This window comes from Macaca thibetana, chromosome 12 (genome assembly GCF_024542745.1).
Source record: "Macaca thibetana thibetana isolate TM-01 chromosome 12, ASM2454274v1, whole genome shotgun sequence".
Taxonomy (NCBI): Eukaryota; Metazoa; Chordata; class Mammalia; order Primates; family Cercopithecidae; genus Macaca; species Macaca thibetana.
This window is the reverse complement of record NC_065589.1, coordinates 35,782,195-35,896,487: the sequence shown is the minus strand read 5'-3', so window position 1 is coordinate 35,896,487 and position 114,293 is coordinate 35,782,195. Positions and strand designations below refer to the sequence as shown.

At 40.1% G+C, this 114,293-nt stretch overlaps 2 protein-coding genes across 19 annotated transcripts; one reads left to right on the top strand and one right to left on the bottom strand.

Annotated features, from left to right (window-relative positions):
- Positions 1-14,688: 14,688 nt before the first annotated feature.
- On the bottom strand, positions 14,689-53,701 carry MDH1B (malate dehydrogenase 1B). Of its 17 annotated transcripts, none has more exons than XM_050752228.1 (13): positions 53,647-53,701; positions 49,276-49,388; positions 45,594-45,770; positions 45,250-45,392; positions 43,356-43,852; positions 39,288-39,429; positions 37,428-37,591; positions 34,670-34,809; positions 34,008-34,059; positions 27,437-27,514; positions 17,449-17,499; positions 15,978-16,046; positions 14,689-14,867 (listed from the first exon to the last, which is right to left on the bottom strand). In XM_050752228.1, the coding sequence occupies exons 1-13, from the start codon at positions 53,666-53,668 to the stop codon at positions 14,839-14,841; spliced, it is 1,677 nt and encodes a 558-aa protein (XP_050608185.1). In that variant the 5' UTR covers positions 53,669-53,701; the 3' UTR covers positions 14,689-14,838. The 17 variants fall into 17 exon arrangements, 15 of the variants coding, with proteins under 15 accessions (XP_050608185.1, XP_050608186.1, XP_050608187.1 ...); XM_050752229.1 differs by having other exon boundaries at positions 15,978-16,043; XM_050752230.1 differs by having other exon boundaries at positions 45,594-45,728.
- A 245-nt stretch (positions 53,702-53,946) lies between these two features.
- FASTKD2 (FAST kinase domains 2) lies at positions 53,947-81,869 on the top strand. Of its 2 annotated transcripts, none has more exons than XM_050752227.1 (12): positions 53,947-54,035; positions 55,032-55,859; positions 58,461-58,564; positions 59,258-59,366; positions 59,962-60,085; positions 60,241-60,380; positions 62,280-62,452; positions 72,771-72,937; positions 73,972-74,193; positions 74,832-74,916; positions 76,576-76,690; positions 77,679-81,869. In XM_050752227.1, exons 2-12 carry the CDS (start codon positions 55,131-55,133, stop codon positions 77,793-77,795), a joined length of 2,085 nt encoding a protein of 694 aa, XP_050608184.1. In that variant the 5' UTR covers positions 53,947-54,035; positions 55,032-55,130; the 3' UTR covers positions 77,796-81,869. The 2 variants fall into 2 exon arrangements, with proteins under 2 accessions (XP_050608184.1, XP_050608183.1); XM_050752226.1 differs by lacking the exon at positions 53,947-54,035 and adding an exon at positions 54,046-54,143.
- The last annotated feature ends 32,424 nt before the right edge of the window (positions 81,870-114,293 follow it).

The following is a 114,293-nucleotide window of genomic DNA, read 5'->3' as shown; positions in this document are numbered from 1 at the left end:
AATGTTTCACACCAGCCAGAACCTGGGGAGCCACTCCTTGTGTATAGGCACTCTTTCTGTTCACTCTCTCTCTGATGGCTCCTTATACATACATTTGAAGACTATAACGCCCAAGAGAGAAAGAGGATTTACATGTATTTACATACATGATGAATAATCTCAGAGAAAAAAATAAGTTACTAAAGTTGACGCAAGAAAAAAATAGAAAACCTATACCAAGGAAGATAGAACAAATGATCTTAAAATATTACATTCTGAGCCCAGATCATTTTATGGGTAAAGCCTTCGAAGCTTTATAAAACAAAGGATTTTTATACTTTGGAAATGTTTAGAAGACCGACAAATAAATACCAAATTTATTTTATAAAGCCAACAAAACACTGAATGCCAAAAATGACAAAGCAATCATATGTTTCTCTCTATCCCACACATACTCTCACATAAAAACATATGGGCCAGTGTAATTTAAAAATATCAATGAGAAAATCCTAAATAAAGAACCCAGAAACCATATATTAAAAGAATAGTTTACCATAACTGAGTAGGTTTTATTCTAGAGCTACTAAGATGTTTGACATATGGAATTGATAACATAGCTATTAATAGGCCCAGTAAGCGAAATCAAATGATAATTTCAGTAGATGTTACAAAGACATTTGGTATTATTATTAACTATTTAAATGAACAAAAATGGTGTATGCTTATTGTGTATATGATATTTTTATTTATTTATTTAGAGACAGGGTCTTGTGCTGTTGCCCAGACTGGAGTGCAATGGCATGATTATAGCTCATTGCAGCCTCGAACTCTTGGGCTCAAGGGATCCTCTTGCCTCAGTCTCCCAAGTAGCTAGGACTACAGGTGCATGCTACATGTCTGGCTACTTTTTTATGTTTTATTTTTGTGGAGGCAGGGTCTTCCTATGTTGCCCAGGCTGGTCTTGAACTCCTGGGCTCAAACAATCCTCAATCCTCCACCTCCCAAGTTGCTGGGATTACAGGTGTGAGCCACTGTGCCAAGGGGATATTCTGAAATATATATACATTGTGGGATGACTAAATTTATCTAATTAGCATGTATTACCTCACATACTCACTTTTGGGGTGAGAACACTTAAAATCTACCCTCTTAGCAATGTCCAAGAACACAATACATTGTTATAAACTATAGTTGTCATACAGTAGATCTCTCCAAGTTATTCCTCCTGTCTTACAGAAATTTTTGTATCCTTTGACCAACATCTTCCCAACCACCCTCCTCTCTCAGCCCCTGGTAACCATCAATCTAGTAGCTACTTTTATGAGTTCAGCTTTTTTAAGATTCCTCATATAAGTGAGATCATGCAAATATTTGTCTTTTTGTGCCTGGCTTATTTCACTTAATGTAATGTCCTCTAGGTTCATCCATGTTGTTGCAAATGACAGATTTTTTTTTTCTTTTTGAAGACTCACTAGTATTCCATTGTGTATACATACCACATTTCCTTTATCTATTCACCCTTTGATGGACACTGAGGTTTACTCCAATCTTGGCTATTGTGAATAGTGCTGCAGGAAACATGAAGGACAGATATCTCTGATATAATGATTCATTTCCTTTGGATATATACCCAGTAGTGGGATTGCTGGTTCATATAATTTTATTTTTAATGTTTTGAGGAACCTCCATATTATTTTCCATAATGGCTATATTAATGTACATTCTCACCAGCAGCACGAAAGGGTTCCCTTTTCTCCACCTCCTCGCTAACACTTGTTACTCTTTGTCTTTTTGATTATAGCCATTCTAGCAGGTCTGAGGTGATATCTCATTGTGGTATTAATTTGCATATCCCTGGGGATTCATGATAGTGAACATTTTTTTCATAAACCTGCTGGCCATTTGTTGTCTTCTTCTGAGAAATATTGATTTAGGTCTTTCGCCCATCTTAAAATCAGATTATTTGTTTTCTTGCTATTTAGTTGTTTGCATGTCTTATGTATTTTGAATATTCACCCCTTATTAGAGACATGGTTTGCAAATACTTTCTCCCATTCTGTAGGTTGTCTCTTTATTCTCTTGATTGTTTCCTTTGCTATGCAGAAGCATTTTGGTTGAGGTAATCTCATTTGCCTATTTTTGCTTTTGTTGTCTGTGCTTTTGGGTCTGATCCAAAAAGCCATTGCCTAGACTGATGTCATAGAGATTTCCCTTTACCTTTTTCCCATTGTTTTACATCTTCTGTTTCTTATTTCATGACTTTTGCCACAGTTTGCAGAACAGGTGAAACACATAAAAATTACAAAAACAATCCAGTTGGAAAATATAAAAGAAAGATTTAACTCATAATCTGAGAGAAATTTAAAAATATTTAGGTAGAAAGCTAGCAGAGGCTATGATTTCATGGTTGAGACTCTTAAAACTATAGATCAAATTCATCAATGACTTCCATATTGCTAAGTCCAAAGTACATCTTTCTACCTTTATCTTACTAAACTTTATTTTGCAATTTCAAAATATAAAAAAGGTGGAAGAATAGTTAAAAAAAAAAAACCCTCTCATATGCCCTTCCTCCAGAATCACTAATTGTTACTGTAAAAATGTTTGTACAAATACACACATATCATGATTTTATTCTGAACCATTTAAGAGTAAGTTGCAGACATTTTGGCTTTTTACCCTTAAATACTTCAGTCTGTACTTTTTTAAGATGATTCCCTTACATAGCTACTATATAATTTTTTAAATCAAGAAATTTAAAATTGATATAATGCTATTATCTAACAGACAGTATTTAAATTTTGCAAATAGTGTCCTTTATAGCATTTTATTTCCTGATCCAAGATCCAATCCAACATCATACATTGCCTTTAGTTGTCGTAGTTCTTTAGTACCCTATACTTTGGAACACTTCCTCAGCCTTTTCTTGTTTATTGTGACATTGACATTTTTTAATAGTATAGGTCAATTATTCTGTAGAAAATTTCTCCAATTGAGTTTGTATGTTGTTTCCCCAGGATTATTTTTCAATTTATACATTTCTGGGGAGCAAGGATCCCAGAAGAAACTCTTTGTCCTTCTTAGTGTATCACATGAGGAGGTTCACTGCTATGGGGATGCTACTGTTTGTCTAATTACCGTGTGACATTACATGTGTATATTTAATTAAGGTGGTGTCCCTGAAAGCTGATGTCTGTGTCCTTCCTTTGAACACATCACATCCAATCTTTTTTTTTTCATTTTTTTAGCATTTTCTCATTTTCTAGTTCAATAAGATATTGCAGATTTATCACATATGTTCCCTGCCCCAATGCTAGAACCAACAATTTCTTCTAAAAGGGTTGGTTTCTTTTAGTAGGGAATGGTTTTAGAACTCAAAATTTAGGTGCTAAATGTGTTCATTGTATGGGGATGCCACTGTTTTCTAGGACTTTTCATAAGTTCATCATGATACCTTCAATTCCAGTCTAGCAATCCAATACCACAGTGTTCTTCCTTCCCGTTCCCTTTCCCTTTCCCTTTCCTATATTTGTTTTACCCTTTCCCATATTTGTTTTACCCTTCCCCAATCTTGATTATCCTGGCTTCCAAAAACATTGATATATTTGTTCATTTGCTCAACGTTTAGCTTATCTTTTAAAACTTTCCCTTTCCAAACATTGTCTCTTTGCCTCTGTTTTATTACTCTACAGGTTCTCTTCCAGATGAAGTTTGTCTTGAGTCTTCTTTGTTGGCCTCTCCTTGTAGATCTGGCCCTTAAATATGGGAGTGCCTCCAGAATGGGTTTTGGTCTCCCTTCCTTACCCTTCCCTTCCTACACATGTCACATTGTGCCTAGGTCCCTTACCACCTTTAAGCTGGTGATTCACAAATTGATGACTCTAGGCCTGCCCTCTTCTCTGAACTGCAGACTCATCGATAACTTAGTACTTCCACTTATATATTAAGTGGAATATCTTAATATCAGGGCTTGACATGCCCCTGATTTTCTATTCTACCCACAAATCTGTTCCCCTCTCTATTTACATTTTAGGAAATGGCACCATTATCCAGCTGGTTGTTCAAACTGAAACCAGTTAATCTTTGATTTCTCCTTTTTATTTACTCTCCTCACTATATTCATTCCAACTTAAAATCCCATGAATGCGGCTGGGCACAGTCACTGACACCTGTAATCCCAGCACTTTGGGAGGGTGAGGCGGGTGGATCACTTGAGATCAGGAGTTTGAGGCAATATGGTGAAAGCCTATCTCTACTAAAAATACAAAAATTAGGCAGGTGTGGTGGTGTGCACTTGTAGTCTCCACTACTCCTTCTTGGGAGGCTGAGGTGGGAGGATGGTTTGAGCCTGTGAAGCGGAGGTTGCAGTGAGCCTAGACCATGCCACTGCACTCCAGCCTGCACAACAGTGGTGACATTCTGTCTCAAAAAAAGAAATCCTATGAGTGAGATATATCCCTCCAGAATATATCTCAATTTTTCTGCTTCTCATCCTTATTACCATCTTCCTAGTCTAAGCCACTAGCATCTCTTGCATGAACTCTCATAATAGCCTCCTAAATGGTATCCTACCATCTATTCTTACATCCCTCTAAATTTTTCTTCAGAATGTACTTGCTAGTGCCTTGAAAATCCAAATTACCTACCAAGATTTTGTGAAAACTTGCAAGACCTGCCTTTTTGTACAAATATATCCCATACCTCTCTTGCACTTCTACTGGCTAGCTTCTTTCTGCTTTTAAAAAGTAACCCATCTCCTCTTTTACCCCCTACACTGGGCCTTTGCACTTGCTGCTGCCCCTGGTGGGAAAGCTTCCTCCAGCTCATCTCACGACTGCCTCACATTCATCTCCAGGCTCCACTGAGCTCTTCCATGACAACCCTATCTGGAATAGCTTTAACACATCACTCTGTTTTAGTTATTGCTCCCAGCACAGCCTGTGATCATCTCGCTTCATTATATGTTTATTGGCTTAATATTTGCCTTATTCACTAGAAAGCAAACTCTTCAAAAGCAAGAACAAGAGCTATTTTGTCTTATTTGTCCCTGTATATTCAGTGCCTGCCTCTCACACTACATGACTCATCATAAGCACCCAAGAAATGTGTTGAATAAATGAATCAGGAGAGGCTGGTTAGCACTGTGCAGGGAAAGTGCCTTGCCTGTGATCTCTACCAGTAGACACTGGATATGGCTCCCTTGTGAAGATACAAGCTAATTAGCATCTAACACCATCAGATACCCAAATCATGTAAATACTTCTTGTTCTGACTCTGAGCCTTCTGATTATAATTTGTGTTTCCATGTAGCTTGTGCAGGAAGTTAATGGACTTTTAGAGCTGTGGACATCTGGTAACTTTGGTACTTCTATTTTAAGTCTAAGATTGGTAAGCTGGCATTCTTGTTCTATCATTAGTATTGTTGGCTTGGTTATCTGAGGGACGTTAATGGTAGCTGCAAACTATACTTCTAATCCTGCAAAGGTGAAGAATAGACGATGGTGGCGAATTTTACCAAGGTGATATCAGCCTGATAGACAGCCCATTCATGCTGGCAGGGAAGTGCACCCAGGCTGCCGACACCCAGAGTGGGAGGGAATGGACATCCAAAAGGGTGGGCTAAGGACTGGCACCCAGTTGGTGGAATAGGTGCCCAGGGCCCTACAGAGGGCATGGTCAGGGGAGGCACACATGGAGGGCACTCAGGAATGGGGCAAGGTGGAACTCCAGGGGTCGGCCAGTGCATGGTACTCAGGGGTGGGTGCCCAGGGGATTAAGAAAAAAAAAAAAATGAGTATTGTTGGAATTTAGAAGAGAGGGATCCAAAGTATGTATTGATCAAAACTGTGTGCTAGGCATTATTCTAGGTGCTTAGAAAACACCACAAAGCAGATAAGTATTACTACTATAGAGCTTTCTTTTTAGTGTATTAGAAGGACAACGGGCAAAAAGTGTAATACATGAACTAACAATAATAATGTGAGATTGTAAGCGCTGTGGAATACAACAAAAAGTAGAGCAGGATAAAGGGGGCTGAGATTCCTGAGAGTGGCAGATGGCAGTGTTAAACAGCATGGTATGTATAGGCATTACTAAAAAGGTGAAATTTGAGCAAAGGCTTGTAGGAAGTGAAGCGTTGGTCACATATCATTTAACAAAAGAGTGTTCCATGTAGAGGAAATGGCTAGTGCAAGGCTCTGAGGTGGGAGTGTACCTGGAATATATAAGGTACAACCAAGAGGCTTATGTGGTGACAGCAGAGTGGTATAAGCATGAAAAATAGTAGTAGGAGAGGAGATCAGAGACATGAAAAGGTGGGGGTGGGAACAGATCATGTGGCCTTCTAGGCCATCATAAGGACTTTGACTTTTATTCTGTAGTGGAGAGCCTCTATGAGCTCCTAAACGTAGTTGAGCTACAATCTGATTCACATTTTTTTTTAATAAAGTATCTGTTTAATGGTAAAAGTTAAAAATCATCCGATTCATCTATCCTTTCTGTAGAGATAACCTTACCAAAGGGGTTATACTATGTATAGTGTATTATAGAAAGCTGTTACTCTGTTGGAAACTATTTGGATGAATATCACCAATTTTTGTGATTTTCTTTTTTTCCATGGTTGATACAATCCCTTTTTGATTGATAATTCCTTTTTTTAGATGTACCAACATTTTAAATTTATAGTCAAGGTTAGCTATTAACTGAAGCCTGGGATTCATTCTGTTGCTTTAAGATGACTGGTCATTTCACTCTCAAAATATAATTCATTACTATCCTATTCTTGGACGTGAGAAGAAAATTCTTTTTTCCTTTTTGTATATCTCTCTTGCAATCCATTTTGTATGTGATGACTGCAGTTTAATTCCCAAAGGATAATCTTCTTTTCCTAATATATTTTTTATTTTACTTTAAGTTCTGGGATACAAGCAAAGAATATGCAGGTTTGTTACACAGGTATACATATGCCATGGTGGTTTGCTGAACCTATCAACCCATCATTTAGGCTTTAAGTCCTGCATGCATTTCCTGGGATGTAGACTGGTTCAACATATGCAAATCAGTAAATGTAATCCATCATGTAAACAGAACCAATGACAAAAGCCACATGATTATGTCAATAGATGCAGAAAAGGCCTTCAATAAAATTCAACATCATTCATGTTAAAAACTCTCAATAAACTAGGTATTGATAAAACATATCTCAAAATAATAAGAGCTATTTATGACAAACCCATAGCCAATATCATACTGAATGGGCAAAAGCTGGAAACACTCCCTTTGGAAACCGGCACAGGACAAGATGCCCTCTCTCACCACTCCTGTTCAACACAGTATTGGAAGTTCTGGCCAGGGCAATCAGGCAAGAGAAAGAAATAAAGAGTATTCAAATAGGAAGAGAAGAAGTCAAACTGTCTCTGTTTGCAGATGACATGATCCTATATCTAGAAAACCCCATCGTCTCAGACCCCAAACTCCTTAAGCTGGTAAGCAACTTCAGCAAAGTCTCAGGATTCAAAATCAATGTCCAAAAAACCCAAACATTCTTATATACCAACAATAGACAAGCAGAGAGCCAAACCATGAATGAACTCCCATTCACAATTGCTACAAAGAGAATAAAATACCTAGGAATACAGCTGAAAAGGGACATGAAGGACTCTTCAGGGAGAACTACAAACTACTGCTCAAGGAAATAAGAGAGGACACAAACAAATGGAAAAACATTCCATGTTCATGAATAGGAAGAATAAATGTGAAAATGGCCATACAGCCCAAAGTAATTTATAGATTCAATGCCATTTCCATCAAACGACCATTGACTTTCTTCACAGAATTAGAAAAAAATTACTTTACGTTTCATATGGAACCAAAGAAGAGCCTATATAGCCAAGACAATCCTAAGCAAAAAGAACAAAGCTGGAGGCATCACGCTACCTTACTTAAAATTATACTACAAGGCTACAGTAACCAAAACAGCATGGTACTGGTACCAAAACAGAGATATAGACCAATGGAACAGAACAGAGAACTCAGAAATAACACCACACATCTACAACCATCTGATCTTCATCAAACCTGAAAAAAACAAGCAATGGGGAAAGGATCCCCTATTTAATAAATGGTGCTGGGAAAACTGACTAGCCATATAAAGAAAACTGAAACTGGACCCCTTCCTTACACCTGATTTACATTTTAAAAGAGGGTATCACTTTGGCTACCATTTCAGTCCATTTGTGTTTCCATAAAGGAATACCTGAGGCAGGATAATTTATAAAGAAAATAAGTTTATTTGGCTCATAGTTCTTCTGGCTGTACAAGAAGCATGGTGGCAACATCTGTTTCTGATGAGGGCCTCATGAAACTTCTATTCATGGCAGAAGGTGAAGGGAAGTTGGCCTACACAGATTGCACGGTGAGAGAGGAAGCAAGAGAATGAAGAGGGAAGTCCAGGATGCTTGTCAACAATCAACTGTCGTGGAAACTAACAGAGTGAGACTCATTCATTGTGAGGATGGCACAAAGCAATTCATGAGGGATCCACTCTCATGACCCAATACCTCCTGTTAGAATCTATATTGGGGATAAAATTTCAACATGACATTTAGAAATTTCAAACAAATATACAAACCACAGTAGCTACTATCCTAAGAATAGTCTGTAAGACGCCAAGGATAAAGAAGGGAGGCTACTTAGGAGGCTCTACAATAATCCAGAAGATAGTAGAGGCTTTGACCCAGAGAGTAATGGTAAAATTTGGCTTCTGGTAAATCCAGAAAACCATTTTGAAGGTAGAGCTATCAGGACTTCCTGTGATTGAGCATGGAGTGTAAAAGAAAAAGAAGGTAAGGATGACTCCAGGAATTTTGGTTTGAGTGAATGGAAAGACGAAATTCCTGTTTATTGAGATTTTGTTGGAGGAGCAGGTAGGAGATATGGGAATTAAGAGATAAGTTTGAAACATGCTAATTCACGCGTCTCAGCCGTTTAAGTGCAAATTGCAAGTAGGATAGGGGAATCTTCAGTTTGGAAGAGATGACTGGCCTGGAGATATAAATTAGGGGATTACTTGCATATAGATGGACTGGGTGGAGTCATGAGTAGCTATAGACGGCAATCAAGGACAGATCCCTCGTGTACTCCAATATTATAAGGGTGTAAGAGGATAAATCAGCACAGAGACTAAAAAATAGTAAAGCACTTCATGGGGATGAAGTAGGAAGAAAACCATGAAAGTCTCATGCCCTAAAAGGCAGGTGAAGTAAGTATATCAGAGAAAAGGAAATGATTGGCTATGTTGTTATGGACTGAATGTTTGCTCCCCCTACCCAAATTAATATTTTGAAAACTAATCCCCAATGTGATGCTGTCTTAGTTAGCTTTGTGTTGCTATAAAGGAATACCTGAGATAGTTTATAAAGAAAAGAGGTTTATTTGGCTCATAATTCTGCTGGCTGGAAGGTTCAAGATTGGACATCTGGCGAGGGCCCCAGGCAGCTTCTACTCATGGTGGAAGGCAAAAGGGGGCTGGCATATACAGAGATCACATGGTGAGAGAGGAAGCAAGAGAAGTGGGGAGGTGCCAGGCAGTTTTCAACAATCAGCTCTCGCAGGAACTAAGAGCAAGAGAACTCACTCACCCCAAGGGAGGGCATTAATCTACTCATGAGAGATCCACCCTCATGACCCAGATACTTACTAGGCTCCACATCCAACATTAGGACGAAATTTTAACATAAGGTTAAGTTGGGATGAACGTCCAAACCACAGCAGGCTTTAGGAGGTGGGGCCTTTGGGAGGTGATTAGGTCATTAGGGTAGTAACCTCATGAATAGGATTAGTGTCCTTCTAAAAAAAGCATCTGAGAGCTGCCTAGCCCCTTCCACCATGTGGAGATACAGTGAAAGGCACCATCTACGAACCAAGAAATGTGTTCTTACCTAACACTGAATCTGCTGCCACCTTGATCTTGGACTTCCCAATTTCTAGAATAGTGATAAATAAATCTCTGTTGTTTCTAAGCTACTGCTCAACGGTACTTTGTTATAGTAGCACGAAGGGCCTAAGACGTATGTCAAATGCTACTGATAGGTCAAGTCAGCATGAGGACTGAGGGCTCATCATGGGATTTTGCAAACATGGTGGTAATTTTGGGGACTGTAGATGAAAACGTAATTTTGGTGGCATTGCTTAAGTATGACTTATGTGTGTTGCTCTTGAGCAAGACACACTAGGGTTTGTGGCTGCTTTCCCAGAGATGGGTAGCCCACCTACAAAGGAGGAGGCTGCCAGGACTCTGCAAAACCTTTGCTATGGCCTCTCTGTATAGAAATCATGCTTCTTTGTACCAATAAACTGAGAGACTTGTGATTAGATGTCTCTGTGGGCTCCCTTTTTCTGCCCAGAAGAAATTAATATGAGGGGCAGAACAGCTGCTCACTGTTGGGAGAGTCACCAGTTTGCTTCCAGAAACTCAGCTGCAAGCTTGGGTAACCTTTCTGTGTCCTCTGCAGACTGAGTAAGCTTTCAGCTCTGGGCCAGGACTGTTTTAGAGTTAAAGATGTTAGTTTTAAGGCCAGCAAAGGAGCAAATGGAAGTTACACATTATTTCCCAGTTGCATCTGGTAGGGTGTAGATGGAGGAATAGCTCTTTATCCTATTTCTGTCTCTTGGAGTCTCATAATGTTCATCTCCATGAAATAAAAAGAAATAAGTAATGGTTTGGCCAAGAGAGGAAAGGCCACCTCACTGTGTAAGATCTATCGAGGCTTCAGTGAGATAAAGTTTGAAGACATAGTGTAGGGCAGTAGTTGTCAAAGTATGGTCCCTAGATCAGTAGCATCAGCCTCACCTGAGAACTTGTTAGAACTAAGACTTACTGAGTCACAAAGTCTGGAGATGGTCCCCAGCAATCTTTTTTGTTTGTTGGGTTTTTTTTTTTTTTTTTGTTTTTTTTTTTTTGAGAGCATCTTGCTCTGTCACCCCAGCTAGAGTGCAGTGGCATGATCTTGGCTCACTGCAGCCTCTGCTTCCCCTTCCTGGGTTCAAGTGATTATCTGGCCTCAGCCTCTGGAGTAGCTGGGACCACAGGCAGGTGCCACCATGCCTGGCTAATTTTTGTATTTTTAGTGGAGATGAGATTTCACCATGTTGGCCAGGCTGGTGTCGAACTCCTGACTTCAAGTGATCTGCCCACCTTGGCCTCCCAAGTAGCTGGGATTACAGGTGTGAGCCACCATGCCCGGCCCCCAGCAATCTGTTTTAACAAGTGATTCTGATTCATGCTAATGTCAAAAATCATGGTCTAGAATTGAAGTAAGTTGATGGCATTTACTGACTGGAATTGGGGAAGATAGAACAAATGTAACAGTCAGTATAGATTTTAAGCCTGGCTGAGTCAGAAAAGTCAGTTTGTCTAGGGGCTGAGTGTGGTTGTTCATGCTTGCAGTCCCAGCTACTCAGGAGGCTGAAGCGGGAGGATCACTTGAGTCCAGGAGTTCAAGACCAGCCTGGGTAACATAGCCAGACCCCATCTACAAAAATAAATTAGCTAGGTGTGGTGGCATGTTCCTGTAGTCCCAGATACTTGAGAGGCTGAGGTGGGAAGGTGGCTTGAGCCCAGGAATTCTAGGTTGCACTGAGCCACAGTTGTGACGCTTCACTCCAGGCTGGGTGCAGAGCGAGAATTTGTCTCTAAAAAACAAATGATCTAAATATATTCCTTATTATTTCACTTAAAACGAATAGTTGAAAGGTATTTCTCTATTAAGTTAAATAGCTGTTAGCTATAAGCATATATAGCCACATATGTAAGTATGCAGCCATTGTCTATAAGTAATAGAACCCATCATTAACATGGACTTAAAACCTAGTGTTATTTATTGTTTGTTAGACAGAAGTTCTGGAGTTGATCCAGGGTTGGTTCAGAGGCTCTTTGAAGTCATCAAGGCCTCAGGATTAGGCGCCAGGCTTTTTCTGTCTTTCTTTACTGCTACCCTCCTATGCTGGTGATGTCTCTTCTCATGGCTACAAAATGGTTGCTGAAGCTGTGAGCATTACATCTCAGTAGGACAGCATTTAAGCAGGAAGGAAGTAGGTGGGAGCCAAAGTGCTTTCTCCTTGCATACCATTTATTCTCTCTCTCTCATGCAGGCCTCCAGAACACTTATCTATCAGTGTCCAAAACTGGGCCATATGCCTACCCCTAGACCAATCACTGGCAAATGGGACTAAATTAGATCTTACCATTTATTGGGCCCATCAGCCATCCCAACAAAATCAGACTTCTGTTGGTCACAAGAATGAAGCCGGGCTGTAAGGAGGGCAACTAATAGTGCTTGCTATAGCTACAAAGATTTATAGATGCTTAACTCATATTTCAGTGACCAATTAATTACTTTATACACATAATGCCTTTCTCCAAACAATACTCTAATTTTTCTACAGAATATTCCTCCCTCATGGCTTTACCATGATAGCTTTAACAACATAGAGAAACTACTTACAATAACCTCACATTAAAGTTACTTTTAACGGGAAAATCAGACTTGAGATTTCCCAAGTTGGTCTATTATATATAACAGGCTACCATGAGAACTAGTGCATCAGTCAAAAAAAAAAACACACACAAAAAAAAACCACAAAAAAAACCAAAAACAACTCCCTGTGCCCCATGTATTAGTCCATTTTCATGTTCCTGATAAAGACATACCCGAGGCTGGGCAATTTACAAAAGAAAGAGGTTTAATTGAACTCACAGTTCCACAGGGTGGGGAGGCCTCTCAATCATAGTGGACAGCAAGGAGGAACAAGTCACATCTTACGTGGATGGCGGCAGGCAAAGAAAGAGGTTGTGCAGGCAAACTCTCATTTTTAAAGCCATCAGATCTTGTGAGACTTATTCACTATCATGAGAACAGCATGAAAGACCCGCCCGCATGATTCCATTATCTCCCACCGGATCCCTCCCACAACACATGGGAATTATGGGAGCTACAAGATGAAATTTGGGTGGAGACACAGAGTCAAACCAGATCACCCTGAAAAATATTTTTGAAGTGGCATCATTATTATTTCTAAATAAATAGCAAACACTTAACACTTTCCTCCCAGTATAATTCCATATATTAATTTGGGACAAATGTGTGGTAGTAGATATGGTGATTAAAATCAATCCATTCTACTCTCCTATAGGAGTCTATTCTAGAGCATTCTTGTCATCCTATGGTGGTCCAAACATATGGCAGTTCATATTCATGCTGGAAGTACAGACTTCTGGGGATGGGGATGAGTATGTCCCAAAAAGGGACAGAACTCTGTCTAGATCTCCTCTAGCCCTCTCCTAGATGTCCACCAATTGGAGAAGAAGCTCATTATCTCATTGTTCACAACTTGGCACTCATGGGAAGAAAATCACTAAGAGGCAGGCCACTACATTGAAAGATGATGTATTCGTGGTTGTGTTCTTTGTTCCAGCCTTTCTATCTGGTTATGGGTAACAAGTGAGTCACATGACTGATTCAAGGGATATGGAGCAGGAAGTTTAGCTTACGCTTCTTGGTCTGAATCACGGTTTCCAATCTTGCTTAGTTTTCTCATAAGAAGCCCTGCATGTTGAGGGGCAAAATCGCCATGTGCTCAGCTCTGTGAGAAGCGCCATTTGATTTTCCATCCAGGTATTGTTCTCTGTGGTCACATTCCTTGGGTTGAGGACCCCACAAAGTCAGGCAATGGTATTGGTAGGATTAGGGCACAAAATCAATGTCCTTAACACAGATATTAAGCTTTCTTCACAATAACATCACATGAAGTGCTGACTTTGGAAACAAGCAAAAGTCAGTAATGGGTTTGAAACTACCCATTGCATTATAATGGTGCAGAAGCAATGCAGAAGATGCATCTGCAATTTCCCTGAATTTTCAGAATATGATTCATATCTTAAGAGTTATTAAGCATACAGAGAAAGCACAGATATCAGCAGCTTTTCACATGACTCCTGGGCTTTCAAAAGTTCCTAATTGGCATTTGTAAAGGGTCTTATTAGCTGGAAAATATCTGAGCATACTGGTTTGGCTATTACTGCTTTAATAAAAGACTGTAATTTTTACTTAAACCATGCAATTATATAGTAAAAATATTATGCTTTTCTTTCAAAATTCATTTTATTCAGGCCATATCTGTTGTCAAGGAGCAGAAACCTATTCAATCTGAGCTTTAAAAAAGTGTGATTTATTATACAGACACTTAAACAAAGCACATCCAGGGAAAAATGGTACAGAGGCAGGTCTTATGAAGGTGGTGAACCCAACTAGCTCTGAAGAGCTCACAGGCACATAGTTCACTGCCATCAACCTGACCCAGTCACCAACTTACTCATTGGTCTCAGTTCAATTTTTTTTGAGAGAGAGAGAGAAAATATGATTGGTTATCCTTGAGTGAGGTACATCTGTTTGGCTTAATTAGTTGAGACCAAGGTGGTGAGGACATTTGAGCAAACATGGTCACTTAGGTGCAGGTCTTAGGTATGGCTGGTGGAAGGAAGCAGGTTCTCTCAGAAGATGTATGGGCAGATGCAATGACTGACAACTCTATTTTAATGTAGTATAAAAGATAGCATTTGACACCAAAATATTTCTGAGAAAATGCAATTATTATTAAACAAACATGAGTGGATACAAGTAACGCAAAATAACTGAACTCTGACTTTTATGTTGTCACAGTGATTTAATTGCCTTGCATGGTATTATCTAAGACTGACATAAATCTTTCAAATTATTCTTCCTTCAATATAGACATTTATGTAAATTCTTTCTATATTTATTATGCTACCAAGTAATTATGTATTTCATCCAATTTGATCTGTTAGGATTCCACAGTTTTGCCTTCAAAGCCTGTAAAAGGAAAAGAAATGAAAATATATAACTATTTCCAAAACATGTTAGTAGCATATGTTTTTATTAGCTTTTTTGTTTGCTGGATTCCTGTATTCATGATTCAGTAGCTGAGAAAGTTCATGCGTGAGAGTGATTCTATGGGGAAATAAAGCCACGAGATCATAGCTAGGTATTTTCATATAGCAAAACTAACTGTGGCCTCTTCCCTGGCCACAAGCTATTTTATGTGCTCTCTCCTGGCACCTTGCTTTTCATTCCAAATCGTGTATGCAGCTATGTTGTCAGCTCCATTTCTGCTCTTGGCTTTGCTGCTCCTCTATGCACCAATTCTAATTCTCCCGATTAGCCCCATTCTTAAGTCCATCATACCATACATTTCAGAATGAAAGGTGCATGAGATTTTGTTCATGCACCTTTTATTGGACATTTAAATAAAAGGGTGGGGGCTTGGGTGAATATCCTGACTGGTCAACCACAAAGAAACCTACATCAGCTTTGTTTTCAACTCAGTTATATACTTGGGAACTCTGGACATGCAGATTCCTTGTGTCAATTTCCTTACTGATTCATCTTGAGGGAAGGATTAGGTTCTCAAAGGTTTGGTTGCAAAAGTGGGAAGCAGGCCAGGCAGGTGGCTCATGCCTGTAATTCTAGCACTTTAGAAGGCCAAAGTGGATGGTCACTTGGGTCCAGGAGTTTGAGACCAGCCTGGGCAACACTGTGATACCCTAGATCTACAAAAAAAAAAAAAATTTAAAAATTAGTTGGGTGTGGTGGTGCATGCCTGTGGTCCCAATTACCTGAGGGGCTGAGTTGAGAGGATCACAAGTCTAGGAGGCTGAGGTTGCAGTGAGCTGTGACTGTACCACTGCACTTCAGCCTGGGCAACAGAGCAGACCCTGTCTTTAAAAAAAAAAAAAAAAAAAAAAAAAAAAAAAGTGGGAAGCTAGGATCCAGGAGAGTAAGCAACCAAGGCTGGGTCCCTGGGGAATGTGGGAAGTGGGGAGGGTTTGACAAGAATAGTATTGCAAGGAAACTTGATCCTCTACTACCCAGTTCCACTTGTAGAACAAGAAAATATTAGTTAATGTTTTGTCTACCACCTACCATTTAGGAACTCAAGACTCTGTGGCTTTTCAAAGGTGGTTTGAGGAATCTGATTTAGAAAATATGCTGCTGCAAATAGAGTTAAAAGAATAGTTTTTACTATGTAAAGCGCAATAATTTTTGCAGTTATTTTCATTTTCTTCTATCTTGTTCCTTCCACTCTGAAGTTTCTCTGAATGCATTGCTCTCCTAGGAGTTACAAGATGCCAGACCACTGTTATATAAAGTCTCAACCATGATGATGACTTATCCATGTTCTGAGTGGACAATATGAACAAGCAGATGTTCAGTCAACTGCTCAGGATAGCATCTTTCTACCAACATCCCTATGAAGCCTCCTTCCCTGGCCCCCATAAACCACTAGGCAACTTCTCAATGATTGCTAGCTTCCTTCTAAATAGACAGTTTCAGGTGAAGTTGTAAAAATGGAAACAGACTAAATTATTATTTTTTGGATATACGGTTTGTATAGGCAGCTTTAGAAAAAATACAGTCCTCTACATAAATATGTGCAAGCACTCACATTATATGTATACACTTGACCCTTGAACAATCTGGAGATTAAGGACACCATTCCTCTGTGTCATCAATTATCTACATACAACTTTTGACTCCCCCCAAAACTTAACTAATAGCCCACTGTTGACCAGAAGTCTTGCCGATAACAAAACAGTTGATTAACATATATTTTGTATGTTGTATGTATCATATACTGCATTCTAACAATAAAAGCTAGAGAAAAGAAAATGTTATTAAGAAAATCATAAGGAAGAGAAAATATATTTACTATTCATTAAGTGGAAATAGATCATGATAAGGTTCTTTATCCTCATTTTCTTTATGTTGACAAGGCTGGGGAGGAGTAGGAGGAAAGAGGAGGCGTTGGTCTTGCTGTCTTAGGGATGGCAGAGGTGGAAGAAAATCTGCGTAATAAGTGGACCTGCACAGTTCAAACTCATGCTGTTCATGGGTCAACAGCATATATATGTGTGTGTATTTATGTAATACATTATAAATTATATATATATGATGAGATATATATATATATACACATAATGAGATAAAAATTCCCAGATTTTCCCTGTTAAGGAGAATTCTAACTTGGCCTTCTCAGTATCTTCCTCTCACCTGTCTTCTGAGAAAGATGCTGTCTTGCCATATTGGTTATTTTGGGCTTCATAATAAAGAATTGAGAAGAAAAGGGAAAGGTGAGAAGCAACAGACACAAGGGACTGGAGCTGAAGTTAGAGTATTTTGGGAGAGTTTGAGGTGAATATGACAAGGAAGCAGTTTGAGTGATTAAAAAAAAAAAGTTGACATTTTTGTGCCCATTTCAAAGTGTCTGTGAAGCATATGAAGTTATTTAAGACTTGCTTTGGTTGCTAGGCCATAACATTATTCCCTAACAACTGGACAATATGAGTCATGATTATTAGCAATATAGACACTGTTTATAACCCCACTGACTTACCGTCTGACATAACTGGATTTTTTTCTTCATGAGGGACTAGATCTTTATGTTCTGAAATCAAAATTAAATTAAACATGCTGGATTTAGAATATAACCAACAACCTGACTAGGTCATGAGATGTTCTAAGTCAATGTTTTTCAAACTTCAGTGACTATGACCCACAATAAAAGACATATTTTACATTATAGTCCAGTGTGCACATTTGTGTACATATTAATGAAACAAAATTACATGAAATAATACTTATCCTTTTCTAATTGTGATGGTTAATACTGAGTGCCAACTTGATTGGATTGAAGGATGCAAAGTATTGATCCTAGGTGTGTCTGTGAGGGTGTTGCCAAAGGAGATTAACATTTGAGTCAGTGGGCTGGGGAAGACAGACCCACCCTTAATCTGGTGGGCACAATCTAATCACCTGTCAGCAAATATAAAGCAGGAAGAAAAATGTGAAAAGGTGAGAACTGCCCAGCCTCCCAGCCTTCATTTTTCTCCCATGCTGGATGCTTCCTGCCCTCAAACATTGGACTCCAAGTTTTTCAGTTTTGAGATGTGGACTGGCTCTCCTTGCTCCTCAAGCTTGCAGACAGCCTATTGTGGGACCTTGGATCATGTAAGTTAATACTTAACAAAGTCCCCTTTATTTATACATATGTATCCTATTAGTTCTGTCCCTCTAGGGAACCTTGACTATATAGATTTTGGTACCAGGAGTGGTTCTAGAGAAACAGAATATTAAGGATGGAGTTCTTTTGTTGGTTTTTGGGTTTCTGGAGTTGGCTGGTTAGTATGATTAGACCCCCAAATGCTAAGGACTCTACTTCTAATAGTATGGAGAACACTGATAGTCCTTGGCATGAACTGTTTAATGAGTTACACAAAATAAATGCATTTGACACTCCTGATTCACTGCTCATGAGAGGCAGGGAGTTTAATGACTCTATACATAATACCTTTGACCATATGTGGTGAACAAGGGAACATAATGAAGCTGGTTAGTTGCTCCTAAGTTCAGTAGACAAAGTGATGAAAGAAAATGATGAACTCAGAGATTCTGTCTCCTGGCTACAGAAGCTGAGCCGCAAATCTGCAAAGATTGCCCTAAGTGAGTCTTATCTCCTGTAGAGAAATAGCTGAAATTGTGGAAAAACAGACACAAGCTCTTATCATGTGAGTGGCTGAAAGGTGCAGTGAAAGGTGCATGCACAGCCTTGCCAGTTGTCTCCTGTTAAAGTGAGGGCATTAATTGGAAAAGAATGGGACCCTGCAACTTGGGAAGGAGACATGTGGGAGAACCCTGATGAAGCTGGGGATACTGAGTTTGTAAACTCTGATGAACTTTTTTGCCAGAAGGAACAGCTTCCCCATACCAGTAGCGGCAACATCCCCTCCCCGACCCATGCTGTCATCAGTCTTTCCACCTTTGTCTGAGGAGATAAACCCTGTGTGCTTCCTGAGGCAAGAGTGATGGCCTCCCCTGAGGCAGTTGCCAGGCAAGATAATGTTGATTCTCTTCAGGAGCCACCCCTAACACCCTTGTTTGTTTCTAGACCTATAACTAAAGTCTCAGTGGGCCTCTAGAGGTGAGATTGAGAGTATGACCCATGAAGAAGTGTGCTACACTCAAAAAGAGCTGCTTGATGTCTCTAATTTTTTTTTTTTTTTTTTTTTTTCTGAGACAGAGTCTTGCTCGGTCACCCAGGCTGGAGTGCAGCAAGCTCTGCCTTCTGGGTTCACGCCATTCTCCTGTCTCAGCCTCCTGAGTAGCTGGGACTACAGGTGCCTGCCACCAAGCCCAGTTAATTTTTTTTTTTTTTTGTATTTTTAGTAGAGACAGGGTTTCACCATGTTAGCCAGGATGGTCTCGATCTCCTGACCTTGTGATCCGCCTACGTCGGCCTCCCAAAGTGCTGGGATTACAGGCGTGAGCCACTGCACCCAGTTGATGTCTCTAATTTATATAAACAGAAATCTGGAGAACAGGCATGGGAATGGATATTAAGGGTATGGGATAATAGTGGAAGGAACATAGAGTTGGATCAGGCTGAATTTATTGACTTGGGACCACTAAGTAGGGACTCTGCATTTAATGTTGCAGCTCAGGAAGTTAAAAAAGGTTCTAGTAGTTTATTTGCTTGGTTAGCTGAAATATGGATTAAAAGATGGCCCACTGTGAGTGAGATGGAAATGCCTGATCTCCCTTGGTTTAATGGAAGGGATCCAAAGGCTTAGGGAGATTGGCATGGTGGAGTGGATTAGTCACTTTAGACCTACTCATCCCAGCTGGGAGGGTACAGAAGATATACCCTTGACCAATGCCTTGTGAAATAGATTTGTGAGGGTAGCACCTGCATCTTTGAAGAGCCCCGTAATTGTTCTACTCTGTATGTCAGATCTAACAGTGGGAACCATAGTCACTCAACTACAAAACTTAAATACATTGGGAATAACTGGATCCCAAGGTGGCAGGGGCCAAGTTGTGGCACTTAACTAACCGTCAAAGGCAAGGTGGGGCCGGGCGCGGTGGCTCACACCTGTAATCCCAGCACTTTGGGAGTCCAAGGTGGGTGGATCACAAGGTCAGGAGATTGTGACCAGCCTGGCTAACATGGTGAAACCCTGTCTCTACTAAAAACACAAAACATTAGCTGGGCATGGTGGCAGGCACCTGTAGTCCCAGCTACTTGGTAGGCTGAGGCAGGAGAATGGCATGAACCTGGGAGGCGGAGCTTGCAGTGAGCTGAAATCATGCCACTGCATTCCAGCCTGGGCAACAGAGCCAGACTCCATCTCAAAAGAAGAAAAAAAAAAAAAGCTAAGGTGGGTATAACTGCCATAATGGACAGCAGAGACAAAGCAGCAATCAGAATAGTCTGACTTGTGTAGAGCTCTGGCATTGGCTAATTAATCATGGTGTTCCTAGAAGTGAAATTGACAGGAAGCCTACTGCATTCCTACTTAATTTATATATGGAGAAAACTTCTAGGCTGAATAGATAAAAGACTCATTTGAATTATAAAACAGAGAATCATGGCCCCTCAATCAATTTCCAGATTTGAGCCAGTTTACAGACCCTGAACCCTTTGAATGAAGGGGAGACCGATCCCCCTTGAGGGAGGACCCCACTATATTACTGACAATTTATGCAGTGAATCTTTCTCCCATCTTTCCCCAAAGAGACCTCTGACCATTTACCAGAGTAACTGTGCAATAGGGAAAGGGACATAATCAGACATTTCAAGGACTACTGGACACTGGCTCTGAGCTGACATTGATTCCAGGGGATCCAAAACATAATTGTGGTCTTCCAGTTAAAGTAGGGGCTTATGGAGGTCAGGTAATTCATGGAATTTCAGCTCAGGTCTGACTTACAGAGGGTCCAGTGGGTCCCTGGACTCATCCTGTGGTCATTTCCCCAGTGCCGGAATGCATAATTGGCATAGACATACTTAGCAGCTGGCAGAAACCCCACATTGGCTCCCTGACTGGTAGGGTGAGGGCTATTATGATGGAAAAGGCCAAATGGAAGCCATCAGGGCTGCCTCTACCTAGAAAAATAGTATATCAAAAACAATAACATATCTCTAGAGGGATCGCAGAGATTAGTGCCACTATCAAGGACTTGAAAGATGCAGGGGTGGTCATTCCCACCACATCCGCGTTCAACTCTACCATTTGGCCTGTGCAGAAGACAGATGGATCTTGGAGAATGACGGTAGATTATCGTAAGCTTAACTAAGTGGTAACTCCAGTTGCAGCTGCCTGTACCAGATGCTCATTGCTTGAGCAAATTAACACATCTCCTGGTATCTGGTATGCAGCCATTGACTCAAAAAATGCCTTTTTCTCCATTCCTGTCCATAAGGCCCACCAGAAGCAATTTGCCTTCAGTTGACAAGGCCAGCAATGTACCTTTACTGTCCTACCTCAGGGGTATATCAACTCCCAGGCTTTGTGTCATAATCTTATTCGGAGCGACCTTGATCACTTTTCACTTCCACAAGATATCGCACTGGTTCATTACACTGATGACATTATGCTGACTAGATCCATTGAGCAAGAAGTAGCAAACACACTGGACTTATTGGTGAGACATTTACATGCCGGAAGATAAGAAATAAATTTGACTAAAATTCAGGGACCTTCTACTTCAGTAAAATTTCTAGGGGTCCAGTGGTGTGGGGTCTATGGAGATACTCCTTCTAAGGTGAAGGATAAGTTGCTGCATTTGGCCCCTCCTACAAACAAGAAAGAGGCATAATGCCTAGTGGTCCTATTTGGATTTTGGAGGCAACACATTCCTCATTTGGGTGTGTTACTTCCACTCATTTATTGAGTGACCTGAAAGGCTGGCTGCCAGTTTTGAGTGGGGTCCAGAACAGGAGACGGCTCTGCAACAGATCCAGGCTGCTGTGCAAGCTGCTCTGCCACTTGGGCCATATGACCCAGCAGATCCAATGGTGCTTGAGATGTCAGTGATAGATAGGGATGCTGTCTGGAGCCTTTGGCAGGCCCCCATAGGTGAATCACAGTAGAGGCCTCTAGGATTTTGGAGCAAGGCTCTGCCATCTTCTGCAGATAACTATTGTCCCTTTGAGAGACAGCTCTTGGCCTGTTGCTGGGCTTTGGTGGAAACTGAACATTTGACTATGGGTCATCAAGTCACCATGTGACCTGAACTGCCTGTCGTGAACTGGGTGCTTTCTGACCCATCTAGCAATAAAGTGGGTCATGCTCAGCAGCATTCCATCATCAAATGGAAGTGGTATATATGTGATTGGGCTCAAGTATGTCCTGGAGGCATAAGTATGTTCCACGAGGAAGTGGCTCAAATGCCCATGGTCTCCACTCCTGCCACCCTGCCTTCTCTTCCCCAGCCTGCACTGATGGCCTCATGGGGAGTTCCCTATGATCAGGTGACAGAGGAATTGAAGACTAGGGCCTGGTTCACAGACGGTTCTGCACGAGATGCAGGCACCACCCGAAAGTGGACAGCTGCAGCACTACAGCCCCTTTCCAGGACATCCCTGAAGGACAGCGGTGAAGGGAAATCTTCCCAGTGGGCAGAACTTCGAGCAGTGTAACGTGCACTTTGCATGGAAGGAAAAATAGCTAGATGTGCAATTATATACTGATTCATGGGCTGCAGCCAGTGGTTTAGCTGGATGGTCAGGGACTTGGAAAAAGCATGACTGGAAAATTGGTGACAAAGAAATTTGGGAAGAGGTATGTGGATGGACCTCTCTGAATGGTCAAAAACTGAAGATATTTGCATCCTATGTGAGTGCTCACCAACGGGTGACCTCAGCAGAGGAGTATTTTGATAATCAAGTGGATAGGATGACCTGTTCTGTAGACACCACTGAGCCTTCTTCCCCAGCCACTTCTGTCATTGCCCGATGGGCCCATGAACAAAGCGGCCATGGTGGCAGGGATGGAGGTTACGCATGGGCTCAGCAATATGGACTTCCACTCACCAAGGCTGATGTGGCTACAGCCACTGCTGAGTGCCCCATTTGCCAGCAGCAGAGACCAACACTGAGCCCTCGATATGGCACCATTCCTCGGGGTGATCAGCCAGCTACCTGGTGGCAGGTTGATTATACTGGACCTCTTCCTTCATGGAAAGGGCAGAGGTTTGTCCTCACTGGAATAGATGCTTACACCAAATATAGGTTTGCCTATCCTACACACACTGCTTCTGCCATGACTACCATCCATGGACTAATGGAAAGCCTTATCCACTGGCATGGTATTCCACACAGCATTGCCTCTGACCAAGGCACTCACTTTACAGCTAAAGAAGTGGGGCAGTGTGTTCAGGCTCATGCAATTCGCTGGCCTTACCATGTTCTCCATCGTCCTGAAGCAGCTGGATTGATAGAACGGTGGAATGGCCTTTTGAAGTCACAGTTACAATGCCAACTAGGTGACAATACTTTGCAGGGCTGGGGCAAAGTTCTCCAGAAGGCCGTGTATGATCTGAATCAGCATCCAATATATGATACTGTTTCTCCCATAGCCAGGAATCACAGGTCTAGGAATCAAGGGGTGGAAGTGGAAATGGCACCACTCACCGTCACCTCTAGTGATCCATTAGCAACATTTTTGCTTCCTGTTCCTGCGACATTATGTTCTGCTGGCCTAGAGGTCTTAGTTCCAGAGGGAAGAACACTGTCACCAGGAGATACAACCATTCCATTAAACTGGAAGTTAAGATTGCCACCTGGACACTTTGGGCTCCTCCTACCTTTCAGTCAACAGGCTAAGAAAGGAGTTACAGTGTTAGCTGGGGTGACTGACCCAGACTATCAAGATGAAATCAGTTTACTATTCCATAATGGAGGTAAGGAAGAGTATGCATGGAATACAGGAGATTCATTAGGGCCTATCTTAGTATTAATATGCCCTGTGATTAAGGCCAGTGGGAAACTACAATAGCCCAATCCAGGCAGGACTACAAATGGTCCAGACCCCTCAGGAATGAAGGCTTGGGTCGCTCCACCAGGGAGAAAACTACGACCTGCTGAGGTGCTTGCTGAAGGCAAAGAGAATATAGAATGTGTAGTAGAAGATAGTCATTAATACCAGCTACAACCATGTGACCAGCTGCAGAAATGAGGACTGTAAATGTCATGAGTGTTTCCTCCTTTTGTTAAAAACATGTTTGTGCATGTATACACTTAGAAAATATCTTCATTTTATTTCCTTTTGTTTTATCATGTGAAATAAGATTTATTGACTTCATATTACCATTTTAAGTATTGTTAACTTTATGTAACAGTATTTGGGTTGGAAATTAGTGCGTTTCCAGTTGTATGAAGGATAGTTGTATTATGTTAGGCATAATTATGACCTTATTATTGTCTTTATTTGAAGATTATGTATGATCTCAGGAGATGTGTATGGGTTTAAGTTGACAAGGGGTGAATTTGTGATGGTTGATACTGAGTGTCAACTTGACGGGATTGAAGGATGCGAAGTATTGATCCTGGGTGCGTCTGTGAGGGTGTTGCCAAAGGAGATTAACATTTGAGTCAGTGGGCTAGGGAAGACAGACCCACCCTTAATCTGGTGGGCACAATCTAATCAGCTGCCAGCAAATATAAAGCAGGAAGAAAAATGTGAAAAGGTGAGAACTGCCCAGCCTCGCAGCCTACATCTCTCTCCCATGCTGGATGCTTCCTGCCCTCAAACATTGGACTCCAAGTTCTTCAGTTTTGAGACTCGGTCTGGCTCTCCTTGCTCCTCAAGCTTGCAGACAGCCTAATGTGGGACCTTTTGATCATGTAAGTTATTACTTAATAAACTCCCCTTTATATATATATAATATATAAATATATAATATATAAATTATAAATTATATATTTATAAATATACAATGTATAATTATATATTATAAAATATAAAAAATATAATATATAATTATATATTATATATATTTATATATCCTATTAGTTCTACCTCTCTAGGGAACCCTGACTAATACACTAATCTAGTCCTACTTACCCTTTTCTTGTTTTTTCTACTTGCCTTTTTCTTTCTATTCTATTCTAGTTCATTGGGGGAAAAAATCTGGTCTCCTTACTGTTTTCTTATCAATTTCATTCTATTTCAGTGAGAAAAATGCTAGTGATTAAATTGATTTCATTAATCACTGTATGTTTTTTACAATCCACCTAAGCATATGGAAATGTTTCTCAAAATGTGGAAAACACTGTAATTGGTTATATTTGATTCTATGCTTATTCAACAAATGGTCTGCAAAACAACCTTAAATCAACCCCATTTTCTCTCTTTTATCATAACTAAAGTTCTTTAATCTGCATAAGCTTATGATTTGTTCAGGTAGAGGTCTAAGAACCTAAAACTGTAATTAGCAACTTAAACTGTTCTGATGCGAGTAGTCTCAGGAATACACACTCTACAATTTGGCTTCTCTTCCTCCACCCTGGAAAGCTGCCATCTCCTTCGTGACAGATCTTACAGTTTTCCTCAGTTCTGACAAGGGCCTTGGTGCCCTGAGATCTTAAGTGGTGCTTAACACCAATTGGGCCAATGCAATAATAGTGCTGCCACTCAGATATCTAGAGAGACACTGTCTAGGTGGGACTGAGTTCACCACGCTTGTCAGGACAGTGATTTGGGCTGTTGATAATCCCCTACAGGGCTCATGTTACAGCTGGATTAATTCTCTAAGCCTGACCCCATCTATTTTGTGCTTTGTCCTGAGGACTAAGCTCTGATATTTTTTATCTTGCCCAAATTCCCTTCTTTTCTTTTCTCTTTTTTTTTTTTGCCACAGAGTTTTGCTCTTGTTGCCCAGGCTGGAGTGCAATGGTGTGATCTCGGCTCACTGCAACCTCCGCTTCCCAGGTTCAAGTGATTCTCCTGCCTCAGCCTCCCGGGTAGCTGGGATTACAGGCACGTGCCACCACACCCAGCTAATTTTTTTGTATTTTTAATAGAGACGGGATTTCTCCATGTTGATCAGGTTGGTCTCAAACTTCCGACCTCAGGTGATCTGTCTGCCTTGGCCTCCCAGAAGTGCTGGAATTATAGGCGTGAGCCACTGTGCCTGGCCACCTAAATTCCTTTCTAAGGGGTCTGAGAGTCATGCCCTATAAACCATAAATTCTCATCAGATATTTAACCCTGTATATCATGACTTACTTTCCAATCTGACTCTGCCATGACAAGGAAGACAATCAAAATGTTTTACCCCAAAATATATTTCCTTGCCAGACCTTGAAATTGCCCTGCAAAATCTCTTGCGGGAAAATCCACATTCTATAGAGAATCTCCTCTCCCCTTTGTTTTCCTTCCTTTCTCCCCAGATTCAGGAGATAATCAACTAAGAGCCAGGCACCCTTTAAAGTCTCATAAGAAACAATTTATAACCTGCCCTCTCTAAGTCTGCTATCTGAGAGCTTCCTCTGCACAATAAAACTCGATCTCCACAATCCTTTATCTTAACCTAAACATTCCTTTCTACCAATCCCAGGTCTTTAGACAAACTCAACCAATTGTCTGCCAGAAAATATTTAAATTTACCTATAGCCTGGAGGCGCCCTACCTACATCTTTGACTTGTCCCGCCTTTCTGAATGAAACCAATGTATTTCTTAAATGTATTTGATTGATGTCTCATGCCTTCCTAAAATATATAAAACTGAGCTGTACCCTGACTACCTTGGACATATGTCCTCAGGATCTCCTGAGGACTATCATGGGCCATGGTCACTCATATTCGGCTCGGAATAAATCTTTTAAAATATCTTACAGAGTTTGACTCTTTTCATCAACAGTGCCATCATCCAGCATTCATCAGTCATATTGCTAACTAACCACTCAGCCAAACAACAGATGGCCCCTACCTACCTTTCCAGCCTCATCCATCCTATATGCATCTGGAAGACATTGTATTCGGAAGACATGCACATTGTTGTACAGAAGATCTCCAGACATTTTTCATATTCTGTGACTGAACTAGCTCAGTTTCTGAAGAAACGCCCATTTTTAGATCTTTAGCCATCTTAGGTCCCAACTAGATTTCAAGATACAATTACATTTTCTCCTCTCTACAGGCTTTCTCCTTTTCATGTGAGTTTTTAGACTACTTATTATGTACTTTCCTTCCTTTTGACCTGTCTTCCCTTGTTTTATTAAGCCATTTAATTCACTGTGTGTCTTGGCATTTACCTTTTCATATTCTCATGGCTTCTTTCCCCAGTGAGTGGGGCCATCACTTCCTTATTGTGCCCCCAGTGTCTCTCACAGTGACCAGCAGATAGAAGGTGCACAGTGACTATCTGGTAATTTTCTCCAAAGACTTAAACAGATTTTAAATATAATCCTATTTTTTGAATATAAGATGACTTAAGTCCCACTTTATGGTTGGTGGGTGATCAAATTTCTTTCTTTGCAATGTACTATTAACCCTTGAATAAAAAGGGCAGTTTAAAAAATTGAGTGTAAGTGTACCTACCATCTGAGACCTGTTCTTTCTGGCTGTCATCTGTGATGGGTAAGGAGATCCTTTTATCTTTTTTACGTAGTTCAGTTTCTAAAATCAGGAAACTTATTATTGCATTAATTGAAGAGATTAAACAAGCCTCACACAAGAATAATCTCATTGATATGTTAGTAAGCAGAGATCTCCACACTGTGAGAGTCTCTGATTTTGGAATATCTGGAAGAGTGTTTCTCTGCAGGGGCAAGAGCCAAAGGTGACAGAGTTAAGATCAAACACACACACACACACACACACACACACACACACACCCCTTGACCTTTGTTAATAAAAACACAGCATAAAATCAAGTCTTTTTTTTGTCTGTCACAAAACTCTATAATGCAAGTATATATGGGACCGTTAGGACTAACTACAAGTCAATGGAGTCAATTTTAGAATGACTGTTTTGTGGCCCACTCCCATAAAAGGAATTTGAAGCTCTATTCTGCCTAGTATAGGAAGCCACACAGAGGGCCTCTACATTCTGAGAATAAAAGAATTTGAGTTAAAATCAGTGGCCAATTGGACTTCTACATATCCCTCTGTGCCTGCACCTCCACCTTCCTGCCTCCTCTGGGCTTTGGTTTGGCCCACTCCTGGTGACTTGGCCATCAGCCAGAACCTCCTCTGAATTCCCAAACCCCACCCTCTCTCTGTCCTTCCTCCCCAACTTCCTGTACTTTCACCTTACTCAACCCTCTATGGTCTGGACCAATGGCACCCACTCTGTCCCCTGCAGTTGATTTTGATGAGTTAGTCCATTCTGAAAGGCAGCAACTGTTTCAATTGGTTGGGATCTGTACCCATACTGGTTGTTAAATAGTTTCAATATCCCCTTCATTTGGATTCTTTTATTTCTGTTTATTACTTCCTTCCTTATCCAATCTAGACCCCCATAGTCTATCACTTCATCTGCTTTCTTGCAATGGCCTTCGATTTCTTTGCCTCACCTTCTTCGTTCCCAAATGCTAAGTGAACTGGACTCATTTTCCACTCTCATGTTCAATGTGGATAACCAAAGTCACCGTAGCACCTATTTTAGGCACCAGTAAAGCACGTGCACAAATGTGAGAAAAATAAAAACTTTTTGGAAATAATTTGCTACTCCAAATAAAGTCAACATGGAAGAACTCAAAATTTTGTTGGAATACGTTGTGGGGTTACTTTTACTCTAACTGCATTTATTCTAAGCAGGGGGTAGCAGTATACTCTAATATTTTGGGGTTTACTACAATCATGCATCTAGGTTTCTGCTCCTGCATCCAGGCAGCTGAGCATCTTTGCAAGGAATCACACAATCATACATTGCAGGCACTACAAATTAATGGTCCCTAACTTCCACTGAGCCCTTAACTCTGAAAAAAATTACATTTTTTTCTGCTTTGTGTCTCTCCCTTCCTCTTAACAGTTGCAGTCATGTGTCAGTTAATAATGGTAGATACATTCTGAGAAATGCATCAGTAGGCAATTTTGTTATTGCATGAACATGAGAGAATGTACTTACACAAACCTAGATAGTATAGGCTACTATACACCTAGGCTACAAACCTGTACTGCATGTTACTGTACTGAATACTGTAGGCAATTGTAACCATAATAGTATTTGTGTATTTAAACATATCTAATACAGAAAAGGTATAGGAAAAGAAAACAGCATAAAAGATTAAAAAATGGTACAACTGTATAGGGCACTTACCATGAATGAAGCTTGTGGGACTGGAAGTCGCTCTGGGTGAGTCAGTGAGTGAGTGGTGAGTGAATGTGAAGGCCTAGGACATTATTGTAGACTACTGCAGACTGATAAATACCATGCACTTAGGCTACACTGAAATTTTTTTTTCTTTCTTTGATAATAACTTAACCTTAGCTTACTGTATTTTTAAGCTTTTATGTTTTTAAAAACCAACTCTTTTGTATTAGCACTCTGCTTAAAACACAAACACCTTGTACAACTATACAAAAATATTTTTTCTTTATATCCTTTTTCTTTAGATCCTTTATGTCCTTTTATAAGCTTTTTTCTATTTTTAAAAATTACTTTTTTCTTTTCAAATTTTTTTGTTAAAAACAAAGACACAAACACATACATTATTAGCCTAGGCCTACACAGCGTCAGGATCATTAGGAGGTCACTAGGCAGAAGGAATTGCTCAACTCCATTACATTATGAGACCATGCCACGGTTTGCCCCAGTTACTACCAGACTGAACAAAGGAGGACGAACATAGAAATGAAGACAAAGAAAAAGGATTTGTTTTAAAGAAAAAGAAAGGGTCAGGGGAAGAAGGGGGCTTCTTGCTTCTAGTGAGCAAAGGCAGCCCTGAGCGTCTACAGCCCTTCGTATTTATTGGGTAGAAAGAGGAGGGAGGAGCTAATGGTTGGTCAGCTGCTTGACTGATCACGGGTTCCCATTATTATAGCTAACAAGCTTCAGATGTGCCTAATCACAAGAAACACTGCACTTGGGGTGCGATAGCCCTCAGCATTCCTTCTGGGCGGCAGACGCAGTTCGTCAGTTTGCTAACATTCTGCATTTATGAGAACAGTTTGCTGTTTACTCATATAGCCTTCACTGAGTTGATCACGACCCTCACTCTTTTGGCCCGCAACAGGACCACTATGGTATCATGCCATCTGCCATTGACCAAAATGTCGTTATGCACACATGCCTGTATTTCAAACCTTCATGTCCTTCCTTAGAAGCCCAGCCTTTCCCTGAGTCTTTGGCCTTCAGGACCTGGTCCTGCTGCCTGTTTGGTTCCGCATTCCTCCATTCCACACACTGACTTGCATCTGCATCCATCACCTCCCCTTCCTCTGGCCTTAGCAGCAGAGACACTTTCAGTTTGCAGCTGACCCTGTGCTCTGGCACTTGAGTTCTACTTGAGCAGAGAACCCTTCTGCTCACTCCCCCTCTATCTTCACCCTCTCCTCTCTAATAGTAGTTAAACTTTAACATCCAACGATCCAGATATCCATCCATCTCTTTGTATTTTTGGATATGTATATCATGCACATGGAACAAAATCCAAGAGGCACAAGAGACCCTGAACTGCAGAAGTCTTCCCTCCCCCACCACTCAGGTCCTCCTCCAGGAGGTCATGATAGTTATCAGTTTCTTCTCATTACTATCAGTTGCTGACAACTCTGTGTCCCCATGTTCAGCCCAGAGCTCTCTCCTGGGCTCCAGAGATACGTGTCTGTTATCCACCAGAACTTTCACTTAGATGCCTCTTGAAAGTCTGCTCCTTCTCCTGTATTCATTACATTAATTGCATCTTCCCAGTCATTTTCCTGACTCAGAGCACATAGTAAGTGACAAGGACAGGAGAGGCAACCAGCTTGGGGACTCCAGCTGCCCCAGATTCTGCGCCCAGGACTGAGGAGATCAAGAGTTCTACACATTCAATTCATTTGTGGCCCACTGTTTGGGAAGTTCTGCCTCAGATAACACCATCACCATGTGTTGAGATGTTGAAAACATCAGGGGCATTCTTGACTCTCTTGAGCGCTCTCTTATCCTCAATCTCAGATTGGTCAAGTTCTGTCAATTGTATCTCTTGCAAATATAGCTCTTTCCCTACATCCCCACAGTCACTGCTTGCTTAAGGTCCTCATCATTTCTCTACCTGCAACAGAACTGGTCTTCCTGCTTCTTGTCTCTCCCCCTCCAATTCATTCTTCCCATTGCAGACAGTGATCATTTTAAGTTAGAAGCTGCTCCTGTCTCTCTTCTGCCTAAAGTCCTTCACTGGTTTTAACAAGGCCTCTACTTACCTACTGGCCTCCTGACATTCCTCAAACTCTATTTTCCAGATAAAGCAAATTGGCAGTTCTTCAAAAGTTCTTTCTTTCTTCTTTATCTTTGAATGCGTTGCTTTCTCTGAATTGAACAACTTTCCCATTTACCCCTACCATGCCCCCAACTGTTGGCCTTCCTTCCTCTCATAACTCGGTTTCGATGTTACCTCCTCCCAAAAGCCCTTCTATCAGGTCAGAGCCCTGATAGGGCCCTTCCCACTGCTGTCATGGTGCATAGCACATTCCTCTGGCCCACAGCACTGAGCATGCCAGCTCCAGAGTGACACTCTGGCCCCTAAGGCTAAGGTCCTTCCTTTCTACTTTAGTCTCATTTCTGCCCTCTCCATTCCACAAAATCAGTCTCATCAAAGTCACGAATGACCTTGGTCATACAACCATTGGGTATTTTTCAGGTCTCATTTTATCTAACACACCAGTAGCATCTGACAGTGTAGACCAGTCCTTGTTCTTGAAACACCCTCTGCCTTCAGGTCTTTTACATCATCAGATTTCAGGGGCTTATCCTGACTCTCTGACCACCCCTTTCTCATGGTCTTCTGTCAGTTAACCATGACAGGCTAAGTTCCTCCAGGCTTTCTTCTCTTACCTTCTCTCTAGACAATCTCCATCATACAGATAGCTTCATTTCTATTTATGAGTCAACAACTCCCCATTTGGCAACTGTAGTCCAGATCTTTCTGAGCTCCAAGAAGTATGCAGTTTTCCATGTGACATTTCCATTTTAGATATCACACAGGTATTTCAGAATCAAAATGTAAGAAATGAAACTCATGCTTTTTCTACTCTGGCACCATGCTTCTTCCTCTTCCATCCACAGGCATGCATGCATACACACACCTCCCACATTCTCATATTTTCTCTCTCTCTCGTTCTTTTACCATTTTCCCCTTATCAATAGTAAATCTGCCCAGTTGCTCAGTACCATTTTCCCCTTATCAATAGTAAATCTGCCCAGTTGCCAGTTGGGATTCACCAGAGCCAATCAGATTCATCAGCAAGTCTTGATAATTCTACCTCCTAAATATCTCTGAAATTTCTACTGCCTCTGGTCTTGGCTGTATGCACTATCCCCCAATACCAGTCTTGCTTTATTCCAGGATGTTTTTCAAACTAATCCCACATATGACCAGGTTCTCTCCATCTAGAAATCTTCTGTAGCTCTCACATCTCCTCATGGCTGTATCTCTCAGCTCCATCTCTTCTGGCTTTGGCCACATAAGCTTTTCCACAGTTTTTCCAAACAAGTTGATATATACTTTCCTGCTTCAGGTCCTTCCCTTCTATCCACAGGCATGAGCTCTGACAGCATGGCAGCCAGCAGTTACTCCTCCAATGCACTACAACTGCAGTCATCTATATAATGTGTGGCCAGCCCCTTGATGGACTGCAGGTTCCGAGAGGGCAAGATCAGGTCTATCTCATTCACCTCTGTATTTCTAGCTCCTAGCACTAGCTTATCATTGGTACTGCACACACATTAGCAGAAGGAAGGAATGTTGGGCTCCAAGACACTTGACTAAAGCCCTTTGCATAAATAAATTGCTTTATTTCTAGATGTATATAACCATACCTAAGATGAGATCATCTTTAAGGCAAAGAAAAGATGTCAGCCCTCCCTTATTTCTTATGAGTGGAGAAAATACCAATAAGAAATATAAGCTTATTGAAATTTGTTGGCTTTTAATAAAGTTATCTAAAAATAAATCTGGTGTTGTAGGTTGAATTGTGTTTCCAAAAAGATATGTTGAAGTTGGCCAGGCGTGGTGGCTCATGCCTGTAATCCCAGTACTTTGGGGGGCCGAGGTGGGTGGATCATGAGGTCAGGAGTTCAAGACCAGCCTGGCCAATATAGAGAAACCCCGTCTCTACTAAAAATACAAAAATTAGCCAGGCATGGTGGTGTGCACCTGTAGTTCCAGCTACTCAGGAGGCTAAGACAGGAGCATCGCTTGAACCCGGGAGGCATGAGTTGTGGTGAGCTGAGATGGCACCACTGCAGCCTGGGCAACAGAGTGAGACTCTGTCTCAAAAAAAAAAAAAAAAAAAAAAAAGATATGTTGACATCCTAATGCCTGGTACCTGTGAATGTGATCTTATGGGAAATAGAGTTTTGGCGGACATAATCAATTTAAGATGGGATCATACTGGTTTAGGGTGGGTCCTGAATGCAATGACTGGTATCCTTATAAAGAGAGAGAGAGAGATTTGGAAACATAGCCATATACAGAGGAAAGACAGACATGTGAAGAGAGAAGCAGAGGTTGGAGTGATGCAGCAACAAGCCAAGAATGCAAGCACTGCAACCCAAAGCTAGAAAAAGCAAGAAAGAATTCTTTCTGGAGCCTTCAGAGAGAGTGTGGCCCTGCCGATACCTCACATCAGGTCTTCTAGTCTCCCGAGCTGTGAACAAGTAAATTTCTGTTGTTTTTAAGCCATCCAATTTGTGGTAATTTGTTATGGTAGTCCTAGGAAATTAATAAATATGATACCTACAACATTTATAAGATCATAGTGTTCTTAAGTTGTGTTTTCTTTAACATTCTTATGAGATGTTTTATTTCAAAGGACACATTGAACTTAACAGTTTATTTTGTCATGAATTTAGTTTAGAAATGATAAAATACAAATGGGAGTTATTCATATTAACAGTGATTCAGTTATAATAATTATGTTAATACTCTTTTAATAGCAGTCCAATAAAACGTCACATCTAAGAGCCTACCTGATTGGTATGGCTGAAAATGTATCTTGTCTCCAAGTGCAACAAGTTTCTCCTGTTGAAAAATTTTATAATCACAGAATTAAATGACCACAATTCCTAACTTAATTATTCTTTTTTTTTTTTTTTTTAGATGGAGTTTTGCTCTTGTTGCCCAGGCTAGAGTGCAGTGGTGTAATCTTGGCTCACTGCAACCTCTGCCTTCTGGGTTCAAGTGATTCTCCTGCCTCAGCCTCCCAAGTAGCTGGGATTACAGGCCTGCACCACCATGCCCGCCTAATTTTTGTATTTTTAATAGAGACAAGGTTTCTCCATGTTGGTCAGGCTGGTCTCAAACTCCCGACCTCAGGTGATCCACCCACCTTGGCCTCCCAAAGTATTACAGGTATGAGCCACTGCATCTGGCAACTTAACTATTCTTTAATAGAAAAACACTTTGATTCTTCATTTTTAAATAACGAACAAATATTTCTAACATACCAGAAATTGTATAACCAAATGAGTAATGTTCTTTCACTGATGTTTTTCAAACTTTTATTATCTCATTACTTTTAGGAATTAAAAAAAATTTGAATCCATAGAAAAACCAATATATGCCTTGGCCTAGGAGAATCAGTTTAAGATCATTATCAAGGTCAGTCCCCTTGCATCTATTCTGACATTACCTGAATTAGATCACTTGTCATTCTGGTCATTATTTGTTCACTTATTTCAGTATCTTTGAGATCCGTAAGAACCACCCAAGTTCCATTCTCAAATTTCACAGGCATAGAAAAGACGATCCCTTTAGGAATACCAAACTGGCCTGCAGTGAGCAAACACAAAGCAGAGCAAACACAAAGCAAAGCAACACGGCAGAACTTAGAAACATGCACCTTTTCTGTTAAGCACTGTAGAAAAGGACAAACATAATACAGGATTTTTAATGATAATGATGGAATTAAATTTCTGGGAGTTCTTCTCCAAGGAGGACAGAAACACTCCCTCTAGAAGGTTTGACTAAGCAACTATCTAAGTTCTAACAATTCTGCCATCTGTATTTCTCTCTCATCCAGAGGCTAGTGCAGTCTTTCTCTTTTGAACCCTGTCTGTATTCTTTTTGTCTGTCTGCATGGCTTTTCTGTGGACCCCTATGCAGCCCATGAGCCTAAGTCATTTGTCCATCTGGCCTTCCACTCTTCTCGCCTGCTATGGCACTCACACAGCCAGAGTATGAGGAACTGGGAAGGGAAAGGAGGGGAGGCAGGAAATTTGGTTATTCCTTTGTAGCCTCCAGTTTGCCATATGTTTTGGTGTGTGTTTGCGTCATGTGGGATGATTTCCTTTACATGTTTCTACATCTTAAGCAGAAGCCATCCTTCATTTAATAACACATTTAATTTCTTTAAGATATACAGAAATACTTATATTTGGATGTGCTCTAAATAAAAAGATTGACCGTATGTATTACTAACTGAGCACCATTCAGACAAAACTGTCCCCGTTTCTGGTGCCTCAATCACATAAGAAAATTATTTCTGCCATTCTAAACAACAAAAATGTCACCAGGGCAAAAAACAAACAAACAAACAAAAACAAAAAAGCAACAACAACAACAAAAAACATTGAGGACATTCAAGAAACCGAGATCTAAAAGACTTTTCCTTAGAGGGCTTCCCAGGTCCTCAAGTAATGCTGTATTTTGTTTAATGTGTGAAGAGCTAGCCTTATGGGCATACAAGGTCTGAGGGTTTACCTGTTTGGTATGGTTTCACAGAGACAGACAATCATCTACCCCTCTCCCCCAAGTACTGCATTGTTTATTTCTGAATATAATTCCTACAGAGATTAATTAAACTTTCTTTCTACAAATAAAGGTAAGGTTTTAAATGCCTGTTTCCCTAAGGAGATAATTTGCTGATCTGAATTCACACTATGGCAATGTTCATGCACCTTAACTTCAGTTGAACAAGATTCACTGAGTGTCTGGATATAAAATACTTCTCCTGTGAAGAGGCAAAGAGGTGGCCCAGAAAAAGCCTTTGCCCTCAGAGTGCCACAATGAAGGGGACATATGCAACTAATCACACTATCAAAAATAGGCAGACTATAATATTCTCTGTGACGGGGGAACAAGATGCTATGTGGGGATACAGAGGAGAGACAGAGATTCATTCTGACATGAGGGATTTGGGGAGATTTCCTTAACCTGCACTGGTGTCACTGAAACAATAGGGAAGATCGTGGTTCTACTTATAACGTAAAGAATACAAGAGATGGAACCAATTGGGAAGGAAGACAGTACATACAGTTTGGTATATGTTGGATGGAAGTGACAACATGACATCCAGGTGACAATGTTTCAGAAGCTAGAGGCAGAGAGGCCCGAGTCTGCAGCTCTGGGAGTGGACAAGCTTGCTAAGGGAGAAAGTAGAACCCAAAGGGAAGAGATGCTTAAGATAGACCTTACAGATGACAGAACAGCAGCTATTCTCTTTCCTGTTGTGTAAAAATGGTAGAAGTCAGCCAGGTGTGGTGGCTCACGCCTGTGATCCCAGCACTTTGGGAAACCGAAGCAGGCAGATCACAAGGTCAGGAGATTGAGACCATTCTGGCCAACATGGTGAAACCCCGTCTCTACTAAAAATACAAAAATTAGCTGGGTATAGTGGCTTGCGCCTGTGGTCCCAGCTACCCAGGAGGCTGGGGCAGGAGAATCACTTGAACCCGGAAGGCGGGGGTTGCAGTGAGCTGAGATGGCGCCATTGCACTCCAGCTTGAGTGTCACAGCAAGACTCCATGTCAAGCAAACAAACAAAAATGTAGAAGTCTTCTGCATAGTTTTTAGCAGATTAAAACATTAGGGCTGTAAAAGTTTATATGCAGTATTTGTGGATGGAGAGCAACCTTTCCACATCCCCAGTGTTGCCTGGTACCCTGAGATCTGGGTCCTTAAGTGTCCCTCTCTATCCTGCCTTTGTGTCTGTGCTCCTATGGCTCCCTGTGCCCAGTGTTCTTTCCACACTTGTCTTCCAGGTCAACACTCCTCATACTTTAGGCTTACTGGAGTGTCGCCTTCTTTATGAAGCCTGTACTGGTTCCCCCTGCTTCCTGCCTAGAATAGAGCTTGCTTTCCCCTTATCTCATGCTAGGAAAACCTAACAACAGATTTTGTTTATGTATCTGGCTCTTGTTTATTCCACCGTAGGTTTCCTGAAGGCAGAGGCCACATCTTAACTCCTATGTGTATTTCCAATGCATTCATACAAAATATTGTTGACTTTCTGAATGAATAATTGAATGAATGAATTATTATGAAATTGTAAAAGTCCAGGCAGCTTATGGACCACGTTAAGAGCTAGATGGGTGGGGACACAGAATTAGGAGCACAAGGCATAGACATAGATTTTAAGATTTTACAAGACACGAAAAACCCAGATTTACCTTCACTCAATATTCCTAAAGATACAATCTCCCCAGGCGGTGAGCCATGATACCAGTATTTCAATGTAGTGGCTATACTGTGTGCAGCCAAAATGCCTCCAAATTGTCTTCCTGTGGCGGTCAAGTTTTTAAGAGTTGCCACAAATTCTCTTTTTATCCACTCACTGTAAGGAGAGAAAGAAACAATTTTACAATGGAGAGAGGAATTAAAGTGAAAAAGAGTATTCCCTGGCTCAATGGAACTAAGTATCAGAAACCTAATACACAGTCAAAATAGAAATATGACTTTATTTCTAGTGTCTTTCCTCAGGTGTCTTCAATCCCCATAAAAAAGTCAATTGAAAAATAGTGAAAGGTAGTAGAAAGGAGTCCCAAGATGTCAAACTAAAAATATGATACTATAAACATGGAACACAGAAATGTGGCTAAAAATGGCAAGAACCATTATTTTCATTACAAAGAATTGATCCTGTGTAGACACTACCTTGGAACCAGTAGTACCCTACACATTAAACAAAATAATTTCATAAAACATTGAATTACAGGGTGAGTATCCCTTAGCCTAAATGCTTGGGACCACAGTGTTTTAGATTTTGGAATATTTGCAAACACACAATGAAATATCATGGGAATGGAACTCAGGTCTAAACACAAAGTTCATTTATGTTTCACATATACCTTATACACATAGCCTGAAGGTAACTTTATACAACGTATTTAATAATTTTGTGCACAAAGCAAAGATTGTGTAAATTAAACCACCAGAAAGCAAAGGTGCCGAGTGTAGAATTTTCCACTAGTGGCATCATGTTGGTGCTCAAAAATTTTAGTTTTTGGTGCATTTCAGATCAGATTTCTGATTTTTGGATTGGGGTGCTCAAGCTGGATTCACATTGAGAATTAGGAAAACAATTATATTTTTATGATCTGAAGTCTAAACTCAGAGAATAGTCCAGCTGGTCAGTCTCTGCTAACCCTGCACGATACAGCTCTATGCAACACTGGTCCTGCCCAGGCAGCAAATGTAGAGGAATCATGCTTCAAAATAGCGAACTTCAGACACATCCTCCCTAGGCAGGGGTGAAGTTCCTATGGTCTGAGGAAGAAAAGGAAAGCAATGGGCAGTGGAAAGAAAATGCTACCACTGGGAAAGTGCTGCAAAGTTTAGAAAAAATGCTTCAGAGGTGCTCCTTCCTGCTTCTCCTCTGCCTCATCATAATTGCTAGGGCTTATCATGCAGACACAGCTCTAAGTCCTTTATTGGGAGTAATCCATTTCATCTTCCCCAAGACCCTATAGGGAGGGCCCTTATTATGTTACCATTTCCACTTTGCAGATGAAAACTGAGTCATAGAGAGGCTAAGCAGCTTCTCTAAAGTCACACGGCTACTAAGTGGCTAAGTAAGAATCGCAGCCTGGGTGGCTTGGTCCTGGGACCGTGTTCCTCACAACCTCTTGCTTCGGCCTCCTGCCACACAATGCCCAGCCTGGCCTGTGCCTGCTCATCATCTTAATTCCTTGCTTGAAAACATTTCAATTAATTTCAACCTGGATAGATAGCTCTGTCTTTACACTTAGTAAGATTCCCTTATACACGCTTGCTTTAGAGATAACCTTACTTGAATATATGAGCTACTGAAGGATCTGAAATAGAATAATTCGTAATTTCAAAATCAAATCAATTACCTAGTTGATATTCTGTGGAATTTTCTGTTTCTGTGGTAGACAGCATGAACAAATACGAGTGTGAACAATGCAAGTTATTTTTGTACAAAGATTTATAAGATGATTTAAAAGATTACAAACATTAAACATTTATTTTAACACTGTCAGTATGCTTCACTTAAAAATACACCATACCTGTCAAAAATCAAGTTTAAAAGAGGGCGTGAATAATGAAGAGGTCCCCAAATGGCACTCTCATATCTGTACACCCTTGTTTTTCTCAGATCAACGTAATTATTTCCACTGATATTACCCCAAATTATCACATCTTTAATGTCTGTGAAGAACGGAAAGTTAAAAAAAATGTATATTAATATAAAAATTACTTGAACCCTATTTTTTGTTTGTGTGCATGTTTGTTTTAGGATTTGTTCTTTTGTTATAAAATGAATCTAAGTTTATGATTCCTAAAATTGTGCAAAATGTGTGGATCACCTCCCTAATTATCATAGTTTGGCAGTACCTAATAATGTTCTGTGAATGGTATGGTGTATAATTAAATTAAAGAAATAATGAAATGTTCCCTGAAAGAAACTGCTACTGAAAATGATTTCACTGGTGTTTGTCCTGACTTTGCTTGCCACTGAGAGAGAGAGAGGTGGAGAGAGAGTGAGTGAGAGGTCAAGAGAGGTGAGGGAGAAAGGACTTTTTAATATGCTTTGATTTTTGACAAGGAGTTCTTGCTTCTAGACTAGAATAGAAATTAGGACAAATCACTTAACTCTGATGGGTTTCATCTCTGGCAAAATGAGGATATTGTAAGAGGACCCTGGGCAACATCTTAGTCAACAAATAGTTATGAATTCTATTCTATGTGTGAGGCACCTCTAAGGTACTAGGTTTAGAAGAAAACAAATCGGCTCAAATCCTTGCAACATTCTAGAGGTGGTGGAAATTGGATGAGAAAACAACTGTTATACAAAGTGATACATGCTAAGAAGTAAAATAAGACCACAGTGGTTAGAGAGAAATAGGCATTAGCATTCAATATGATTTTATCATTGTGAACTGTCTAGGAAGGTTGTATGAAAACTGCAAATAAATAATTTTATTTATTTACTTATTTAACTTATTTATTTGCCTAAAAACTTAATCACTTTTAAGTCCACACCACTTCTTACTGTGGAGATTAACTTCTTCCCTGTTCTCCTGTATAAGATTGCTTTTGTCTTCAACTAACAGAACATCCTACTGACTTGTCTTAACTAGAAGGACTACTTTTCTCAGGTAAGTCATGGTAGGCAGTGACATGTGCTGGTTCAGCAGCTCAGAGATGTGATTCTCTTGGCCTTCCCCTCATGGTCATAAAATGGCTGCAGCAGCTCCAACTATCACCCTCTCTCACACAGTTGTGTTCAGGTATCACCCTCACACAGTTGCGTTCAAGGGCAGGCAATAGGGAAAAGGATAGGGTAGAAGCTTCCTCTTTGGCCTTTTCTCTTTTCAAAAAGTGAAATATTCTTCCCAGGGGACCCCAAATAGACTATATCACTCAACCATTCCTAGTTGCAATGAAGCTAAGGGGTGACTGTTTGAGCCTCTATAGTAGAGAGAGGCTAGCAGGAGAAGAGGGTGGGAAACAGAGTTTGGGTAGCCCACCGCCACTGTCTACCTTCATCCTGGGAGAGTCCTGCCCCCATCAGAATGACTCATGCAGTAGGAATAGCTAGTTCTCCCTCCACCACCCAACTCTCAGAGAAGTTAGTGATGGCTCCCGGGTCCCTATGTAGGAGCTCATAGGATCCCACATAGGATTCCCCACATGGGGAAAATAATTCTTCGGCCAGGTAAGCATATGGTAGGCTTCCTTCCTACAGCCTAAAGAAGCCTTTTAATCTTGCTGGGTTTCATTTTTCTTACCAGTTTTGAGGACCTTGATAGCTCTAAACACCCTAAATTACGCTACAGAAAATGATAGTGGACATCTGCTTTCTTCCCTCTCAGCATGAATTCCCCCTCCTTCTTCTTCTTCTTCTTTTTTTTTTTTCATTAAGAGCATCCTGATTTTTCTTTAAATAACTACTACTTCTCCAATGTCAGTCCCTATCTATGTGTCGGGTGGGACTGTCCTCACGCCTTAGGTCCACCTATAGGCATTAGATGCAGATTCCACCCACCCCCCATCCACCCCTGGCCGTGATGGTTGATTTAGAGATGGGCAAGCGGTCCAAGTCTGGATGATAAGTTTGTACTCCTTTTTGCACAAACAACTAGGAAAGAAAACCCTCATTCTCCTGGGGTATGTAAACTACAAGCATGTGAGTCTGGGATGCCAATGACCACTCTGCCACCTTTTAGGGCTGAACTGCGAAGGAGACCAACACGGAGAGCACAGCAGAGTGATAGGCCAGCAGAGAGAGCACAGGTATGTCCTGGCACCACTGTTTGAGCTCCAACATCCAGCTATGTCTGAAATAAGAACTACCTCCTGTGCTTTTCAGTTATGTGGGGAAAAAAGTTCTCTATTTGACTTCAATCACCTTTTGTATTTTTTTGAGTCAAGGGCTTGCTCTGTTGCCCAGGCTCATTGCAGCCTCATGGCTTACTTGTAGCCTCAAACTCCTGGGCTCAAGTGATCCTCCCACTTCAGCCTCCCAAGTAGCTGGAATTACAGGTGTAAGCCATGGTACCTGAAGACTTCAGTCACTTCGAGTTGACTTTTTTGGCAACAGAAGGAGTCCTGACGAGCCAATACATACGGTCTGATAAATAGTGCGATTTATGAACTGAACTTAGGGGTTATCATGAATCTTGCTTTTCTGAAAAGGTTTGCCACCCTCTTGGAATCTCAAATAATCCCTGAATAATTTCCTTGGTGGCTTTTCTCTTTCATGATGTTTTGCTGAACTTTGGTCATTGCTGGCTGTCTCCTTGCTGCCTCACTGACAATTCTACTTGGACTACTGTCCCTCTAATGCCTTTTTCCTTTTACCAACTTTCCTCCATTTTTCTTTTTTCTGCTTCTCACATGCTTATTGGATTTGAGTAGAGTGGAGCTTAGAGTCATGGCAGCAGCAGACCCACAAGACAGCAGCTTTCTGGCTGAAAGCCCCTAACCCCCGGAACCCCCTAACCCACACATACACCTTGTTTTAGATTCTTCTTGATACTTTTCAGTAGTGTATCATAGACTTTCTGTGATAAGTCACTGTCTACACATGTAATTATAAGGTTGATGACAGAGATAATATAGAAAAAAGTTTTCGTTTCCTTTTGAATAATTTTAGCATCAATTTGGTTGAGTGTTTTAGTGATTGTGGGGATAAAATACTAAAGATATGTATGCAAGAATACCAGAAATTATTATTTACAGAGTTTCATTGATACAAAAAAGAAAATACAGCTCTGGCTATAATGTTAGGGGTTCACTGAAGCCTTTTTTGTCCTGACTGGGAACATTCTAGGCTCACATTTCATTGTCTTTCCAATTTTGCTTGAGAGAATGCCTAGCATCTCCTTCCCTTCTCAATGGACACTGTTGTACCTGCTCCATCTAAGGGCAAAAGTAGCTAAAATATGTCCAAAATTATCTCCCTTTTCAAATGCAACGATCAATTTTCTGATTTAGTCTCATCTTCTCATCTTCAGATGATTCTGATATTTACCAGTTCAAAGATTAATAGGAGCAGAAACTGATCAGATATCGTAATCCTATTAATAAGCTTAACATCCTTGGAAATGTTTATTATGTGCCATACACTCTTCTAAGCACTTTAGGAATACATCTCACCGAATCCTCACATCAATTCTAGGAGATAGGCACTGTTAATGTCCTCATTTTACTGATGAGGAAACCGACACACCGAAAAGACTAAATGACGGCTCAAGGTCATACGGGTGGGAAGTGGGGCAGAGCCACTTACACATAGCTTTGATTTTCTTTTAAACACTGGTTACCTTAATTGACTATTATTATGGGAAAAAATGGAATACGATGTGTCAAATTATCACCTGCATAATATAAATTGTATTGTATTAAACATTTATTGATTTTTATAATGATGGAAAAAGCCAGTAAAAAACCAAAAAAACAAAAAAACAACATTTGCACAGTAGTCAAATCACGCAATAACTTCTTTATGCCTGTTTTATACTTCCTATTCCAGATACTCAGAATGTTCCTAGAGGGGACAGTGTTCTTCCTAGCTGCTTTGAAATGTTGCTTCAAAATAAAAACAAAAACATAAAGAGACGTTCACTCACACGAAGGAGTTGTCTTCAGTTTTCTGGCCAGTATGGCTTTCGCTTCACCTTCCACCCCCAGTGCCACGGCAATAATGTTGTGTGCGATGCGTGGGGCATATCTCATGAGTAAAACTGTCTTCAGGTTCACAAAGGTTTTCCCTCCCACGATGACTCTGACGGACTCATGAGCATTTTTCTCTATCAGGTACCCGTAGAGCCTGCACAGAGGCACCCTGCTTCGGAGGCAGTCCTCCAGAGTGAACACCTCCTTGTCGGTGCTATCGTCCAGCACCACAATGACGTGGGCCTGGCAGAAGGCCTCCTCCACCTTCGTGCAGATGGAGACACTGCGCAGGACGGGTGATGCCAGGTCCTGGGTCTCCATCACAAGGCTTTTGAGATATTCTTCTGCCTGCTTGTTGTCAAATAGAGTTATGCTAATTTCTGTATGCATCCCAAACACTTCGCCACTCGTCAATATGGGAATTAGGTTGTAGCAGGCAGGAGCAGAGGCACTGATAAAAATGCAAAGCTGGACTGTGAATAGTTACATCCTTTGTCCCTTTTAAGCCTTTATTCTTAATAGATATTTCTGCATGTGCATCAATAGGGTGGTTTAATATTTAAATAAGCATACACACAGCTGCATTGACATTTTAAGGCTAGAAGCCAAAAGTAGTAGAACAAAAACTTCTCACTACCAATCCCTTGCTCTGACCATCTGAAATCAGTCCCCAAATAATAAATACATCTGTTCATTAGTTTTTTCAAAGAAAACAGAGTTCCCCCTATACAGAAATCAAAAGAAAAAAACTGTATTATATTGCTGTAATTACATGTTTATATTTCCTCCTAAAAAGATAACGATAAAAGTTTCAGTTAGCCATAGCTCTTTTTAAAAAAATACAACCTCATCTACACAATAATGACATTTTTTTTTTTTTTTTTTTTGGAAAGGGCCACCTTTTCCAAATTCTTACACAGAAAAATCCTTACAAAGATGGCCGGGATCAACACAGGCTATGTAAGGTGTATCTGTAGCCACAATTCTGCAGTTGTCTACAGCTGTGACTATCAACTGTGAACTGTAATGTCCACCACGGGAAGTTCAGAAACGTATCTGGGCATTTCTGGTATTCACAGTGGGTTTCGGGAGGTGTACAACAGGGGTTTCAACAGTATCTGTACCGATTTAATCCTTTGAAACATCTAAAGAAGATGTGATAGTTATTAAATCTGGGTGATAGGATCATGGATGTTTATTACATCATTCTCAATTCCTTTCTGTATTTAAAATATTTCATAATAACAATTTTAAAGATGAGTGTATATATTAGGATACATACGTACGTATGAGCAGGAAAGTGCAAAAGACAAACTGAGGGGTGAGGAAAGGAGAGGGGGTGGGAGACAGAGAGCAAGAGAGACAGAGTGACAGTGCAGAGAAAGAAAGAGAGTGTGACAACAAGGACTGCATGTACCCAGACTGGGAGCAAAGAGGAGCACACATGAGAAGGAGAAAAGCAAAAGGGAGCAAGGTGAGGGGAGTGGGGTTACAGAGAGGGAGTGGGTGCATAGAGAAAAGCCAAACAAAGCTCTAGCAAGTGGGAAAGAGGGAGAGAGCAACAGTCAGAAAGGGTGAGCTTCTGCAAAGCAGCCATGCTATAGAGTTGTTTTTAGACCAAGTATATGCGTGTGTGTGTGTCTGTAAAACCTAAAACTCATTTATGAGTTATATGGAGAATACAAACACACACACACATACACACACACAGAGGCATATGTATATGTGTATACATATAAGTATACATACACATTCAGCTATTCTTCCATCATGAAATTAATCCCACCTCATTGTCCTTTCTAAATATAGAAAGTCAATCTCGTGAATCCTGGGATTTGACTGTCCTACCTAGTGATCCAGACCTGCAAGGGGTTGATGCAAGTTTTCAGGCCTTCTTCCTCCTGCTCTTTTTGTATATGTGCCCCCAGGTTCTCTTGAGCAATTACCATCATCAACTCAGTCGTCATGCTAGAGGTGACATCATAGTAAAGCTAAATATTGGGAGAGAAAAAGTCAACATGAGAGAATAGATAACTAGTTGAAATTGGCTATAATGGAAAGTTTTTGTTTAAAGTCAAAATACAATAAAAAGAGACATGAGAGAATGTCTCAGAAAGCAAGATAATTGAAAAATAAAATAATGTAAGAGAATTATCATTGTTAGAACAGATAAGTCAAGTTAACTTATATACCTGGGCATGCTCCAGGAACTCATTATATCCTCCCAAAAGCAAACCCTTTCCTCCACGATCCAACAGCTCTCTCCATATGATAGGGGAATTCTTGTGACTCCACTTATTCTTTTCACACACATCTTTTAGCCAATCCTGTTGAATGATATTCCAAGTGAAGTCATATATTAACTCTGCCTGGGAATTCAATTTAATACTTTAGAATTCAAACATTAAAATACCAGGTTGTTTTTAATGTCACTACATATATATATATATATATAAAAATATAATTTAGATATCTTTAAAGACTAAAATGTAAATATAGAAAATAGTGATGATGTTAATAGCAGATTAATTAGATAAGAAAGCATATTCTTCAAATTAATTGACTAAATAAAGGTACTGAAAGTTGCTCTTTTTGCTGAGGAGATCTGGAATGCAAGTGTTTAGCTTAAAGAGAGGTTACATGTTCCAACTCAACTGATTTTTTTAAAAATTCAACTAGTTTTGCCCTTATTCTTCTACACATGCAATATTTCCAGTCTTAGGGGCATATAACATTTGATACTGTTTTTCAAATCTGTGAGTGTGGTTTATGTAGTTCAGACTAAATTAACAAGCTAAAAGTTATTTGGATATTTCCGATAATATTTATCAGAAAAAGTTTAAATTATCATTATCTGGTTTGTATAGGCTAGGCCTTCCAATGACAAGATCTGAGTAGAGTCAAACAGCAACATTTTTATCAGCTAAGTACATGGCAGCAGTCTTAAAAACCATGTCATTGGAGGCATGGGTAATGAGGCCACCTTACCAATAAAATCCTGGAAACTAATTTCCTTGCTGATATTGAAGATATGCCTGCCTTTATCTCACTTAAAGCAAACAGTGCTGCTATGAGGATTCCAGCATGGCCCCTCTAGCCACAGCATAGCCAGACCAATGAAGTACTGGGCCTATGAAGGAAAGAAACATTACCCCAAAAAACCTTCCGCACCCTGCAGAGCATGTTAATGTCCCAGCAGGAGCTGCGAGTGTGTGTAAAGGACTGGACCCTTACAGTGCTGAATCAAGAGTGGAACATGAAGTTAGACAAGGGAGAATTCATTAGTATGAATCACTTTTCTGCAGTTCAAGAGTGTATACCCTGGCAAGGACCTCAGAAGACAGGAACAACATGTTGCCAGACTGGCTCTTAGAAACTTGGAGAAGGTAATTAAATAAAATAGAAATGCCAGACTTCATGGAAGACAGTAGAAGAATGGATCAAAAGACTAGTGATGCCGGGTGCAGTGGCTCACGCCTGTAATCCCAGCACTTTGGGAGGCTGAGGCAGAGGGAACATCTGAGGTCAGGAGTTCGAGACAAGCCTGGTCAACATGGTGAAACTCCATCTCTACTAAAAATATAAAAATTAGCTGGGCGTGGTGGTGGGTGCCTGTAATCCCAGCTACTCAGGAGGCTGAGGCAGGAGAATTGCTTGAATCTGGGAGGCGGAGGTTGCAGAGAGCTGAGATTGCACCACTGCACTCTAGCCTGGGTGACAAGAGTGAAACTCCGTCTCAAAAAAAGTAAATTAATTAAAAAAAAAAAAAAGACTAGTGAACATGGTATTATGGAAGGCTAGAAAGCCCACCATTCAACTATGTTCTCTGGAAGGGACTGCAGGATACAACATGCACCTAAGTGATAAGGAATGCACTGGTAAGAGGGGTCCCAGTGTCACTGAGAAGCCCAGTGTGGCTGTCCGTTCTAAGCCAAGGCTGTTTTTTTTTTAAACTTCTATTTTAAGTTCAGGGGTACAAGTGCAGGTTTGTTACATAGGTAAATTTGTGTCATGGGGTTTGTTGTACAAATTATTTCATCACCCAGGTATTCAGCCTAGTGCCGATTAGTTATTTTTCCTGATCCTCTCCCTCCTCCCACTCTCTACCTTCCGATTGGCCTTAGTGTGTGTTTTTTCTCTCCCTGTGTCCAGATGTTCTCCTCATTTAACCCCCACTTATAAGTGAGAATATGTGGTATTTGGTTTTCTGTTCCTGTATTACTTTGCTAAGGATAATGATAATGACCATCCATGTCCCCGCAAAGGACATGATCTCATTCCTTTTTATGGCTGTGTAGTATTTCATGATGTATATGTACCACATTTTCTTTCTCCAGTCTATCATTGATAGGCATTGAGGTTGATTGCATGTCTTTGCTATTGTGAATAGTGTTGCAATGAACATATGTCTGCATGTGTCTTTATAAAAGAATGATTTATATTCTGGGGGGTATATACACAGTAATGGGATTTCTGGGTTGATTGTTATTTCTATCTTTCTATGCTTCCACCAATAGTGTATAAGTGTTCCTTTTTCTCCACAACTTCACCAGCATCTGTTATTTTTTGACTTTTAAATAACAGTCATTCTGACTGGTATGAGATGGAATCTCATTGTGGTTTTGATTTGCATTCCTCTAATAACCTGTAATGTTGAGCATTTTTTCATATGATTGTGGCCAAAGCTGTTAAAGGACATGCTGCTACACACCTGAACTCCCTGGCAATTGAGATGATAAAATCCTGAAATAATAGAGGCCAGTGGGCAGTGCCAACCAGAGAACATTTATTGTGACAGAAGCACTAAACAACCCAGCAGACGAGATAACTTAGCTGAAGACCAGACCAGCAGAGAGTGAGGGAAATCTACAATGGATGGTAGAGAAGAGAGGGAGAGAAAAGAGGTGATGACTGTCGGTTTGTCCCTGAAATTATGAGCAGTGGAGACTATAGTTCATTTGACTAACCTTTCTCTTGTAAAGTTTCCCCAGGGAAAGATGGCAACCAGAATCCAAGGAGCTGTTCCAAGACGGTGTGAACTGATTATAGGGAGCATGTGGCTCCAAAAGGCACAACAGGTAGACTGTAGCCAGTGCTGTCATGTACACTCCAGGTTCCCCCTTCACAAATGAGGCACTCACTCTCTCAGGCACCCGGCGTATTAGAGGCTGGTAACTTAAAGTCTGACTCCATTCTCTCTCTAGGAATTGACTTCAGCCAAAGAAAATTGCCTTGCCTAAGGTTAGGTTCCTTCTCAGGGGCAGCTGATATCCAATGGCTGGTTGAGGAGGGAGCACAAAACTCAACTACCTTGCCTCAGTTTGGAATACCTCTGAAAGGCCATAAAGAGTTCACTGTGGGATCCGCTGAGCCCTCTGTTGCAGCTATGTCGAAGTTCAACTTGTTCCTTTACCCAATCCTGCCGCCCTCATTCCGTTTCAGGACGCTGTTCCCAAGACCACTTCCCAGTAAAGACCCTTCACCAAAATCTACATCTCAAAGTCTGTTTCTGGGGAAACAGAGTCCCAAAGAAGGGTATCCCAAAGAAGGGTATCCCAAAGAAGTAATTGGAAATCAATACCAGGGAGAATGAAAAGTTAGCAAGTGCAGTGTAAGCTACCTGGATTCTTCAGGGGGTGCGGCCAAACTCATCCACTTATTGATTAGAGTCTCATTTGTACTACTAGGTATTAGGGAAAAACATAAACATTATTTTGAGACCGGTAAGTAGGGACTTGTTTTACTAGTATTCAAATATCACTTGTACATGAACAGTCATTACTAGAAGCCAATCTAATACACTAGCTAATATTTAATCAAATTGAAACACATTTTGTGCACGAGTGAGTTCAACAAACTATAAAGGCTTCTTACCTCCCAAACCTCAGGACGTTGTGTGATTTTATGTATCCGAAAATCAGGAAGATTCTTTTGTAAATAGTCTGCCAGAAGTTCTGTTTTAGCATAATATGGACAATCTGCTCTACCTAAAAGAGTTCAAATTAGCAATGTTCTCTTTCATCATGCATAAATTATTATGTAGTTCTAAGTATTTGCTATGTAATTACAGAATTAGTCATAGTTATGATATAATTTAGTAACATAAAGTTGTAGTATAAACTGAAACTGCTATGACATAAACTTCTGATGTTTATTAGATTAATACAAATAAAATAAACTTCATAGGAGGTCAGAATCTTAAGTAATAAAATGTGGAAAGAAAAAAAAACCCTACTGAATATTTATTCTCTTCTAGTAATATGCTGGACCTCACTTCCTCTAGGAGGCTGCTAACTACTACTAATTCAGCGTGAATTAGTGCTGATAATGAACTACTCACTAATGGCCACCAAAAGGTAATGTTTGAAGTAAGGAGTGGTGGTAAAATCACTTTTGGATTTGATGCGTGTCAGGAAGTTGTGGGGATGGGAAAGATGAATCTGGGATAACTTCTATTTTCTGGCTTGGGCAGATGATACTGACCTTAACTAGAGAGAAATCATGAATGAGAAATTTAACTTTAGTCAAGTGCAGTTGGAGGTATTTGTAGTATGTCTAAGTGGATATGATCAGCAAGTAGCTACATATATATATATATATATGTAGGTGCAGGTGCCATGTAAGGGTTTCAGACACACAGTTTGTAGCCATCAACACCCAGGAAGTTAAAGCCACTACACCAGATGGAATTGGGCATCTGATAGAGCAGGAGGGATGGGGCAAAATGCAGAGCCCTCTCTGTAGCATTCTTCCTCAGTAACTCCTAGTCACCAGTTCCTTGGCCTCATGGAAACTCCTAAGTTATCAACCTGTCTGAAGTGACACCTGTCTATCAGCCGCCCTGTGCAGTTCAAATCTATGGTTCATTTCTTCAAACCACTTTCTGGTTGATGTCTTAAATTATCTCTCCCCACTATCCTTTTGGGAAATGAGCCTGATAAAAGCCCCTCATCTTGGATGAACTCAATTACTTGCCTTTTCTGTAGCTGGGTCCTACCTGCTAGGCACCACTACAGAAACATGGTAGAACCAAGCACAGGGCACCTTTAAAATTCATCGTCATCAGCTTTAATTGGCCATCAACCCTGTGTGGAGATCCCTTTGTTTCCCTTATCAGCATTCTCTTCTGTTCTCTACAATTACTATTCCAAACTTTTTCCTCTTCCTGCAAATCTTTTCCTTCTCCCCAACATTCTTCTGTATTATCAGAACACAACAAACAACTTTGCTTTCTACTTTACAAAACCCAATCCAAACAAAACAAAACGGCATTAGTTTGGAAAACCTCCAACCTCCTCCATCACATCTACATGCCTGTCTGCTTTTGGACTCATCCTTTCCTCCTTTCTTCATTTCAATGGAAGAGGAGTTCCATCTCCTGTCTAATCTAATCCCACCACTTATGCTCTGAATCCCACCCTCATCTGCCTTCTCAGGAGCCTTGCTTAATTATCCTCTCTTTCTAGAGTCTTGTATCTGTTTCCAATAGTCCCTTTCTGTCATATTTAAATATACTCATTATGTTCCTCCTGTCCTAAGAGACAAAAAACTCATCTCCCCCTCTAGCTATTGCCTTTCATATGTCCTTTTTGATCAAACTATCTTGAAAGAGTTCTCTATACTTGCCATCCTCAGTTCTTCACTTCCATTTATTTCTCATCCACTGCAATGTAGCACACCCCACAATTCTCTTGAAGGTCACCAAGGACTTCCATGCCACTAAATCCAACAGATACTTTCTGATCCTTTTCTTGTTAACCCTTGGCAGCATCTGCCACTACTGCCCCCTTCCAACCTTTTGAAACACCTGCTATGGTGGGGGCATTCTTCAGGTTCTCCTACTTCTCTGGTTACTCCTTTCTATCCTTTGTAGTTTTCCATTCCTTTATCAACCCATTAAAAGGTATCATTCTGAGAAGCATCTTATCTTTATGTCTTATATATTCTTTTTGGCCAATCTGCTTCATTCCCTTGGCTTCAAGTAGCAATCTATATTTCCAGCTCAGATCTATCTCCTTATCTAGATGCCTACACCCTCCTGTATTTTCCCATCTCCTTCAAAATGTCTCATACACACTCAGATGGTCTATGATGTATTTTTTCACCATTCCCGTACTAAATTTACTTAGTCGCTTATATTTTTTATGTTCATTTCCCTAATTATCTAAGAGTAGTAAGAGTATCTAGAGTATTAAGCCTACTCTTCCACTTTTTTGTTTTTTTCAGTGACTCCTAATCTCTGCAGTTATTCAAACATCTGCTTGGGAACAATGTTTAACTCATTTTTCTCCCTTATCTGCTCTCCTCCACTCAATCAGACATCCAGTTCTATAGATTCTGCCTCCCTAATATCTCTCCAATCCATTCACTTCTCTCCATCTCCATTGTTTGCCACTCTAGGTGAGGTCACCATCAACTCCCTCCTGGACTATAGCACTATTCTCCTAACTGGTCTCTTGGCATCCAGTCTTTTTCCCCCACACTACAGTCATAACATTCAGATAAAATTCAAATTTGATTAGGACCTCCTCCCCTTCCAAAAACATTTCATGTACTCTGAATAAAGTCTAAACTACTGAATGTGACTCAAAAGAATCTACATTATCTAACTCTAGCCTCACCTTATGACATTCTCTTCCTTGTACTATTTGCTTCAGTCCTAATAAACTTATTTCAATTTTATGCTTATTTTATATTCTCAATTATCACCAAACCAGTTCTCCTTGCTGTAACCCCACTCCCAGTTACCCATGCCTAAATTGCTCCCCTCCTTTCTACCTCTTCTCTGTTAGGTAATTCATTATCATCTTTCAGGTATCTGCTTAAAATCTCTCCCTCTGGGAAGCCCTTACCTGATTAAGTAAGGTCCCCTGCTATCGTTCCTATAGAACCCTGCCCTGCCAATGTCATACATGCAACATTCTCTGTAAGTGTGTTTTCCACTGACTTCCCACCATACGGTTAGTCAGTGTTCAAAAACATTCTTCTGGGCCAGGTGCGGTGGCGTGTGCCTGTAATCTTGGCACTTTGGGAGGTCAAGGCGGGCAAATCGCTTGAGTGTAGGAGTTCAAGACCAGCGTGGGCAACATGACAAAATGTCTACAAAAATACAAAAATTAGCTGGGCATGCTGGTGCATGCCTGTAGTCCCAGCTACTTGGGAGGCTGAGGTGTGAGGATCACTTGAGCCCAGGAGGTCAAAGCTGCAGTGAGCCATGATTGTGCCATTGCAGTCCAGCCTGGGTGACAAAGTGAGACCCTGTATCAAAAAACAAAAAAACAAAACAAAACAAAACAAAAAAACAAAAAAAAAAAACTTCTGCGGATGGTAGATGTCAATTGTGTTCAATGTATCAAAGAGATCAAATAAGTCAAAGACCAAACAGCTTCTATAAAACTCAGTGGTGACTTTGGTGACAGAGTTTCTGCCAGGAAGCAGAAGTAGAAGCCTTCTTCCAAGATTGACTGGAAGGCATAACTGGAGATGGAAGAGCACTCTACTCTTTTAAGAAACTTTAGGAGGAGAGGAGGCAGGTACCACGGATTGCTGTAATAAAAGCCTTCTCAGTTGAGTCCTTGCTGTCAACCAGCACTTTCAATCATTCTCTCCATTGCTGCCAAGACAGGCTTCCTAAAATGCAAACTCATTAAGACTACTCTCCTGCTTAAAATTTTTCTATAATTCCTCATTGCTTTCAGGATATAGTTCAAACACCTTTGCTTGATGTACACGAAATGCAAGGACCTGGCTCCCGCTCCTGTTGTAGCCCCTGGTCCTGTCACGCTCCACATATCCAGATCTTCTGCTAGGCCAGGAGGCTTCCAGCCTCTCTGCTTTTATCTGGAATAGCCTCCTCAGCTCACACCTTCACAACTCAGCTCCTACGTTCCCCAGCCAGTTCCTTGTGTCCACCTCTCCCTCATCCCCCAAACCCAGATTAGGAGTCTACTCTCCCAGAGGCCTATGCAGGTCTCCTTCATTGCATTAATCACACCGTATCAAAAGTACATGTTCTGTGCCCCATGAGATTGAAAGCCCCTCGAAGGCAGGGATATGTTTCCCTGCATTGCATCCCCAGTGTCCCACAGTGCTTGGCGCACCGTGACGGGCCAGTAAATAACTTTGAATAAATCCACAGCAACGCATGGAGCTGTATGTATAGAGGCTGCCACGCCAAGTGGCCATGGGAGGTGAGCTGTTGTCGGCGTTTTGAGCAATCTGCGGGCGGACGCGGGGATTACTCACCCGCAATGACGAATTTGGCCATGGTCGAGAGAGACTCGGAGGCAGGGACCGCGGCTTCGCGGTTTCCTGGCAACCACGCAGCCAAAGGCAAGGCGCAGGCGCACTACGAAGTCTGGAGCCCAGCAGAAGTTAGGTGTTTATAAAGTTAGGACTTGAATGAGTTACCTTGCGATACACGATCAAACATCGCCCTTATAAGCTCTGTGGTATCGCCGATCCCCCTAGTCATTCTCTTCTGTAAGCTTTCTTCTAAGTATGTCCTTCAGCTACAGCCGCGAACGTATGCTTTTTGACCTTTGAGGGAATCCGTAAGATCTCGTGAGACGCGCACCTTCTCGGGGACGCTGTCATGGCCGCTCCTGTACGTAGCCACGGGGTTGTACTCTAAGGTGAGTGGAGGACGAGCATGGGCTGAGCGGCTGCTTGTATCACATCCTAGACTTTTTACTTCGCGGAGAAAGATCTCAGGAGTTGTCCCGAAATTAAGTTTAAAGGAGGTGGGTTAATGCTGGGCGGCCCAGCTGCGGAAGGAAAGGCTCTTGAAGTTGGTTCTGGGGTCTGGTGAGGCTGGCTGGTTGTACAAGATCTTGGTCCTGAGCGCAGGCCACATGCAGACATCGCTTTCGTTTTCTGCTTATTCACTGAGCCGTTCTACCTGCCCAAGTCCCTATCCTTGATAATCTGGGTTCGGCCGTTGCTAAATCGTCATGTTGAAAATGATCTAAAGGCCGGTCGCGGTGACTCACGCCTGTAATCCCAGCACTTTGGGAGGCCGAGGCGGGTGGATCACCTGAGGTCAGGAGTTCAGGACCAGCCTGACCAACATGGTGAAACTCCGTCTCTACAAAAAATACAAAAATTAGCCGGACGTGGTGGCACACGCCTGTAATCCCAGCTTACTTGGGAGGCTGAGACAGGAGAATTGCTTGAACCTGGGAGGTGCAGGTTGCAGTGAGCCAAGATGGCGCCACTGCACTCCAGCCTGGGCAACAGAGCAAGACTCTGTCTCAAAAAAAAAAAAGAAAAGAAAGAAAAAGAAAAAAGAAAATGATCTATCAATGTTGATACCGTAATTTTCACTGAGGACATTTCCATAACAATGCCACAAAAATCTCTCCTATAGAGAAAGCTTTATGGAACGCTTTTACACCAGAAAAATCTCATTAATACAATGACTACTTCCAAAGTGAGCTGGCTTCTTTGAAACTGGACACATTGTGGTAGATTGGAGGGAGCCCATTTTGATAAAAATACTTTTACCGTTTTATGTAAATCTTTAATGGCCCCATAGGTTCCCCATTTTCTCTTCTGTTAAATGCATTTCATATCTTTAAGTAAAAGTTTTGTTTTAATTTTTATTCTTTTAATTACTTCTTCCCCTACAGGAAAAACCACAGCACGTGTTCTTTTTCACTAGTAGAAGCGACATTGGTTTCATATTGACAACATTAAAGCCGTTTGGAAGTGTTTCAGTGGAGAGCAAAATGAATAACAAAGCAGGCTCCTTTTTATGGAACCTTAGACAATTCAGTACATTAGTTCCAACAAGCAGAACTATGAGGCTATATCCTTTGGGACTTTGCAAAACAAAAATAGTTCATTCAAACTGGAACATTTTAAATAACTTTCATAACAGAATGCGATCAACTGATATCTTTAGATATCTCTTTCAGGATGCATTCATTTTAAAATCAGATGTTGGCTTTCAAACAAGGGGCATAAGCACTGTAACCGCCCTTAGAATTGACAGACTGCTTTATGCTAAAAGACTGTTTTTTGACTCAAAGCATTCTCTTGTCTCTGTTGATAAATTTAATGGTGAATTGAAGAAAGTAAACCTTCATCATGAAGTCTCCAGTGAAGATGTTCTTACCAAGGAAACAAAACCAAACCGTATCAGCAGTAGAAAACTGTCTGAGGAATGTAATTCGCTGAGTGATGTGTTAGATGCATTTACAAAAGCGCCTACCTTTCCTAGTAGCAACTATTTCACAGCAATGTGGACAATTGCCAAAAGACTGACTGATGACCAGAAGCGCTTTGAAAAACGACTGATGTTTAGCCACCCTGCATTTAATCAGCTCTGTGAACATATGATGAGAGAAGCCAAGATCATACAGTATAAGTACCTACTGTTCAGTCTTTACTCCATAGTGAAGCTTGGAATCCCTCAGAACACTCTTTTGGTACAGACTTTGCTGAGGGTGACCCAGGTAAAATAAAAAGGAGATTTCATGCATTTACTTGGTTTAGAATATTTTGAAAGAATGAAGGGAAATAGATATGTAGCCTTCTTAAAAGAGACTATTGAATGGTAGTTTCCTTTATATTTATTTCTGCACATATATTATATGATTTAGAGGCCTTAAGTTAGCTAGTTATTTTCTTCCTTTTGCTATGGAAATTTATGAAAGCCTTCCCCATTTACCATCCCCAGGGTTGAGTAGTGGTGAAGAAACTAAAATGAGGAGAGATGCAAGATATACAAAGAAAGCCTGGGTAGTTGAAGAAGGAGAGAAGGGAAGGGGAAAGAAGAGAATTTAGTCCATGGTAGAATTGGGATTCAGGCCCAGTAGATGATGCCCAGACTGATGAGCAGAATGATAGTGAAGACGATGGTGTTTCAAGTAGAGAGGATTGCATGCCCTACGATTCCCAGAGGAAAAGTTTGGCGAATTTGAAGAGCTGAAAGTAGTTTGGTGTAGCTGAAGCACAGAATGATGGAGTTGTATGTTTGTGGGGGTGGGAACAAGTTTTGTACATGGTGATCAAAGGCGAGGAGTGAGGGGCAAGCGGCTTGGGGCAGAACAAGAGGCTAGAAAAATAGGAACCAAATCATAAAGAGCCTCTTACGGCTAGCTAAGGAGTATGCATTCATCCTGTAGGCAATGGGAGTCCGTTGAAGAATTTTAAGCAATGGGTTGACGTGCTCAAATTTGTATTTTAGATCACTGAGTGAGTGGAAAATGGATTGGAAGAAGGTTGAAATTGGATGGAGGGAGCCATTTTTAGTCTGAAGCAGGAATGCCAGTGTCCTGTTTAATGTCACTGAAATGGTGCCAAATGTAAGGAAGGAAGGATTAGCTTGTTAATCATTTATGTTTTAAGAGTACACTGCTGACTTATAAAGTCAATGTTAATGAAGTAATTTTTTAGCCAGGTGTAGTGGCTCATGCCTGTAATCCCAGCACTTTGGGAGGCCAAGGCAGGAGGATCTCTTGAGCCCAGGAGTCTGAGACCAACCTGGGCAACATAGGGAGACTCCATCTCTACAAAAAATATAAAAATTAGCTGGGTGTGATGTACTCACCTGTGGTCCCAGCTACTTTGGAGGCTGAGGTGGGAGTATCGCTTGAGCCTGGGAGGTTGAAGTTGCCATGAGCCATGATTGGGTGACAGAACCAGACCCTGTCTGAAAATAATAATAATAATTTTTTAAAAGACAGGAATTTCTTGGGGATAATCTGGCATATATCCTATCTTGCTATAGAATTCAAGAATTGGGTTCATAGCTATGGGAAAGTTTTTAACTTTTTACATTACTGTGATTTCCATATGTCCTCAAGGACTAACTAATTTTTATTTAGTATGTATGTGTGTGTATTTGTTTAGACCACAGAATATCCCTGTTTATTTGTAGGCTGTATATTAGTTCCTATGTAGTTATTTAAAAGTGACTATAATAAATCACCTTACCTGGTCAGTGATACTCTTACTAGATTTTGGACAGATATTCGCATCGGGATGACATCTTTGTTGGTGAGGTATGAGTAGCAGGTTTTTGTAGTCAAAACATCTGTATGGATGATGGGGTCTCACTGACCTGTTGGAATAATGTAAAGACATTTTAGAGGTGAAAGGACAGTGTGCCATCAGTGAATTTGCCCTTCAAACACATAGACAAGTGGTCTTTTCTTTCATAGTAGATATTGATGGAATGCTGTAAAATTGTTAAGGAAACCCTTTCATAGGAAAGAAACCTTTTTTTTTCTTCTAACGATAACCATTTCTTATTACCTGGTTCTGACTTAAGACTTTGTGATTTGTTGGTTATGTAATGTTAGCAAAAGAACATCTCTCTCTTCAGGCTAAGTTTCCTCAGATGTGATCTTTTGTGAGGTGTATAGACTAGTTGTGATTAAACTGTACAGTACTACTAGTTAAGCTGTGTTGTTACTATTCACTTTCCAAATTATGCCCACTATTATTTCTGGAATCAAACTTAGTACCCTAAGTAAAGAGACCTGAAAGAAGAATCCGTGGGGTATAAGCTTCCCTTGAGACTCGGATAGCGGTGGTAGAATGTGGCAGGAGATATGAATTAGAAGATTCACAACTAAAGTTTCAGCTTGATACCCAGGAAAGGATCTAGGGAAATTGTAAGAGCACAACCATTTAAGGATCTTTAGAGACGAGCTAGTTACCTGCTGTACCTCAGTAGTTCTTATATTCCTGCACTTTAACTGTTTTTGCCTTTGTGATGACCTTGAGTTACAAGAAGAGGTAACAATAATGTTTAATAAAAGTTGTTTCAGAAGTAGTGGAATATAATAAATATCAAATGTGTTTTCAGTGATAATGGTGAAGGTAAAAAAGTGTTGATGCATAAAAGGATGTGTATCAGTTAGCTGGAAAATTCAGTAAGTATGACTTTTTATTTCCCAAAGATGCTGTTTATTGTGGACTGACTGTAAGAATTGTTGGTTTGATACTCAATCCTTTTATTCAGTACATCAGTTCAGGGTTTTTGCTTGGGTGAGATAGTTTACTATGGGCTCATCACCTGTAGTGTTTTTGAAATTATATTTCAATAGGAACGTATCAATGAGTATGATGAGATATGCCTTTCAGTTTTATCAAGTGTTTTGGAGGTAATGGAGCCATGCAAGAATGTTCATGTTCTACAAATGGGATTCAGGTGAGAACTCTCTTATGCTTTCGGCATGTGGTTTTCTTTGTTCCTCTTATATCTGGAATAAAAAGTTGAGATGAAAACTAAACTGCTTTCTTGATGGGAGAAGTTGGGAAGGCTTTGTTGGTAGTTACAGTCTTTCATGCCTTATTAAGCTTAAAATCCTGACTCTGGATGACATAAGGCTGGAAATACTTCTTTTAGGGTCCATAATAACAAAGATGTGAGTAACATTGAAATCTAAATTAATTTATTTTAAAACATACTACTGATGTGGGGTAGGAGAGAATTGATATGTATATTTAATTCAGATAGTAGTTATTCAGGGACTATGTGAGGGTTGACACTGGCCCAGCTTGAAAAGGAATTTATAAAATTGATTCAAATGATCTAATGTCATAGATTAGTGAGAGTAACACTTAATTCCCTTTTATATTGACTATGCTTAGGATATATTACTATAATCTCCTGACATAATTTGTTCATTAGTAAAGAGAGCACAACAATGTGAGAGAAAATAGCACTATTAATAGATTGGTTCTCGATCTTTAACTACTTACACTCTCTCGGGCAGGTAGATCATTTCTCTGGGCTTCATAATCCTTGCCTGTAAGAAGGGGCTGGACCAAATAAAATTTTAAGATTTTTCTTCTGCTTTGAAGATTCTGTGATTTTAATATTTACTGTGTTTGATAACAGAATACTAGTTGATCAGCAAGTTTGGAAAATAGAAGATGTCTTCACATTACAATTTGTGATGAAGTGCATTGGTAAAGATGCACCGATTGCTCTTAAGAGGAAACTGGAGGTAAACACGTGGATTTTCTCTAGTGGATGAGATTTGAAAAAATTATTTCTTATAACCTTTTATCACCGCCTGAAGTCAATTTTCTAGGGGGGCATTGCTGGGCTTTTAGGTTTAGCTTCGCTAAAGTGAATGAATAGAAGTACCCTTATATTTATTTATCTGTATATATACATGTATATTTATTTATCTATTTGTCTGGGTCATATTACCCAAACTTCATCCTTTTTATTTAAAAATAAAAGTTTAGGCCAGACATGGTGGCTCACACCTGTAATCCCAGCACTTTGGGATATCAAGGGCAGGGAGATCTGTTGATCCCAGGAGTTTGAGACCAGCCTGGGTAACTGAGCAAGACCCTGTCTCTGCAAAAAAAAAAAAAAAAAAAAAAAAAAAAAAAAATCGAAGAATTAGCCAGGCATGGCGGTGCATGCCTATAGTCCCAGCTACATGGGAGGCTGAGGCAGGAGGATCACTTGAGCCTGGGAGGTTGAGGCTCCAACCTGGGTGACAGCACAAGACCCTGTCTCAATAAAAGTAAAAGTTTAATTTATTTTGCCACACATAGTAAATTAAATTAAAGTTTGTTTTTCTTTAGATGAAAGCCTTGAGGGAATTAGACAGATTTTCTCTTTTGAATAGCCAGCGCATGTTTGAGGTACTAGCTGCCATGAATCACCGATCTCTTATACTCCTGAATGAATGCAGTAAGGTGGTCCTAGGTAAGGGGAATTTTTCTTTCATCATTTGTAACACCTGAGCTGCTGTTTTAGACTATTTTTGTTTTAAAAACTTTGCTTTTATATGGAAAAAAGAATAAAGCATGTTGTATTCAAAACAATCTGGTAATTTTTGTTTATTTAACTCATTCTTCAAGATAATATCCATGGGTGTCCTTCAAAAATAATAATCAACATATTGCAGTCCTGCAAAGACCTCCAATACTATAATTTAGATCTCTTCAATGGACTCGCAGATTATGTGGCTGCAACTTTCGACGTCTGGAAGTTGAAAAAAGTGAGTACATTAACAATTTAGAATCAGCCTCACAAACTTTTAAAACACATACTAATTCATTTAGCATTTTAAGTATTTCTCTTTCACCTTTATAGTAGTTAAGATACCAAAATATTCCAATGCTCTATTGACTTTTGAAAACTTTGCTCCTTATTCTTGTCTGGGGGCTACTTGCTAATATGAATAGTCCCCAACTTAGGATGGCTTGACTTAATATTTTTTGACTTTTTGATATTGCAAAAGCAATACGCATTCAGTAGAAACCATACTTTGAATTTTGAATTTTGATGTTTTCCTGGGTTAGTGATATGTTGTGTTATACTCTCTTTTCATGCTGGGCAGTGGCAGCAAGTCGCAGCTCCCAATCAGCTGCACAATCGTGAGGATAAACAAGGCATGTTGTATTCAATAAATTACATGAGATACTCAACACTTTTATTATAATATAGGCTTTTTGTTAACTCATTTTGCCCAACTATAGGTGAATGTAAGTGTTCTAAGCATGTTTAAGGTAGGCTAGGCTAAGCTATGATGTTCAGTAAATTGGATGTATTAAATGCATTTTGACTTAAAATATTTTCAGTTTATGGTGAGTTTATTGGGATATACCCCACCATAAGTCAAGGACCATCTGTATACTATTCTATCTTTTGGTCATCTTTCTATTTGAAACAAAAATTTGCTCTTCTATTTGGTTTTAAAGGGTTATATGGGCCAGGCGCGGTGGCTCACGCCTGTAATCCCAGCATTTTGGGAGGCCGAGGCGGGTGGATCACTTGAGATCAGGAGTTCGAGACCAGCCTGGCCAACATGGCGAAACCCCATCTCTACTAAAAATACAAAAATTAGCTGGGCATGGTGGCGTGTCCCTGTCATCCCAGCTACTAGGGGGGCTGAGGCAGGAGGACCACTTGAACCTGAGGAGGTTGCAGTGAGCTGAGATCGCGCCACTGCACTCCAGCCTGGGCAACAAAGATCAAAACTCCATCTCAGAAAAAAAAGAAAAAAGAAAAAAGGGTTGTATGGTACTTTTGTTAGATATTTAGCATCATTTCCATGTTTATACTTTGTTCTTGTTAGATTTTGAATAATAAAGATGGGTGATGTGACAGGCTTATGGTTTTTGAAGAATAAAATGTCACTACTTAATGATCACATCCATTGTTTTATCCAGAGTAAAAGCCTTTAAAATCAGGAGCTCTGTTAAGAATATAAACATTTAATGAAGCAGCTAGTAAAAACTTCTTTTTCAATGAAATAGGTGATAACTGTTAGATCTCTAGGTTCAGTTTATTTTGGAGAGTAAGTTAAATACTGAGTTTACTGTGGAAATTGGTTATGGAAAGAGAAGTAATCCTAAGTAAGAAAGATTGAGAAGGAAATTGGAGGTGAACTTCAAAGTTTATTTTAATCATAATGTTTCAGTTCCATTTTCACTTATAGATTTTAATGTTAAATATAGAAATTTTGGGGTTATGTCATACATGTTAGAATCTAGGAAGTATTTAAGTTTGGAAATGCGAGGAGTTCAAGATTGAGTTGGTCATTTTGAAAACCTTCAGAAAAGGCATATTTAAAAGTAATTTTCAGATCTGTTGTATGAAAAGCATGTAGGAAAAGATTTATTTTTAAATCAGATGGAAATATAGAAATCATTGTATGCCCAGCTTCTCAGCTTATAAAAAGATTGCTTATTAACTTGGTACCCAATTCAAGAATTAATAGAACAGATTTTGTGAGGGAAAGATAATTGTTCCTTTTCAGGGAAATATTCTGTTTCAGGATATATTCTGTTGATCAGGACAGTTGAATTGCTGCTTAGATTTTTTGAGATCTAAAAAATTACTATTAGCGTACTGTAATTATTAAAGAGTTTTCCCTCAATTTTCTCTTTTTAAGGTTCTTTTTATCCTCATTTTATTTGAAAACCTTGGCTTTCGACATGTTGGTTTAATGGACCTGTTTATGAAGAGAATAGTAGAAGATCCTGAATCCCTAAACATGAAAAACATTCTATCTATTCTTCATACTTATTCTTCTCTCAATCATGTCTACAAATGCCAGAACAAAGAGTATGTACTTGGTTTTTTTTTTACCTTTTTTATTGCCTTATAACTTATAGAAAAGGTTATAAATCATAAGCTTAATGAATTATTACAAGTGAACACACCCCTAGTCATCATCCATGCCAATAAATAAAACATAGTGTTCCTTACTCATTTATGAAGTTAAACACAATTTTATTTTATATTTGCTGTCCTTTGTCTTGTTTGTTTCTTTGTTCTTTATAATATATGAGTTAATTCATCATGGGAGTTTTCATTTCAAACCCTCCCAGCTTATCCTCTCAGCTCCTGAGTTCATAGTTCAGTTTAATTTTATTAAAACATTGAAAAATCTGTCTTTTAAAATTTTTGATTTTTTTATTATGGTAAGAACATTTAGTAAATTTTAAAGTGTACAGTACGATATTGCTGACTTTATTATTAACAGTATAGATAATGATATTGTACAGTGGATCTCTAGAACGTAATCATCTTGCATAGCTGAAACTTTATGCCTGTTAAATAGCAACTCCCCTATTTCCCCCTTTCCTCACCCTTGACAACCAACATTATAATCTCTGTTTCTATGACTGACCTTTTAAGATACTTTATATAAGCAGAGTCATGTGGTATTTGTCCTTCTATGACTAGCCTATTTCAGTTAGCATAATGCCCATCAAGTTGATCCATGTTGTAGCATATGGCAGGATTTCCTTCTAAGGCTGAATAATATTCCATTATATGTATATATCACATTTTCTTTATCCATTCATCTGTTGATGGACGTTTAGGTTGTTTCCCTATCTTGGCTATTGCAAACAATGCTGCAGTTAACATGGGAGTGCAGATGTCTCTTTGAGAGTCTTATTTCAATTCTTATGAATTGAAATATATCCACAAGTGAAATCCCTGGATCATACAGGGATTCTGCTTTTACCAAGGGTTCTACTTTTACCAAATGCTTTTTTTTTTTTTTTTTAGCATCAGTTGAAATGATCATATGGTTTTTATCCTTTATTCTGTTGATATGATGTATCATATTGATTGATTTGCATATGTTGAACCATCCTTGCATCCCAGGGATAAATCCCACTTGGTCATAATGAATAATCTTTCTAATGTATTATTGAATTTGGTTTGCTAGTATTTTTTTCAGGATTTTTGCATCAATCTTCATCAAAGATATTGCGCTGTAGTTTTTTGTTTGTTTGTTTGTTTATGTGTTTTTGTCTGATTTTGGTATCAGGGTAATACTGGACTTGTAGAATGAGTTTGGAAGTATTCCCTCCTTCCCTGCTTTTTGGAATAGTTTGAGTAGGATTGGTGTTAGTTCTTCCTTAAATGTTTGGTAGAATTCAGCAGTGACGCAGTTGGGTCCTGGGCTTTTCTTTACTAGGTGGTAGTTCTACTTTTACATTTTTCAAGGAACCTTCATATTGTTTTCCATGCACCATTTTGTATTCCTATCAACATTGTGCAAGGGTTCCAATTTTTACACATTTTCTCCAACACTTGTTATGTTTTGTTTTGTTTTGTTTTGTTTTTTTGATAATGGCCATCCTAACAGGTGTAAAGTGATATCTCATTGTGGTTTTGATTTGCATTTCCCTGATGATTGGTGATGTTGACCATGTTTTCACATACCTATTGGCCATTTGTATGTCCTTTTTGGAGAAATATTTAAGTCCTTTACCTATTTTTAAATCATATTATTATTTTTGCTATTGAGTTACAGTATGTTATAATATATAAACATACTATAAATATATATGAAATATATATATTATGGGATGCAGAAAAAGCGGTACTAATAAGAAAACTTATAGCATTAAGTTTTATATAAACGTATAGCAGTAAGCATAAATATATGAGTTACAGGAGTTCCTTATATATTTTGGATAATAACTCCTTATCATATGTATGGTTTGCAAATATTTTCTCCCATTCTGTAGGTTGCTTTTTCACTTTGTTAACTGTTTCCTTTGCTGTGCAGCTTTTTAGTTTGATATAGTTCTCCTTGTCTGTTTCTGCTTTTGTTGCTTGCACTTTTGGTATCATATCCAAAAAAATCATTGCCTAACTAAACCAATGCCATGAGGCTTCTCCTACACATTTTCTTCTAGGAATTTTATAGTTTTAGGTCTTATGTTTAAATCTTTAATCCATTTTGAGTTGATTTTTGTGTATGTTACAAAATAAGGTTCCAATTTTCATTCTTTTCCATGTGGATATCCAGTTTTCCCAACACCTTTTGTTGAAGAGCATATTCTTTTACTATGTGTAGTCTTGGCAGCTTTGTCTTTTTTATGCTGGTGCCATACTGTTTTAATTACTGTAGCTTTGTAATATATTTTGAAATCAGAACATGTGATACTTCTAGCTCTGTTCTTTTTCAAAATTGCTTTGGCAGTTCAGATCCCTTTGTGGTCCTATATGAATTTTAAGATTTTTTTTTCTATTTCTGTAAAAAAATGCCATTGGAATTTTGATAGAGATTGCACTGAATCTGTAGACTGCCTGGGTTAATATGGACATTTTAACAGTATTAAGTCTTTCAATCCATGAGCGCAGACTGTCCTTCCATTTATTTGTGTCTTTAATTTTTTTCATCCATTTTTTTGTAGTTTTCAGTATACAAGTCTTTCACCTCCTTGATTAAGTTTATTCCTGCCGGGCACGGTGGCTCAAGCCTTTAATCCCAGCACTTTGGGAGGCCGAGACGGGTGGATCACGAGGTCAGGAGATCGAGACCATCCTGGCTAACACGGTGAAACCCCGTCTCTACTAAAAAATACAAAAAACTAGCCGGGCAATGTGGCGGGCGCCTGTAGTCCCAGCTACTCGGGAGGCTGAGGCAGGAGAATGACGTGAACCCGGGAGGCAGAGCTTGCAGTGAGCGGAGATCCGGCCACTGCACTCCAGCCTGGGGGACAGAGCGAGACTCTGTCTCAAGAAAAAAAAAAAAAAAAAAAAAAAAAGTTTATTCCTAAGATTTTATGCTTTTTGATACTATTATAAACAAGATTGTTTTCCCAATTTCCTTTTTGAATAGTTTAAGTGTATAGGAACGCAGCAGATATTTTTACTGCTTCCTTTCTGATTTGGTTGTTTTTTCTTTCTTTTTCTTTTGTTTGCACAATTACTCTGGCTAAGATTTTCAGTACCTTGTTGAATAGAAGTGATGAGAGTAGGCATCCTTGTCTTGTTCCTGGTCTTAGAAGAAAATATTTGTTTTTCATCATCCAATATGATGTTAGCTATGGTTATTCATATATGATCTTACTTATGGTGAGGCACATTTCATCTATAACTAATTTGTTGAGAGCCCTTAACATGAAATGTTGTTGAATTTCATCAAATGGCTTTTCTGCATCTAATTAGATGGTCATATGATTTTTCTCCTTTATTCTGTTAATGTGGTGTATCTCATTAATTGACTTGCGTATACTGAACCATCTTTGCCTCCCAGGGATAAATCCCTTTTATTCGTGGTGAATGATCCTTCTAGTCCTAATATTTTGTTGAGGATTTTTACATCTGTGTTCATCAGGGATATTGACCTGTAGCTTTCTTGTGTCATAATGCATGTGTCTGGCTTTGGTATCAGGGTAATGCTGGCCTCATAAAATGAGTTCTCTGTCTTCAGGTGTTTGGAAAAATTTAAGCACATTAGAAGTATTGTTAATTCTTCTCACAATATTTGGTAGAATTCAGCAATGAAACCATCTAGTCCTGGCCTTTTTCATTGTTGGGAAGTTTTTGATTACTGATTAAATTTCCTTATTTATTATTGGTTTGTTTAGATTTTCTATTTCTTTATAATTCAGTCTTGGTAGGTTGTATTTTTCTAGGAATTTATTCATTTCTTCTTGATTATCCAATTTGTTGGCATAAAGTTGTTCATAATAGTCTCTTATGAGCCTTTTTTATTTCTGTGGCATTGGTTTTTACTTCTAGTTAAAATGTTTTGTTCGTCTCTTATTTATTTGAGTCTTCTTTCTTTTTTTGTCAGTCTAGCTAAAGGTTTGTCAATTTTGTTCATCTTTCATAAAACCAAGTCTTCATTTTATTGATTTTTTCTACTTTTTATTGTCTATTTTATTTATTTCTGTTCTAATCTTCATTATTTCCTTCCTTCTGCTAACTATGGGCCTAGTTAATTTGTCTTATTTCAGTTCTTTGAGGTGTAAATTTAGGGGTTTTTTTGGATACCTTTCTTTTTTCTAAGATAGGTGTTTATTGCTATAAGTTTTCTTGTTAGTACTGCTTTTTCTGCATCCCATCATTTTGGGTATGTTATGTTTTCAATTTTATTTGTCTTGAAATATTTTCTAATTTCCCATTTGATTTCTTCTTTAACGTTGGTTGTTCAAGAGTGTATTGTTTAATTTCCACATATTTGTGAATTTTCTAGTTTTCCCTCTGTTGATTTCTAATTGTATTTCTTTGTGATCTGAAAGGATACTTGGTCTGATTTCAGTTTTCCTAAATTTGTTATGACTTGTTTTGTGACCTAACATATAGTGTCTGTCCTTGATAATGATCTGTGTGCACTTGAGGAAAATGTGTGTTCTGGTGCTGTTGGCTGGAATGTTCTGTATGTGTCTGTTACAGCCATTTCATCTGTAGCAGGGGTCCCCAGCCCCCAGGCCATGGACTGGTACCAGTCTGTGGCCTGTTAGGAACTTGGCTACACAGCAGGAGGTGAGTGGCGGGTGAGCATTACTGCCTGAGTTCTGTCACATCAGCCATGGCATTAGATTCTCATAGGAGCATGAACCCTATTGTGAACTGCATATGTGAAGGCTCTAGGTTGCGTGCTCCTTATGAGAATCTAATGCCTTATGAAACACCCCCAGCATCCCCAGTCTGTGGAAAAATTGTCTTCCATAAAACCAGTGCCAAAAAGGTTGGGACCACTGATCTATAGTGTTCTTCCTTTGTTTTCTTTGATTTCGGTCTGGATGGTCTATAAATTATTGAAAGTGGGGTTATTGAAGTTTCCTACTATTATTGTATCATCTATTTTTCCCTTCAGATCTGTTTTTCTGATGAATTGGCCCTTTTATCATTATATAATGACCTTGTTTGTCCTTGTGACAATTTTTAACTTAAAGTGTATTTTGTCTGATATAAGTATGGCTACCTTTGCTGTCTTTTGGTTACCATTTGCATGGAATATCTTTATCCATTTCTTCACTATCAAATTATGTGTATGTCCTTGAATCTAAAGTGAGTATCTTGTAGACAAGTTACAGTTTGGTCTTTTTTTTTAATCCATTCAGCCATTTTGTGTCTTTTAACTGGGGAATGTATTAGTCTATTCTCACATTGCTGTACTACCTAAGACTGTGTAATTTATAAAGAAAAGGGGTTTAATTGACCAACAGTTCCACATAACTGGGGAGGCCTCAGGATACTTATAATTATGGCGGAAGGCAAAGGGGAAGCAGTCACCTTCACAAGGTGACAGGAGAGCAAGAGAAAGGGCAAGGAAGTGCCACACTTTAAGCCATCAGCTCTTGTGAGAACTCCCTCACTATTACGAGAACAGCATGGGGAAACTGCCCCCATGATCCAGTCACCTCCCACCAGGTCTCTCCCTCAATATGTGGGGATTAAAATTTGAGATGAGATTTGGGTGCAGGAAGTTGTCCACCCCTTTTCCTTTGTTCTTAACTGCCCTCAGTCATCTGAACCCTGCTGGTTTTGTTAGTATTCCATGTGAGTTGAGATAGAAATCAGCCCCTAGGGCAGCACACCGAAAAAGCCAAATGTTGGTTGCACACTCTGTTCTCTTCCTCCAAGGGAGAAGTCCTAGGCCAAGGTGATTTCTCTGGTGCTGAGCTGTGCTGGCTTTGGAGAGGGGCTAACCTGGGTAAAATGTCCTTCTAACCTGTTGCAGTGCAACTCTTCTTGGTTTTGTTCTTGTCTGGAGTATGACAATCTCTTAATTGGTTTCTGGACTTTTCATAAGGTATTTTTGTCTATGTGTCCCTGTTAAATCAATGATTCTGAGAAGCTGTGAGAGCTGGACCTTCTTGTAGTTCAGTTTTGACCTTAACTATCCATTTGGTCTCAAGCTGCTGCTTTCTATTCTTTTCATTTTAACCATAGCCATGCATTTCTATTATTAAATACAGTAATTCCTCAAACGTGCCAGCTTCTTTCATACCTCTGCTTTCTACCCAGAACATCTTTTCTTACCCTTTGGATCACTCACGGTTCATTAAAAATCAGAAAAGCATATAAAATATCATTTGTTAAAAGAGTGATTAAAAGCATGGACTCTAGAGCTAGGTTTGAGTCTTGCCTAGGTTTGAGTTTCGTCATTGCCATTTGTTAGCTGCTTGGCTTTTGGCAAATTACTTATCTGTGCCTCAGTTTGTTCACTTATTAAAATGGAGATGAGCTGTGTCTAATCTCACTGGGTTGTTACTAGGATTAAATGAGTTCATCTGTGTCAAGTTCTTATGACAATGCCCAGCACATAGTAATTTTTAGATTTGAAAAAAATTAGAGTGTAGGTCACAGAGGCATTGGGGGAACAAACTAGGGCAGTTTTGAAGGTCTCAGTGGCAAGATGCACAGGCCATCTGTTTGTCATCAAATGACTTGACTCCAGCTGCTTGCTTTCCTTTTAGTTTTCCCTCCAGATTTAGATTTCTAAAAGAGAACATCTGATTGACTGAGTTTGGGTCAAATGCCCATCCCTTAAGGGCAGTTAATCAATGAAGTGGTGTCAGGCCAACTAAAAAGCAGCTTCCCACTGTACTGTCCATTGAATGGACAGACTCAGCTCATACTGCATTTTCTGTGTCTTCCCTAATTGTTCCCATCAGGGTCCCTGTGCTTGTCATGTCTTACCCAATCTCTGGTGGAGACTTGACTACAACTTTGTTGTCAAGGCTCCACCAGAGATTGGGTAAGACATGACAAGTGTCACATCATTTGTTGTGGCAGTAAATCTCTCTGCTCCTCAGTTTAGGTAAGCTCTCCAGAGTCAGACCCAGCTGCCTGTTTTTCTGAACTTAGTACAGGACCTGCCAAAGAGTAGACATTTAATAAAGGTTGAAAAATATCCCCCAAATTCAACCTCCCTATACTCCCCTGGCTTGATTTTCTTCTGAGGCTGGCTCCCGTTGATGCCTTGCTCTTTCTAGACAATAATATCAAGCTAAGTGGTAATTAAAACTCCAGAAACAGGCCCAGAGGGATTAAGAGAGTAAGTACTGGGCAGGTAAGAGTTTTTCACGTGACTCTAGGCAATCCAAGAGATAACTTGTTCCAACAAAATTGTTATGTTGGAAATAGGTGGGGGGATAACAAAAGTAACAAAGGCTGAGACATTTAATAAAATGGCAGTAGTAAAATCAGTACAGGAGGAGAATCATGAATTTGTCTTTTTGTCTGTCTATTCTGCTTTCATTTAACCTAGTGGTTCTCAAACACGGATGATTTTGCCTCCCAGGGGATATTTGGCAATGTATGGAGACGGTTTTTAGTTGTCACAACAGGAGGGAGGTATGTGCTACTGGCCTCTGGTGGATAGAGGCCAGGGGTGTCACTAACATCCTACTATGTGCAAGATAACCCCTCACAATAAGGAATTATCCAGCCCCAGATGTCAGTAGTGCTGAGATTGAGAAACCCTTACCTAATTCTAAGCCTCACACCTCAACATTTCTTCAAAGGAAAAGTAGGGGCAATATGGCAGATACAGCAAGATTAATTAGTCACCATTTCCTGAATGCTCATGAATGTACAGTTGCCTGGATTTGGTATTTTGAGGGCTATAAAAAAAGAAGTTTGTATTCCCTGTTCTTCCTAGACCACTGATCAAAACAACTCTCTTGTATATCCAGAGGAAGGCAGTACACGGTGGGCACCAAGTAAGTGCTTTATGGAGGAAGGAGAAAGGAAGATGGCAACTTAGGCTGGAGTGGCAAAGGTTTTGGAAGCAGAATAACTCAAAGTATTTGGGAAGAGAATTGACTAGAAGAGATGGATTAGATAGGAGAGTGGTAGGAAATCTGGCTTAGCTTATTGTATATCCACATGCTATACATTAATCCTTATTTCATTTTTGATGGCCCATGGGGGAGAGGGTGTTTTAAATCCAGAGTATCTTGCTGGGCTTGGAACCCAAGGAAGAACTATTTAACATTTAAGCTCTGTTGTTTTGGTCCTTTGGTTTCTTCTTTTCTTAATCTGTATTTACCACCTTATGGATAATCCCACATTTGCATCTGTGGTCATTAGTGTGCTCCTGAACTCCAGACCTGAGTCTCTGTGGGTTGCATATGGTCACTGCACATCCCAAAAGTGTCTCAAGTTCAGTAATTCTGGAAGTCAGCTCATTTTTCTGGACTCATCCTTTTCCAATGACAAGTTCCTCCTCCTGTCTTCCTCATCTAAGTTTATTTGTTTGTTTAGTCAGCATTTGCCAACCACCTGGACACTTAGAAGAAAGATGAATAAGACAGTCCTTCTTGCCAGAGGATTCTGTGTAATGGGTAAGGTAGATATGTAAATTGGCAATTAAATATAGCATGAAAATTCGAGTGATCTAGCATATTAGTCTGTTTTCATGCAGCTGATAAAGACATACCCAAGACTGGGCAATGTACAAAAGAGAGAGGTTTAATGGACTCACAGTTCCACATGGCTGGGGAGGTCCCACAATCATGGCAGAAGGTAAAAGGCACTTCTCACAGGGCAGCAGACAAGAGAGAGCCAAGCAAAAGGGGTTTCCCCTTATAAAACTATCAGATCTCGTGAGACTTACTACCACAAGAAGAGTATGGGGGAACCACCCCCATGATTCAGCTGTCTCCCACTGGGTCCCTCACAATGCAAGGGAATTATGGGAGCTGCAATTCAAGATGAGATTTGGGTAGGGACACAGCCAAACCATATCATCTAGGATATTTGGAAATAGAGGAGGGATATGTCAGGATGCCAGCCTGGTGAAGAGGAGGGTCAGGGCATATCAGGCAGTGTTGCCTGGAGGAGATGGTATCTGAATTGATCTTAAAAGATGGAGAGATGGGGGTTTACCATGGAAAGATAAGCAGGAATGAATATTCCAAGTGAAAGGCCCTCTATACGCGAGGCCTGGAGGAAGGAAACAGCAGAGCACATGCAGGGAACAGCACGCAGCATGAGGTACAGGGTGAGGAGTGGGGCAAGAGAAGACCAGAGAGGGGATCACTACCCAGGCTCCCAACTTCCTTGTCCACACCATCCCCTGCCCCCACCTCCCACTGCATGTTCCAAAAGCAATCAGTTACCAATTTCAGAAGTGCTGCCTTGCTGTTGTGTGTATGATCTGTTATATTCCTCCCATTTCATCGTAATTCCTGCAGTTTTCCTGGCCTTATCACAGCCCTTCATCCTCCCCAACCCTTCTACCCCTACCCATGGACCTCTCAGTTGATTTCAGTCTCAATGTTAACAAGAGCTTGCGTCCAGGCATATTTGCCCGGCTGTTAAGAATCACTCCTCTGTACCTCCATCTCACCAGTTGCTCACTATCAGGCAAGTAGCATGCGCTTTCAGGGCTCTGCTGAGGTCTTCTTCCCTTATTCCATCTTTTCCACCTATTCAACTTCTTCTCCCAAAAGCTTCTGTTTATTTTCTTTGCGAGATCACAGTACTTTACGTGTATTTCTTTTCTTACATAACTATATGTATCATATGCCCTGAGAGTCAGATTGGCATATGTTGAAAGGGTAGCTACCATTTATTAGTGGTGTCACTCTGGCCCAGCGATTGCACCTGATTTTGATCTTTTCTGTCTTCATTTGTGCTTAATCACATTGTTATACTTTGTAACATTAATTAGCTCTGGGTGGTAGGATTAAGCTTGTAGTTCTTTTAACCCATAGTATTGACAGCTAGATAGTTTTAGTTGGTTATAAAACTGTAGTGGTGGTTCAGGCATTATAGAAAACCTAGCATAATTATGAAAAGGTTCTGGAGCCTGACACCTTGTGTTCTAATACTGCCTTTGCTACTTCCTTGTCTGTGTATTCTTAGACAAGTTACTCAACCTCTAAGCCTGTGTACCCATTTTTTTAAATGAGGAGAATGATAGTAATACCCATAGAGTTTTTTAGTGTGAGTTAAGTGAGTTAAAGTCTATAAAATGTTTCTCGTGCAAGACGTATAGCAATAGCCAATATTTATTGAATGCATATACTTATTATGAGATAACCAACTGTCCAGAACGATGTATGGATACTTACTTGCAAGCCTGATCTTCTTATCTCTTTTTTCTGGAATCCTTAAAGATATTGGCCTTCTGTAAATGTTGGGAAACTGACTTTTCTTTGTTCCTCAGACAGTTCCTGGAAGTTATGGCTAGTGCTCTGACTGGTTATCTTCACTCTGTTTCTTCTGAAAACTTATTGGATGCAGTGTATTCATTTTGCTTGATGAATTACTTTCCCCTGGCTTCTTTTAATCAGCTTCTGCAAAAAGACGTCATCAGTGAGCTGCTGACATCAGGTAGGATGTTACTGCAGAATTGTGACCAAAATAAGACACTACCACTAGCTACCATATGACTCTGAGTGGGGTCTTAGTTGGAGCAGCGTTAGTTGAAATTTGCAGAACAGGTGTTACTGGGAAAGGGCTGACAATGGTGAAGTCAAAGGATAGTGCTTCAAAGCAACAAACCTACAGACCCTTCTTTAATGACAAGTCCTACATGTAGAAAAAAATAGTAAGAAATGCATCATTATTCCTTGTATTTATACTCTATCAATCTATACAAAGGCTAACTGTTCAGGTTGTTCTTTGTGCTTTGATCAGAGCTGTTTGTAATTCCTAATCCTTTCTTACCACATTTGAAGCCAACCTAAGTCAACTTTTGCAGCTGCAAACACTTAGTCACTCCTGGCCTGTGATGAGGTAACACCTGTTAGATCAAGAAACCAAACAGCCACCAAATTGATTAGTTCATTTACTCTTGGAACCAAATTCACTGTTGACTTTTAGTCTTTAATATTAAATAAGGCAAAACAATATCCAGGTAGATGTACAAAATTTGAGGATGTGTCTGAGAATAGAGTAGTTCAGAATTTTAAAAAAAAAATGTTATAAAATTCCAAAGTTGAGTTATGAAGAGTCAGTCAATACCACGTGCTGATTTTTCAGGCAGTGTAATAATGGAGAAACAGCCTTGAACCCCAAAAACCTGGATTCTAGTTCCAACTTTGCCTTAACTAATCACGAGGCTTTTTAACATTCCTGGGCATTTCCTTATCTATAAATTGAGGAGTTTAGACTAAATGACCCCTAAAGATATTTGAGGCCTTAAAACATTATGAAGTGCAGGGCTTTGACTTAGACCCTGTGGAAACCGGGGAGACACAGAAAGGGTCCTTGTGATAAGAAAGAGATCATTAGAAATACAAGGGCATTTTTTTATATATATATATATTTATTATTTTATATCTATTACTAAATATATATTAATATAGTTTTAAAATGTTGCATTTATTTCTTCTTAATGATATACTCTCTTTTTTATCTTTTAGATGACATGAAGAAGAATGTTCACAAGCTGCATATTTTGGATACTTGTCTAAAACTTGATGATACTGTTTGTCTCAAGGACATAGCCTTGTCACTCCCACAGCTTCCGCGGGAGCTGCCACCGTCACATCCAAATGCCAAGGTGGCAGAGGTGCTGAGCAGCCTTCTGGGAGGTGAAGGATACTTCTCAAAAGATGTGCACTTGCCACACAGTTATCATATTGGTATGGGACATTATATGATTTCCTTTCATTTTATTGTATTTATTTTCCCTTTTTTTTCAGATAAAAAAAATAAGTATTTGTGGCAGCAGTTTAGTGTAGTGCAGCATTGCCTGTGGAACTGGCCTGATTGTTGCCTCATAAAATTCTTATGACCAGTAAATGAAATTCTACACATTTTTATGTGTCTAAAATCCCGAGACTAGTATCTGACACATGGTTAGCTCTCAATATATTTTAGCTACTGCTATTATCATTATTGGTAGTACTATTAAACATTTTGAAACAGAAAATCCCTTGGGGCTGGTCGCGGTGGCACACGCGGTAGCATGTGGAGAGGCTGAGGCAGGCGGATCACTGGAGCTCAGGAGTTCGAGACCAGCCTGACCAACATGGTAAAATCCTGTCTCTACCAAAAAAATACAAAAATTAGATGGGCATGATAGCATGTCCCTGTAGTCCCAGCTACTCAAGAGGCTGGGGTGGAAGAATTGCTTGAACCTGGGAAGTTGCTGCAGTGAGCTGAGATCATACTACTGCACTCCAGCCTGGATGGCAGAGTGAGACCGCATCTCAAAAAAAAAAAAAGAAAGTCACTTGGAGCAATGTTTGAAAAATTAATATCAATTCTTTCCTTTCAGATTTTGAAATCAGAATGGACACTAACAGGAATCAAGTGCTTCCATTTTCTGATGTGGATACAGCTTCTGCTACAGATATTCAAAGGTTGCTTACATATATTTCATTTGCTGGGTTTTCCGAATTTAAATCCTAATTATAAAAGACTTGACATTAAATAGCGGTAGTAAAGCTAAGACTTGATGTTTGTATGGAGCCTGCAGCACACCAAGAGACTTCTCATCCATCAGTGTATTCCTTAGAAAGTGTCAATGTGGACATTATGGTTGAATACAGTGGACTTCAGTGGGACCATTTAATGAGACAGACTTTTTAAAATTAAGTTTTGAAGCTACAGTTCAATAAAACAATACTAATATAATTGAAACTATCAATGCACTGTAAACTTTGGACAAGATAATATAATAGTGATCATAAAGAATAAAGACTTGAGGCTTCTACAGAAATACCCAATCAATATTTTGCTCTACCACCAAGACTTTTCCAGAGGTAGAGAAACTGTAGTTTTTCAATTAAACTGTATTTCTATGGGTCAGAGCACATTGAAGCTAATCCTAAGTTGTTTCCTTGGCTCACACATTACAAATAGAGTGTCTCTGGGGAGAAATCGGATGCTATGCCATGAGAGAACATCCTGCCTCTTCAGTAGATGCGTAAGATCATGCCATCATTGCACACACCCGTGGGCCAGTTACCCTTTATGTAAAGGCTCTGCTACATGGATCCTGGCCCCAAGGGACTTAGATCTCCTGTTACTCCACTGGACACACACACACATAAGTACGATAGAAACATACAGAAAAAAATCTGTAGGGATCCAAACTCTTATCTGCCCATCCCTCTTCATTCACACACAGTTCTGTGACTCACCTCTTTCTGAATGCATCTAGCTTATTTCTTGGCCATCTTTTCAACTGCTGTCTTTCCTATCAATGCTCCCCATCTCCCCTCAGAAGAGGCTTTCTCTCTGACCTCATTCCAAGATCACTTTTCTTTTTCAGGTACTGCACTATTCTGGCATAATCACATAACAGTTGTTCTCAGCGTAAAGTCATGAGAAGTGAAGAATGTGAGCATTCCTTTAAAGACATAACATTTGTCATATAACAGCCAGAGTATAGGTGAAGGCAGTAAGGATATAAATGTCTTTTTTTTTTCTTTTTTTCTCCCAGTGAACTTAGTATTTCCAAAGCGCCAGAAACAATGAAAAAACAAATTACACCTTCCACATTTTTGTTACATTTACAGATTTTATTTTTTTAACAGTCTTGCCTTTCTCTTGGTGTTTTCTTTCTTGTATTTAAACTCCTAATTCTGTTTTTTACATGCTGCTTTCTCTGAGAGATAATATATGCAAGAAGAGCATTTACTATTTGGTATTATTTACACCATTACTACTACTGGTAGAATAAATAATTATACTGAGATCAGAAATCAGCACTGCATAGAAAACCCTTAAAATTGGTGCTTTCATATCTGAAAATTTTCCGCTTCAAAAATGTAGCCATCCTTAAAGGGAACTGAGAGGTAACTGTGTACAATGTGGTATATTTTCGGTTTATAAAGTAGCCTTGTATAGTGGAATATCTGCAGAGGCCAAGTAAGAGAAGTGAAGGACTAAGACAGGAATATCGAGGATTGCGGTCAGTGGAGAGCTCAACTTGGAAATCTCCAAAGAACAGGAATGCAGCAAGACTAAATGGTAATATCGATAATTGTTCTTGTTTTGTTTATTTTTGTTTTCAGAGTAGCTGTGCTATGTGTTTCTAGATCTGCTTATTGTTTGGGTTCAAGCCATCCCAGAGGATTCCTTGCTATGAAAATGCGGCATTTGAATGCAATGGGTTTTCATGTGATCTTGGTAAGAAAAAAATGCAAATGAAATATTCTTTAATTACTGATGTACATTCTAACAGCTGCCAGGAATCCTGTGGTTGAGACTGGTTACTAGGATTAGAGGAATTGTCAGCATTATTGGAATAAGTGCTTTAGTTACTGTTTCTTTGAAAAAGAACATTGCTAGTACACAATTTGGGTTCTGCTCAGCTGATTACTGGCATTATTAGAGCTTTTACAAATGTTGTTTTGGTCAGCTTTAATCCTTTTCTGCTAAGAGGAAGAATGCAAATAATATATTTTCATATTTAAGACACACAAAACCATATTTAATTTCAGGTTATCTTGAATAAGGGAAGGAAAGATGTTAAACCTTTGTTTTCATGGCCTGTGTGAAGCTGTTACAGGATGTTTGTTGCCAGAAAAGGCTGGATGGTTCTAAGAGGATGGGTCTTTCTCTTCCCTCTTACGCTTCAATTTTATTTTGTACACCACAACTTCTCTTGAACAGCCTCTTCAGATGTTTCTAGGTAGCAGGAACCTTACAAATACATTTATATATATGTTGCTGTTGGAATCTATCTAAATGCCACTCATTTGGTCCTGCGCATAATGTAAGATGTAAACATTCCAAATCTATTATTATACTTCAGTATCTAGAAATGGATTACGTGTGGACTATTGAGATTAAGATGACTCCTTTCTCTTAGTGGGCTACTATTTAAGACTTTGTTTTTTATATTGCTGATTATGTATATTCTAAGGAAGATTTTCTCAAGAAAGCAATTTTTGCACCATTTAGAGGACCTTTAAAATTTGTATAATTTTCACAGTTAAAGCTTTCTTAAACCTTAACATGTAGTCTTATGCCTTTAAAATATGAGTAGTTGTAAGGTCACATTTACTTTCAAAAAGCTATTTTCCTCATGTTATTTACTATGTTTGGATCTCTAAACTAGCTCTAATATGAGCATCATCTCACAAACTGATTGTTTTCCTCTTTCTTTGGTAAGGTCAATAACTGGGAGATGGACAAACTAGAGATGGAAGATGCAATCACATTTTTGAAGACTAAAATCTATTCAGTAGAAGCTCTTCCTGTTGCTGCTGTAAATTTGCAAAGCACATAATCAAGTGAAAATCAACCTTTCATATTAGGAGACATGCATTTGTAAAAATAATAAAGACGACAATTCAGTTGTCAGTGGTATTAACCTCTCTGCTAAGACAAAAAAACTTACCTCAGTTCACTATTAAAATTAATTTTAAGAATGGAAGAAATGTTGTTACTGCCATTTTAAAATATGCTGAGAAAATTCCAGAAGGGTTATTTTTCCAACCACACTTATTCCCTCTAGTGCCCAGATATTTGAGAAATTTGTGAGCTGTACATTTCACCTTTTCATCTTTGATCTATTAAAAACTGGTTTCTTAGTTGTGAGGGGTCACAGGCAGGTTGATTTGAGTAGTCCTTGTGTTTGGAATCTGAATATTGATACTCCTGCTCTCAGCTATTCCTAAGACTTGGGGTTATGCCTTTAAATCATTTTCAAGCATTGGCCAAATAATAATTGGACTAGGTTCTGAAGTTGTCGAGTGTGTAAGAATTAGTGAGGTAGCCTGTTGAAAATGAATGAGGATGGTATTTGTATTTGTAATAAGCACCGCAGGTAGAGATATTTCATGGGTTACAATAAGAGAAACACGGATGAGATAATGTGTAGATGGCAAGGAGTCTTGCTGTTGTTGGGTCCTTCCTTTCTCTTTCTTTTTTCCCCCTCACCCGTCCCACAATTTCATGAAGTCTTTTAAATTAAATACATAGCGGAATTGTGTTGTGAATCAGACCTGAGGACTCTTTTTTCAATTATGTGTGTTCATTCTTCGTTCAAATATTTGTCCAAATTCAACTACTTTGTTCAGTATGCCTGTCTACCTGGTATGTGTCTCGCTGGGGATATAGTGATGAGTAGGTGTGGTCTTTTGTGGAACTTACAGCGTGGTTTTGCAAGTTGGTGTTATTCTACCCCCAAGTACACAGACATGCAATTACTAGACATCTTAGTATTTGACAAGCACTGCTAAGTATTCATTTGTGTGCTGTCTTTTCATGATCTGAACCCTTTGAGGTGTAGCTACTATTATGATTCCCTCTGTGTCTTCATTTCCTCTTCTCTAAAATCAGGATAGGTCATTTGCCCAAGGCTACACAGAGTAGGGGAGGGCTAGAGTTTGAATGTGAGCTGACATGGGCTCGTAAGAAAATACAAAAACTGGGGCAGGCGCGGTGGCTCACGCCTGTAATCCCAGCACTTTGGGAGGCCAAGGTGGGCAGATCATGAGGTCAGGAGATCAAGACCATCCTGGCCAACATGGTGAAACTGCATCTCTACTAAAATACAAAAAATTAGCCAGGCGTGGTGGTACATGCCTGTAGTCCCAGCTACTTGGGAGGCTGAGGCAGGGGAATCGCTTGAACCCGGGAGGCAGAGATTGCAGTGAGCCAAGATGGCACCACTGCACTCCAGCCTGATGACAGAGCGAGACTTTGTCTCAAAAAAAAAAAAAAGAAAATGCAAAAACTATAAGAATATGACAACAGCTGCCAGGTTGTATCAGTTTATCCAGCTTGCATTTAGAAAAGGTTGAAAGGAAATGTAGTGATTATTTAATTGTTACTTCCCTCATTTTATGGATGAAGAAGATAAGGCTCAAAGAATTTTCCTTTCCTGAAGTCTCAACTATGCCATTGGTTTCCACATCATTTCATCCTTGCCTGCTCTTCAGCTTGTGTCCCGGGAGATCAGGCTTCTGGTTCCAGATTGGACAACCTCTGGTTTTGTACACTTGGCCAAGTGATTTAACCTCATAAGCTTCAGAACAAGATGCAAATATTCTGTTATTAAAGAAACTAAGGTTTTTTTCTTTAAATGTTGAGTGTGCATTAGTTTTGGGTGGCTAATTATGACTCCTCTTCAAAGGATTTGACAAATTTGCGAATATTTATGACCACTTTTTAGGGTAGTAATTTTCAGTTTGTTATAGTTAACCTGGCAGATAAAAAGGCATCCCTCTTTTACTAGCATTCTAGTGTTAGCATTCTTCATTGCTTTGTGGCAATGAAAGAGAAAGGGGCAAAGAGCTGATGAACATGAAAAAAGTTCTACTTGTAAAGACATCCATATTCAAACAGATGAGATGGTTTTGCCTTTCAAATTAGCAGTGGTTTTTTTTTCTTTTAAGAATTACAATGCTGACGAAGGTGTAATGAGGCAAGCACTTGCATAAGCTGTTGGTAGACTGTAAATTAATACCTTTCTGGAATGTACTTTGTGGAGTTTTCTTCTCCCATAATTTAAAAAATGGCTTTATTAAAGTATAATTGACATATAGTAAACTGCATATATTTAAAGTGTACAATTAGATCAGTTTTGACATACACACACACACACACACTCCTGTGAAACCACGATCAAGATAATGAATATATCTATCACCCCTAAAAGATTCCTCTGTCTTTGCTTTTTCCTCTGTCCTCTAAAAACCACTGATCTATGGCACACATAGAAAAAGTATTAGGAAAGATATTAAATACTAATTTTGTGTGAGATATCCAAATAATTTTTTTCAGAATCCTTAATGAGAAGCTTGATCTTGCTCTAAATATAAGATATAAAATTGTATTCTTGAAGTGGCTACATGCAATTCTTTTATTTTTTTAATTTTAATTTTTTGTTTTTTAAAGATGGGGTCCTGCTGTGTTACCCAGGCTGACTTCAAACTCCTGGGCTCAAGGGATCCTCCTGCCTCAGCTTCCCAAGTAGATAGGACTGACTATAGGTGCAAGCCACTGTGCCCAGCTCAATTCTTGATTGAGGTGTTTTATTCAGTTCTCTGAATTCTTAGTAGTTACCATTGAATAGAAACTTTCTTTACACAAAGGTGATGAAACAGTTTAGAACTTTTAAAAAACATTCAAAAATTGAAAATGTTATATATACATAACCTAACAACTCTTCTTGTCATTGACAAAATGTGATGGTATTTTTTTGTGATAATACAAGTGGACCTCAAGTACAATTGAAGTTTTCATATCGAGTATTTCCAAATAACAATGACATTCCAATTTATAGAATGTTACGCATTGTGACAGTTGTCACCCTGCAACTAGCTTGGACATCTCTAAGCAAATAGAAGTTTCTGTAGGATAGAGATTTGGGGCATCTACTTGGAACTGTACCTACGAGGAGCTGGCATTCCTCAAATCCCAACCGACTGCACTTTTCCATGAAATTACCCAGCAGTTATGATGGCCAGTGGCTCACTCAGCTGCGAGCCACTTAGGTAGCTGGCGAGGTGACCGGACACAGCCTTGTCTTCACACAGCACATCACAACAGGGCAGCAAAGGACAGATCTCTCTCATACTCTTTATTCATAGGGCCTGAGAGGTAGACCATCAAGACTCCAGCCTGTTTGGGCTACCTTCTAGGGAGACCTAGGTGTGGAGCTTGCTGGCCAGGAGGGCAGTAACTACCCAGAAGACAAGAGATGGCTATCTCTTTATGCACTTGTAACCCATTTTTGCACACAGGTGTGCTGTGACTCACTGGTGGATCCAAAAAAAAGCTGAAGCCTACATTTCCCAGAGTCCCTTTCAGCTTGAATTCCAAATGTGACTTAGCTTCCTCCATGCAGATGTACCTACTTGAAACTGGGAAGGCCAAATGAGATGGAGATGATGTTTCTGCCAACAAACAGCCACAGAGCATTTAATTTTTCTAGAATAGCAATAACAGAGACCCCAGGGTGTGGTGTGGCAGGACAAGGAGCGTCCATTTTGCTGGTGGAGATTGTGGCTAAAGTAATGTGGCTCTGGAGCCAGCAATGGGTGGCATGTTCATGACTTCCCAGCTTCCAGGCTATAAGCAGAGATAGCATCTCTTCTGGACAGCCAGTTCTGTGATTGTGTTCTGGGAGTCATTCCTGGAAGTCAGACTAAAGGCTGCTCCTTCAGCTCTTCCATTCATCTTGTAAGCAGGAGGCTTCTGTGCGTGGCCAGAAACTAACAGAAGCACATTGTGTCTAAACTAGGTTACAGTGGTTTCTGTTACCAGGAAGTAAATCCTGATTGATAAAGATACTACAATATGTGCACATATATATGTTATAGAATCAAAAAAAATTGGATACTTTGCTTTAAAAGTTTGTGTATTTTGCTTTTAAAGAATGTCCCTCAGGGCCGAGCACAGTGACTCACACCTGTAATCCCAGCATTGTGGGAAGCCAAGGCAGGAGGATTGTTTGAGCCCAGGAGTTTGAGACCAGCCTGGCAACATGGCAAAACCCCACCTGTACAAAAAATACAAAAATTAACTGGGTGTGGTGGCATGCACCTGTGGTCCCAACTACTCAGAAAGGTGGGGTGGGAGGATCACCGGAGCCTAGGGGGTCGAAGCTGCAATGGGCCAAGATCATGCCACCGCACTCCAATCTGGACAACAGAGTGAGACCGTGTCTCAAAAAAGAAAAAAAAAAATTAGAATTTCACTCAGGGTTATAGACACTTGATGTTATGCAGACCCACTAGGAACACCTATGTATACTGCTGGCTGCTTTTACGTGTCACACCACCCTGAGCAGGTTTCTCTAGGCAGTAATAAAGCTTCCGAGGCAGAGGAAGGGAGAAGCCAACACACCTGCCTTTATTTTCCACTTGTTCTCCTTGCACCCAGTTTTCACCGCACTTCCCCATGCTTTCACTACAACTCTGCCAGGCTCCTCTCGGGCAATCTCTTTACACCAGGGGCCACCTAATCCTGAAGAGGGAAGGGAAGATAGTGTCAAAATTTCACCCAATTATTCCAGGCAATCCATTTCTCTCTCTCTCTCTCTCTCTTTCTTTTTTGCTTAAAAAATGCAGAATAGAAGAAACACATGTAATGTATTAAATGTATAAATAGAGCTTTCACCTTGTCATAACTTTTAAGTTAAATTAGAGAGCCAATGCTATTCTATTCGAGGACCTTTGAAGTGCTCAGATGTTGCTTATACTCATCAGAAGAATATTCCTTCTATCTTATTAAATGTGAGTCCTGAAGAAAACCTAGTGTTAAAGAAAATCAATTAAAGATAAATAAAACAGAGGGGCAAAGCCCCGTTCACCAGCTTGGGTTCAGATGAAGTTCCCCCCACGGCCCCTGCTCCTGTGCTGTTGCAGGCCGTTGTAACGGGAGTTCCACGTTGTGCAGGCCACAAGCCAAGCCTTGGATGTACCTGCTTTTTACCCAGCTGCCCCAGGGCAGAGCTCTGCACAGACCACAGTGCCTTAAGAGAGGATAGTAACACCCCTCAGTGTTTTCCTTAGAGTGCTCCATGCGCTACAGCCATTTTTCAAAGCATCCCCCAGGCCGGGGTTAAGGCAGAACAGGTTTAGCTCAGTAACATTTCTTGAGTGATCTTGTAAATGAGTAGCTTGAAAGAAAAACAGCAACTAAGCAGTGCGGTCACATTTTTTGAGAATACAGAGGCAAAATTACTTGTGAATGTACTTGCTCATTTTTCCAAAGGACGTACTCTGTACACTCAGAAGTATGCCACTCACATGGGGCTCTTCGTAGCAACACAACCCAAACAAGATATTTCTGAAGCTCATCTTTAACTGTGGTTTGATATCATCTTGATTTTCTTAAAATTTTTTAAAGTTGTGATAAAATATGCAACATAATATTTACCATCTTAACCATTTTTAAATGGACAGTTTGGTGGCAGTGAGTACATTCACATTGTTGTGTAACAACCACTATACCATCCAGCTCCAGAATCTTTTCAACTTGCAAAACGGAAACACTGACACATTAAACAGTAACGTTCATTTCCCCTTTCCCCCGGTGCCTGGCAACCACCATTTACTTTCTGTCTCTGTGAATTTTACTACTCTAGACACCTTATAGGTGGAATTGCTCAGTATTATCCTTTACTGACTGGCTTCTTTTAGTTAGCATAATGTTTTCTGGCTCACCCGTGTCATGGCGTGTGGCAGTATTTCCTTCGCCCGGGCACTTTGGGAGGCCAAGATGGAAGGATCACTGGAGGCAGGGAGTTGAAGACCAGCCTGGATAACATCGCAACACCCCCATCTCTACAAGAAAATTAAAAAGGCTTGAGCCCAGGAGATTGAGCCTGCAGTAAGCCATGATCATGCCACTGCACTCCAGCCTGGGGAAAGAGTGATACCCTGTCTCAAAGAAAAAAAAAAATTTCCTTCCTTTTAAAGATGGAATTATATTCTATTGTATGTATATACCACATTTTGTTTATTTGCAGATGGGCCCTTGGATTGTTTCTACCTTTTGTATCTCTGTGTGTGTGTGTGTATTTCTAGAAACTTGTTATTCTCCTGAGTGTTAAACTGTTTTAAGTGTTTGGTTTTTCATTTCTAGAACATTTTCCTATCCTAAAGTTTATCTATCTAGTGATCTGTCATCTATCATTTTTCCTAAGGATCTTTACTTGTTTTAATGAAGTACAATATATGTTATCATAGTATATTTTATATACCCTCATATCCTTTCACTGTGGATTTAATTTTTAGAAAAAACAAAAAGTCTTATAGGGCAAATTCATTAAGCTGAGTGGGTGATTAAGTTAACAATAGAAATGAGCATGTATTAGGTGCCTACTATGTGCCAGGCACTGTGCTAGCATTTCACACCCTTTATAGCATTCAGTCTTTACCACACCCCTGTCTGGTGGTTATTAATGATTACTAATATTCATTTTATAGATGAATAAACTGATACTCAGGGCCTTAACTGCCTTTCCTAGGGGTGTACAACTAGAAAAAAGCCAGAGCCAGATCTGCACCCAAGTCCTTGTGACCCCAGAGCTCATGCTTGTATCATCGCACCAGTGTTACTCAAGCTTTCCTGGTGATTACAGTCACATGTACTTGACAAAACCACAAACTGCTGGGCCTGTCCCAGCAATACTGAATCAAAATTTACAGAGGAGGGACCTGAGAGATTACACTGCTTGAACAGCTTGGTACTGGGGAACCAGAGATCAACTCCAGCCCTTCTGTTAGCTCTTAGTGGGCTGGTCAGCTGGATCTAGAAGCCAAACTGACAGCAGGCGGATTAACAAGAGAAAAAATGTATAAATTTTACTAGTTTTACATGTACCTGGGGGATCTTCACAAGAGAGTGAAGTCTGAAGAAGTGACCAAAGTAAGATATACTTTTTAGACAAAGAGTGATACATTTGAGAAGAAACAACAGGAGAAAGAAAATTTGGCTAGGACAGTAAAATTTTCTAGGGGAGTCACAGGAGATATATGAGGGGGTGTAAAGCAAGTGGAAGATAGAGGTTATTTTGTTCATGTGTTTGTTTATTCAGGTTCATTGCAGCCTCCAAGTCTCCAAGTCTCTGGTGATAAGGCCTCTTTTCTCACCCTGGTGTGGATAAATCTCAGGGCCTTAGAAGAGTATCCATCCCAGAGGATTCTTTATCCCTTGCTCCATACAGGAAGAGACAGATCAGCTCTGCCTTTCTGAAACTAGAATTTCTCCATTGTTTTCCATTAGAAATAATCAACATACAAATTTTTGGATGGCACATCCTTCACTCCTCCAATGGTATCTACCATATTTTTGTGAAACATATAACAAGCTTCTAAGGTAATAAGATTAGGTTGTGCAGATCACAAATAGCTCTGAAGGCAGTTCCTATAGCAGAGTCTCAATTGTTATGAGCATTAGCTATTGGCATGATAGAATAGGCTTCAGAGTGACTCCTTTGAAGGACAAGATTTACTTGAATGTTCTGCTTTAGAATCATTAAAATGAGCAGCCTCATTGCCATGTGGGCTCTACGCACAGTAAGATTAAGAGAGACAGCATTTTACAGTGAAAAGAGTAAGTCAGCCCTGGTTTGGGATCCGGATAAATCTCTTCTCAGAGCCTTAGTTTCTTCATCTGTAAAATGGATTAATACCCAATTTGGAGGACTATTGTATATATTAGAAATAACTATGTATGCCTTGTCATGTAGTAGATGCTCATAGCAGTTCTTCTAACAATGAAGCAAAGTCCCTGTGGTGTACGGTAAATGTGAACCACTCCTCAGCAGTCATCCTTGTGTGCTAAGCTAGTGGACCAGGATTTCCAGCTAAAGTAGATGTGGAACCGAGTCTTGAAAAATGTGTGTAGAGAAGCTTCTATACTTTTCTTATGTGGATGGCAGTGGTGAGGGGGCGGTGGCAGGTGCGGCTGCAATACTTAAAAAGGAATTCTATTGTGGCAATAAATGAATATGGCAAGAAATGAGTGTGGCAAGAAATGAATGACAATGGCCCCTAGGTGGTGCTGAATCATCATTTGAGTGCAAGCCGGACACTTGATATTTGCGGAGGTGACTTCCCTCTGGAGAGCAGGACAGCTCCCTGGGATGTCTGGGAAAAAAGACCAGACAGAAAAGAGTCTTTTCACTAGGAGCGGGTGCACAATACTCTTACCCATGAGACCCCGTCGGGTCTTCGGTTTGCTTTAGTTGGAAACAGGAAGAAGGGTCAGGCCAACTTGTATTTATTTGCTGAGAGCTGTTGGAGCCGTGACTGATTCTGACAGATCAAATACCATTTATAACACTCCTGTGGGGGACACTTTAGCCAGGGAGGTTAGTGCTAGCCCCTCCAGAGACTAAGTATGTTTGCGGGATGTGAGGACCCCTGAAATATACAAATATACATGTTAATGAATTTTAACGAAAATAACCCATTATTGTTTTCTGTGCAACACTGCATTTCTCAGCTACACCTGTCCTTTCCAACCTCAATTGCTGGGCAGCCTATTTTTCTTTCGGCATCAGAAGCGATAGCATCTGGGAAGTGAGTCTGATGAATTCTGCCTGGCAACCAACATCTTTCCAACTGCCAGATCCTGGGGGAAGAAACGGAGATGCTCTGGAGCTGGTTCAGGGCCAGAATGCACCTGTCCTTGAGGACCTGGTGATGGGGAAAGGAGGCTGGCCAAATGCAGAACTTCTGAAACTCCACTTCCTGAGTTCATTTCCATTTTGGCAAAATGTGACTTTGGTTTCCAAGGGAAGGAGTTTGCATGTATTAAAATGCCTCAGTGGCTGAAGTTGCTTTGTGTCCTCCACGAAAGCCTCCTGCCATCAATTCCCATCTCCCAACACATTTTCAACTGTGGTGTTTTGGGAAGGTAACCATAGCAACTAATCTTATTCAGAAATAACTGGACCTAGGCAGTAGACGGCGAGGTAACCCCATGGTAATTTTCAGTGGAAACCCAATATTGATTCTAACAATTGTACAGGCTGAGCACTGTTAGCTATTTACTAAGCTCTGTTCTCTTTAAGATATTTGATTCCCACAACAACCCTATGAGGTAGTCATCATTATCCTCTTTAACACTCGAGAGTTGGCCCATGGTTGTACAGCTAATTAAATCTGCTGGACCCTGAAATCAGGTTTTTCTCCTATGCAGACCTGCCTTCTGAGGAAAACTGGAGAGATGCCTTCCAGTGTCTATTCTGCAGGTAGTAAAAGTGAGTCACAGAGTCCTGGAAATTGTTCAAGGCAACAGCAGAGCTGCAGATCCTCTGCCCTAATCCCGCTGATGCCTTTCTGTTATATGTAGAGCTTTAGAGCTCTCAAGATTATCTCATCTATTGCTCACAGCAGGTCTTTGTGATGATTATATCTATTTATAGATGAGAAAACTGAGACAGGAAAAGGTTAAATGGCATTTCTCAAGGTCACCAATTACTATATTGAAGAATAAGAAATAAAATCCGTTTCTAATTCTCTGCTGCCTTACTAGATGTGGTGCTTTAAAAATATTTCATCCACTTATCCCTTTCAGAATGTATTAGGTACATTAGGTGCCATATATTATGTGTGGTTGACAAGATTTTCAGGATTAACTTTAATTCATCAGAGATAAACTTTATATCTAATGGGATCATCTTTATGGAAATACTGTTTATGAGTATAAATGTTTTTATGTGAGAATTATATATTCTAATGAATCTTTAAAAATCCATAGTTTGTGTGTTATAGATGCAAGATCATAAATTTATCTCTGTAAATTGCCTAAGATGATGATAGAGAAGGGTGTTACGCTGAAAATTTTTAGCAATGTAAAAGCTACAATAGTCTCAAGAGAAAAATGATCTGTAATCTTTAACAGAGCCACCTGCCATGCATAGGGCCCAGAGCATGGAGAGGAAGGATGGGGGCATGACCCCAATCCCAGAGGGCATGTTCGGTGGCTTAGATTTGTTCACTTAATGGGGTAGAGACACAACTCACAAAGTGACACCCAGAAGCCTAGACTCCAAGTTCCTTTGAAAGCTTGATGTAGACCCTTCAAACACTGGTCGGGGGTGGGAGTGCGGGGTGAGAGTAGGAGGTGTGGGAGGGTCACTGGAGATAGAAGCCTGACTCTTGCCTGGAAAAACTCAAAGGCAGAAGGCTGCCTGGAGCTGCTTCTGATGGCAGAGCAAAAACAGGTGGCTGTAAGAGGGCTTTTGGCTTCCAAGTTTTGCAGGGGAGAAGGAATGGCATGGATGCATAATATTTCCTGTGGATTAAACGAGTGCCAAAGAAACTAGCAGGCTTGAGTCATCCTGAAAGGCACCTGTCCTAGGGAACGTCCTGCCCAAGCTCAGAAATCGCAGCAAAAAGAGGCTGTATGGGGTCTTCAGTCAGCCTGATGTGCATTGTGGGGGTCAGGTCAGGGAACACTGTGGTGTAAGAAAGACACGCCATGGAAAGAGAGGTGGGAGTAGAGGTGTCTCTTAAGAACCCACAAAAGTCACTCATGTGAGGAGGAGCCAGCACTTGGACATTGAGCACACAAAGGGCATCCTCGCAGACTCTGCAAAGGTCACCGGTGAACGGACCCATTTACCTCCAGTCTCTCCTCCCTGTCTGGTCCTGGAGATGCCAGAGGCAGCACAGTGAGCTGGGCAGGAGGAGCAGAAAACAGAACAAGGTGGGCAAACAGCAAAAAACGATTCCACGGCCTCCTCCCTCTGCTGCTCATTACGGAGTTGGAAGAAAGGAAGGAATCTTAAATTGGGTGGAATCTTAAATTGGGTAAGAGTTGAATATTTTGAGAATAGATCAGGTGATGAGCTTTTTAATACCTTAAAATGAGGCTCTTCTAATAGCCATGTGCAACCAAAAATACTCTGGCATATGCCGGAGATGGCCTCTCTGAGGTGGGAAGGGAGAGCTGGCAGAGCCAGCATGGTGGGCAGGGGAGGGAAGAAGATGGAGCTCTTTCCAGCCTGCTGGAGCTACTGACCCAGCCCATTCAATTAGCTACTGTCCCCTAGTAAGAGCCTTCCAAGTTAATCGAATGAACCCCTGGATTTCTTCTTGCTCTGTCACCCCCAGCAGCGGGGCTTACTCTAGAGTTTAGATCCTATGTGTTCTTTTTCTTTTAACATCTGGTGCAAAAAACACCCCCTGGCCTCTTTCACTTGATTTCACATTTTCACTTTTAGAGTTATTTCCAAGTAGAAAAAGCGACTTTTCCCTAAACTGCAGGCAAGAGCTGCAGACTGCCTCTAGGTGACTTTGTTGGACCTTCAGAAGGAAGAATCTGAAGGGAGTAAACATTACAATGAGAAAAGATTATCTCTTACAATGAAACATCCTCTCATACTGTCTGTAATGGCATATAATGTTACACGGACCCGAACAAGATGTATTCATCTGCAATTATTTATGCTCACCAGGGAAAAATTATTTCTTTGTTTATTGTTTTAATCATGATTAACCAGCAGTGTAACGATAGGGTGATAATGATAACATGAAGAATGAAATGTTTGAGAGGTGCCAATGGAAGGCAAGATGCTAACCCTAGATGCTGAAAGTTTCTGGTAGAACACAGAGGCGGGATGTCTATTCTTTAGTGGTGTGTGTGTGGTGTGTGTGTGTGTGTGTGTGTGTGTGTGTGTGGTGTGTTGGGGGAAAGGCATGGTATAGGGGATACATTTATCCTGAACAAGGACCAGATAGGAGTGGCCCAGTGCTCTTCTGACTTTCAAAGCCTGCTTTGCATTCAAGTTCAAGAGCTTAGGGCTCTCAAAGACTTATTTTTCCTTCCATTCCTCCCACCTGAATGAGAACAAATCCTGATTAGAGCTACAGGGATCTTACTCGCTTGTGAAAATGGACATGTAATTGTTTCTGAAAGGCTGTCTTTCTTTCTCAGAAGTTTCGGAGAATTCCAGCTTCCCAAGGGCTGACCTTGAGTCATCAACACACCCGTTTTCCACCTTCTCAGCTCTGGAACAGGGTTTGGTTCTGTGGCTTATGACTTTCCCAAGGTTTCTGAGCTCAGTCCAGCCAGTAAAATATGTCTCCCCTTCGCTTAAGGAAGCAAAATTTTGTGGGCGAATTCTCAATCATGGCAAATCTTCAACTTTTATATCTGGCTTTGGTTTAAACAAATGGTTGAAAGTGCCTCCCATCTAGCTTTCGTGAATGATACACTCTTTTTGATTAAATGTAGGCATGAAGAGTTAATTTTCTCTTCAGATAAAAATGAACTCTGAAGGCAGTTCCAGTAGAAAAGTGCACCCAAATATTTCTAACAATGACGGCATCACGGGAATAAGTGTAAGGCAGGTCTCCCAGGAAGACTATTTGAAACCTAAACCTACAGACACAACGTAAAATACGGTAGTCACCATTTTTCCTCAAAGGTTGATTAAATGAAACACTTCAACTTTGGGGTAAGTATTATTAATCCCCACTTTATAGATGAACAAATTCAGACATAGACTTACCAGCCACATGGCTTTGAGCAAGTAATTTAAATTTTTAGATTTGATCCCAGAGCCATATATCATATATGACATAACTTGTACCAACCAAACAGAAAGCAAGCCACTTTCAAACAAAAGCTTTATCGATTTTCTCTTATTTATATACTAGGATGTGAAGGTAACAATACATTTTACATGGGTACCTTTCTATCACATTGGAATGAATTTCATAATGAATGAGAAAGGCCCAATTGCCCTTCATTTTTGTATTTTGAATAGTAGAGAGGCAAGGGAGAGAGAAGAAGGGCCACTGGGCTGAGGATCAGGAGACCTGGGTGCCAGCTGCTGCCTCTGTCATTTAAATTCTCTAGGATGCCTGTTATTCCAGCACTTTGAGAGGTGGGCACATTGCTTGAGCCCAGGAGTTTGAGATCAGCCTGGACAACATCGTGAAACCCTGTCTCTCCAAAAAATACAAAAATTAGCTGGGCATGGTGGCGTACACCTGTAATCCCAGCTACTCAGGTGGCTGAGGTGGGAAGATTGCTCGAGCTTGGGAGGTTGAAGCTGTAGTGAGCCATGATCACACCACTGCACTCCAGCCTGGGCAAGAGAGAGAGACGCTGTCTCAATAATAATAATAATAAATAAATAAAAAGAAAAATAAATTCTCCGGGTCTTGGTTTCCTCAGTGATATAGCAATGAAGTTGGAATAGACCTTCTCTAAGATGTGGCGCTCTCCCTTCTTCACAAATACTTAGCATAAGCCCAGATTTCCAATTCCAACATCTGGTCAAAGGCCTTCCCCCTTGCCCCGAACCATGACTTAAAGCTCGTAGAAGTGTATGCTGTCATCCTAGGACTAAGAATGTGCAGTGCTTCATAAATCAAATTCAACATTAAATTGCGCTGCAAACAAAAAGTTTCACACAGTTACAATGTTGCTATGTGGAATTTAATGAGCTCCATATGCCTGACCTCTGGATAGAAATGATTTGGGGAACTGTAGCTGTGAAAGAGTCTAAGGGCATCAGCATCTGGTGTGAGTTACTCAGAGTGAAGAGAATCAACCACATTTTTGTATTATTGCCAAGCTTGGAAAGGTAAAAATACTCTGCAATCTGTGTGCTCACCTTCTGAGATAATGCTGACAGTTTTCCAAAATTTTTCTCACTCATCAGGAAGTTGTGGAGTCCAGTGGATTCTGACTTCCTTCCTGCAGTGCTCCCAGACACTCGTGCCTGTGAGGCCACTGGGCTTTAGCTCTGTCCTGGGGAGAGCAGGCTCTCCTGTTGGACATATCGGTGACTTGATTGACTATTTGTACTTGTTTTGGTCGTCACTGCTACCCGTAAAAGGTTCTGCCTAAAACCCAGATCTGACAATGTTATTCTTCTCCCTTATTTATACAATTCAGGACTCCTTTTTTTTTTTTTTTTTTTTTTTTTTTAAGACAGAGTTTCAGTCTTGTTTCTCAGGCTGGAGTGCAATGGGCATGATCTCAGCTCACTGCAACCTCCGTCTCCCAGGTTCAAGAGATTCTCCTGCCTCAGCCTCCCGAGTAGCTGGGATTACAGGCATGCACCACCATGCCTGGCTAATTTTGTATTTTTGGTGGAGACGGGGTTTCTCCATGTTGGTCAGGGTGGTCTTGAACTCCTGACCTCAGGTGATCCACCCGCCTCGGCCTCCCAAAGTGTTGGGATTACAGGCAGGAGACTCCTCATTTTTTATGCACATACTGTCCAGTTGGGCCTGACCCACTTTTTAGATTCCTTGGTCATTATTCTCCATCTTTGTGCTCTAGCTACTCGGAGGTCTTCCCCAGCATTCAGATTTCATCTTTCGGAGCCTTTTCACATGCTTTGTACTCTGAGGAATCCCTGCCACCTCTTCTCCACCTGGAAAGATTCTCCTATATGAGTGTAGATTGAACAGCACTTTCCTAAGTTCTCTCTCCTCACCTGTTCCTGCCCCATTTGTGGTTAGTCTTTGCCATTTCTGTGTTCCCATGACCCTTAGATGCAGTGAGGGATAGAAAGAAGGGCTGTATCTTCCCCCAGTAAACTGGGGAACTCTTCAGGAGTAAATATGTGTCTGATTCTTCCCTTTCTTTACTGAAGCAGTGTATAGTTGGCTCTCAGTAAATGCTGAGTGAACGAATGACGGAGTGTATGAATCAACAGAGTCCTCAGAAGCCAAGCAGAGTTTTCATCTTTTAATCCTTCTTCACCATGTTTATCCGATTATGTTGCATATCATAATTTATGTCCATCAAAGGTTTGGGCCATACTTACATCCTTTTTGAAGGCTATTGTTCAAGGGCAGGAAAACAACTAATGTTCCTTTGACCTCAGGAAGTTGCTGTGAAACAGGACAGAAAATGTACCCCCTAACCAAAAATAAGAGTTGAAGAAAAAAAAAAAAAAAAAGAACAAGCCAATAGACTTGCTTGTCTCCACAAAATGCTCCCTGAACTCGTTAAGAATCTGGATAGACCCTTGTCTGAGAGATGTGCTTTGGGTGCAGTCATTTTCTGTGTTACTGTTTTGCAAACAAATAGGTCTCCCAAATGAGAAACTGACCAGAGGCAATAATTTAGATCTTTATATAATAGGATTTAATTCTGACATTTTTGTACTTACCTTTATTTCCAACCCTGAGATACCCAATCCGTGAATTAGCACCTTTCCTCTTGATACTAGATTCTGAAAATAAAGAATCTTCGTTTTTTGGAGATTATTAGTATTGAATATCTAAAATAAAAATTGAGAAGAATTGATAGCAGTATTTTAAAAGGACATGTTTTATTCAAACATACCATCTCACGTGATTCTTATAACAGGCTTATGAAATGGACTGGGGAAAAATTTAAGTTCCTGTTTTATAGATGAGGAAGCTAAAACTCACAAATGACTTGCTCAAAGTCGGAGAGCTAGGAAATTGGCAATGATCAGACATGAACCATTTATGATTATATGAATAACCTCATCTCTCAATTACACATATTTAGACATGCATATGTAGTATAGCACAATAGTTTTGGCTACCTTAGCCAGTCTCTGAACTACCCAAGCAAACAATTCATCCTGGGACTAACTGCCTAGTTACTCAAGCTGTTTCTCTGGGTCATTTTCATGCTCATGAGCATCTAAGAGAGAAAATGGGACTGAGAAAGGAAAACAACAAAGATTGACCATTTGTTTGATTGAAGTTTTGATGCAAAATGTCAACTGATATTACTTAGAAGGAGAAACAGATTGTGAAATTACAAGGGTTTTTTTTTTTTTTTTTTAAACTAGGACTATCCCCTTTCTCCATTCTCAGAGAGATTCAAGGGCAGATGATGGTAAATAATATAGTAATTTCATTTATTTGACTACCTGGATTCTCTTCAGAAACAGTGATCCAATGTGTTAAGAACTCAGTTATTAATAAAAACAATGGAAAATTTAAAAGACAGTAAATTGGGTGTTTCCTGGTAAGTCTGCTCTTGTTAGAATAATGAAATTTGAAGGTTTAAAACATAGCTTGTTTTGAAGTGATGCATGAGTTCCCAAAAACCTTGTTTAACATATTGCTGGAATAATGCATATGAGATGGTTAAAAATGGAAGTAGAAAAAAATTCCCCAACACCCTTAGAGGAATTTGCAATTCATAAAGTTACTGCCAATTTTGCATTATAGTTGCTATGGTAACCATGCTAGGCTTCTGCTCAAATGTTTCTCAGAAGGGGAAGGAATAGTATATAATAAGCTCTTCAAGTGTAATTTTTTTTTATTGTAGTTGAATTAGTGTGTAATTCTTATGTGAGCATTTTAGTAATCCATAAACATGCACTCCAGTTATGATTCTGATTTTTTATCTCAGTATGTTTAAGCAATGTGTGAAAAATTGCTGGCTACTATCAATGCCTGGCAATTAATTTTAAAAATAATAACAAAAAGCATTAGCAACAGTAATTAATGATAAGAGCAAAAACAAAAATGCATTTCAAACCTGACTCTAGTAAATTTCCCAGACCAAAGCATTGGCTTGCTTATTGATTCAAAGTGCTTTCAGCCAAGCTTTTAGCCTGCATTCACGAGTCACCCCTTGGCCCCTCTATGTTTTTCCTCAGAAGAATCCTATATATTGAATAAGTGAAGTATCAAGCAGAGCCAGTTGGACCAATTAGACTAAAATAAAACTTTCATTTGGCCATTTCGATAGGGAGCTATTTTTAAATGGTAATTGGATTTTTCTTTTTTTCCTTCAGCTTCTAGGGAGTGAGTCTAACAGCTGAGGTGGAGCAGTACATATCTGGACATGGAGCAAGGGTTGTTCAGGGTTTGACGTCTCATGGGTTAATTTTGAGTGGAGAAGAAGAGAAATGGGCTTTGGAGTCCAACAAGCCTGGACTTATACTCTAGCTTTGCATTTTACTAACTGAGGTCTTGGGCAAGTCATTTACCATCTGGGGCCTCAGTGTCTTCATTTGGATAAACCAGATGCTTATGCCTTTCTCGCAGTGTTTGTAAGAATTAGAGCTAATTGGACATGAACCGTGTAGCTCCAATTTTGGCACAGTTTTTTTTTTTTTTTTTTTTTTATTTTTTTTTTTTTTTTTTTTTTTTTTTTTTTTTTTTTTTTTTTTTTTTTATTTTTTTTTTTTTTTTTTTTTTTTTTTTTTTTTTTTTTTTTTTTTTACCAAAATTTTTGTAAGTTTCCTATTGTTGTAACAAATTTAGTGGCTTACAACAACACATAGTAATTGACTCATAGTGCTGGAGGTCAGAAATAAAAAATGGGTCTAACTGGGCTAAAATCAAGGTGTGGGCAGGGCTGTCTTCCTTTCTGGTATCTCTAAGAGAATCAGGTTTTTAACCTTTTTTAGCTGCTAGAGGCTGCCTGCAGTCCTCAGCTTATGGCCCCTTCCACTGTCTTCCAGGCTGGCAGCGTCCAGTGGAGTGTATTTCATATCCCTTCACTCTGCTACTGACTTTTCTGCCTCCCTCTTCCACTTTTAAGGATTCTTGTGGTTACATTGTGCCTACTCTGATCATTGAGGATAATCTCCCTTTTTTTTTTTTTTTTTTTTTTTTTTTTTTTTTTTTTTTTTTTTTTTTTTTTTGAGACGGAGTCTCACGCTGTTGCCCAGGCTGGAGTGCAGTGGCGCGATCTCGGCTCACTGCAAGCTCCGCCTCCCGGGTTCCCGCCATTCTCCTGCCTCAGCCTCCTGAGTAGCTGGGACTACAGGCGCCCGCCACCGCGCCCGGCTAATTTTTTGTATTTTTAGTAGAGACGGGGTTTCACTGTGGTCTCGATCTCCTGACCTTGTGATCCGCCCGCCTCGGCCTCCCAAAGTGTAATCTCCCTATTTTAAAGTCAGTTTAGCAGCCTTAATTCCACCTGTAATCTTATGGGTCTTTTGCCTCTCCATATAAACTTTAAAATTAGTTTGTTACTAGCTACAAAATGACTTGATGGGATTTTTATTGGGATTATGCTGAATCTATAGATCAATTTGGAAAGGATTGACATCTTGTTAATATTGAGTCTTCCTATCCATGAATATAGAATATCTGTCCATTTATTTAATTCTTCTTTGATATCTTTATCAAAGGTTTATAGTTTTCCTTATATAGATGTTATACAAAATTTTTTGGATTTATGCCTAAGTATTTGATTTTGGAGATTCTAATGTAAATGATAACGTGCTTTTCATGTCAAATTCCATTTGTTCGTTGCTGGTATATAAGAGAGTGATTGGCTTTTATTAACCTTGTCCTGCAACCTTACTATAATAGTTTATTAGTACTAGGATTTTTTATGTTGATTCTTCCAGATTTTCTACATAGACAATCATGTCGTCTGCCAATGAAAATGGTTTTATTTCTTCCTTCCCAATTGGCATATTTTCTTTTCTTGTCTCAGTGCATTATGTAGGACAAATGTACAAAGTTGAAAAGCAGTGGTGAGAGGGCGCATCTTTGCCTTGTTGCTTATCTTAGCAGGAAAGCTTCTTGTTCCTTATCTTAGGAGGAAAGCTTCTAGTTGATTAGCAACCAAATTCCATCTGCAACCTCAGTTCCTCTTGCCATGTAATGTAACATATTTATAGTTCCTGAGAATTAGGATATCTTTCGCGTGAAGGAGGATGTCGTTATTCTGCCTGCCATACATAGTAAGCACAAATAAATGGTAACTATGGAATTTTCTATCATTATCATCATTATTAGTATGTATAGGATTAGTAAAACTAGTCCTTGCTCTACCAAAAAGGGTGCTGAAAACAGGATTTGAGCCAAGAGAAAAAGCTGTCAAAATCCACAGCCACCTTAATCAAAGGTTGGCCTGCCTGTAGTTCTTTGCTTCTCTGTTGTCTAACAGATTTGGGTGGCTCCATAGCCGGACCCCATACCTGGAGAGCCACCACTGGGATGAAGTTTCATTTCCCAAGTGTCTTGTCTTAATGTGTTTTTAATTATGAGAGGCTTTATTTCATTTTTGTTAACTTTTAAAAATTATTTTCTTGGCCGGGCACGGTGGTTCACGCCTGTAATCCCAGCACTTTGAGAGGCGGAGACGGGCAGATCACGAGGTCAGAAGATCGAAACCATCCTGGCTAACACGGTGAAACCCCGTCTCTACTAAAAATACAAAAACATAATCAGCCGGGCGAGGTGGCGGGCACCTGTAGTCCCAGCTACCCGGGAGGCTGAGGCAGGAGAATGGCGTAAACCCAGAAGGCGGAGCTTGAAGTGAGCCGAGATCGCGCCACTGCACTCCAGCCTGGGCGACAGAGAGACTCCAAAAAAAAAATTATTTTCTCAAAATGCACTAATTCCTAAAGCCTAGGAATTCCCCTTCAGGGGGAAAGCCTTAAAGGGCTCGAATGAATAAACCTAGAGATGGCAATAGGAGCTCTTGATAATGTGCATCCAGGAATGGTATCTCGACACTGGAGAGTAATGCCAGTGCCTGTCAGACCCCATAAGAAAATAAAACGACCAGAGACGTGCCTGCTCTTCTTTCCACAGCACACAGAATGAGAGAGAGTAATCTGCACATGACTGTCTATTAGTAAGAAAGAAAACGTTCTGGCCAATGTTCCACCCAGGAACACGGTGAGCAGGGGAGATCATGGAGCTACATCTCTGGAGTTCTCATCTGCTTGGGATGGTTTAGGTGTGGTTCTGGGTCATGTTAGGCAGATGGCTGAGAGGCCACCCAATTCCTTCCTTCCCTTATGAGTCAGTGAATTTCCTATCTCTATCTTTAAATTCTCCTTGGACTCAGTAGAACTGTCTCCTAGATGGGGTGTACATTATTGTTTCCACAGTTCTCTCCAGGGCAATCGAGCAACGGAAAACATCTGTTTTTCACTGTCTAAAATGGATTTATCCCCTATGAGTTACAGGTTCTCTGACTTCACTCAGTATATTCTAGTTTGGGAGAGCAGTGTCTTAATGTCACCACCACACTCTCTAATTAGTCCATAAGAAGGCTTTATTTCTACTTGTCCTCTTCTTTCACATCTAGTGTTTATTCAAATTGCTTTTCCCCCCATGAATATTTTAAAATCTCTGTTCTCATAATTGGCTATGACTTCAACTATTACCGTTTTTCTTGGCTAGTTATTTCTCCCTCCTTTGATTTAGTCAATATATTTTATCAAAATAATTTAATGGTGATTCTTTTATAAGAGCAAACAACCACCTCTCTAAGTTCATTTCTTTTTTGCAATTTGATTTGCTTAAGGAGAATATGCTTGAATTCCTAGTCTTAAGCATTAGGCAAGAACAGCTATTATAAGCTAAAGAACCCAGGTGATTGTCTCTTTTCTCAAGAAATCTACTCATAATGAATAAATATAAGAAATCCTATTTGCATTATCCCTACAGTTTTCATCCTTAGGTCCTTTACATTTCTATGCTGCTAATGTATATATTTCCTACTGCTGGGAGAGGGGAGGAATGTGAAAGAAGGAATTTATGTTTTTGTTGACTTCCATTTTACCCAAATTGACCCTCGTTGGAAATACAAGCTATCCTTTCTGTTGCATAAAAGGAGATAAATGTTGCTATTTACTGTTAGTAAAATAAATGGAAAAGAGCAAGGATATTCCAACTGTAAAGCTGTTCCTTTTACTTGAGAACAGGGAGAGAATCTTGGACTCTTGAGTGTGCCAATTCAATAAATACAATAGCAGTTAAATAAATAAGTTGATATTTAAGTATGTAAAATGATTGTTTTAAATTCTATCCAATAATTTCAGAGACTTTGCTTTGAATAGCATCTCTCTCTCTCTCCTTTTTTTCTCCAGGTTTTTGCGCAATTCAGGTTTTTTTTTTCCAGCCTTTTTGAAACACAACCTGAATTTACTGAAGTTTTATTTACTAGCCTTAATGCACTTGAGTATCTCCAAATCTTAAGTCAGTTTCCAGATGTAAGCTGGCAGATACCAGAGGAATAGACTTTAGTCAGTCATCATTATGGCTGAACTGCTAAGACAGTGAGGTGTTCAGTGTGGTGACGTTGCTAGCTCTGGTGTCAGGCTGACCCAGCTTCTCTCCCTGGCTCTGCCATTTACAAGTTATGTGGACAAACCTCTTAACCAGGATGAGCATAATAATCACCCAAACTAGGATACTTTTGAGAGTGAATAGTGATGTCATCAATAATTATGCCAGGATAACATGTATAAATCAGGACTGTCTTGGCCAAACCAGAATGCATGGTCACCCAACTCTTAGTAGAATAAGCTGTTTCCTCTGTAAAATGTGTAGGAAAAAATGTAAACATTTGAAAAATACCATCTTATACGGTGGTTTGTGGATTAAATGCGATAATAAATAGAGTCCTCAGTATACAACCTGGCGTATACTAAGTCAGTAAATGTTAGTTATTATTGTGAATATATATCTAACTTTTCATGTCCTTCAGAGCAATCTAAAATGTGAAATAGTATTGATAATTGATAACTACCATTTGCTTATCATATATAACTCACCAAAGCTCTTCGTTTTATTTCTTGAAAGATGTGTGTCATTTTTCCCTGTTTCCCTTAAGTATAATAGTCAAGTCTTGCCATCCCAGACCTTTCACCTGAATGAATTAACTTTTTATTAAATCTGTTATACCAGAATGCTACTTACTGCCCCTGGGTTTAGAGAAAGGGAGTATAGAGGAGGCTATCACAGTTCTGAATTTAAGTTTGTAATTTTCTATTGCAGTCTAATCACCAATAGAGAATTTTATTCTCCAGTTTTAGTGCAGAGATCTGCCTGAAAGCTTCAGAAAATGTTGCATGGCCTTTTCAGAGGTTACTTATGATTCTGGAGGCTTTTAGTGTTGCTGCTCTTGCAATAAGAGCTTGTCTTTGAGAACAAAAATACTTCTCTGATGCCCTGTTTTTGTTTAGTAAAGAAAACAAGAATTGGAGATATTAGAATGTCCTCAATACCAGTGTGATGAAAAACTCAGCTTAGTTGTGCAGGAAGGTTTGTGAGAGGTAAAGAAGGTGGACACCTTGGAAAAACCTCATATTCCTCTCAGAAGCATCCTTGAAAACCCATCCCCAGAGCTGCTTGATGGGCCCAGTAATTTCGTGCTTGTTTCTGTTTTTGTAAGATCTTGTGGATAGCTTTGGAAGAATGTTTTCCTGCTAGCATCATCAAGATACTAGTGGAGTTATTGATGACTTGTCTCCGTGAAGAGCTCTGTAAACTAGCTTCATTAATTCATCCAGCCATCTACACATCCATTAATCTGTGTATCTGTTCAACAAATATTTATTAGGCCTACTAGTATGGACTAGGAGCAAAAGATTTCAAGCAAGTAATATTCATTCTTTGCCTTTGTGGTAGATTTGCAAAAATGTCTCCAATTATTTGCCTCTCCATCTTTGCTTCATAACTTTAGAGTGCTCTTCCATTTCTGACTCTGGTCTTAGCCATAAGACTTGCTTTGGCCAATGATTTGTTGAAAAGCAAGTCACTGGTCAAGCAAAGGCTTGAAAGTACTTGCAAAAATCAGGCTTGTTATCACTCTTACCTTTTCATCACCATAAGAATATCTGTGCTAGTCTGTTGGGTGATTAGAGACACTTGGAAAAGAGATGAATTAGTACAGTCATTCCAGCTAAGAGTATCCTATATTGGCTGATAACCAGCTGACCTGTATACATCAGTACATCTTCCTAAACATGTGATATTGTCCAACCGAGACCAGAAGAACCATCCACTCAACCCAGCCAAGATCAGCAGAGCTACCTAATCAACCATCCCAGAGGCATGAGTAAGGACTGCTTATTGTTGTATGCCTTTGAAGTGTTGTGGTTGGTTGATAGTCAGCATTATTGTGGGAACAGTTAATGATACAGCTTCAGACTTTTGTTCTCATCTTTTCTCCTTGACAGTCACACTCCCATTTTTCCTAAGACATGTTGTGTATCTGCCAACTTGATGTTCTCACACATCCCACAGTGATTTCTTTGGAAGAATGCAATGGCTGTTTTGAGGTATTTATCTCTGGCGAGTTCATGCTTCTGAAAGACTTGGATCAAAACTGCAAAAACCTTGAGTGTCTGTGAAATGGAAGAGACGATTCATTCACTTGTTTATCATTTATTGGGTGTTTGGGTGCTGGCTCTGTATCAGAAACAACACTGGGCCTTAGGGATGGTAGGGGCAAACGTAAATAAGTTTGTTTGTGCAGATCTTGCATTCTACTGAAGGATGCTTCAAATGGGGAAACAAACCAAAAAAGCACAATATGAAAAGAACAAATACAGAGAAATCAGCACAGTTGTGCTTATTTTCCAGCCTAGAGAGAGAGAACTTTTGATGGAAACACTTAAATTAAAGAAATGCTAAACTATTATTAAATCATTATTTATTCAATAAGTACATATTGAACACCTAGTATGGACAAAACAATGAACTAGACACTTGAAGGTTATACAAAAATAAGTTCTTAACAGGTTTATAGTCTAGAAGGGGAGACCCTTAATTTAAAAATTAATGTAAAGCAGAAGTAATGAAGTGCTAAAACAAAGGTGTAAAGTATAATGTAAGCTGAGAGCAAAGAATGACCAATTCTTATTTGGAAAATCATGCAATGCTGTAAGAACACAATGAAATTTAAGCTGGGTTTTGAAAAGATTTGGAAAGAGAAAACTGAGAGGTAACGTGCTGCAGAGGAAGAGCACCTAGAAATAATGAGAGACTTGAGCCTCAGGTTCAATCCTTAGCGGTACGACTCATTGGTGTGACTCTGGCCAGTTTTAATGTTTTTACCTCAAAACTTAGTAGAGTGATGCTACATGATCTATACAGACCCTTGCAGCTTTAATACCCTGAGTCACCTCATTCAATTGCCCATCATATGCTTAAGCACAATAAAGTGGCCAATAATTTCCACTAAGGACAGGCCAGCGTGGGCTCAGTTCATGGGTGTCACTCTGGAAATGTTATTCTTGGAGTAACAGAATCATTAGTTCTTGTTAGGAGTCTGGAGAGTGGGCTATGTAGGGAGGTTCTATGGCAGAGTAAAGAGAATGTCACACAGACCCGGCTTTGAATGCTGATGCTGTCACCAGCAATGTTCTTCGGCCTAAGTTACTTAACCTCTTCTCACCTCAGTGTTCTCATCTACAAAGTTGGGATGATAATCCTGCTACATAAGGTGAGAAGCGAATAAGGTGGGACATGCAGCGTTACGCATTAATAATAGTTCACTGTGGATAACACATGGTGAATAAGCGAGGTATTTGTATGAGAATGGCCCTCTCTATACACAAGCGATGTGTTCCTGAAAGATCACGGGTGATTTGAATTGTCTAATGCCTCTTTCATATTTGAAATGTGTTATTTTAAAAGTCTTTGCTGTGACTCTTCTTTCTTAACAATTTATTATTTATTAGATTATGTAAAGTTTGAATTTATAAAACAGGGTAATTATTTGCTTAAAGAATGAATTATGAAACTAGACTGACCGTGGAATAAACTGGTAGTTTTCTATGCAGTATTCACTTTCCCCTTCTTTCTTAGAAAGATGTTATTTGAGCCGCCAGAGTGCTCAACTAAAAGACTACATTCCACAATATTTCTCGCATGTATGGGTGGCCAGTGTGATGTAAACCCAAGGCAGTAAGTAAGGCATCAAGAAGAATCCCCTTACTGTATCCTTTTTCCCATCTAGAAAGAAGATGAGACATTTGCAGCTTTGAGAATGGAAGTCACACACTAAAGATGATGGAGCTGCAGCCCCCAATGACTGTGTGTGCTGCAGCACTAGCCCTGAACTGCCCACCTTTGGACTTTCCTTTCTGTGAGAGAGCAATAAGCTTCTCTTTTGTCTAAGCCTCTATTAGTTCTGTTCTCTGATACTAGCAGCTTATTGCAGTTTCTAACTGATGCCCCTAGCAATATTAGTGAGATCATCAAGTTCAATGGGCTGGCATTATGTGTATCAGAATTGAAAATCAGAGTAATAACCATGGCTGAGCACAACCCCCTGGGAATCTTTTGAACAAGATCCCACAAGATTAACTAGATAATATTAGGAATGCTGTTATCGATAAAGTTTATTGAGCATTCACTTAGATGCCTGGGAACAATGTAGGAAGGGGACCTAGTCTAGTCTTGAAAAACCACAGATGTCTTCATTAGGAAGGTGATATGAATGCTGAAAACCGAAGCAAAGCAGCTTAAGGAAAGGTGGAAGGGAGTGGAGAGGATGGGGGAAGGGTGTATAGGCAAAATAAACAGTGCTTGCAAAGGCACGGAGGCAAAGTGAACTTGTTCTATTTGAGGGAACTGTAAGTGCTTTATAAATAAACAGAACATCGTATCAGAGGTCAGGATAGGGAGTAGATGGAGGTACTACGGGAGGCCAGAAAACTAGGCAGGAGAGTAGATCATGCAGACTTTTAAAACCACACTTACACATTCCAGTCTTTCCTAAAAGGTATCAGCTTCCATTTTCAAAAGACCATTGGGATGGCAAGGCAGAGAAAAAACAGGGTGGATGGGAGTTGGTTGTTTCAGTGAACCAGGTACAAGATAACGGTGACTACTGTAGCATGTGGTATTGGAAATATAAAAGGTAGACAAATTCAGAAGGTAATACAAGTTGGAACCGATATGACTTGATAATTGATTGGCTTAGTGGTGAGGAAGATGCCAAGATTCTTGGCTTAGGCCAGAAGACAAGAGAAGGAGTGGCATTAATACTTGAACATTCATCAATGCACATTTGAAAATCTCATAGATTGTGTATTTGGTGCTTCTTATGAGTATCCTAAGTGTCTGTTTCCTGCTTAAAAATTAGCTTGATAGCAATCGGTTTAGTGAAAATCCAATTTTATTGGTAAGAAGGGCAAGCCCTCTGGCTGTTCTCTGACTGGTTGGTATCTATTTCCTGGGGTATAATAAAGATGGACCCCCTGCCACAGGAAGCTACTACCGGATCTTATTTATTTCCTGATTTAAAAGGAGCAAATCATAGCTGGACATCTGTGGAGAATGAGTTTCTAGTACAGCTAAGGTAGTTAATGTCTAAATGGGAGTTTCTTCTGTGATGATAAATGTCTACTCTGTTGAAATGTTTCCATAAAACTCAATCGGTAAAAGGGTAGAGATATTATGCAACCATCAATGAGGCAATAAAGGGATGCTTGTTTATTGGTTTTATAATCAACAACAAATCCTAACTTATGAAAAATGAAAATGTTTTGGTGTACCAGTTTAGCAATATAAGAGCTTCTTTTTCAGAAAAAAACTGTATTTTAATATGAATTTAGTATAACATTCAGTGGATAATAGAAAAAATGTGGAGGACGTCACTAGGAAAAACAGTGAACAACTCCCATGTGTGGGAGCACAATGCTAGTAGTTCTTAGAACACATAGTAGCGTATTGCTGTCAAGTTAGTGTACACAAGGGGTGGGCTTTTAAAAGTCTTTGTTCTGTATAAGCTTTGCCTATAAAATCCCTCACTGCTAGATTGTTGTCTGTTTTGATGGACTGATGGAATGTAGCTGCAAGAGGTGAAATGTACCTTTACCTTCAATTCCCGCTTCTTTTTCTCCCTTAAATACCTTGATGAAAAATACTGAACTGCTTCAATGACATTGGATGTAATTAGAAACACACAAATCCATTGTGCTCTGTGTATGTCATGCTACTGCTGTCCTTGTCGCAGTTGCTTTCCATAGACTCTGGTTGGGTGGGGAGGGTAAATGGGAAAGCAAGGAAGATGTGACCATTTCCAGAGGGTTGGTGATCTTCTCTAGGTTATGAAGATCACTGGGTTCCACTAGGTACGTGGTTATCTTCAGCTGGTTGTGCTAGAAACCAGCAGGGCTTCCTCTTTTGGAGACAGTTATCTAGAACCAGTTTCTATTAGTCAAGATCAGACTACGCTGTTTTAACAAAGAGACCCAAACATACCATGGCACACGTAAGCTAGAAATTTACTTTTCTTTCACGTAACAGTCCAGAGATGGGGATGAGCAGAGGTCCAGGGTGGGAAAAGAATTGTGCTCTACTGGCCATCTTGGGTTTTGAGTTTCTTTGAACTTGTTGCTTTCCCTTCCCAGACTATTGTCCTGAGCTGCAGGGTCAAAGTCAAGTCATAAGCATCACATTCGCTTTCAAATCCAAGGGAAGAAGGAAACAGAAAATTAAGGGCAACCAGCTTTCTTTTAATGATATAACCCAGAAGCTGCTCGTCCCATGGCCTACCTGCAAGGGATCCTGGACGATAAAGTCTCTAGCTGGATGGCCATGTCTCCAGCTAAAACTGAAAAGTTTTCTAGTACTAAAAGGAAGTTAAGGAAAATGATAGTGGGAGGCATATAGCAGTCTCTGCTGCACAGTCCTTTCAGTTTGCTTTAGTGACTGCTCTCTTTCTCAAATTTCATTTCACGGGTGTTTGGGAAGCTGTCCCCATATCTTATTGATGATGCCCAGATGGTGACTATTTATTACTAAGAAAGAAACCATTGGAAACTATATATTTCCAATGTCATGTTTAAACTGACATAGTTTGAATATTTCATACATTTAAGTTATTCATACATGAATACACTTCACTCTTAATGTGGCAGACTCAACATGGTGGTAATTACATTGTCTATCATACTTACCTTCCTACCCTAAGCCATATTCAAGGGAAGCTTGAATGTATGCGCTGGGGATTTTCTTGTGTTGTTCCACAGCTCTGTCCTTGGAACCTGGCAATTAAGATTTGCTACCAAGAAATAAATAATGACAACACTTGAACTGAAATGGGAGGCTTTGTATGTTTAACACTAAAGGAAAATACATTGAGTACATTTGTATTTCAAAATATTATAGAAAGTTTTGTTTCTATGAAGTCAAATGCATCTCAGAGGATTCTGAGTTTTGTTTTCTTCTGCAATATTAAAATTATATTTCCTAGGACTACCATGATGCTTTTGGATGGGTTGGGGCTGGTGAATTGAAAGGGCCTAGTCTTTGGATGTTTAGGAGACATCCAGGATTTACTATCTGAGAGCCCAAAGGAGACATGTGGGGTCATTCAGGACTCTCTTCACACTTTGAGCAAGCAGTAACAGCATAAATATAAATGGTATAAATATAAATATATTTTGGAGACAGGGTCTCACCCTGTCACCTAGGCTGGAGTGCAGTGGCTGGCTGGATCACGGCTCACTTCAGCCTTGACCTTCTGGGCTCAAGTGATCCTCCCACCTCAGCCTCCTGAGTATCTGGGACTACAGGCACGCATCACCATGCCCAGATAATTTTTTGTTGTTGTTGTTTGTTTTAATTTGTAGAGACCAGGTCTCACTATGTTGCTCAGGCCCGTCTCCAACTCCTGGGCTCAAGTGATCCTCCAGCCTCAGCCTCCAAAAGTGCTGGGATTATAGGCATGAGCCACCATGCCTGGCAGCACTAACAATATTTTACTTCACTTATCCATTTTGTAGTATGGTTGCTTTTTTTTTTTTTTTTTTTTTAGTAGTATGGTTAACTATTTTTCTCTCCAATAAACCTTGAACTCCTTGATGGGAAGAACTCTGTCCTTTCTCCTTTGTGTTTCCAGGGCCTATCACACACTGGCACAAAGTAGAGGCTGTGTGAGCTGGATGGGAATGGATGGGAAAGAGAAGTGGGACAGTATCTCTAGATAGGAGTTAGGAAACTTCCTTCAGTGTATGAGAACCAAAGGAGGAAAAGATGGGCATGGATATACAAAGTCCAGGACGCCCCTGACTGATGGCTTCTGTGTATTCTGAGAGGGAGGAGGAGCTATCTTCAGTGGGTAGTGAGAGGGGGTGGGGAGTCCAATATTTTTGGGGAGCAGAAAACTTCAAAATAGTTACCGTGGGAAATAGGAGAGACAGTTGATGGGGAAATATAGGGAGCTGGCTTGCAATACTTAGAATCTTTTTCACTTTCTGTCCCATCTTCTATTTATTACCCTCTTTTCCCTTTTGGTTTCTTCCTTTCTCTGTTTAAAAGATGCTCACATGCTTGCAGATTAAATGTACAAAAATCTCCCTCAAGCCCAAATCCCTCTCCAGAAATTGCCTTCTCCCTTGCCCCTATAAAGACAAACTCCTAAGGAGAGTTGCTGTCCTGACTTCTTGACTTTTTCCTGTCCCTTTGGACTCCACCCACTGACCTCCTTCTATTCCCTTCATTGAAATTATTTTCAACAAGTCCTCATGATATATCCCTCTTGCTAAACCCAAGCAAACTTGAGGTCCTTTACTCACTTGATTTCAGAGCAGCTTTTGACTTCTCCTTCGTTCGTGAAATATTCTATTTTCTTGGCTTCCAAATCATTCCCGTGTCTCTTATCTCTTATCTTTCGCCTGATCTTAAGTGCTGGTATCCCTCAAGGTTTTGTCCTGGGCCTTCTTTCTTCCATGTTTTCAGTTATATCATTATACTGATGACTATCGAATTCACATCTCCACCTCATTTATCTCTCCTTAGCTCCAGACTCATATTTCTAGATGCTTCCTGGACCTCCACACCTGCATGTCCTAAACTCTTCCTGTCCAGAACTCAACTCATCACCATTCACTTAACACCTGCTTTTTCTCCTATGTTCCCTAGTTTAGTGAATGGCATCTGGCAAACAAGCCAGAAATGAGGACATCGTCCCCATCTGGAAGTTCCCCATCACCATGATTTTCCCTTTTAAAACTTCTTCTCAAAATCCTGCAGCACATTAATGCTGCCCTAGGCTAGCCACCAAAGTGTCTTGTCTACATTACTTCAACAGATTCTGACTGGTTTTCCTATTTTCAGTTCATCTCCTCTCCCAACCCAGATCTCTGCATTGCAGCTAGAATGACCTTTCTAAATGCAAATTTTATCATTTTCTTTCCTGCTTAAATTTTTAAAAAGATGTCCCCTTTTCCTTCTCCAGGAAGTTTAAACTTTTACCTGGCATAGAGTTTTTCATAATCTGACCATTGATTATCTCTCCTGCCGTATCTTTAACCCCTTTCCCCACCACCACCCAGCAATCTAGGCCACATCCACATTGATCTCCTTTCGGTTTCTTGAACATACCATTCTCTCTCATCTCAACATGACACTTCTGTCTGGAAATCCCTTTCTTCCCTCCTTCTTTGCCTGGCTAATATTCGTTAATTCATTTAACAATCCTTTTTTGGTTAATGTATTGTCGAATTAGGGAAGTATTATCCTAAGCACTAAGGAGATAATAGTGAATAAAATAGAAAACTCCCTGTCTACCAATATCAGGACTATGGATGTTCCAATCAGGCTTTTGTGTCATCTGTCATGCAAACATCCAACTAGGGCTCATTTTGTGGATTCTTCACAGGTCCCCAAGGGAAACTTTTCACTATACCCTTCCCTAGGGGGAGACACTGGGTGGCTCACCAATTTAAACGGAGAACTGAATGACAAAACCTTGGAGAAACAATACCCGAGAAAGCTCTAGGATCTTAAGGTCAGGAACCCTTGGATCAGCTCCACCTGGTGCTAACCTTGAAATGTCTCAGTTCCTGCTAGCTTCCTAAAATTAAGATATGTTGGAGGGGGATTTCTATGTGTTTCCTTGATGATGATTCAAATTTCTTTAAGGGTACAAAGTTTCAGTTATGCAAGATGATTAAGTTCTAGAGGTCTATGGTTCATTGTAGTGCCTATAGCTAATAATGCTATATTACATACTTAAAAAGTAACTAAGCGGGTGGATCTTTAAAGTGTTCTTACCTACACAAAAATTTCAGACTCCTGGGAGACAGAATCAGATTGACTTAAGTAGGTTCAAATATCTATACCTACAGGTTGGATAATGGGTCTGGAAACTAGAGCTACTGTAACTACCACTGCAGTGGTCTAGATAGGAGATGATGGTAATTTGGGTTATAGTCGCAGTGGTGACAGAGAAAAGTGGATGAATATGTTAATGGGCAGAAGCTATCAGGATTTATAGAATAAAGTGATTGTGAAGGTGGAAGGAAAAAGAAAGAGAATCATAAATGATGCCTAGATTTGGGGCTCAAATAACTGGTGGAAGGTGGAGCCATTTACTGAGATTGGAAGAATGTGTAAGGAGGGAGATTTATGTTAGTGGGGTTTGGGGGAAAGACAGGAGAGCATGAGTCTATTTTGATCATAGTACATTTGAGATGCACAATCAGCCACTGGATATGAATCTGAAGCTCAGTGCAGCAGTGAGGTCTAAAGATATAAATACAGGAATCGTCAGCATAGAGATGCTAAAGTCATGAGCCTAGATGATATGACATATGGACAGATGGAAGGTAGAGAAGAGAGAAAGCCCTGGGACTGAGCCCTGGGACACAGCTATACTTAGAGATTATAATAGAGGAAGAGGAGTCTGCAAAGAGGCTGAGAAGGGAGGCCAGCAAGGTAAATGAAAAAAAAAAAAAAATTTCCCAGCATTGTCAGAGAAGCCAGATTGTCAGCCTAGACAACAAAGTGAGACCCTTCTTTACAAAAAAAAAATTTTTTTTTTAATTAGCTGGGCATCATGGCACATGCCTATAATCCCCGCTATTTGGGAAGCTGAGGTGGGAGGATGGCTGGAGCCCAGGAGTTTGAGGCTGAGCCGTGATTACACTACTACCCTCCAGCCTAGATGACAGAGTGAGATGCTTTCTCTTAAAAGAAGAAGAAGAAGAAAAAGAGAAAGAGGAAGAGGAGGAGAAGGAGAGAAGGAGAAGGAGAAGGAGAAGAGGAAGAGGAAGAGAAGAAGAAGAAGAAGAAGAAGAAGAAGAAGAAGAAGAAGAAGCCGCCAAATCTTATTATCAGTAACAGATCTTCTCCTGTGCCTGTTCAATCTTGAAATGCATAATCTGCTTTAGTTGTCTTGAAGTTGGATTTGGGGGTGATTCCAAGATGGCTGAATAGGAACAGCTCCAGGCTACAGCTCCCACCGTGAGTGACACAGAAGACAGGTGATTTCTGCATTTCCAACTGAGGTACCAGGTTCATCTCACTGGGGTGTGTCGGACAGTGGGTGCAGGACAGTGGGTGCAGCCCACTGAGTGAGACTGAAGCAGGGCGAGGCACCACCTCACCTGGGAAGTGCAAGAAGTAAGGGAATTCCCTTTCCTAGCCAAGGGAAACCGTGACACACAGCACCTGGAAAATCGGGTCACTCCCACCCTAATACTGCACTTTTCCAAGGGTCTTAGCAAACAGCACAATAGTCGATTATATCCCACGCCTGGCTCAGAGGGTCCCACGCGCACGGGGCCTCTCTCATTGCTAGCACAGTAGTCTGAGCTCTAACTGCAAGGCAGCAGCGAGGCTGGGGGAGGGGTGCCCACCATCGCTGAGGCTTGAGTAGGTAAACAAAGTGGCAGGGAAGCTCGAACTGGGTGGAGCCCACTGCAGCTCAAGGAGGCCTGCCTGCCTCTGTGGACTCCACCTCTGGGGACAGGGCATTGCCAAACAAAAGGCAGCAGAACCCTCTGCAGATTTAAATGTCCCTGTCTGACAGCTTTGAAGACAGTAGTGGTTCTCCCAGCACAGAGTTAGAGATCTGACAACGGACAGACTGCCTCCTCAAGTGGGTCCCTGACCCCCAGGTAGCCTAACCAGCAGGCACCCCCCAGTAGGGGCAGACTGACACCTCACACAGCCATGTACCCCTCTGGGACGAAGCTTCCAGAGGAATGATCAAGCAGCAACATTTGCTGTTCAGAAATATTCACTCTTCTGCAGCCTCTGCTGCTGATACCCAGGCAAACAGGGTCTGGAGTGGACCCCCAGCAAACTCCAACAGACCTGCAGCTGAGGGTCCTGACTGTTATAAAGAAAACTAACAAACAGAAAGGACATCCACACCAAAACCCCATCTGTACATCAGCATCATCAAAGACCAAAGGTAGATAAAACCACAAAGATGGGGAAAAACCAGTGCAGAAAAGCTCAAAATTCAAAAAATCAGAGTGCCTCTCCCCCTCCAAAGAAATGCAGCTTCTCGCCAGCAATGGAGCAAAGCTGGATGGAGAATGACTTTGATGAGTTGAGAAAAGAAGGCTTCAGTCAATCAAACTTCTCAGAGCTAAAGGAGGAACTACGAACCAAGCACAAAGAAACTAAAAACCTTGAAAAGAGATTTGACGAATGGATAACTAGAATAACCAGTGCAGAGAAGTCCATAAACGACCTGATGGAGATGAAAACCATGACACGAGAACGACGTGACAAATGCACAAGCTTCAGTAACTGACTCGATCAACTGGAAGAAAGGGTGTCAGAGATTGAAGAGCAAATGAATGAAATGAAGCGAGAAGAGAAGTTTAGAGAAAAAAGAGTAAAAAGAAATGAACAAAGCTTCCAAGAAATATGGGATTATGTGAAAAGACCAAATCTACATCTGATTGGTGTACCTGAAAGTGATGGGGAGAATGGAACCAAGTTGGAAAACACTCTGCAGGATATTATCCAGGAGAACTTCCCTAACCTAGCAAGGCAGGCCAACGTTCAAATTCAGGAAATACAGAGAATGCCACAAAGATACTCCTAGAGAAGAGCAACTCCAAGACACATGATTGTCAGATTCACCAAAGTTGAAATGGAGGAGAAAATGTTAAGGGCAGCTAGAGAGAAAGGTCGGGTTACCCACAAAGGGAAGCCCATCAGACTAACAGCGGATCTCTTGGCAGAAACTCTACAAGCCAGAAGAGTGGGAGCCAATGTTCAACATTCTTAAAGAAAAGAATTTTCAGCCCAGCATTTCATATCCAGCCAAACTAAGCTTTATAAGTGAAGGAGAAATAAAATCCTTTACAGACAAGCAAATGTTGAGAGATTTTGTCACCACCAGGCCTGCCCTACAAGAGCTCCTGAAGGTAGCACTAAACATGGAAAGGAACAACCAGTACCAGCCACTGCAAAAATGCCAAAATGTAAAGACCATCAATGCTAGGAAGAAACTGCATCAACTAACGAGCAAAATAACCAGTTAACATCATAATGACAGGTTCAAGTTCACACATAACAATATTAACCTTAAATGTAAATGGACTAAATGCCCCAATTAAAAGACACAGACTGGCAAATTGGATAAAGAGTCAAGACCCATCAGTGTGCTGTATTCAGGAGACCCATCTCATGTGCAGAGACACACATAGGCTCAAAACAAAGGGATGGAGGAATATCTACCAAGCAAATGGAAAACAAAAAAGAGGCAGGGGTTGCGATCCTAGTCTCTGATAAAACAGCCTTTAAACCAACAAAGATCAAAAGAGACAAAGAAGGCCATTACATAATGGGAAATGGATCAATTCAACAAGAAGAGCTAACTATCCTATATATATATATGCACCCAATACAGGAGCACCCAAATTCATAAAGCAAGTCCTTAGAGACTTACAAAGAGACTTAGACTCCCACACAATAATAATGGGAGACTTATCACCCCACTGTCAACATTAGACAGATCAACGAGACAGAAAGTTAACAAGTATATCCAGGAATTGAACTCAGTTCTGCACCAAGTGGACCTAGTAGACATCTACAGAACTCTCCACCCCAAATCAACAGAATATGCATTCCTCTCAGCACCACATCACACTTATTCCAAAATTGACCACATAGTTGGAAGTAAAGCACTCCTCAGCAAATGTAAAAGAACAGAAATTATAACAAACTGTCTCTGAGACCACAGTACAATCAAACTAGAACTCAGGATTAAGAAACTCCCTCAAAACTGCTCAACTACATGGAAACTGAACAAGCTGCTCCTGAATGACCACTGGATACAAAAAGAAATGAAGGCAGAAATAAAGATGTTCTTTGAAACCAATGAGAACAAAGATATAACATGCCTGAATCTCTGGATCACATTTAAAGCAGTGTATAGAGGGAAATTTATAGCACTAAATGCCCACAAGAGAAAGCAGGAAAGATCTAAAATTGACACCCTAACATCACAATTAAAAGAACTAGAGAAGCAAGAGCAAACACATTCAAAAGCTAGCAGAAGGCAAGAAATAACTAAGATCAGAGAAGAACTGAAGGAGATAGAGACACAAAAAATCCTTCAAAAAATCAATGAATCCAGGAGCTGGTTTTTTTGAAAAGATCGACAAAATTGATAGACCGCTAGCAAGACTAATAAAGAAGAAAAGAGAGAAGAATCAAATAGATGCAATAAAAAATAATAAAGGGGATATCACAACCGACCCCACAGAAATACAAACTACCATCAGAGAATACTATAAACACCTCTACGCAAATAAACTAGAAAACCTAGAAGAAATGGATAAATTCCTGGACACATACACTCTCCCAAGACTAAACCAGGAAGAAGTTGAATCCCTGAATAGACCAATAACAGGCTTTGAAATTGAGGCAATAATTAATAGCCTACCAACCAAAAAAAGTCCAGGAGCAGACGGATTCACAGACAAATTCTACCAGAGGTACAAAGAGGAGCTGGTACCATTCCTTCTGAAACTATTCCAATCAATAGAAAAAGAGGGAATCCTCCCTAACTCATTTTATGAGGCCAACATCATCCTAATACCAAAGCCTGGCAGAGACACAACAAAAAGAGAATTTTAGACCAATATCCCTGATGAACATCGATGCAAAAATCCTCAATAAAATACTGGCAAACCAAATCCAGCAGCACATCAAAAAGCTTACCTACCATGATCAAGTGGGTTTCATCCCTGGGATGCAAGGCTGGTTCAACATACGCAAATCAATAAACGTAATCCAGCATATAAACAGAACCAAAGACAAAAACCAGATGATTATTTCAATAGATGCAGAAAAGGCCTTTGACAAAATTCCACAGCCCTTCATGCTAAAAACTCGCAATAAATTCGGTATTGATGGGACATATCTCAAAATAATAAGAGCTATTTATGACAAAGCCACAGCCAATATCATACTGAATGGGCAAAAACTGGAAGCATTCCCTTTGAAAACTGGCACAAGACAGGGTTGCCCTCTCTCACCACTCCTATTCAACATAGTGTTGGAAATTCTGGCCAGGGCAATCAGGCAGGAGAAAGAAATAAAGGGTATTCAATTAGGAAAAGAGGAAGTCAAATTGTCCCTGTTTGCAGATGACATGATTGTATATTTAGAAAACCCCATCGTCTCAGCCCCAAATCTCCTTAAGCTGATAAGCAACTTCAGCAAAGTCTCAGGATACAAAATCAATGTGCAAAAATCACAAGCATTCTTATACACCAATAACAAACAAACAGAGAGCCAAATCATGAGTGAACTCCCATTCACAATTGCTTCAAATAGAATAAAATACCTAGGAATCCAACTTACAAGGGATGTGAAGGACCTCTTCG

Coding starts and splice junctions, on each gene's coding strand:
- MDH1B (XM_050752228.1), bottom strand. CDS start 53,668: ATGGCCAAATTCGTCATTGCGG. Junction 45,393..45,593: donor AGTTCCTGGAGCATGCCCAG/GTATATAAGTTA, acceptor CCCAATATTTAG/CTTTACTATGATGTCACCTC. Junction 14,868..15,977: donor GAGTCTTGAGTTCCTAAATG/GTAGGTGGTAGA, acceptor TTCCTTTTACAG/GCTTTGAAGGCAAAACTGTG.
- FASTKD2 (XM_050752227.1), top strand. CDS start 55,131: ATGAATAACAAAGCAGGCTCCTTTTTATGGAACCTTAGACAATTCAGT. Junction 60,381..62,279: donor ACGTCTGGAAGTTGAAAAAA/GTGAGTACATTA, acceptor TCTCTTTTTAAG/GTTCTTTTTATCCTCATTTT. Junction 74,917..76,575: donor TCTGCTACAGATATTCAAAG/GTTGCTTACATA, acceptor TTTTGTTTTCAG/AGTAGCTGTGCTATGTGTTT.